The sequence below is a fragment of the Vipera ursinii genome (genome assembly GCF_947247035.1).
Source record: "Vipera ursinii genome assembly, chromosome: 2".
Classification (NCBI taxonomy): Eukaryota; Metazoa; Chordata; class Lepidosauria; order Squamata; family Viperidae; genus Vipera; species Vipera ursinii.
In genome coordinates, this window is record NC_139513.1 from 17,703,089 (window position 1) to 17,836,684 (window position 133,596).

Consider the following 133,596-nt stretch of genomic DNA (forward strand, 5'->3'; position numbering starts at 1 on the left):
AACCAAATAAATAAATAAATAAATAAATAAATAAATACATACATACATACATACATACATACTGGAATACTGCTATCGTGTCCCCCCACCCCCCAGTCCTTCTTTTCTCTAGACGGGCCGTATCCAACTCCTGCAACCATTCTTCATTTTGTCTCCATCTTAATTAGCTCTTCTTTCCACTTTTTTCCCCCCCAAAGGCTCAACATCTTTTTTTGTAATGCCGTGACCAAAACTGGATGCAGTATTCCAGGTGTGACCTTACTAATTCCACAGTCATGCTCAGGAAATGGATTACAGGGGTAGCGTAGCAAAGCTGACATGTAAATTGTACGTGGGAAAGAACTATGCTGCGGAAGTGGGAGAAATGGATCTCTGCAACAGCTCTAATCAAATTAGGAGGGGAAGTCAACCAGCCCTTGCTGGCAGTAAACCTCCTAGACACCGTTTGTCAGCATCCTGAGGGGCAAAAAATGGGGTGGCAGAGAGGAGCTTCAGGCACTTGCCTTCATATTACATATTACATTATATGACATGATAGCAATGTTCCAATATCTCAGGGGCCGCCCCAAAGAAGAGGGAGTCAAGCTATTCTCCAAAGCGCCCAAAAGCAGGACAAGAAGCAACGGATGGAAACTACTCAAGGAGAGAAGCAACCTAGAACTAAAGAGAAACTTCCTGACACTTAGAACAATTAACCAGTGGAACAACCTGCCTCCAGAGGTGGTGAATGCTCCAACACTGGAGGTTTTTAAGAAGAGACTGGACAGCCATTTGTCTGAAATGTTATAGGGTAGGGGTAGGCAACCTTGGCTCTTTTATGACTCGTGGACTTCAACTCCCAGAACTCCTGAGCCAGTTTGAAGAACGACTGCTGGAATTGGGTATGTCTAGTTTAACGAAGAGAAAGACTAGGGGTGACACGATAGCAGTGTTCCAATATCTCAGGGGATGCCCCAAAGAAGAGGGAGTCAAGCTATTCTCCAAAGCACCTGAAAGCTGGACAAGAAGCAACGGATGGAAACTACTCAAGGAGAGAAGCAACCTAGAACTAAGGAGAAACTTCCTGACAGTGCACACAGTGCTGGCATGGTTTATAAATCATATATTTGCCAAAGAATATATGATAAAAGCACTACTTTTAATTGTGGCTTATATATGACAACGTGAAAAGGCAAATTACTGTATCTGTGTTTATTAGAAAGGGAGGTTCCAGTTGGTACTGCCCGTTCTCCTCCGTAGTACAAACATTTCTGGTGATCCAAATTATTTATATGAAGAGCACAATTATGAAAATGCAACCAACGCCTTTTTAAAAAAGGCCTGGGCTAATTACAATTTAATGAATGGCAGTGGAGAGTCGGCCCCTTCCTGTGAGCTAGAAGTATTTTTTTTTCATAGAGATCTCTCTAACCACCGAGTTCGTAACACAAAATGCCCTTGTTCAATTTGCGTCCTGCTTTTCAAACTTACAGAAAAGTTCAGTTCTTCATCCTTCTTAAAATTGTATTTTAATTGGGGTTTTTATTTCAAGGTTAATGTAATCATTTTAATTGTTTTTTTAATTTTTTTAATTTGCTGTATTGCTTTTAAAAAACCTTGTGAACCGCCCTGAGTCCTACGGGAGAAGGGCAGTATATAACTCTAATAAAATAAAATAAAGAAAGAAAGAAAATAAAAGTACAATCTTAGCTAATCCTGACGGTGAAAATAATTAACTTGCCTTCAGAAGTTGTGGGTGCTCCATCACTGGAGGTTTTTAAGAAGAGATTGGTCTGAAATAGTATAGGGCAGGGGTCCCCAACCCCTGGTCCATGGAATGCCAGAAACCGGTCCATGCATGCAAACAAGCGAAGCCCTATCCGCAGGATGCAGGGAGCATGCAGAACCACATCCCCTCCAGTCCACAAAAAACCCCTCTCTCCACGGAACCGGTCCCTGGTGCCCCAAATGTTGGGGACCTCTGGTATAAGGTCTCCTGCTTGACCAGAGGATTGTGCTAAAAGGCCTGCAAGGTCCTTCCAACTTTATTCTGTTGTTGTTCTCTTCTACTCCACTCCAGTGTTAACCATGACCAGGGCTTTTTTTCTCATAGAACGCTCAGAACGGAGTTCCGGCACCTTTTTGGATGGAAACATGTAGGGTAGGCAAGGTGGTTTGTATGACATGTGTGAGTACCGGCACCTTTTTCTTTTACAAAAAAAGCACTGACCATGACCATGTTATGCTGCGTGGACTTCAACTCCCAGCATTGCTGGCTGGGGAATTCTGGGAGTTGAAGTCCACACAGCTTAAAGGGTCCAAGATTGAGAAATAGTACTCTACTCTACCCTACCCCACCCTACTCTACTCTAATCTCCCACCATAGCCATATTGGGGGGAAGGAATAACCTCACCACGTCGTGACCGTGAAATTCAGAACATGTCCAGTGAACCAGTAATGTTTATCCCTGATCCATTGTGAACTTGGAACAAGTGCCAATTAGTCCCAGGACAGGTATGGAAGTTATTCAATGAAGTCATCAATTCATTCCACAGGGATAGAGACATCAAAGAAGAGATTTCATCTCAGTGATTAACAGAAAAGGGAGTGAGAAAGGACAGCTAATCATTTAATGTATATGTCATCTCCATTAAGGAACCATTACTATTACTCCCTACGTATGGGATAAATTATATCCTTCGGTCACATTAACAATTAAAATAAGGCAATAACTCCTGGAGAAATTCTGGGGGTTACACCTATAATTTTTAGGGCTTGTGTGAAACCATAGTCACCTAGTACGCCCTTCTAACTCAAGATTTTAGATTACTCAGTAGAAAACAAGTGATGTTCAAGTAGACCTCCTTCTACAAGCATTCGTTTAGCAACTGAACAGAGTAGAGTAGAGTAGAGTAGAGTAGAGTAGAGTACAGTAGAGTAGGAATAGGAATAGAGCAGAGCTTGAAGGGACCTTCGAGGTCTTCTAGTCCAGCCCCCTGCTCAAGCAGGAGAACCTATACAATTTCAGACAAGTGACTGCCCAGTCTCTTCTTAAAAATCTCCAGTGATGGAGCACCCACAACTTCTGGAGGCAAGCTTTTCCACTGGTTAATTGTTCTCACTGTCAGGAAGTTTCTCCTTAACTCCAGATCGCTTCTCTCCTTGATTAGTCTCCATTGTTTCTTGCCCTGCCCTCTGGTGCTTTGGAGAATAATTTGACCCCCTCTTCTTTGTGGCAGTCCCTCAAATACTGGAATACTGCTATCATGTCACCCGTGTTTCTTCTTTTCTTTAGACTAGCCAAACCCAAGTCCTGCAGCCGTCTCCGGGCCTTTGATCATTTTAGCTGCTCTTCTCTGAACTTTTTCCACGATCTCAACATCTTTTTTGTAGTATGGTGACCAAAATTGGCTGCGGTATTCCAGGTGTAGTCTCACTAGGATTTTATAAAGTGGTACTAATAGAATAGAATAGAGTTGGAAGGGACCTTGGAGGTCTTCTAGATCAGCCCCCTTGCTCAAACAGGAGAACCGACACCGTCTCCGACAAGTGACTATCCAGCCTCTTGTTAAAAATCTCCAGTGAGGGAGCCCTCACAACTTCTGGGGGTAAGCCGCTCCACTGGTTGATTGTCCTCACTGTCAGGAAGTTTCTCCTTAATTCCAGGACAATGTTACAAGTTACAATCCCCCTGAAAAAAGTGACTTACAGCCAATCCTCACACTTATAACCATTGCAGTCATGGTGACATGTTCAAAATTCAGACGCTGGGCAACCAGCGTATGTTTGTGACAACTGCAGCGTCCCAGAGTCATGTCATCGCCATTTGTGACTTTCCCAGCTGGCTTCCCAGAAGCAAAGTCAATGGGGGAATCTGGATCCGCTTAACGACCACATGACTCACTTAAGAACGGTGGGGATTTGCATAACCACCATGGCAAAAAAGGGTCATAAAATCAGGCATGACTCAGTTAACCCAGGAAGTAACTAAGGTTTGTATGATGATGATGATGATGATGATAAAGTTGGAAGGGACCTTAGATGTCATCTAGTCCAAACCCCTGCCCAGGCAGGAAACCCTATACCATTTCAGACAAATGGCTGTCCAATCTCTTCTTAAAAACTTCCAATGTTGGACCATTCACCACTTCTGGAGGCAGGTTGTTCCACTGGTTAATTGTTCTCACTGTCAGGAAGTTTCTCCTTAGTTCTAGGTTGCTTCTCTCCTTGATTAGTTTCCATCCGTTGCTTCTTGTCCAGCCTTCAGGTGCTTTGGAGAATAGCTTGACACCCTCTTCTTTGTGGCAGCCCCTGAGATATTGGAACACTGCTACCATGTCACCCCTCACCCTTCTCTTCATTAAACTAGACATACCCAATTCCAGCAACCCTTCCTCAAACTGGCTGAGGAATTCTGGGAGTTGAAGTCCACAAGTCTTAAAAGTTGCCAAGGCTGGAGACCCCTCATCTACTTGAAGGCCTTAACCAGCCCGAAGAGGCATGGATCTATCTGAAATGGAGGCCCCCAGCCTTTTAGCCACCAGGGACCAATTCGGAGGAGAGAGGTGCATGGTTTTCCGTGCTGCCGCTTGTTTGTGCGGCCCAGAATCTGGCATGCCACAGGCCGGTGCCAGTCCACGGGGACCCCTGATCTAAAACACAGCTTGCTACACTGACAGCCCCCAAGAACCCTGTCTACCTCCTCAGGACCAACAGGCTCAAATTTATCCCAGGTAACTGAGCGAGACCACATCTTCATTAACTGCACAGAACCTGAACCGACAGTTCATCTCGGAGGGGGTCTGAAGGATTGCGTCCACCAAATGCAGGGTATAATCCTCCCAGTGGCCTTGCAAATGTTCCTCCAACCCACCCAGAAGGTTTAGGGCTGCCCTTTACAAGCAGTTGACCAACAGCAATTAAAAAAAACAACTATTTTTCACTGCTCTTTATCTCCTGGATATAATCCTAAGGAAGGCTCTCACCCATTCTCCGTTGGAGTCACTGGTCTTCCTCTAGTCTAGGAATCTTCTGTGCCGCTTTATCATCAGGAAGTCCTCTGAAAACCAGGGGACTCATCAGCACCCACAAACAAGCAGACTCCACTCAGGTGTGAGCGTTCTCATTCCAAGCACCACCTTAAGATCTCAGTCAGACTATGCCTCAGGGACCCCTCTGTAGCCCAGCCAGGTCTACCAGAAGCCTGGGATGGATGAATTAAGTTGGTCCTTCTTCCCAGACAGAAGAATCAACCATAACGAGCCACCCAGCATCAAGAATGTAATCAAGAATAGGATCTTACGTCCATCGTAGGTGCAATCGTAATTTGCCCTGTGCAGCGGCTGAGAGCAGCACTTCCCACCTGAAGCCTCCCATCACCCAAGAGCTGATTGGTGCTGAGTCATCCAGAGACAATCCATTGCTCAAAAGGTCCCATAAACAAGGAAGCATAAATCTTATTATCTTCTGATCTGCCTAGGAAGTTGCTCTGGAGCAGACATGTCAAACACAAGGCCCGGGGGCCGGATCCGGCCTGCGAAGTGGTTTCATGTGGCCCGTGAAGCCATCCTGGAAACAGTGAGGGACCGGCCCCCACTGCCTTGGCCCTGGCCCAGAGACCTTCCTTCTGCCAGAGACCCTCAGATCTGTCCCACTCCTGCCCAGGTCCCCATAGGCACCCTTGATGAGAACGATGTAGAGCTGGCCATGGCCACCCAGTAGGCCATACGCACTCTGGCCACGCCCACCCAGTAGGCCACGCCCACCCAGTAGGCCACGCCCACCCGCCCCCCTGAGGGCAACCGCAATGCTGATGCGGCCCTCAATGAAATTGAGTTTGACACCCCTGCTCTGGAGGCTCCATTTGGAAAAACTAATCACCAGTCGAAGACTCAAAATGCTGCCTAAAAAAAGCTTTCCAAACCCTCTACAAATACCAGCATATCCAAAAACCCATTCTAACATACCCCAGTGGTCCATCTTCAATGACCCAGCAGTCCTGAAGAACATAGAGGTTTTGACCCATTAGATGGGAATTTTACTCTTAATCAGATGTTTGAACATGGCTGAGAATAGATAACGGTTAGAAATAGAAGTATTATTATTATTATTATAACTAGAAAGATAGGAATTATAATTAGAATATTATATTTTGGTATGAAAAGGGAAATATGAAAATGCTAAGAAGGTTTGAATAAGGGAAGCTTTTGGTTGCCCAAATATAACTTATTATGAGAAATTATAAGCGATAGAGATATTGTGAACACCGATGGGAAATTAATTTTTTTAAAAAAAAAAAAGTGGGGAAAAACAGGATATTAATTGAAGAAATAGATATCAAGTGCAAATGCAATGAAGATCTATTTTGGTTAGAAAAGATATTTTAAACCGACATTATTGATATTATTAGGAAAATGTAACAAAGATGTTGATATTCAATTGTATGTGTATTAACAACAATAAGAATTATATTTGCCTAACGTGGGAAAAGGTATACTACAGGAAGGAGAGAGGAAGCATTGGATGGTGGTAATATCACGCCTAGATTGAAGAAGTTAATATGTACCACTGAATTACTAATGGACCTAGGACAACACGTTTATTAAGTACTTATGATTGTAAAACTAGAAAATAAAATATTTATTAAAAAAAAGAAATAACCCAGAAATAACTGCAATTTTAAAAAAATCCATCATAAAAGCTTCAGTACAGATAGTCCTCGATTTACAACCATTCGCTTAGTGACTGAAGTTACAACAGCAATGGAAAATTATGACTGTTTTTCACACTTACGACCGTTGCAGCATCCCCCATGGTCACGTGATCAAAATTCGGACACTTGGCGACTGATTCGTATTTATGACGGTTGAGGAATCCGGGGGTGTGTGTGTGTGTGTGTCACGTGATCACCTTTTGTGACCTTTTGACAAGCAAACTCAATGGGGAAGCCAAATTCACTTAACAATTGTGTTCTTAACTTAATCACTGCACTGATTCACTTAACAATTGTGGTAAGAAAGGTTATAAAATGGAACAAAACTCACTGAACAACTATCTTGCTTACTAATGGAAGTCTGCAGTTCAATTGTGGTCATGGCTTTTTTTCCTCATAGAACGCTCAGAACGGAGTTCCGGCACCTTTTTTGGATGGAACCTTGTAGGGTAGGCAAGGCGGGTTGTATGACATGTGTGAGTTCCGGCACCTTTTTTCTTTTACAAAAAAAAGCACGGATTGTGGTCATACATCAAGGATCACCTGTACAGTAGTGGCCAAAATTGTGGAAACCTTTTGGAAAAAGTGTACAGTAGAAATGCCACCTTTGGTTAAGTTTCCACCCATTTTTCTTCTAATTTCTTTAGAACTGTAGCCTTGTTCACTTAATAATACTATTTTACATCACTTCCTATTAGGGACGCGGTGGCTCAGTGGGTTAGGACGCTGAGCTTGTCGATCAGAAGGTCGGCAGTTTGGCGGGTCGAATCCCAAGTGCCGTGTAACAGAGTGAGCGCCTGTTACTCGTCCCAGCTTCTGCCAACCTAGCAGTTCGAAAGCACGTAAAAATGCAAGTAGAAAAATAGGGACCGCCACAGTGGGAAGGTAACAGCATTCCGTGCGCCTTTGGCGTCTAGTCATGCCGGCCACATGACCACGGAGACATCCTCGGACAAGCGCCGGCTCTTCGGCTTTGAAACGGAGATGAGCACCGGCCCCTAGAGTCGGAAACGACTAGCACGCATGTGCAGGAGAACCTTTACCTTTACCTTTACATCACTTTCTGGACAACCAGTCAACTCTTTGCACCATTACTTTAATTTTATTACTTTTTACAAGCTCACTAAAGGAAAGGAAAAAAAACCCCAACCAACTTGATAAATGATCACCTAACACACTGACAAATGTCCTCCTCTCAGCTTCAATACATGACATCAGTAACTGAATCCTACTGTGATCTGATTGGCTCATTGCCAAAACAAGATGACACCTTATTGGCTCTCTAAGCACTCATGCTCATTGGCTACAATCAGATGAAGGAAAGCTACCTGATACCAATCTAAGCAACTTGTGCTTCCTTTTTCCGGTTATTTGGCTATAACGTTTCATACAATACAGTACAGATAATTGAACAAACTTATGTTGCGTTACATTCTTGATTAAATTATCTTTCCATTGATATATAACTTTATGGTACTACTCCCCAAAAAAAGTGGTGTTATTAGCCATCGAACCTCAAAAATACACTTTTCCCAAAAGGTTTCCACAATTTTGGCCACTACTGTAGACTTTTAAGTCTTTATTGGCTGAAAACATTCTAAATCAAGTGTTTCACAAACCTGGCAACTTTAGGATGTGTGGATTTAATCGTAACTGAATGTTATATACTGGATTCTTCCCACATCACATCTATGATTCCATATAGTTCCATAAAATAATAGCTGTCCACCCATTTCAGGATATACACAGGAATGATATCAGACTGTATCACCATATCCTAGGTTTTGCACCCTGGTTGTATTAAAATCTAACAGACTGTTGGAAGAATTTGACCACAGTACAGGCACACCTCGACTTGCAACTCAATTGAGCCTGCAATTTCAGTCCTAACTCATGACAGTCGTTAAGTGGATCATCACATGACCACACCCGATTTTACAACCTTTTGCACAGCGGTCATAAAGTGAAATGCAGCAGTCATTAAGCAAATCCATTGTTTGCTATGGGGTGGGGGTTTTTTGCTGGAAACTGGAAATAAACATTGTTTTCCAGCCAAAATGTCATAAATTGCAGTTGTGAATGTGGGCCAGTTGCCAAACACCAAAACGCGATCACGCGACCTGGGGGGGGGGAATGTTTGCAGAAACTTCAAATCTGGGTGGTAAATAGATTTTTCGGAGTCCTCGGTAACTTGGTCAATAAGCAATTGGTTTTAAGTCAAGGACTATTTGTATAGAGATGCAGTACTGATGGACTGTGTAACTTCTTTGTAACATAATACAAACAAGAGAATGCCTCCAAGATCTACACTTAATCCATCTAAGTGCCAGATCAGAGATATTTAGTCTTGATGACACCGAATGCAAACATCTAGGTCTATGTTGAAAGAACCAAAAGAGAAAGTTTCTTTGGTGTCTCTTTTGGGGTGACTCAGCAGTCTTCATGGTTTCTTTTGATGTGGAGACTTCGCAATCTGTTTTAAATACGCCCCAAGGCGATGACAGATTTCAAGCTAGGAAGGGAAATCCATTTGAACTTTTGTTACCCTGTTTCTCAGTACGAAAATTACATCTGTGGCTGCATTTATTTATTTTTTTGGAGTCATGAAATACAGGGCACACTTCTAGATAAATTTTTGCCCTGCGACTGCTGTCTCATTGTCAGGGAAGATGAATCCTCATTAATAACATGGTAAAATATGGTCTAAGACTCTAAGTCAGGGGAAGGCGACCTTGGCTCTTTTATGACTGGTGGACTTCAACTCCCAGAATTCCTGAGCCAGCCATGCTGAGGGGACATGGAGAGGTTTCCATGCTGAGCCATGCTGGCTCAGGAATTCTGGGAGTTGAAGTCCACGAGTCATAAAAGAGCCAAGGTTGCCTACCCCCGGCCTAAGTGATACAACTGTTGGATGCCATCACAGATGACTGAATGACCACACCCAAAGAGGGTGCATCAATGTCTCCACATCAGCTTGGGAATGGGAACCGACTGCCATGGGGCTTTCTGATCAGCATTTTTATTAACGATGGGATGAGTGTGCTGAGGGGATGATTATTAAATGTGAAGGTAAAACAAAACTAGGAGTGGTGACTAATAGTATAGAAGAGAAGGATATAGATAGATAGATAGATAGATAGATAGATAGATAGATAGATAGATAGATGTATATCTATATCTATATCTATCTATCTATCTATCTATCTATCTATCTATCTATCTATCTATCTATCTATATATATATATAGAGAGAGAGAGAGAGAGAGAGAGAGAGAGAGAGCAGTCTGATGTGGTGGTGAAGGCGCCAGTCTAGAAACCAGGAGACTGAGAGTTCTAGTCCCACTTAGTCATGAGAACTGGCTGGGTGACTTTGGACTAATCACTCACTCTCTTAGCCTAGCCCAGCCCACCTCACAGGGTTGTTATTGTGGGGAAAATAGGAGGAGGAAGGATATTAGGTATTTTCGCCACCATGAGTTACTTATAAAGCAATAAAGGTAGGATAAAAATCTAATAAATAAATAACACAGGAAGTGTGGGCCATAAGGAAATGTAAAGTTCTGCATCTAGGAAGAAAAAGGAAATGAAAACGTGTGTTTTTATTTACTAATTAAATTTATTTGCCGCTCATTTCAAACCCAAGGTGACTCTTGCGTGATATATGAGGGAGGTGACTTGGTTTCCATAGCAGAACATGTGGAAATGAAGTGGATGTTCTTACTGAAAACTTAAAACGTGAGCCAGTACTGTGATGCAACTGTTAAAAAGGAAAAAGCCATCTTGGAAGTTTATTAATGGGAACACAGAATCCAGATGATAGATGATAGCTCAGCGCTCTTCTACCCCGATCACGGTTCAATTCTCATCTGACCTCAACATAGGTCAACTCTAGCCTGTCCTGATTGTACTCTGACTTGATCATACACTGGGTTCAGTTCTGCCAGGACAATTCAGAAAGAATAATGACAAATTAAAAAGGTAAAGGTTCCCCCGCACATGCGTGCTAGTCGTTTCCAACTCTAGGGGCTGGTGCTCATCTCCGTTTCAAAGCCGAAGAGCCAGCGTTTATCTGAGGATTTCTTCGTGGTCATGTGGCGTGACTAGACGCCAAAGGCGCACAGAACGCTGTTTCCTTCCCACCGTAGTGGTCCATATTTTTGTACTTGCATTTTTACGTGCTTTCGAACTGCTAGGTTGGCAGAAGCTGGGACGAATAACAGGTGCTCACTCTGTTACACGGCACTAGGGATTCGACCCGCCAAACTGCCGATCTTCTGATCGAAAAGATCAGCGTCCTAACCCACTGAGCCACTGTGTCCCTTTTAATGACAAATTAAGTAACCACAAAGCAGAGCTTCCAAGATACTAGTCTCTGTAAACGAGTTTTCTGTAATACAGTTAAAGAACCTGTGTTTGGCCTGTAAGGTTAATATCTAAAGCAATGTTTCTCCACCTCAGTAACTTTAAAATGTGTGGACCTCAACTCCCAGAATTCTCCAGCCCTGGGAGTTGAAGTCCACACATCTTAAAATTACTGAGGTAGAGAAACAAAAATCGAAAGGATTATCACACGGAAGAAAGACTGGACTTTCTTTCTATTGCCTCCGAGGATAGGACCAGAACTAATACAGAAATTATTACGAGGACATCTGTTGAGGCTAGACCTCAGGATGAACTTCTTGACTATACTACTTTATCAGCTAGCAGAACAGCCTGCTACATAAGGAAATAAGTTCTCCTTCACTGTTCATCTCCACACCAAGGTTATTTGTCGGAGTGCTTGACATGTTCTATTGTCTATCAGGAAGCATGTCTCCCATATTTTAGTCATAACTTTCTTGTTTTGGAACTAATCCTCTGGGCTTCTGCATTGTCACCAATTGTTTCCTGATAATGATCTTTATAACAACTATAACACTTTCCTCCTTCCTTCTAAGGAGTTCACAACAGCACATAAAGTTCTCTTCCTTTATACGGTAGCACTGCATCAGGGTTTGAACCCATGGCCTCGCTAGACCTGGTCCAAAACCCTAAGGCGTAGATAAGTAATAAAAAAGTAAAGGTAAAGGTTCCCCCGCACATGCGTGCTAGTCGTTTCCGACTCTAGGGGCCGGTGCTCATCTCCGTTTCAAAGCCGAAGAGCCAGCGCTTGTCTAAGGACGTCTCCGTGGTCATGTGGCCGGCATGACTAGACGGCAAAGGCGCACGGAACGCTGTTACCTTCCCACCGTAGTGGTCCCTATTTTTCTACTTGCATTTTTACGTGCTTTCGCACTGCTAGGTTGGCAGAAGCTGGGACGAGTAACAGGCGCTCACTCTGTTATGCGGCACTCGGGATTCGACCCGCCAAACTGCCGACCTTCTGATCGACAAGCTCAGCGTCCTAACCCACTGAGCCACCGCGTCCCTTAGATAAGTAATAGGCCGCCCTATACATGTGATTAAACTCCAATTAAACTCCAATTCCAGCCAGTTCAGGGAACATTCCCAAAATTGAGGTATAACAAGAGTTTTTTTGATGTGCTGTTTGACCCTTTTATTTTATTTTTATCCCACCTTTATTACTTTATAAGTAATTTAAAATGTTTACTGTATCTACTACTACTTCTTTCTCTGTTTGAAGTGGGTTGGGGATGTATGTATGTATGTATGTATGTATGTATGTAAATTTTTTGGCTTGCTAACAAAGAATAAAGGGAGACAGATATGATCATTTCAAACTTATTTGTTCTCATCAGTCAGCCATACCCTTCTGAGATTCGAATCTGGGCCGACTGCGTCTTAACCCCTAGGCCACAGGCTCTCGCTCTCTCTTTGTTAGCTGAGAAGCAAGGGAGATATGTGTTAAATGTTTGTTAAGTATTTAGAATACACTTGCTTAGGCCCCAAACATGGGACAAATCTTATTTCCTTATATATACATATATATATGGCCCAAAGGCAGAACTAGAACTCAGTCACCTGGCTTCTAGCCTGGAGCCTTACTCACTAGACCAGGGGTAGGCAACCTTGGCTCTTTTATGACTTGTGGACTTCAGCTACCAGAATTCCTGAGCCAACCATGCTGGCTCAGGAATTTTGGGAGTTGGTCCACGAGTCATAAAAGAGCCAAGGTTGCCTACCCCTGCACTAGATCAAACCAGCTTTCTATTCTAACCACTATGCCTGACTTTCATTTCAAGCAGAAATGAAACTCTGTACTGCTCTACTAGAAACTACTAGAAGGAAACCCAGTTACCACAATTACAGTGATGAGAGTTTGCAAACTCTGTACAACTATCCATGATCCACAGTGCTGTGATCTATAATGTGATCGGAGCTTCACGTAAGCTATAATTGAGATTCCAAAATACAAAATTTCTTCTATTTTGGTCATTCCACTGATCTATTTGTGTGTTTAGGATCCTTGTGTGACCTGGTTACATATCCTTTTCCAAACAGACACAGTGAATGTTTGCTTAACATGCTCACTAAGGGCAGGACCTAGTAAACAGTGTATCTCCATCTATTGATTTTGAACCAGTCGCTTAGATAAATTCTGATCACATTCCAGATTATAGATAGTTCTACAGGGCACATTGTGCCCTGTAGAACTATCTATAATCTGGAATGTGATCAGAATTTCCTCTCCACCTGTAGGTTACTAAGAGGAATGGAAATAGCAACGATAGCTTAATAGGCCACCCTGGTTTTAATTAATAACTAAGTTTTGATAAAGGCTGTGTGTATTACACAATATACTGGGCTATAGTTTGCTCAATCATAATTTTAAAACCCACGATTGGCTCAGCTAACAGACTACATTAAACCAGGGTACTAAAATGGTTTATAAATCACACCGGTGTGTGCTACCTGCTCTAACATATGCCAGTGAAACATGAACACTAGCCTCACAATTGATACAAAAGCTACGAGTGGCGCAAAGAGCCATGGAAAAATGCATGCTCGGCATCACAAGACCGGATAGAAAGACCCGCACATGGATTAGAGAACAAAGGATAGTATACGATATCGTGAAGAGAGTGAAAGAATTGAAATGGAAATGGGCTGGTCACGCAGCAAGAACTGATGGCAGGTGGACCAAGGCAGTCATAGAATGTATCCCACTTGATAAAAGAAGACGTAAAACAAAATGGAGCGACGACATCAGCAAGTATTGCCAGCCCAATTGGCAAAAGAGAGCTCAGGTCCCTATTGGTTGGAAACATGCGGAAAAGGCCTTCATCCTGTAGTGGATAGACGAGGGGACTTCAAACTCGGCCCTTTTATGACTTGTGGACTTCAACTCCCAGAATTCCTCAGCCACGAGTTGAAGTCCACAAGTCATAAAAGGGCCCCCTGGGATAGACAAATGGACAAAGATGATGATGATGATGATAAATCACATACTGAATCATGTGCAAGCAAGCCACATTATGGTTTAAAATGGTAAACCTGGTTATTTTAAGTATTACATGCTGTGAGAATCTTGTCTATTATGGTTTATTCATCAGAACTGAATTAAAAATGACTCATAATGCATGAATAGCATTGGGAATAGCATTTAGAGCAAGTTATAATATTCAACCGTGCAAATTTAAATTATCATCTTGCAAACTTGCCGAAGGGGTCTTGCCCCACTGCTGTGCAACAGATGCCATATTATGTTGGCCTTCCACTGCAACACCAAAAGGAAAAGTAAATTTAAGCATTATCTACCTAAGAGTAGTAGCAAGGCCATTATAGGACAGGCGATCCTCGAATTACGACGACAACGGGAACAGAATTTCCATTGCTAAACAAGGTGATTGTTAAATGAGTCTTGCCCGATTTTATGAGCTTTTTTTTTAACCATAATGGTTAAGCAAATCACTGCAGCTGTTAAATGAATCACGTGGTTGCTAAGCAAATCCAGCTTTCCCCAGTGATTTTGCTTGTCAGAAACCAACTGGGAAGGTCTCAAATGGTGATCACGTGACCCCAAGGATGCTTCAACTATTTGTAAATACGTGCTGGTTGCCATGCTCTTGAATTCAGATCACATGGACCATGGGATGCTGTGATGATTGTAAGTGCAAGGCACTGTCGCTAAACAACTGGTTGTAAGTAGAGGAATTGGTCCTGTCTAGTTTAATGAGTAAAAGGACTAGGAGGTGACGTGATAACAGTGTTCCAATATCTCAGGGGCTGCCACAAAGAAGAGAGAGGGAGGCAAGCGATTCTCCAAAGCGCCTGAAGGCAGGACAAGAAGTACCGGATGGAAACTAATCAAGGAGAGAAGCAAAGAAAAATAAGGAGGAATTAATTTCCTAACAGTTAGAACAATTAACCAGTGGAACAACCTGTCTCCAGAAGCTGAAGGCAGGACAAGAAGCAACAGATGGAAACTAACCAAGGAGAAAAGCAGTCTAGAACTAAGGAGGAACTTCCTGACAGTTAGAACAATTAACCAGTGGAACAACCTGTCTCCAGAAGCTGAAGGCAGGACAAGAAGCAACAGATGGAAACTAACCAAGGAGAAAAGCAGTCTAGAACTAAGGAGGAACTTCCTGACAGTTAGAACAATTAACCAGTGGAACAACCTGCCTCCAGAAGTGGTGAATGCTCCAACACTGGAAGTGTTTAAGAAGAGACTGGACAGCCATTCGTCTGAAATGGTATATAGGGATTCCTGCCTGAACAGGGGTTGGACTAGATGACCTCCAAGGTCCCTCCCAACCCCTCTATTATATTATTATTATTATTATTATTATTATTATTATTATTATTATTATTATTATTATTATTATTATTATTTATTATTATAGCATTCTCTGTGGGCGCGCCTGCCCTCTGGAATCAGCTCCCTGTTGAGCTCCGGATGGCTCCCGACCTTCGCTCTTTCCGCTGCGACCTGAAGACTTGGCTATTTGAACTTGCCGGCCTGGACTGAAGGACTGGGATTTTAGATTTTAAATTTTACATTTTAGAACGTGTTTTATTGTTTAGGGCTACTTGGTTTAATTTATTTTAATTTTTGTATATTATGTGTTGTATATAGTGTTTTAATTGCCCTGTACAACGCCCCGAGTCCTTCGGGAGAGGGGCGGTATATAAATCCAAATAATAAATAAATAAATAATAAATATGTACTCATTTAAAACTTTATATTCCAAACACTGGCATGTATAAAGGTAGTCCTCGACTTACAGTTCGTTTAGCGACCATTCAAAGTTACAATGGCACTGAAAAAAGTGGCTTATGACCATTTTTCATACTTACGACCACTGCAGCATCTCCATACTCATGTGATCGAAATTCAGATGCTTGGCAACCGACTCATGTTTATGACAGCTGCAGTGTCCCGGGGTCATGTGATCACCTTTTGGCAGCCTTCTGACAAGCGAAATCAATAGGGCGGCCAGATTCACTTAACAACCACGTTGCTAACCTAACACCTACCTGCAATGATTTGCTTAACCCCTGTGATAAGGAAGGTCGTAAAACGGGGCAAAACATCTCACTTAGGAAACATCTCACTTAGCAACAGAAATTTTGGGCTCAATTGTAATCATACCTGGTGGCGACGACAACTCCCAGAATTTCCCAGCCAGCCACGATTGGGAAACACGGGTCCAGACAGGCTTTCTGTTCTGTATCACCCACCTAGATTTTTTTTTTCAGTGCCTTTGAGTCAGTGTTGACACCTATCAACTTCCTCGACAAGTCCCTGCAGTTTTCTTGGCAACGCTTTCGGAAGTAGTTTGCTATTGCCGCCTTCTTCCTGGGGGCTAAGAATGATTTAGCGCAGGGGTCTTCAAACTCGGCCCTTTTATGACTCGTGGACTTCAACTCCCAGAATTCCTCAGCCAGGCATGCTGGCTGAGGAATTCTGGGAGTTGAAGTCCACGAGTCATAAAAGGGCCGAGTTTGAAGACCTCTGATTTAGCGCAAGGTCATCCAACTGACTCTGTGCCTCAGAGGAGGCTAGAACTCACGGACTCCCAATTTCTAGCCTGCTGTCCTAACCCTTGTACCAAATTGGCTGTCCAGCTATCTTTCTCATCTCTGAAAGACATCTAGCTCATTAGGTCACCGGCGAAACCCAGGGGGGCCTTAATTCAAGTCTTGCAACACTCTTATTCATGTGTAAAAATCTTACATTCCTATTCAGAAGCAGTCTTGAGCAATCCTTGAGCCTAGTAGCCTTGAGCTAGCAAATTCCCCCATCTAAAGACTTTTGTAGTAATCCTGATCTATCTAGCAAGGATCTTGTAAAAGTGGCTGAAACACAAAAACAAAATATTTCAAATTCCCCCAAAAAGTGGCATGTAACTAATAAGAGGGCTCTTATTTCTTTCTTGTTATAAGAGTATTCTTACTACATCACCATGATTGCTATGGATATTTTTACTAGGTGGTTTTTTTTTGTTTGCTTGTTTGTTTTTAAGGGACGCAGTGGCTCAGTGGGTTAGGATGCTGAGCTTGTTGATCTTCTGATCGGCAGTTTGGCGGGTCAAATCCCGTGTGCCACGTAGCAGAGTGAGTGCCTGTTACTCGTCCCAGCTTCTGCCAACCTAGCAGTTTGAAAGCACGTAAAAATGCAAGTAGAAAAATAGGGACCACTACGGTGGGAAGGTAACAGCATTCCGTGCGCCTTTGGCATCTAGTCATGCCGGCCACATGACCACGGAGACGTCCTCGGACAAGCGCTGGCTCCAGCTTTGAAACAGAGATGAGCACCGGCCCCTAGAGTCGGAAACGACTAGCACGCGTGTGTGGGGGAACCTTTACCTTTTACCTTTTTTAAAAAAAAACAATTATCCCTTCTAACGCTGGATATTGCATGAGACTCCAAAGTAGTACAGCGAAGCCCATGCACACTGCTTTAATTTCAGAACCACACAACATTCCATCTTTCCAGGCCTATCTAATCACTACCCAATAGGGTTCCAAAGTCTTCCTTATTAGATAGACATGTCTGTCGAAATTCAAGAGCCTTAGGTTTTCATCCCAGTTAAACCAAGACAAATTGGTCTTCCAAATAGGATTTTCATGGTTGGTAAAATGGGGTTGATCAATGCCATGCCAATAAGGCTGTTGCAAGAATGATAGAGATAAGAATTCATGGCACTTGGTTGCTCAGGACCACTATTAAAGGGAAAGAGAAACCACTTAAGAAAACCAAAGGCCATTAGTAAGCCTTGAACAAAGCTAGAAGCACAGTACTTGCCTATCTCAAATACATTCAAGGGATGCTCATCTTTTCATAATTAATCCACTAAACTCCTTCTAGCACAACTGCAAGAACTCACTTGAACATTATGTAAATGTTATTTCCCAGGTTTTCCTGTCTATGGCATTATATCATCCTCATTTGCCAGAATCCCACTTTGACACTTTTCTTGCCTCCCAATTCATATGACTGTATTTCACAGACCACACCCCAATTCTCCCACCCCTTTTTTTAATTTCCACTCCTTATGACTTCAAGACCCATCTCTCCTAAGGCAGATCTTCTTAGGACTGCCACACCTTAAGCAGCTCACACTGGACTTGGCTCTGTTCCTTCCACCACCATCCCAAGTCACACCAGGTTCCTCTTTCGAGATCTCCTCCCTTTAAAGAGGACCATTTCCTTGCCCCAATGAAAGCTTAACCACCAAACATCCACCGCAACCTGCCTTCCCACACCCACTTCTGCTTCTATAATACAGGTAGTCCTCAATTTACCCACAGTTCATTTAGTGATTGTTCAAAGTTACACCACCACTGGGGGGAAAAGCGGCTTATGACCATTTTTTCACACTTACGGCCACTGCAGCATCCCCATGGTCACGTGATCAAGATTCAGACACTTGGCAGCTGACTCCTATTTGTAACCGCTGCTGTGTCTTAAGGGTCCTGTCAACACCCTTTGCGACCTTTCCGGCAAGTAAAGTCAAAGGGGAAGTCCAGATTCACTTAACAACGGTATTACTAACTCAACAGCTGCTGCGATTCATTTAACAACCGTGGCCAGGAAAGGTGTGAAACGAGGCGAAACTCACTTAACCACCAATGTTTCATTTAGCAACACAAATTGTGGTTGCTCAACTGTGGCCGTAAGTCGAGGACTACCTGTATCCTCCCAGCGACTGACCCAGATCTCTTCCCTGAAAAAGGGGATGGGGGGGGGGAGAGGAGAGCAGCAGGCCTTGGAACAGGGGTCTTCAAACTTGGCCCTTTTATGACTCGTGGACTTCAACTCCCAGAATTCCTCAGCCAGCATGTTTGGCTGAGGGATTCTGGGAGTTGAAGTCCACAAGTCATAAAAGGGCCCAAGTTTGAACGAAGACCCCTGCCTTGGAACCCCAGAAATACACAACTGAGTGGACTGGGGGTAGCACAAACGCAGCGCTGCTGACTTACTATCCCTTGATCCAGGCAGAGAGCGTGCAAAAAACGTACGGCTTAAGATCCCAGGCGGCGGGGCGGGGTGGGATGGTTGAAGAGGACATAGGGCGATCCAATTCCGGAGTCTAGAAACATCCAATGGCTGGACTGGCAATCCAGCCTAACTCCCCACACATGTATGTATGTATGTATGTATGTATGTATGTATTTATTTATTTTTGGGGCTTATATGCCGCCCTAACTCCCAAAGGACTCAGGGCGGCTTACAACAATAAAAAAACAACAATACAAAAATTAAAAAAAAACCGTTTAAAAAATTAAACCTCCCTTCTGACTTCCCATCCACCCACCATCACCCCATGCTTAGGGAATGATGGGAAATGAAGTCCAAACCCGCCGCTCCAACCCACCCACCCCCACCCCGCTTTTACTTACCTGGCTCTGCGTGCCCCGCTTTTTTTTTTTTGCCGGGGGAGGGGGAGAGAGAGGGGGAAAGCCGGCGTCGGGGCTCCTTATCGGCCCCCTGGTCCGCTCACCCCCCGCGCTTCCAGAGCCAGGCCATGGCGGAGCCGGCTTCGGAGAGATGCGCCGAGGAAGAAGCCGGGAGCGCAGAGCGGCGGGGCGGGCTTAGTAGATGCTCCAGCTTGGGCGGCGGTGGCCTCAGCCGGCGTGGGCCACTTCCTCGGGGGGGGGGGGCTCCGCCGAGCGGCAGGAAGTGGAGGGGGGGCTCTGACGGGCAGCCCCGGCCGCCAATAGCGGCGGCGGCTCCTTCCTCCTCCTCGTTTTGTCCCCACCCCCTACCCCCCCCTGAACAGCGGCTCGCGCTCTCTCGCGCTTCTCCCCCCTCCCCTCCGGCCCGCGGCTGTTCCTGCGGGTGCTGCGCTCCTCCCTCCGCCTCCTCCGGGCTCTTCGTTCATTCATTCATTCCTTCGCTCGCTCGCTTTTCATTCATCCCGCGACGCTTCCTCCCACCCGCCATCACCCCCTCCCCCCCGTTCCAAGGGGTCCATTTTCGTCCGGGTCCGAAAAGACGGAGGAGGGGGAGGGAGGGAGGGAGACGTTTACAGGCGGACACGCCCGAAAGCCCCGTCAAGACCTTTCCGTCGCCGGGTTCAGCGGGGCTTTCTTCCGGGCGAGGATGCCCGGCTTGGGTACAGGAGGATCGCGCAAGCCGGGCTGGATCAGATGCTTCGCTAGATCGACCCCTCAGTCTAGGACAGGGATCTTCAAACCTGGCCCTTTTACGATTTGTGGACTTCAACTCCCAGAATTCCTCAGCCAGGCATGCCTGGCTGAGGAATTCTGGGAGTTGAAGTCCACGAGTCATGAAAGGGCCGAGTTTGAAGACCCCCTGCTCTAGGAAGCGCCATCCTTGCTGCAAGATCGGAAGGCAGCTTTGATTTAGCCAAGGGCCCAAGCTGTGGTTTTGCCAGGGTGAATTGCGAAATAGCCTTGCCGGGGCAGGGATTGTCACCTCTGAAACGTCCCCTAACCGGTTCAACAGAAGCTGCCAATGCCCTAAACCAGGGGTAGGGAACCTTGGCTCTTTTATGGACTCCTGGACTTCAACTCCCAGAATTCCTGAGTCAGCATGGCTGGTTCAGGAATTCTGGGTATTGAAGTCCACGAGTCATCAAAGAAGCCAAGGTTCCCTACCCCTGCCCTAAGCTGTATTAAGGAAAGAAGAGACAGACAATTGCGGACATAGACTCAAACACTGGGCACTATCTAACAAAATGAAATTCAACGGTGAAAAAAGTAAGGTTCTACATTTAGGCAGGAAAAATCAAATGCACAGGTATAGTATAGGTGGTAGAGATCTCGGAGTCCTAGTGGACAATCACTTAAATATGAGCCAGCCGTGTGCTGCAGCTGCCAAAAAAGCCAACACAGTGCTAGGCTGCATTAACAGAGTGATAGAATCAAGATCACGTGAAGTACTAATACCACTTTACAATGCCTTGGTAAGGCCACACTTGGAACACTTCATCCAGTTTTGGTCACCAGGATGTAAAAAAGATGTTGAGACTCTAGAACGAGTACAGAGAAGAGCAACAAAGATGATTAGAGGACTGGAGACTAAAGCTATAAGGAACGGTTGCTGGAATTGGGAATGTCTAGTCCAGGGGTCAGCAACCTGAAACAGTGAAAGAGCCACTCGGAACCGGTTCCCTCACAAAAGGAAAAACTGGGAGCCACAAAAAATGTGTGCACATGTGTGTACATGCGCACATGCGCAGAACAGGGTTTGATTGAAGAGTGGAGCCAAGGCGAGATATGCACCTACCCTGCATATTTGAATTGATTGGTTGAATTTTTTTAGTCCCACTTTTTTTTGGGGGGGGGACTACACGTAGCAGAAGACTGGGAGCCGCAGGAGACAGCTGAAAGAGCCGCATGCGGCTCCGGAGCCGCGGGTTCCAGACCTGTGGTCTAGTCTAATGAAGAGAAGGACGAGGATTTGCCTGAAATGGTATAAGGTTTCCTGCCTGAGCAGGGGGTTGGACTAGATGACCTCTAAGGTCCCTTCCAACTACTTCTTCTTCTTCTTCTTCTTCTTCTTCTTCTTCTTCTTCTTCTTATTATTATTATTATTATTATTATTATTATTATTATTATTATTACAGATTGCTTTTCTCTACATGACAGTGATGTTTTATTTGTTCTAGTGCGTTTCAGGAAACCATTTATGTTTATTTCTCATTCGCAGATGCAGTGGGCTTAGTTTCACAAATTCTACTGATATTTCGACATAGACATTTTGGTAAGGAGCTTTTTACAGTTTCTTAAACTATCTCCTGCTCTCTCTGCATACCTGCTTTGCAAATAATGAGAGGATAAGGTTTATACCAGGGGTAGGCAACCTTGGCTCTTTTATAACTCTGGACTTCAACTTCCAGAATTCCTGAGCCACCGTAGCTGGTTCAGGAATTCTGGGCGTTGAAATCAATGAGTCATAAAAGAGCCAAGGTTGCGTACCCCTGGTTTATACCTTGAAAAATTCAGATTCGTTAGCCACTTTTTCTTGTCAAAGAATAAATAAATCAGAGTATGGACAAGAATGATTTTTCAAGAAGAGAAAGGTATGGGGAGATTCAGTAAATGGTGTTGGTATAAAGTAGATTTAGCCGACATTTGCTTTGATAGCGTTTTTCACAGCTCAGTACTTTATTTGGCTTCCTATTTCGTATTCTTCTGTCCAACTTTACTTATCCCTATTTATGAACCCCTTCATGGATTACTGCCTTGTCGTGGCGAAGGAGCTTCTTTAATTCAATGAAGCTATGTGCTATGCTGTGCAGGGCCACCCAAGATGGACAGGTCATAGCAGAGAGTTCTGACAAAATGTGATCCACTGGAGAAGGAAATGGCAACCCACTCCAGTATCTTTGCCATGAAAACCCCATGGACAGTACCAAATGACAAAAAGATGACGCTGGAAGATGAGCCCCTCAGGTCAGAAGGCGTCCAATATGCTATTGGGGAAGAGCAGAAGGCTAGTACTAGTAGCGCCAGAAAGAATGAAGCGACTGGGCCAAAGCCAAAAGGACGCTTAGCTGTGGATGTATCTGGTGGTGAAAGGAAATTCCAATGCTGTAAAGATTTTTTTATTCATAGGAATCTGGAATGTAAGATCCATGAATCAAGGAAAGCTGGACGTGGTCAAACAAGAGATGACAAGACTGAACATCGACATCTGAGTCCTTCGGGAGAAGGGCGGTATACAAATTAAATTATTATTAATTATTATTATTATCTTAGGAATCAGATGACCATCAGGTATACTACTGCGGGCAAGAATCCCTCAGAAGAAATGGAGTAGCCTTCATAGTCAATAAAAGAGTAGGAAAAGCAATACTGGGATACAATCCCCCAAAATGACAATGATCTCAGTTCGAATCCAAGGCAAACCATTCAATATCACAGTAGTCCAAGTCTATGCCCCAACCACTGGTGCTGAAGAGGATGAAATTGACCAGTTCTATGAAGCCCTACAGCACCTTATAGAACTAATACCAAAAAATGATGTCCTTATCACCATGGAGGAAAACCATGGCAAATCTAGACAGCACACTAAAAAGCAGAGACATCACCCTGCCAACAAAAGTGCGTATAGTGAAAGCTATGGTCTTCCCAGTTGCAATGTATCTCTGTGAAAGTTGGACCATAAGAAAGGCTGAGTGCCAAAGAATTGAGGCCTTTGAACTATGGTGCTGTAGAAGACTCCTGCAAGTCCCTTGGACTGCAAGGCGTTCAAACCGGTCAGTCCTAGAGGAGGTCAACCCTGCCTGCTGTTTAGAAGGCCAGATCCTGAAGTTGAAACTCAAATACTTTGGCCACCTAATGAGAAGGAAGGACTCACTGGAGAAGAGCCTAATGCTGGGAAAAGTTGAGGACAAGAGAAGGGGACAACAGAGAATGAGGTGGCTGAATGGAGTCACTGAAGCAGTAGGCGTGAGCTTAAATGGACTCCAGAAGATGGTGGAGGACAGGAAGGCCTGGAGGAACGTTGTCCATGGGGTCGCGATGAGTCGGACACAACTTCGCAACTAACAACAACAACAGGCAACCTTGGCTCTTTTATGACTCTGGACTTCAACTCAGGAATTCTGGCTGGCTCAGGAATTCTGGGATTTGAAGTCCATGAATCATAAAAGAGCCAAGGTTGCCTACCCCTGGTTTATACCTTGAAAAATTCGGATTCGTTAGCCACTTTTCCTTGTCAAAGAATAAATAAATTAGAGTGTGGACAAGGATGATATTTCAAGAAGAGAAAGGTATGGGGAGATTCAGTAAATGGTGTTGGTATAAAGTAGATTTAGCCGACATCTGTTCTGATAGCGTTTTTCACAGCTCAGTGAATGTGAAGTGAAGTGGGCCTTAGAAAAGCTGAGCAACAACAAAGCTAGTGGAGGTGACAGTATTCCAGCTGAGCTATTCAAAATTTTAAAAGACGATGCAGTAAAAGTGCTACACTCAATTTGCCAGCAAATTTAGAAAACTCAACAGTGGCCACAGGATTGGAAAAGATCAGTTTACATTTCAATTCCAAAGAAAGGCAGTGCCAAAGAATGTTCAAGCTAGTAATGTTATGCTTAAAATCCTACAAGCTAGACTTCAGCAGTATGTGGATCAAGAACTACCAGAAGTACAGGCAGGATTTCGAAGAGGCAGAGGAACTAGAGATCAAATTGCCAACATACGCTGGATCATGGAGAAAGCTAGAGAGTTCCAGAAAAACATCTACTTTTGCTTCATTGACTATGCTAAAGCCTTTGATTGTGTGGATCATAACAAACTGTGGCAAGTCCTTAAAGAGATGGGTGTACCAGATCATCTTATTTGTCTCTTGAGAAACCTATATGCGGGCCAAGAAGCAACAGTGAGAACTGGACACGGAACCACTGATTGGTTCAAAATTGGGAAAGGAGTCCGGCAAGGCTGTATACTGTCGCCTTGCCTATTTAACTTATATGCAGAGCACATCATGAGAAAGGCAGGGCTAGATGAATCAAAAGTTGGAATTAAGATTGCCGGAAGAAATATCAACAACCTAAGATATGCAGATGACACCACTCTAATGGCAGAAAGTGAAGAGGAACTGAAGAGTCTCTTGTTGCGGGTGAAGAAGGAGAGTGCAAAAGTTGGGTTGAAACTAAACATTAAGAAAACCAAGATCATGGCATCCGGCCCTCTCAATTCCTGGCAAATAGATGGGGAAGAAATGGAGGTAGTGACAGATTTTATTTTCCTGGGCTCCAAGATCACTGCAGATGGGGACTGTAGCCAAGAAATTAAAAGACACTTGCTCCTGGGGAGGAAAGCCATGGCAAATCTAGACAGCACACTAAAAAGCAGAGACATCACCCTGTCAACAAAAGTGCGTATAGTCAAGGCTATGGTCTTCCCAGTTGCAATGTATGGCAGTGAAAGCTGGACCATAAAAAAGGCTGAGCGCCAAAGAATTGAGGCCTTTGAACTCTGGTGCTGGAGAAGACTCCTGCGAGTCCCTTGGACTGCAAGGCGATCAAACCGGTCAGTCCTAGAGGAGATCAACCCTGACTGCTCTTTAGAAGGCCAGATCCTGAAGCTAAAACTCCAATACTTTGGCCACCTAATGAGAAGGAAGGACTCACTGGAGAAGAGCCTAATGCTGGGAAAGATTGAGGGCAATAGAAGAAGGGGACGACAGAGAATGAGGTGGCTGGATGGAGTTACTGAAGCAGTAGGCGTGAGCTTAAATGGACTCCAGAAGATGGTAGAGGACAGGAAGGCCTGGAGGAACCTTGTCCATAGGGTCGCGATGGGTCGGACACGACTTCGCAATTAACAACAACAACAATTTCGTATGTCTTCTGTCCTCTGTCTAACTTTATTTATCCCTATTTATGAATAGGTAAGCATGTAAACAACCTCAAAACAAGGTAGAGGATAGTAAAACCACAAGTCTAAAAAGATGGAAGAAAAAGATGGAAAGTGAAGGAAAAGAAGATAAAGCAGAATATTTTGTTCCATGAGTAGCGCAATGTTTTTCCTTCCACTCCTTATGACTTCAAGACCCACCTCTCCTAAGGCAGATCTTCTCAGGACTGCCACACCTTAAGCAGCTCACACTGGACTTGGCTCTGTTCCTTCCACCACCATCCCAAGTTACGCCAGGTCCCTCCTTCCAGATCTCCTCCCTTTAAAGAGGACCATTTCCTTGCCCCAATAAAAGCTTAACCTCCAAACATCCACTGCAACCTGTCTTCCCACACCTGCTTCTATAATACAGGTAGTCCTCGATTTACCCACAGTTCATTTAGTGATTGTTCAAAGTTACACCGCCACTGGGGAAAGAAGTGGCTTATGACCATTTTTTCACACTTACGACCATTGCAGCATCCCCATCGTCACGTGATCAAGATTCAGACACTTGGCAGCTGACTCCTATTTGTAACGGCTGCTGTGTCTTAAGGGTCCTGTCAACACCCGTTGCAACCTTCCGGCAAGTAAAGTCACGGGGGAAGTCCGTAACTTAACAATTGCTGCAATTCATTTAACAACCGTGGCAAGAAAAGTTCTGAAATGAGGCAAAACTCACTTAACCAATGTTTCATTTAGCAACACAAATGGTGTTGCTCAATTGTGGCCATAAGTCGAGGACTATCTGTATCCTGAACATCTTTTTTTTGTATTGGTCTTTATAAAGTGGTACCTTTGCTTCACATGATCTTGATTCTATCCCTCTGTTATTTTTATTATTTATTATTTATTATTTTAATTCCATTTATATCCCGCCCTTCTCCGAAGACTCAGGGCGGCTTACAAGCTTAGCAGTAGCCTTCATTCTATGTATATGCCTGCTTATTAGGGCTTTCACACACCCCAAGCGGCATTATTACAAAGTCATCTTAATTGCCCCCAACAATCTGGGTCCTCATTTTACCTACCTCGGAAGGATGGAAGGCTGAGTCAACCTTGAGCCTGGTGGGATGCGAACCTGCACTAATCGCAGGCAGCTGGTGTTACTTAAGGAGGCATTAGCCCACTGCTCCACCAAGGCTGTTAAAGCAACCTAGGATTGCATTGGATTTTTTGGGCTGCTGCCACATATAATTACTCCTTGATGCGGTTTGTTGCGGCATTCTGGTTACATCACAGTTTTATAGCATGATAAATGCTGTGACTGCTGGAATTTCTTTCTGCCAATAGGAAAAGCTATGACTTGGAAAATCTGTGCCTTGGGCTGCTTTGTTTTAGAGCAGGGAGATGGGATTGGAATTTTTAGAGAAATTCTAGAGAACAAGAGAGGGCATAATTAACCAGTAGCAATGGATGGCATGCCAGCCACGAGTAACATTTTTTTGAATGAACCAGTCTAAAACATTTTTCAAATGAACCAGTCTAAAACATTTGCCTACTTCTTTTCTATGTCCTGAGACAGATGTGTAATGTTACAGTTGTAAGATGAAACTCATTTGGAGAACAGTAATAACATTCAATTCTTTATTTAGAACTTAACAAGAATCATTGTTGTTGTTGTTAGTTGCGAAGTCGTGTCCGACCCATCGCGACCCTATGGACAATGTTCCTCCAGGCCTTCCTGTCCTCTACCATCTTCTGGAGTCCATCTAAGCTCACGCCTACTGCTTCAGTGACTCCATCCAGCCACCTCATTCTCTGTCGTCCCCTTCTTCTATTGCCCTCAATCTTTCCCAGCATTAGGCTCTTCTCCAGTGAGTCCTTCCTTCTCATTAGGTGGCCAAAGTATTTGAGTTTTAGCTTCAGGATCTGGCCTTCTAAAGAGCAGTCAGGGTTGATCTCCTCTAGGACTGACCGGTTTGATCGCCTTGCAGTCCAAGGAACTCGCAGGAGTCTTCTCCAGCACCATAGTTCAAAGGCTTCAATTCTTTGGCGCTCAGCCTTTCTTATGGTCCAGCTTTCACTGCCATACATTGCAACTGGGAAGACCATAGCCTTGACTATACGGATTTTTGTTGACAGGGTGATCATAAGTATCCCAATAAAACAAAAAATACCTAAAATAGTAATAAGCTAACTTTTATCCAGGGTTTCTCAATCGTAGCAACTTGAAGATGTGTGGACTTCAACTCCTAGAATTCCTCAGGCACCCACCAAATTGTTCCCTTGCAGTACTATACTATAAGAAGCATCACCTGGTGTCCTAATTTCCATCTCTATTTTATTTATTTATTTTTTATTTTTTTATTTTAATCCCATTTATATCCTGCCCTTCTCTGAAGACTCAGGGCGGCTTACAATCTAAGCACAAATCAATGTACTTAGCAATATTTTACTATTGGCATGTATATAAATGGTTAAAACTGGAATAATCAAAGGCTCCCTTTGGCATTCTCCATGCTAATGATCCAGTGCTCATTGAAAAACTTGGGAGACAGATGGGTACAGATGGACCTTTCTGGAAAAAAACTCTGATTGCTAAGAGATGACACCAATTTCATGGGACGTAATTCTTCAATCAATGATGGTTACCCACAGCGGCTTTGGAAAATTATGTCCATATTGATATAATGTTTCTCAACTTTGACAAATTTAAGAGCAACAGAATAAGAGAATAGGAAGGGACCTTGGAGATCTTTTAGATCTTTTCCTGCCCAGGCAGGAAACCTTATACCATTTCTGACAAATAGTTGTCCAATCTCCTTTTGAAAATTCCCAGTGGATGGAGCATCCACAACTTCTGGAGGCAAGTTGTTCCACTGATTAACTGTTCTAACAGGAAATTTCTCCTTAGTTCTAGGTAGCTTCTCTCTTTGATCAGTTTCCATCCATTGTTTCTTGTCCCGCCTTCGGGCGCCTTGGAGAATAGCCCAACTCCCTCTCTTTGTGGCAACTCCTGAGATATTGGCAGGGCTTTTTTTCTCATAGAACGCTCAGAACGGAGTTCCGGCACCTTTTTTGGATGGAACTTTGTAGAGTAGGCAAGGCGGGTTGTATGATATGTGTGAGTTCCGGCACCTTTTTCTTTTACAAAAAAGCACTGGATATTGGAACCCTGCTAACATGTCTCCTCTAATCCTTCTTTTAATTAAACTAAACATATCCAATTCCAGCAACCGTTCTTCATATGTTTTAGCTTCCAGTCTCCTAATCATCTTTGTTGTTCTTCTCTGAACTCTTTCTAGAGTTTCAACATCTTTTTTACATCGCGGCAACCAAAACTGGATGCAGCATTCCAAGTGTGGTCTTACAGAGGCATTAAAGTGGTATTAACACTTCACGTGATCTTGATTCTGCCCATCTGTTAATGCAGCCTAGAACGGCGTTGGCTTTTTTGACAGCTACAGCACACTGCTGGCTCAGATTTAAGTGACTGTCTACCAGAAGACCTCCAAGGTCCCTCTCACAATTACTACTATGGTATTGAGCCAGCTTCCACCTGTACTGTATCTGTGGATTTGGTTTTTCTTGCTTAAATACAGAATTTCATTTTGTTAGATAAGGCTTTTGTTGGCTTGAGAATTCTGGGAGTTGGAAGTCCAGATCTCTTCAAGTTGCCAAGGTTGTGAAACAGCAAACAATATAAATTCTTGCTTTTTCATGTTTTTTGTCTCCCTGCTTTTATCTGCCTATTGTCCTGTTTCTTCCAGATAGCTATTTTTTAAAATGAATACATCAAGTTATATTATTCATAGCTGAACTGAACGGATTTATTTATTTATTTATTTATTTATTTATTTTATTGCATTTATATACCGCCCTTTCCCTGAGGACTCAGGGCGGTTTACAGGGAGTTAAAAATCAGATCCATACAAAAGTTAAAACCCAATTTAAAAAATATTAAATCAACCCTGTACTATTAAAAATCCCAATTAAAATGAATGTCTCCTCAGCCTGATTAAGTGTGTGCTGGATGCAAACTAAACTGGAAATTACCCATAGTAATTTTTAACAGATGTTAGCCAGCCCCCCCTGCTAGTTTAAAGAAATAGGGGTGACATGATAGCAATATTCCAGTATCTGAGGGGCTGCCACTGAGGGGCTGCCACTGTTGTGTAGTGGGTCCGACGCAAGGAAGAGACGCCAGCTGGTGTGTGAGTTCAGCTCTTTATTGGAAGGGGGTAGCGAACTGGCGGATGAGGGTTACCTGGCCTCCTTAAATACCTAGCCAGGTAAGCTGACAGCCAATGGGGTTGGCCCTAGGTTTCCGGCCGAAACTGGGTTTCCCGCCAAAACTGTTCAGGCCAACGCCCCCTGGTGGCTGTTGCTGTGCAGGTGCCTGCATACATAACAGCCACGAAGAAGAGGGGGTCAAATTATTCTCCAAAGCACCAACGGGCAGGACAAGAAACAATGGTTGGAAACTGACCAGACAGAAGCAACCTGGAATTAAGGAGGAACTTCCTGACAATGAGGATAATTAACCAGTGGAACAGCTTGCCACCAGAAATCATGGGCGCTCCATCACTGGAGGTTTTTAAGAAGAGACTGGACAGTCACTTCTCTGAAATGGTATACAGTAGTAGCCAAAATTGTGGAAACCTTTTGGGAAAAGTGTACATCTGGGGTTTGATGGCTAATAACACTTTTGTTTGGAGTAGTACCATAAAATTATATGTCATTGGAAAGATAATTTAATCAAGAATGTAATGCAACAAAGATGTTCCATTATCTGTATTCTATGAAAAGTGATAGCCAAATAACCAGAAAAGGAAGCACAACTTGCTTAGGTTGATATCAGGTAGCTTTCCTTCATCTGATTGTAGCCAATGAGCATGAGCGCTTAGAGAGCCAATCAGGTGTCATCTTGTTTAGTCAATGAGCCAATCAGATCACAGTAGGATTCAGTTACTGATGTCATGTATTGAAGCTGAGAGGAGGATATTTGTCATTGTGTTATGTGATCATTTATCAAGTTGGTTGGTTTTTTTGTGTTCTTTCCTTTAGTGAGCTTGTAAAATGTAATAAAATTAAAGTAATGGTGCAAAGGGTTAACTAGTAGGCCAGAAAGCGATGTAAAATAGTATTATTGTGAACAAGCTACAGTTCTAAAGAAATTAGAAGAAAAATTGGTGGAAACTTAACCAAAGGTGGCATTTCTAAGGTTTTGAAGAGGTATAAGGAGACTCAGTCACTACAAAACCACAGTGGTAAAGGCAGGAAAAGGTACACAACAGCAAGTGATGATAAAAGAATTAAGAGACTGTGCCTATGAGATGGAAGAAAATTATCTGGGTGTATACAAGAGTGAGCGCCTGTTACTCGTCCCAGCTTCTGCCAACCTAGCAGTTCGAAAGCACGTAAAAATGCAAGTAGAAAAATAGGGACCACTACAGTGGGAAGGTAACAGCGTTCCGTGTGCCTTTGGCGTCTAGTCATGCCGGCCACGTGACCACGGAGACATCCTCGGACAAGCGCTGGCTCTTTGGCTTTGAAACGGAGATGAGCACCGGCCCCTAGAGTCGGAAACGACTAGCACGCATGTGCGGGGGAACCTTTACCTTTACCTTTATACAAGATGAAATGATGCAATGCAACGTGACGTTGAGTGCAAGGACTGTTCGGTGCAGACTGCAGGAATTTGGCCTAAAATCTAGAATTCCACAAAAAAGCCACTTTTATCTCTCAAACAAAGGTTGAAAAGACTAAACTGGGCTAAAACCCGTGTTACCTGGACAGAGGAACAATGTATTATTTGTAGTGATGAGACCAAGATCTCCCTGTTTGGTAGTAATGGCATAAAATAGATAAGGAGAAGAATTGGAGAAGATGTACCATGTACCATGAAACACCCAGTCAGTGTTATGATCTGGGGTTGTATGACATCAAAAGGTGTGGGCAGAATTTGTGTGATTAATGGGAATATAAATGGCCAAAAATAAATTAATGAAATACTTGAGCCCAAACTGAAGCCTTCCGCACATGATCTTTTCCAAGACAATGAAGCATTTATATTTCAACAGGATTCAGCTCTATGTCATGTTGCTGCTGTAAGTGGTTTCAAGATAATCATATTCTACTGCTGGAATGGCCTGGCCAACTAAAGAAACTTGTTAGTCAGAAGCGACCCAGCAATAAAACCCAGTTAATAGAAGCAATAATTCAATCTTGGTTCCACATTAATTACTTCTCCACCCTCATCGCGTCCGCAGATAATCGCCCGGCCGCCCTGTTTAGGGTGACTCGCTCACTTCTTAATCAGGAGGTGAGGGAGGATCCCTTGCAGGGTCGTGCCGAGGAATTTAGCCAACATCTGTCGGATAAAATCGCTCGGATTCGGACCGGTTTGGACTCCAGCTGGGCAGAGTCTGGCGATCAGGACACGGGCAGTCTTGTCAATGTTATCTGGGAAGAGTTTGATTCTGTGACCCCTGATGAAGTGGACAGGATTATGGGAAGGCTGAGCTCCACCACATGTTTATTGGACCCGTGCCCTTCCTGGCTGGTTTATGCAGCTAGGGAGAGGACACGAGGCTGGCTCCAGGCGGTTATATCCGCTTCTCTGAGTGAGGGTTATTTCCCCACCGTCTTGAAGGAGGCGGTGGTGAGACCTCTCCTCAAGAAGCCTGCCTTGGACCCAGCTGTATTGAACAACTTTCGTCCAGTCTCCAACCTTCGCTTTCTTGCGAAGGTTGTTGAGAGTGTGGTGGCGCATCAGCTCCCTCTGGTCCTGGATGAAGCGGATTATTTGGACCCCTACCAATCGGGTTTCAGGCCCGGGCACAGCATGGAGACGGCATTGGTCGCTCTGGTGAATGATCTCTGGAGGGCTCGGGACAGGGGATATTCCTCTGTCCTAGTCCTACTAGACCTCTCGGCGGCTTTCGATACCATCGACCATGGTATCTTGCTGCGGCGCCTCAGGGGATTGGGAGTGGGAGGCACAGTTCTTCAGTGGTTCTCCTCCTATCTCCTGGGACGCTCGCATTCGGTGTTGGCAGGGGGGCAGAGATCGGCCCCTAGGTCTCTCGTTTGTGGAGTTCCTCAGGGGTCGGTTCTCTCGCCTCTCCTGTTCAACATCTACATGAAACCGCTGGGTGAGATCATTCGTGGTTTTGGAGTTGGGTATCATCAATATGCCGATGATACCCAACTTTTCTTTTCGACCCCAAACCACCCCAGTGATGCCCTCGCTGTGATGTCCCGTTGCCTGGAGGCGGTTCGGGTCTGGGTGGGGAGGAACAGACTTCAACTCAACCCTGACAAGACTGAATGGCTGTACATTCCGGCATCCCGGGACATTCAAAATGTTCCATCTCTTTCTATGGGGGATGAGCTCTTACCCCCCGTGGATAGGGCTCGCAACTTGGGAGTCCTCCTAGATTCACGGCTTACTCTGGAAGATCATATAGTGGCCGTGACTAGGGGGGCTTTCGCCCAGGTTCGCCTGGTGCGCCAGTTGCGGCCCTATCTGGACCAGGATGCCCTGTGTACGGTCACTCATGCGCTCGTGACCTCTCGCCTTGACTACTGTAATGCTCTCTACATGGGGCTTCCCTTGAAGACCACTCGGAGGCTCCAACTGGTACAGAATGCGGCCGCGAGAGTTGTCTTGGGAGTTTCCCGGTACTCCCATGTTACACCTTTGCTCCGCGAGCTGCATTGGCTACCAGTTGTCTTCCGGGTGAGGTTCAAGGTCTTGGTCATGATCTTTAAGTCCTTACATGGCATGGGTCTGGGTTACCTCGGGGACCACCTGCTGCCGGCGTCAACTTCCCTCCGCCCAGTACGTGCCCACAGAGAGGGCCTCCTCAGGGTGCCTCCGGTCAGGGAATGTCGACTGGTGGCCCCCAGGGGGAGGGCCTTCTCTGTGGGTGCTCCGGCATTATGGAACCAACTGCCAGTTGAGCTCCGGATGGCATCAGACCTCCGATCCTTCCGCCGCGGGCTGAAGACCCACTTATTTGAATTAGCTGGTCTGGCCTGATGGGGGATTATGGGTTTTAAATTGGTGTTTTTTAGTACTTTATTATTGTTGTTTTTTTAACTGGGCACTGGTTTAATTTCCTTTTAACTTTTGTATCATTATTTATATATGCCCTGTGAACCACCCTGAGTCCCTAGGGAGAAGGGCGGTATAGAAATCAAATAAAACTAAACTAAACTAAACATTATAACAGCTGCAGAACTAAAGGACTTGGTTCACTCCATGGGAAGACGTTGTAAGGCCGTAATTCATGCTAAAGGTTACCCAACTAAGTATTAACTGACATGGTGATAATTTTTGTATATCTCATTTTTTCTACGGTGATAATTTTTGTATATCTCATTTTTTCTATGTTTCAATTTTCTTCTTTATAACTGCTATTCTAATAGCAAATCCTTCATAAAAGTTATTGCATTACATTCCTGATTAAATTATCTTTCCATTGATATATAATTTCATGGTACTATTCCAAAAAAAGTGGTGTTATTAGCCATCAAACCTCAAAAATACACTTTTCCCAAAAGATTTCCACAATTTTGGCTACTACTTTAGGTACTCCAGCTTGAGCAAAGGGCTGAGCTAGAAGACATCCAAGGTCCCTTCCAGCTCTGCTCTACTCTACTCTACTCTACTCTACTCTACTCTACTCTACTCTAATTCTATTCTAGTTTTACTTCTGTTTCTGTATTTTCACTGGGTGTTACTTACACCTTACAAGATCTGCAAATAAAGATAACCATAAAACACTGCTGAAAGGTTTAACCACAACCAGCCTCAGAGGACTTTGCCCAATGAACTCCTAACTCAAATAGTTAAACAGGAAAACTCCCCACTTATCTTCTAAAAAGCTGCACCTGTAAATGAGGACTTTACCGATAGTTGTTGACAATAGATACATATAGAGTTGTTCCAGCTAATGGCATTCCTATCCCTTTTCCTACTATGCTAGGATTTAGCAGCGTATACATAGTCCTCAACTTACAACCAGTGATGGATTCAAATATGTGAACAACCGGTTCTCTTTGTGGATGCCGCTTCCAGAAGTCCATTCAGGGCCTGGGCAACAGAAAATTAGCTACCGGTTCTGCCGAAGTGGTGCAAACTAGATGAATCCCATCATTGCTTACAACCATTTTTTTAGTGACCATTTGAATTACAATGGCACTAAAAAAATGACCTCTGTTTTTCACACTTAACAACCATTGCAGAATCCTTGTGGTCACGTGATCAAAATTCAGACACTTGGCAACAGGCATGTATTTATGACAGCTGCCATGTCCTGGGGTCACGTCATCACCTTTTGTGACCATCTGATGAGAGAAGTCAATGGGGAAGTCAGATTCGCTTAACAACCATGCCAAGGTCATAAAATGGGGCAAAATTCACTTAACAATGGACCTTTTGGGTTCAATTGTGGTCGTACGTTGAGGACTTCTTGTGTATTATTATTTAATATTATTTAATATAATTGTTTTTAAAACCATCTCCTGATATTTAGATTAACATATGGGAGGGAGGGAGAAAGAGAGAGAGACGAATCAACTGCCCTGTTGTAATTCAGATGCCACCTGCTCTTCACTTCTTCAACTTTTCCTCATAATCAAAAGATGATTTCTCCCACCATCTCTGCTTTACAGATAGTCCTTGACTTATGTCTGGTTACTTATTGACTGTTCAAAATTTTGACGCCCCTCCCCAGGGCTACTTATGAGGAGGGATTATAAAGTGATATTGCCAGATGCTGGTTTGTCGGCTGGGGGCAGGGCCATGTCCCTAGGCGGTTATGTGAAGGGCTGGGAGCAGTTCACTCCCAGCGCTGACTTTTTCTTTTGCAGAATAAAGCCTCTGTTACTTGTTCCTGTTTGCTGGTTACTGACTTCATCCCACGGAGGACGTTTGTGACACTGGATTTGAAATTCTGATGGCAGCACACACACACACACAAACCCAATCACATGATCAGAGTTTGGGTGCAGGGCAACCAGCCTGCATTACCGCTATTTGCAGTGTCCCACTATGACATCTCTGCTTTATCACTTTTTTGTGTTTAGCAATAGCAATAGCGTGTAGATTTATAGACTGCCCCATAGTGCTGTGCAGCACTTTCTGGATGGTTTATGTTAGTATATTGCCACCCCTCACAACAATTGGGGTCCTTAGTTTATCGACCTCTGAAGGATGGAAGGCTGAGTCAGCCTTGAGACTCATCAAGATCGAACTCATAGCAGTGGGAAGAGTTAGCCTGCAATATTGCATTTTAGCCAGGGCTCTTTGTTTACCTAGGATTTCCAGCAAAAGACGCACAGCAGACAACAGATTCCCTTCACCACCATGGTGTTTGCTTAATAGCCCCTGCAAAGATCGTAAAATTGAGGGCAGTCATGTGGTGACCACAATCTTGCGGTGACCCGCTTAACAACTGTCATGACTTACAAATGTAATTCTGGCCTCATTTGTGGTCGTAAGTCAAGGACTACATGTACTTGACGACTTCCCATCACCCGGTGCGGTCACACAGGGAGGGCCTCCTCAGGGTGTCGTCGGCTAGACAATGTCGGCTGGCGACCCCCAGGGGGAGGGCCTTCTCTGTGGGAGCGCCTGCCCTGTGGAATCAACTTCCCCTTGAGCTCCAGATGGCCCCGGACCTCCGGTCCTTTCGTCGCGGCCTTAAAACACTCCTGTTCCACCAGGCTGACCTAGACTGACAGGCATTTTAATTAATTTATATTTAGTATTTTTAATTTATTTTTTAAATTCTCTAATTTTAATTTATTGCACAGATGTTCTCAATTTTATTTTTATCTTGATTTCTGTACTTATTATATGTTTTGTTGTTAGCCGCCCTGAGTCCTTCGGGAGATAGGGCGGGATATAAATCCCATCAATAAATAAATAAATAAATAAAACATTTCTTTTCCATCAGGCTGACCTGAACTGACAGTAGGGATTTTTTAAAATGTTTTTAATATTTTATCATTGGGGCTTTAGTTTATTTTTTTTTAATTTGTATTATTGTCTTTTATTGTTGTTAGCCGCCCTGAGTCCTTCAGGAGATAGGGCAGCATATAAGTCCCAAAAATAAATAAATAAATAAACTTTCTCCCTTTCTACACGGAGCTGTCAGAAATACACGTAAGCTGAATTTGCCACGTGAGACTTGTCAGTTCTGTTTCTGGACAAGATAGTCTTATCAGTTTGAGCATCAACTTACTAACCAGGGTTAAGTTAGCCATGGATAAGTAGGTAGATGGTGCAAGCACTGCCATTATCTCTGAATCACTTCTTAGATTAGTCGTTTACTTTTTTAAACAACTTTGAAAAAAATTAAACAACTCATGACCCATTTCAGCGATATTTCCTTACCAAAACAGACAAACTGAATCATCACCAGCAAGCAAAAGGACAATGGATATGGGAGTAATCTCCAACTTCCTGACAATTTCCCCACTGGTTTAGCTTCACAAAAGAGGTTGGGGTTGTAACTTAATTACCTGAGAAATGGATCCATTCAAATATCACCAAACTAGTTTACTCAACGGGTGTCCAGTGTTTTATTTACTGTTGCAAAATAGAGATTTTACGCACATCTATTTCTGCATAGGATAGTTGCAGAGAATCAATTTCTACTGTCTAATTTGCAAAAATCAAATTGTATGCATGTTCACATAATGTTTGCATTTAGTGGACACCTGAGTAATAATGCAAACATTTTGTCTACAGTGTTAATATTTCTGCATTTTTTTATGTTATGTTTCTTTTTTTTATTAAAAAGTTTTAGAATACATTTTAACTTTAACAAACAACAAAAACAAAAGAAAAAAAAGAAAAAAAAAGAAACCCCCCCAGCCCCCTTCCCTCCCACCCTCCCCAACCCTCCCCAACCCCACCCTCCCTTTCCCCTCCCCCCCCTTCCCAGAGCAGAATACAGGGTATAAAAATACAAGCAATCATAATCTAGCTTATGCAAACAATCCTGAACTATATAGACTATCGAACTTTAACTCATATAGATAAACTCCAAACATATATATATATATATATATCATATCAATAATTATTCAAAAACAATATAATACTTTTCAATCTACCCAATAAAAACAATCACAAATAAACCAATTAATATCAATTGTCTAACGCTGTTCTTCCCAACTAAGCTTTAAATTCATATTATCCTGATATATTATACAAGTTAAAATACCATAGATTACTTCCAAACTTAAATATATATATATATATATAGTCACATCATTCTTATGTTCTTATATTCTATTACCTACTCCAATATTGCCCATAAAAGTATTACAAATTAATTTCAATCACACATAAAACAATTTATATCAGTTTTATAAAACTGTTCTTCTATCCAACTAAACTTTAACATACTAAAACCAAATTAATACAACCTTTCCTTCTCCTAATATATTATACAACTTAAAATACCATACACTACCTTCCAGGCTTAAAACTTTCCAACCAAATAAAAAAGCATAACCTACAGAATATCAATAAACACTGCTACAAATCTTCCCAATTAAAATTTCATAATCATCTTAAAACTAAAGCAACACAAAATATTATATAATTATTTTATAAGGGTGAAAAATGAATCCCCACATACTTAATCCTCCTAGCATGCTTATTACATTATCTCTTGCAATTATGCAACTAAATCCTCAAGTTTGCTTCATGCTTCCAGAAGCAGCACACCTCTTCCAATTTCTGGCCTTCTCCCGTGGTGATGAAATTTGCCCCACTCCTGTAGCTTTCACATCTGTCTGCGTTAACCCTTCAACATCTTGTGGATTCTCTCTGAAACGTTGAGGCTCTCTGTCACCTTTATTCTTTGTAGACTCCAAAGACGATATGGGGGCTGCTTTTAAAACATTACTGTAAAAGTCACGTGCCTGAATCACCGTAGTAAGACAATGCCTCGTACCTTCATGAGTCACCTTGCCATCTAAACTTAATATCACGTCGTCTCAATTCTTGTGTCAAAAAAGCAAATTCCTTCCTTTTTCTTAGAATTCTTGCAGGAATCTCTTTTAAAATCAAAACTTTTTGCTCATCCATTACAAAGTCAATATTATAGGAGGCCTGGATAACTTCATTTCTAATCTTTCTCTTTGTGAAATAAACCACCTCATCTCTGGGTAATTTCCTTTGTCTTGCAATCCACGAATTAACACGGAAGGTTTTATCTATATCTTCCATTATTTCATCTGCTGGTCGCTCCAACACCCCTTCCAAAACCTCAGAAACCATTTTCATCAAATTTTCCTTAGGATTTTCTTTTAGGCCTCTGATTCTCAAAGCAAGCTCCATCTGAGAATACTGTGTCGAAATCAAATCATAATCCATTTTCGCTATCATATTTTCAGTTTCTGTCATTTTGGCTTCCATTCTATTGTCATTTTGAACAAGATCTTCCACTTTTTCATCCAAAATCACAATGCTTTTAGCCAGATTTAACGTTGCGGATGTGATGTCTGCTCTCATTTCTGCTAATTTCTCTGTAAACTTCTCCTCCAGCTTTTTCTCCATTATCTCAACAAATTGTTGCATTTGCTTTTCCATAGTTTCTTGGAGCAAACACTGCAAATCTTTTACTGTAAAACCTGATACAGATTCAGATGCAGAAGACAATAAAGTTTTCGCCGAAGACTGCTGCCTCAGGGCAGGAACTTTAGAAGCTTGTGGAGTCCCTCAGGGGTCGGTCCTCTCGCCCCTTCTGTTCAACATCTACATGAAACCGCTGGGTGAGATCATTCGTGGTTTTGGAGTTGGGTATCATCAGTATGCTGATGATACCCAACTTTTCATTTCGACCCCAAACCACCCCAGTGATGCCCTCGACGTGATGTCCCGGTGCCTGGAGGCGGTCCGGGTCTGGATGGGGAGGAACAGGCTTCGTCTCAACCCCGACAAGACGGAGTGGCTGTGCGTACCGGCATCCCGGGATATTCAGGATATCCCACCCCTCATTATGGGGGGTGAGTCATTACCTCCTGTAGATAGGACTCGCAACTTGGGAGTCCTCCTAGATTCACAGCTCTCTTTAGAAGACCATATTGTAGCTGTAACTAGGGGGGCGTTCGCCCAGGTTCGCCTGGTGCGCCAGTTGCGGCCCTATCTAGACCGGGATGCCTTGCGCACGGTCACTCATGCGCTCGTGACCTCTCGTCTTGATTACTGCAACGCTCTCTACATGGGGCTACCCTTGAAGACCACTCGGAGGCTCCAGCTGGCACAGAGTGCAGCCGCGAGAGTTGTGTCGGGGGTTTCCCGATACTCCCGTGTTACACCTTTGCTCCGCGAGCTGCATTGGTTGCCAGTTGTCTTCCGGGTGAGGTTCAAGGTGTTGGTAATGACCTACAAAGCCCTCCATGGCATGGGTCCAGAATACCTTGGGGAGCACCTGCAGCCGGCGTCAACTTCCCTCCGCCCAGTACGCTCCCACAGAGAGGGCCTCCTCAGGGTGCCGCCGGTCAAAGAATGCCGACTGGTGGCCCCCAGGGGGAGAGCGTTCTCTGTGGGTGCACCGGACTTATGGAACCATCTTCCGGTAGAGCTCCGGATGGCGCCCGACCTCCGCTCCTTCCGGCGCGACCTTAAAACCCATCTCTTTAAGGAAGCGGGCCTGGCCTGAGGGGATGGGGTGGGTTTGTTATTATGACTTTAATTTTAAATTTGTACTATGGGCATTGTTTAATCATGTTTTAATAATTTTAACTTTTGTATCTGTCTTTTACGTATTGCCCTGTTAACCGCCCTGAGTCTCTTGAGAGAAGGGCGGTATATAAATTAAATAAATAAATAAATAAATAAATAAATATAGCCGCCATTTTCACCCTCTATTGTTAACTATGCACTTTCACATGCAGATTCAGCAAAGTCCATTGAGTTAAAGATCAAAACATTATCTTCACCAAAATCTCCTGCATCTCTCTGCCTGCGTCCTCGTTCTCATAAGCTCTTCCTTGTTAGCAGGGATGGTTGCGAACGCCCTGTTCTGCTCCAAAAAACCCGGAGCAGAGACGCCTCGCAGTCCGGAGCATGCCCAGGCTTCGGGGGGGGGCTCAATCCTTCCGCCACCAAAACTCTAAGTTCTGGCAGCCCCGGAGAGCTCTACCCCTACCTGGACGCTACCTGGACGCTCACCCCCTCCTCTTCTCCCGAGGTGGGGGCTTCCAAGCCGCCGAACAGCTGATCGGCGCTCTACGGAGCCGCGAGGCTGACAGCCAAGAAATGGCTGCCTCCGGCGTCACCTTACCATCCGGAAGTATTCTGCATTTTTTATCTGTTTAAAACATCTGTATATTCTTTTCCATTAAAAAAAATCACGAAGGTGAGTGCAATTGAAATAATAATTTAAAACAGTATAAAATATACATTGAAACACAGGTAGGCAAAATTGGTACTGGGGTTTGTGGCACCTCCGGGGCAATGGAGTCCTAGTAGATGATCACTTAAACATGAGCCATCAGTGTGCAGTAGCAGCCAAAAAAAGCCAATACAATCCTTGGTTATGTAAGGTCCCTAGCCCTTACTTAAATCTGAGATATCAGGCAACTCAAACAGAAGCTTCTTGAGGAAAGTGCTTTAATTGCTCAAAACAGCTGGGTGGCAAACAATCTGGAATGCTGGCAATTACGTCCAGAAATGCCACACCTTAGAAAGTTAGTAGTATTGCTTTATAACCTTTGTTAACCAATTAAAATCACACAACAGAGCCATTACATCATAAGGAATAAAGCAATCGTTCGTGTAAACTCCCTTATTCTCTCCTTCAGTACACCCTATCCATGTACACGATTCCCATGCTTGCATGAAATTTGTCACTGACGCAAATATGTATTACAAAAGCGAGACAGCAATAGTTAGGCTAAACAATTTTTTTATTGTTCCAGTTACAGAACTCTTCGGTTATATAACCAGAGGCACAGAATCAAAATCACGTTTAGTATTATTACTGCCTAATAAAATCCTTAGTAAGACCACACCTGGAATACTGCATCCAGTTTTGGATGTTGTTGTTGTTAGCTGCAAAGTCGTATCCGACCCATCGCGACCCCATGGACAACATTCCTCCAGGCCTTCCTGTCCTCTACCATCTTCTGGAGTCCATTTAAGCTCATGCCTACTGCTTCAGTGACTCCATCCAGCCACCTCATTCTCTGTCGTCCCCTTCTCTTGTCCTCAACTTTTCCCAGCATTAGGCTCTTCTCCAGTGAGTCCTTCCTTCTCATTAGGTGGCCAAAGTATTGGAGTTTCAACTTCAGGATCTGGCCTTCTAACGAGCAGTCAGGGTTGATCTCCTTTAGGACTGATTGGTTTGATCGCCTTGCAGTCCAAGGGACTCGCAGGAGTCTTCTCCAGCACCATAGTTCAAAGGCTTCAATTCTTTGGCGCTCAGCCTTTTTTATGGTCCAACTTTCACTGCCATACATTGCAACCCAGTTTTGGATACCACATTACAAAAAAGAGGTCGAGACTTTGGAAAAAGTGCACAGAAGAGCAACTAAGATGATTTAAAAGCCTGGAGACTAAAACGTATGAAAAATGGTTGCAGGAATTGGGTATGGCTAGTCTAGAGAAGGGACGCGGTGGCTCAGTGGGTTAGGACACTGAGCTTGTCGATCAGAAGGTCGGCAGGTCGAATCCCGAGTGCCGCATAACAGAGTGAGCGCCTGTTACTCGTCCCAGCTTCTGCTAACCTAGCAGTTCGAAAGCACGTAAAAATGCAAGTAGAAAAATAGGGACCACTACGGTGGGAAGATAACAGCATTCCGTGCACCTTTGGCATCTAGTCATGCCGGCCACATGACCACGGAGATGTCCTTGGACAAGCGTTGGCTCTTTGGCTTTGAAACGGAGATGAGCACCGGCCCCTAGAGTCAAAAACGACTAGCACACATGTGCGGGGGAACCTTTATCTTTACCTTTAGTCTAGAAAAAAGAACGACTAGGGGTCTCATGATAGTGGTATTCCAGTATTTGAGGGGCTGCCAAAAAGAGAGGGGTCAAGCACCAGAAGGCAAGACAAGAAACAATGGATGGAAACTAATCAAGAGAAGCAACCTGGAATTAAGGAGAAACTTCCAAACAGTGAGGACAATTAACCAGTGGAACGGCTTTGCCTTCAGACGTTATGGGTGCTTCATCACTGGAGGTTTTTAAGAAGAGACCGGACAGTCACCTTGTCTGAAATAGTATAGGGTCTCCTGCCTGAGTAAGGGGTTGGACTAGAAGACCTCCAAGGTCCCTTCCGGCTCTGTTCTGATTAATTGAAAGTTGGGATAACTGGGCGGATATGGAGAGAGGTTGTCTGAAAGAGTGATGTCTTTTTTGCAAAAAATAAAATAAAATAAAATAAAGCGATGGCTGCCAAACAAAAACAATTGTGGAATGTGCCAAAACAAGGGATGTTTCACAGCTGTTTGGCAACTGTGGTAGCCACTTGCTTTGTGATTGAAACCTGGATGAAGAGGAACTAAATCCAGAGGCCTATGGCGAGAAATCTAGATTGACCGCAAGAGGATAGTTGCCATAGTAATAGAATAGCTGCATTAGATCTTGTTGCACATTCCGCTTTTCGTCCCGCGCTTACAAAGAGCAAGCCTGGTACAGCTCAGCACTTCATCAGGCTCCACCCACTTGTTTCTCTTTTAAAGCCATGGTTTCTTGAATTCTTATTGGCTAATTTATGCGTCAATCAGGACTGGTCCTGCCTTAAGTCCCAGGCGAGGTCCCGTCGCCGCGCGCTAGGCTCTTTTTAGTGGGTGGATTTCGAAGGAAAGCGAAGCTTTTTTTCTCCCGTTTCGTCACAACCTTTCGGTCATTTTGTTCTTTGACAGGCTGGCGTATCTGTCAATCATGGTACGCCTCTTGATTTCCCCTCCCCCCTCAGTCATATGACATGTTATTTTGGTCAGGGAACGAAGGTGGAGGAAAGTGCAGTATTTCAACCAATAACATAGCCGCGTATTCGACGCCCAAATAACACAGCCAATCAAAAAAGTTTTAAGAGCCTGCACAGAATCGAAGGCGGGACTAACTGGAACGTATATAATCAGCTTTGCCAGGTGCCACAAATAATTATCTCTCCCGCCAATGAAATGTCTCCAAAGTGTGAAAGACGGCGAGAAAGACCAATGATTAAACAGCGGACGTTTACATTCCCTCCCGTTAGTTTAAGCCAGGGCGGAAGATGGCGGCGGCGGCAGCAGCTGGGACAGGTCCAGGGGTCCCAGATGGGGAACCGGAGGGGTCAAACCGCGATCACAGTGCTTTTGAATGCAACATCTGCCTGGAGCCTGCCAGAGAAGCTGTCATCGGCCTGTGCGGCCACCTGTTCTGGTGAGCGTGGGAAAAGCTACAGAGAGGTGTGGCATACGGAAGGGGAGAACCAAGAGGGTGGTTAAGAAAATAAAAACCTGCAATAAAAGGTAGAAAGTTGGACAGGCCGAAATCCAACAGGTGAACCTGCGCTTCTTTTTTGCTTTATTTCCATACTTGTGAAAGAACGGGGGGGGGGTGTCTTCAAATTTGGCCCTTTTATGACTTGTGAACCTTAATTCCCAGAATTCCTCAGCCAGCTTGCCTGGCTGAGGAATTCTGGGAATTGAGGTTCACAAGTCATAAAAGGGCCAAATTTGAAGACACCCCCCCTGTTCTTTGTGGACTTGTGGACTTCAACTCCAAGTCCAACTTGTGGACTTCAACTCCCAGAATTCCTCAGCCAGCTTGGCTGGCTGAGGAATTCTGGGAGTTGAAGTCCACAAGTCATAAAAGGGCCAAGTTTGAAGACCCCTGTGAAAGAAGCTGCACCAGCTGCCTTTGGTTGCTTGGTGGGCTACGTTTGTGGGGTAGCAGAAATCTAAGGGGCAGGTGTAGTAGAAGACAGGTAGTGTGGCTTAGTAGTTAGAGAGCAGTTTTCAGAACAGAAATTTTGTGCTCAGTTGTGGTTGTAAGTTAGGACTACCTGCATTTACATCATTTATTATTAAATTTGAATAGCCGGCCATCTTGCAAGTGTCACTTGTTGATTTCTGTGTGTCCATCAAAATTCTAAGGGACGCGGTGGCTCAGTGGGTTAGGACGCTGAGCTTGTCGATCAGAAGGTCGGCAATTTGGCAGGTCGAATCCCGAGTGCCGCGTAGCAGAGTGAGCGCCTGTTACTTGTCCCAGCTTCTGCCAACCTAGCAGTTCGAAAGCACGTAAAAAATGCAAGTAGAAAAATAGGGACCACTACGGTGGGAAGGTAACAGCGTTCTGTGTGCCTTTGGCGTCTAGTCATGCCGGCCACATGACCATGGAGACGTCCTCGGACAAGCGCTGTCTCTTCGGCTTTGAAACGGAGATGAGCACTGGCCCCTAGAGTCGGAAACGACTAGCACGCATGTGTGGGGGAACCTTTACCTATCAAAATTCTGATTCAGTATGTAATTTCTCTTTATGTTGATTTGATCCAGATTTCTTTTAAAAGGTCTTGAGCTTTTTTTTTTTTGTCTTTTTCCAGCTGGCCTTGTCTTCACCAGGTGAGTTGCTCTGTTTATTTAGACACTGACTGTAAAGTTGCCTAGAGTTGAAATGCTTAATTGACTTTCCCTGTTATGTCTCTTCCAGATATACTAACATCTACAGCTTTCCAGAATTCTTAGGCAGCATAGCTGCTGGTTGGGGAATAGCATAGTTACTAGCTGAGGATTATGGATGATAAAGTCTGCAGTTATTTTGATAACACCATGTCAGACAAGGCTGGCTTAATGTAGGAGTAATCTTGACAAAATTAATCTGTGGAGGGCATACAGATAGTCTTCAATTTACAACCAGTCACTTACTGAACATTAAAAGTTACAATGGATCTGAAAAAGGTACTTACAACCCAGATTCAAAGTACCAACAGCTGGGGCCCCTGCAGTGTCACAATTGCATTTTGGGTGCTAGGCAACCAGCCCACATTTATGGTTGTTTGCCACGTCCCACAGTTGTATGACTTCAAATTTACCACGGTTTTTTTTTTGCTGGAAACTGGCATTTACATCCAGTTTCTGGCAAAAAAAACGCCCACTGCAGCCAATGGCTTTTGTGTCCAGTGCATTTGCTGAATGATTGCTGTTAAAAAAGGTTGTAAAATTTATCTGTGACCTGCTTAACAACCAGCACAACTTCCAACTGTATATTCTGGGTTCCATTATGGTCATCAGTCCAGGAAAACTACTGATAGTCCTCACCCAAAATTTCTTTTGCTAAGCCAAGACGGTTAAGTGACTTGTGCCTCATTTTATGACCTTTTGTGCCACAGTTATTAAGTGAATCACCGCAGTTAGGTTAGTAACATGGTTGTTAAGTGAATCTGGCTTCCTCATTGATCTTGCTGGTCAGAAGGTCGCAAAAGGTGATCACATGACCCCGGGGCACTGCAACTGTCATAAATGTGAGTCGGTTGCCACGCGTCTGAATTTTGATGGTGTGACTAAGGAGATGCTGCACGGTCATAAGTCGGTGAAAAACGGTCATAAGTCGGTGAAAAACGGTCATATGTCGGGTTTTTCCCCACTGCCACTGTAACTTTGAATTGTCACAAAATGAGCTGTTGTAAGTAGAGGACTTACCTATATTAACCGATGGAAAGCCTAATCGGGAGCACTTACAGATGAATAGAGATCATGTTTCTTACGAGAATCTGGAGGACTTTTTCTGTACTTGGTCAGCATGACGGTTTCTTGCCTGGTGAACAGAATGTACTAGGGGTAGGCAATGTTGGCTCTTTTATGTCTCGTGGACTTCAACTCCCAGAATTCCTGAGCCAGCCAAGCTGGCTCAGGAATTCTGGGAGTTGAAGTCCACGAGTCATAAAAGAGCCAACGTTGCCAACCCCTGGAATATACCTATAACCAGCACTGAAGGAGATGACTATAAGCCGTTGAGGAAGATTATCTCTGCTTGCTTTTAATCCTTGCATAGGCGTTTGACTGACTGCTGTGGACCTTTGGACTCTCTTAGCAAAGCATTTTTAATCAGAGCAATTGCCCTTGAAGGGAATCTCTCCTCAGCTCAAGTAAGGATTGGCTGAATTTCTTAAATAACTTCAGAAGTGACCTTATGTTGAGAATAATAACGATAAGCAATTAAAATAGAGCCGTGAGGGTGCAGTGGTTAGAATGTAGGATTGACGACCCAGATTGTTGGGGGCAATAAGCTGACTTTGTAATAATGCCGCTTGGGGGTGTGTGTGTGAAAGCCCTAATAAGCAGGCATATACATAGAATGAAGGCTATTGCTAAGCACATTGGTTTGTGCTTAAATTGTAAGCCGCCCTGAGTCTTCGGAAAAGGGCAGGATATAAATGGGATTAAAATAAATAAAACTCTCTCCCACCTGCTCAAGGTTGACTCAGCCTCCTTCCGAGGTCGGTAAAATGAGGACCCAGATTGTTGGGGGCACCGTGAAGCGGTGTATAAGTCTTTTAAGTGCTTGTTGTTGTTGTTAGTTGCAAAGTCGTGTCCGACCCATCGCAACCCCTATGGACAACGTTCCGCCAGGCCTTCCTGTCCTCTGCCATCTTCTGGAGTCAATTTAGGCTCACGCCTACTGCTTCAGTGACTCCATCCAGCCACCTCATACTTTTAAGTGCTATTGCAATTAAATTAGGCAGTTAAAATTCCCCCCTTGAAATAAATGTTTCGTTGAAATGAGTAAACCCAAAAAATGACGGTAAAATCTCACTGTTCCAACTCTGCAAACTTTCAAAGCCAACTTTTCCCTGAATTGTCCTAGTGATGCTTTGTACCTTCTGCAGCCTAACGGTAATTGATAAGTTAACCTAAAACTTTCATTGCACTCCTCAGAATTTATTTGTTACTCTCCCACTGTGTGTTTTCCTCCACGCTAACGCTCTCTATTGGCAAATGCTTTCAAGCCTTTCTTAGGTCCCTGGCGTGGAAACCAATGAAAATTACTTAGGGAAAGTAAACCGTGGACCTGTTTCAGAACACTGGAATTGCTGGCTTAGTTGTTAGATTATATGTTGCCTTCCATTTGGGAGCTCCAACTGTTTTTCTCCCACAAGAGCCTTGTGAAGTAAGTCGGGCTGGAGGTGGCTGGCTAGTAGACCTCTGGGGAGCTTCTCTGTCCGAGTAGAGACCAGAATCTGGGTCTTTTCACTTCCTGTCTTACACATTCATCTTTGTCTCACCCTGGCTCTTAAAGCTGAGAAGGAGAAACTACCAGCAGCCCTCAATTTACAGCTATTTGTTTAGCAACCATGTATAACAACAACAACAACAACAATAATAAAGTTGGAAGGGACCTTAGAGGTCATCTAGTCCAACCCCCTGCTCAGGCAGGAAACCCTATACCATTTCAGACAATTGGTTGTCCGGTCTCTTCTTAAAAACTTCCAGTGTTGGAGCATTCACCGCTTCTGGAGGCAGGTTGTTCCACTGGTTAATTGTTCTAACTGTCAGGAAGTTTCTCCTTAGTTCTAGGTTGCTTCTCTCCTTGACTAGTTTCCATCCGTTGCTTCTTGTCCTGCTTTCAGGTGCTTTGGAGAATAGCTTGACTCCCTCTTCTTTGTGGCAGCCCCTGAGATATTGGAACACTGCTATCATGTCACTCCTGGTCCTTCTCTTCATTAAACTAGACATGCCCAATTCCAGCAACCATTTCTTATATGTTTTAGCCTCCAGTCCCCTAATCAGCTTTGTTGCTCTTCTCTGTACTCTTTCTAGAGTCTCAACATCTTTTTTACATCGTGGTGACCAAAACTGGATGCAGTATTCCAAGTGTGGCCTTACCAAAGCATTGTAAAGTATTGATACTTCATGTGATCTTGATTCTGTCGCTCTGTTAATGCAGCCTAGTACTGTGTTGGCTTTTTTGGCAGCTGCAGCACACTGCTGGCTCATATTTAAGTGATTGTCCACTAGGGCTCCAAGATCCTTCTCACAGTTGCTACTATTGAGCAAGGTACCACATATATTATACCTGTACGTTTGGTTTTTCTTGCCTAAATGTAGAACCTTAGTTTTTTCACCATTAAAATTCATTTTATTACATTTATCAATAGATTTTTAGCTTATATATATCTTAATTACTTTTACATTCAACCTTTATAAAGAAATTAATATTCAAATTTAACTTTAAATATTTATACTTCCAAGTTTTAAATGATCAAAGTTTTATCTCAGTTCATTACAAAAACTAGTATTCAAAGTACACATCTTGTCTGTTTAAGTATATTCTATTTTAATCCTCACTAAGTCAAAACCCCAATTTTCTTCAGCCTTACTCTAGCTTTCTTTCTTTGCCAACTCGCCTTCCATATCTGTGCTTTTAATTCATCAAATAGATCTTCTTCTGTTATTATATATATATATATATATATATATATATATATATATATATATATATATATATATATATATATATATATATATATATATATTGTTTGAGATAAAAGAGGCCATCCAGTTGCCATTTTTTTGGGAAGGGCTAACAAATCATATCTCTATTTTTCCATCTCAACGTATTTGTCCTGAAATGTTTATCTTCCCTTCGGTCTGTTCTTCTTGATCCTCAGGTTTCTTCTGGTTTATATAGAAAGTCTCTTCCATCAATCAAATGCACAGGTATAGTATAGGTGGTACCTTGCTCTATAGTAGTAACTGAGAGGGATCTCAGAGTCCTAGTAGACAATCACTTAAATATGAGCCAGCAGTGTGCTGCAGCTGCCAAAAAAGCCAACACAGTGTTAGGCTGCATTAACAGAGGGATAGAATCAAGATCAAGTGAAGTACTAATACCACTTTACAATGCTTTGGTAAGGCCACACCTGGAATACTGCATCCAGTTTTGGTCACCACGATGTAAAAAAGATGTCAAGACTCTAGAAAGGGTACAGAGAAGAGCAACAAAGATAATTAGGGGGCCAGAGGCTAAAACATAGGGAACGGTTGCTGGAATTGGGTATGTGTAGTTTAACGAAGAGAAGAGTGAGGGGTGACATGATAGCAGTGTTCCAATATCTAAGGGGTTGCCACAAAGAAGAGGGAGTCAAGCTATTCTCCAAAGCACCTGAAAGCAGGACAAGAAGCAACAGATGGAAACTAGTCAAAGAGAGAAGCAACCTAGAACTAAGGAGAAACTTCCTGACAGTTAGAACAACTAACCAGTGGAACAACCTGCCTCCAGAGGTGGTGAATGCTCCAACACTGGAGGTTTTTAATTAGAGACGGGACAGCCATTTACCTGAAATGGTATAAGGTTTCCTGCCTGAGCAGGGGGTTGGACTAGATGACCTCCAAGGTCCCTTCCATATTCTTCTTCTTCTTCTTCTTCTTCTTCTTCTTCTTCTTCTTCTTCTTCTTCTTCTTCTTCTTCTTCTTCTTCTTCTTCTTCTCCTCCTCCTCCTCCTCCTCCTCCTCCTCCTCCTCATTATTATTATTATTATTATTATTATTATTATTATTATTATTATTATTATTATTATTATTTTCAGTGTTTTCAGTCCCTTTTCTAGGTTTTCCGTTAACTGTGTTTGTTAATCTTCTATCATAGTGTTTAATTGTTCCACTTCTTCTATTATATTCTGTGTAGTTGATTCTTTAGTTGTTATCAAAGTTTGGGTTTGTATGTCTAGGCTGACATCTTGTTCTTTTCTGTATAGTTTCTGTATAGTTTCTGTATAGTTTCATAAATTGCTTTCAGCATAAAGAGAATCTGTTCCTGATCTTCGTCCATGTTCTCTTAGTGGTGTGTTAAATTAAAAGCTTTACAATCAGAGAGTGAAAATAATTTTGTCACTGAGTATGAAACATAGCTGGGCTTCTCATAGCTGATATCTGCCAAGGTTGCCAAAGTCTTATCTATAGTCTGTGCTTCAAGCAAAGTCTCTTTTAAACAATAACAAGTTGTAATATCAGGTTTAGCCACAAGATGTTGCCCATACCGTTTAAGGTGTTTTTTTAAGTCCAAAATTTTTATAATCCTTTTTCCAATTTTACTTCTTTTTTATAAGTAAAAACCCAAATCTTTAATAAAAATAAGAAACCTTTTAGTCCTCAAATTTTAGAAAGATAGAAATCTAGTTAGAATCAGGTTATTCTTTCAGCGTTTTAAGATCCCCTGGATAGTTGCCAGGTGGGATAGAATTTCCCTTCCCTCTCTCCACAGGGGGGAAAATACTTTGAGCAGCTTATAAAGGTAGAAAAAATAGTTAGGATTCAAGAGAGTTTCAGATCTCACCCAGTCTCATTCACACTGCTTTATAGGTGCCTGGTAGAAATTTGACTTCGGCTGTCTGCAGCCTAGTGATGGGCCATATTTCTATGGACGGTCTTTCGTCTGCCAGTTTGGAGGGCTGCCCCAGATTGAGCGGAAGGGCTACCGCCCTCCTGCGATCAAGCGGGGGTCCCCTCCTTGCTTGTTGCCTCTACAGGGTGACTTTCCACCCTTTCCAGAGTCCCCCAGCGGTGTGAAATCGCACGTGGAAGACAGAGCTCGCTTTCCAGCGGCCGCATCAGCCGCGTCAGCAAACCAGAAGTCCCTGAGTTCCCCTATTTTCTTACCACCTATTTGGTAGTGTACTTTGTGTGGCACTCGCTATTAAAAGCTTGATTTTGCTTGACAGCAAGGTTGATATTCTTTTCCACACACATATCTCTGCCACATGCATTGATAACCCTATAATTTTTAGATTGCCGGGGACAGGGATGTTCTGTATCAATTAACTCACTGTCCCCTTTGTTTAGTTTAAATATTCCTCCAGAAAATCTGTGAATTTATTGCCAAGTAACTCAGTCCCTTTTTTTGGATGGATGCAAACCATCTCTTTTGTACATTTTTTTCATTGGACCAGCTATAGAAATCGTGATTAATATAACCAAAGCCTTCTCCTTTACACCACTCCTTTAGCCACATATTGAATTCTGCTATACGCTGGCCTTTTCCATTTTGCTCCTTATACACTGGTAAAACCTTTGAAAAAGTAAGCCTACCGCCTATCCTGCTAAGTTCCTGCCTCAAGCTCTGGAAATCATTCTGCACAGAGACTATATCCTTTGGGGACAAGTCGTTAGTGCCAAGATGTACAATAGCCTCTACATCAGGGGTGTCAAACTCAATTTCATTGAGGGCCGCATCAGCATTGCGGTTGCCCTCAGGGGGCCAGGTGGGTATGGCCAGGGTGGGCGTGGCCTACTGGGTGGGTGTGACTAGAGTGCATATGGCTTACTGGGTGGGCGTGGCCAGCTCTACATGGTTCGCATCAAGGGTGCCTATGGGGGCCTGGGCAGGAGTGGGACAGATCTGAGGGTCTCTGGCAGAAGGAGAGTCTCTGGGCCAGGGCCAAGGCAGTGGGGGCCGTTCCCTCACTGTTTCCAGGATGGCTTCGCGGGCCACATGAAACCACTTCACGGGCCGGATCCGGCCCCCGGGCCTTGTGTTTGACATGTCTGCTCTACATCACAGTCCTTGCTGGCATTCTTGATTATTTTAGAAATACGCTTGTCTCTACTGGCAGTAGCACCTGGAAGACACCTGACCTCTTTCGAAACCTCTGTGTCCTTTGCTAAATTTACATCCCTTATAATTGAATCACCAACCAGAAGGTGGCTTTGCTTTTCGGATGCCTTTCTCTTCTTGCACGACTGATGTGTAATACCAGATTCGCATTTCTGCCTGTCAACAACAAGTTCCTCATCTCGGACCACAATCCCCTGCTTATTTGACATTACCATCACATTAAATAATTATTTACAACTGTTGCAACATCCCCAGGGTTATACGATCAAAATGAAGGGGCTGGACAAACTGGCATGTATTTACAACAGTTGCAGCAATCTCAGGGTCATGTGGCCACTGTTTGTAAATATCCCAGCCAGCTTCTGAAAAGTAAAGTGGTGGTGGTGGGGGCAGGGGGGCAGGATTTCCTTAACGACTGCATGATTCACTTAAAGAACTGCGGTGATTTGCTTAATTGTGGCAAAATGGTTGTAAAATCGACTTGTCACTCACTTGACCATCTTAGCGACGGAAATTCTGGTCTCAATTGTAGTTATAAGTTGAGGACTATCTGTGCTACAGTCCAGACTGAGCCGAGGCTATAACCTAGGTCTCCCTGCTCTTAGTCCTAGTCCAGTTTTTTTAAAATATTTCTCACATTTAATAGTTTGCTTCATTTATCTCAGACGTGACATCAAACAAAATATGTCCAAGGAGTGAGCTGAGAAGGGAGTTATTTTGTGTGCGCTCCTAGTTGTGTATAAGTAATTCTTTTGGTCCATATGGAGTTTTAGAGCCCATATAGTTTTAAGGATACTGTAGGTCCCATGGCAGGTATAGCCACTCACCAAACCCCTGGTGATCAAAACAAAGTACTTTTCCCAGATTACTCTCTCCAATCTATGGAGACATTTGTGAAGCCCTCCCCCAAAGTTGCTGCAAATAAATATGAAGCTCTAGCCCAGGGTTAGGCAACCTTGGCTCTTTTATGACTTGTGGACTTCAACTCCCAGAATTCCTGAGCCAGCCATGCTGAAGGGAAAGGGAGAGGTTTCCAAGCTGGGCCATGCTGGCTCAGGAATTCTGGGAGTTGAAGTCCACGAGTCATAAAAGAGCCAAGGTTGCCTACCCCTGCTCTAGCCTAATGCTTTAGATCTCAATTTGCCGGCTTCTTATTTAATCGACAGCCATTTTTAAAACAGAAAGCCAATTGGCACAGCAAACATGGTAGATCCCAAAGATACCCAATTGCCTTCTTCTAAGGTAAATATGTACACACTTGGAAGTGGCCACAAAGCTTCTGACTGCAGGGGGGCGGTTTGGATTAGAACAGGGGTCCTCAAGCCTCCGTCCACGGCCCACTACCGGGGCGTGGCCTGTTTGAAATCAGGCCACAGGAGCGATGGGCAAGCGTGTGCAGCTCCACTGATAGGAGCGGAGGGCACCTGTGTGATGGGTGCTTGTGCCTTGCGTGTGAAGCTCCATTCGTGCCTGGAAGGCATCCGTGCCCACTGCTCGCAACTATGGAGCTGTACACGCGTGCCTGCACATCTCCCATCCACCCCCCTGTCCCGGGCTGGGCTGGACCACCAAGGTGGAAAGGTTGGGACCACTAGACTAGAAGACCTCTGATATACCTTCCATCTCTGTGTAACTTACAAGTGTCGTTCTTCCGTTCAGTGGCTAGAAACACGGCCGGAGCGTCAGGAATGTCCAGTGTGCAAGGCGGGCATTAGCCGGGACAAAGTCATCCCTCTGTATGGACGTGGAAGCTCTGCTCAGCAGGATCCAAGGTAAAGCATCCCCCCCTTTTTTTGTGTCGCAGTTTGAGTAGGTGACGGCAAAGGAACCCCTGCAGATTTTACACCGCTAGTTGACAAGCATCCAAATTTTGATCGTCTGACCGGAGGGAGGCTGCAATGGTCATTAAGTGTGGAATACGATCATTTTTCAGTGCCGTTGTAAACGCATGGTGTTAAGTCGCGGTCTGCCTGTCATTGTTTTAATTCTTTTTTACGGATCTTGTAACCCATCTGGGGCGGGGCAGCCTTATTAAAGGGAGTGAATTAAAAGTATACGGCCAAAGAAGATGTGACCACAGGTTTGTTTCTCAGTGCAAGTCAAGGTGTTGGTGACCTCTTTAAATTCCTACGTGGTTTGGGTCCTGGCTTTCTGGAAGACGGTTTAGGGCAGTGATGGTGAACATTTTAGAGACCGAGTGCCCAAACTGCAACCCAAAACCCACTTATGTATCTTCGGGTGCCGGGTGGGTGTGGCCCATTGGGTGGGCGTGGCCCATTGGGTGGGCGTGGCTGCGGTGGTAACGGCAGACTGGGTGGGACTAAAAAGTTCAATTCCAACTTTCCAAGATGTTTTTTTTTTTCTCGTGAAAAGTTGAAATTGATTGAACCTTTTTTTTTTGCACACCGCAGTGGAGGCCTAAAGCGAAAAGGTTTTATAAAACCCAGCTGAGGGCCTAGGACTGGGACTCCGGCGCGCGTGCCCACAGAGAGGGCTCTGCGTGCCACCTGTGGCAGGCGTGCCATAGGTTCACCACCACAGGTTTAGGGGAAATAAAATTGGACAGTAGAATGCCGAGCAAGAGTCCCATGTCTTGATGAAATACTTGGAGGCAAGTATTCTCTTCAGGAACTTCCCTCACGGGGGATGTCCCCCTGCCAGCATAATATCTGTCCTCTCATTTTTAGTGTTGAGGCTTTTCCAACGTGCATCTGAAGTAGGAGTAGGCCAAATACCCGAGTAGGAGATGAAAATTCTTGTTGATCAAGGATAAGGTAAAGGTAAAGGTTCCCCCGCACATGCATGCTAGTCGTTTCCAACTCTAGGGGCCAGTGCTCATCTCCGTTTCAAAGCCGAAGAGCCAGCGCTTGTCCGAGGACGTCTCCGTGGTCATGTGGCCGGCATGACTAGACGCCAAAGGCGCACGGAATGCTGTTACCTTCCCACCGGAGTGCTCCCTATTTTTCTACTTGCCTTTTTACGTGCTTTCGAACTGCTAGGTTGGCAGAAGCTGGGACGCGTAACAGGCGCTCACTCTGATCAAGGATAACACTATGGTTCTATAATAATGATGGTTGATGGACGTTTGGTGAAGTTAATACTTTTATCACTGTATTCTATTTTGCTGCTGAGGCGGAATGATTGAAATGGTGTAAAAGCAGCCAATGATAAGCAAAATCAGAAGCAACAGGACCGAGGCCAAGAGCATAACCCTGCCTTTTTCTCCCATCACACAGATTGAAAACTCCCCCCCGGCCTCGAGGGCAGCGCCCGGAGCCTGAGTCGCGAGGGGTGAGTGTAGCCTGCTTCTAAACCCCACCCCACCCCCACTTCCCAAATTCAACCTGGACTAACTCAGCTCTTCTGCAACTCACCGTTACCCCACCCTCCTCCTTTTTTCTCTTCTTCTCCCCCTCCCCTCCCCACCCCAGCAGGGCATAGGCAGTTTTCCTGAAGCAGCCACAGGCTTCCACATGGCGTTTGGCATCGGCGCATTCCCTTTTGGCTTTTTTGCTACAGGCTACAGCCCGCCAGGAGAAAGAGGAGGTAAGGCCCTGCTGTAAAGGGGTCGATGTTTATAAAAGGCATCTGCAAACAGGCTTTTGGTTCCCTACGACCGTATTTCCTTTGCCTTTATACTGAAGCTAAATGGTGTCTACCTCTATTCTTCCAAGCTTTTAGACTCGTGCTGGAGCCCATCCTCAAGGAACTTCTCCAGATTGTGTGCCCTGGGATACCTGTTGCATTTATACGGTGCCTGGTTGTGTATGGCTTTTGTCACAGCTGTCCCAGGAAAGAATATTCAGGAAAGAAAGACCCTCCACTCCATTTGTAGTGAAAAATATTCTTTTATTGAAGCCAAGTAATTACAGCATAAGGGACGCGGTGGCTCAGTGGGTTAGGACGCTGAGCTTGTCAGTAAGATGGTTGGCAGTTTGGCGGGTCGAATCCCGAGTGCAGCGTAACAGAGTGAGCGTCTGTTACTCGTCCCAGCTTCTGCCAACCTAGCAGTTTGAAAGCACGTAAAAATGCAAGTAGAAAAATAAGGACCACTACGGTGGGAAGGTCACAGCGTTCCGTGCGCCTTTGGCATCTAGTCATGCCGGCCACATGACCACAGAGACGTCCTCAGACAAGCGCTGGCTCTTCGGCTTTGAAACGGAGATGAGCACCGGCCCCTAGAGTTGGAAACAACTAGCACACATGTGCGGGGGAACCTTTACCTTTTTAATTACAGTGTAGCAAAGTCAGATCTGAGGCTTTCCCGCGTATCCCCAGTAATTTTACCTTCTCCCAAGCCCTCCCTCCTTTTGGTTATCTTGGTGATGTCCAGTAAGGTTCAGATTTTGGTGACATTCCACATTTTGGCGCCTCTTTGGATGGGCGTTTCGCATTCCATTCCCAGGCCGTGTCCTTCTGTCTTTCAACCGTTGTCTCTGGATGGCACCTCTGGTTCCTGTCATTTCTCTCTCCCTCTCCCCCCATATCTTCCCATTTCTCCTCCCCACATTTTATGGCAGGCTGCCATCAAAGTGAAGTAAAGCAGGGCTGAAGCAGTTTGATGGCAGAGCTGGCCAGCTTTTAGTTAATTAGAATATCGATGGCTGTTATCCCTAATTAATAACCAAAAGCTACATACAACCAGGCACCATATAAATACAACACATAGCCCAGGTACATATTCTGGAGAGAGAGAGAAGTTCGCTGAGGGTGAACTCCAGCATGTGCTGAAAGCTTTGAAGAATAAACCTTTGGTCTCAGTGATTGACTCAGATTGGATCCTGCAACATTATCCTTGGACACGTATATTTGCTTTCATTTGTGAGTGTCTCCCTCTTGTTATCATGTGGGCAGATTCTCATGATGTTGGTTAGGGTTAGGGTTACCAGATCTCTGAGCAGGCAAAGGAGGACAGACACAAGCTAACTTTCTTAGCATCCATGACAAAAACTATAGCAAAAAATGTACAGGTTGTCTTCACGTACCAGCCACTTGTTCAGCGATCGTCTGAATTTACGATGGCACTGAAAAGAGACTCGCCTCAAAGTTGCATCCGTTGTAGCATCTCTACAGTCAGATGATCATGATTCAAATTCTTGTCAACCGACATTTACAGTAGGACAGTTGCAGTGTTCCGCAGTCACATTATTGCCACGTGCAACTTTCCCAGCCAACTTCCAACAAGCAAAGACAATGGGGAGGCCAGCAGGAAATCACAAGCTGCAGTCTTCTGACATCACATTTAACAACCTGTGGTAATTTGCTTACCGCTGCAGCCAGAACTGACATTGTAAGTTGGCGTGGTCACATGACATCACATTCAGTGAGGGCTTGGTTATCTCAGGGATTTAGGAGCCGTGGGGGCACAGTGGTTAGAATGCAGTATTGCAGGCGAACTCACTGCCCACATCCTGGAGTTCGATCCTAACTGGCACAAGGCAGATTCAGCTTTCCATCCTTCTGAGGTCGGTAAAATGAGGACGCCAATTGCTATGGGGGGCAATATGCCGAACCTGAAAACCGCTGAGAGAGGACTGTAAAGCACTAAGTGCTGCTATTATTATTATTATTATTATTATTATTATTATTATTATTATTATTATTATTATTATTACTTATATACCGCCCTTCTCCTGTAGGACCCAAGGCAGTTCACAAGGCAATTAAGACAATATAACAATACAAAAGTTAATAACAAATTAAAATAAATTAAATTATCCTTGATTAAATTTAAAACCCTTAACTAATTAAAAACCCCAATTACAATAGGTTAAAAATTAAAAGTTCTCAGTCCTGGCTGGAAAGCTCAAAGAGCCAGGTCTTCAGGTCCCGGCGGAACGAACGAAAATCTGGGGCAGTCCTGAGCTCTACGGGTAACTGGTTCCAAAGGGCAGGCGCGCCCACAGAGAAGGCCCTCCCCCTGGGTGTCGCCCTCCGGCAATCCTTTGCCGATGGCACCCTGAGAAGGCCCTCTGTGGGAGCGCACAGGACGAAGGGAACTTGATGCCGGCAGCAGGTGTTCCCTCAGATATCCCAGACCCAAGCCATTTAGGGCTTTATAGGTCATCACCAGCACCTTGAATCTCACCCGGAGGGCAACCAGAAGCCAATGCAGCTCGCGGAGCAGAGGTGTTACGGGGGAGTATCGGGGAGCCCCCATCACAACTCGCGCGGCTGCATTCTGCACCAGTTGAAGCCTCTGAGTGGTCCTCAAGGGCAGCACTATTGCTAGTGCTGTTAGTATTTCTTCCAATCCCACATGGCCTGGCAGAGTTGGCATACGCCAGGTGCCACTGACTAATCCTGTCACTTGGTGGGACCCAGGAAACGGACCTTCCTTCTCAGTCTTGGCACCAGCTTTTGGGTACCACTTAACCCCCCAAAATTGGTACAGCTCCCATCCTGGCTATTTAAGCAAGCCCTTAAGACTTCGTCCTGGGATAGCGTGGGCGATGGATCCCTGCAGTGTTCTGTTTTTTTAAAACAATTGGGTGTTTTTTTCCCCTGGACTTTTGGTGTTTCCCGAATTGTATAGTATTTTATTTATTTATAAAATTTATAAGCAGCCCAACAGTAGCAGGCCTTATTCATGATGGCAATGAGGGTGCTTACCGCAAGGAGGTTGAGGGTTTGGTGAACTGGTGTAAGGAAAACAGCCTAGTTTTAAATACTGGAAAAACGAAAGAGATCATTGTCGATTTCAGAAAAGGCAGGCACAGCCACACTCCTCTGTGAATTAATGATTCACTAGTGGAGATGGTTACCAGCATTCAAATTCCTGGCTGTGTAGTAGGCTCTCTTGGTTGCTCAACAGAGAGACACTGGTGAAACAGGCGCAGCAGCGCCTGCATTTTCTGCGTTGCATGAGAAAAGTAGAGGGACGAACGAGAGCATCCTGTCACACTGCATCACAGTCTGGTTTGGAAGCATCACTGCTTCAGACAGGAAGGCCGGTGCAGAGAGTGGTGAGGATGGCCGAAAAGATCATTGGCGGTTCCCTCCCCTCCATCCAGGACATAGCCCAGACGCGTTGCTTGAACAGGATCCGTAAGATTATCTGGGACACTACACATCCTCTTCACGACCTGCTTTCTTTGTTACCTTCCGGGAGGAGGCTTCGTGGTATCCGTAGCAGAACCTCCAGATTCAGTCACAGTTTTGTTCCATACAGTATTAACCTTGTGAACTCTCAAGCTTCCTCCTTCTGTTATGTATTCAAGATGGACAATTAATAACATTTATGTTAATTAAATGTAAGGGTGTAGGTCTATACATATGTTGTATGTAATATGTTTAAATCTGTGTTATGGGAGAGCAAGCAGCTAAATTTCATTTTTAATCTGTTCCCCATTATGCCCACAGTAAAAAAATGACAATAAAGGTTGTCTGTCTGTCTGTCTGTCTGTCTGTCTGTCTGTCTATCTATCTATCTATCTATCTATCTCTATTTATCTATATTCTATCTATATCTATCTCTATATTCTATCTATATCTTATCTATCTCTATCTATCTATATCTATCTATCTATCTAGTATTTTACTGTTGTACTTCGGGGTCATAACAGATTGGGGTAATCTATAGATATCATAAACAAACCAATAAATCTGCTAATTGTATTTATTTATTATCTAATTTATATGGCCACCCATCTCACACAAAAAATGACTCTGTGTGGTGTACAGTAACATATAAAAAACAATCATTTTTCAGAAAAAAAAATGCAGTCAAAGGCTAAGAGCAGGCAGCAGATGTCAACAATGGAGCCACCTCAGGATCTTACTGGTCCTCTGGGCTCCCCAGACCTGATGGCATAAATTGTTCTGACTGGAACCATTTCAACTCAGAAGCTATAATGGGGACATTATGTTGGATCAGCCTCGCATGAGATGTCATGATATGCCAAGTTGGATAGCAATAAATTGTGAGAAAGGAATGTCCCACTCTGGAGGTGGTTAATAGATTGGGAAATAAGATAACCTTTATTGTCATTTTTTACTGTGGGCACATTGGCACACATTAAAAATGAAATTTAGTCGCTCCTCCTCCACCCCGTTTATGTATTGGTCCCTTTTTCTCTAGTTCTTTGTGAATTTTTAATGTTTAAATTCTTAACGTTGAACGTTTTTAATGTTCTCATTTTTTTGTATTGCATTTTTATGTTGTAAGCTGCTTAAGAGTCGGTGACAGTGACATGGGCAGCGTATAAATTTAATAAATAATAAATGTTCCAGACCCTCCCTGTTAGTCCTCCAAGGAAGAGAGATGGGAATGTAGAGCAGCTGCCTTGACAGAACTACTGTTGAGGCTTGAGAGCCACATGCATTTTTCCTAAACACTGATTGGCTGCTGTGCCCACTGCTACCCACCTGGCAAATGGGAAACAGCCATTGGTGTGAGGGGTCCTTGGTGCTCTCTGAGCTTGGTTGTTTTCTTGCAGAGATGTTTCATTACCCAAGTTAGGTAGCACCGTCAGTGCAATGACATCCGCTGCCTACTCTCAGCCGTTGCAGATTTTGTTTTATTTTTCTGAAGAATAATTGTTTTTTATATGTTATTGTACAACCACCCAGAGTCACTTTTTTGTGAGATGGGTGGCCCTGTAAATTATATAATAAATAAATAAAATCAGCAGATTTCTTGGTTGCGTTTATGAAATGTATAGGCTACCCCAATCTGTTACAACAATAAAATACACTGAGGCAGGATATGCTGCCTGTGGATGTGATAAATAAATAAATAAATGCTAGAGATAGTCCTTGACTTACCTCGGTGGCATCCCCATGGTCAGGTGATTTACATTCAGATGCTTGACAACCGACTCACATTTACGACGGTTGCAGCGACAAGCAAAGTCAGTGGTGGGGAAACCCAATTCACTTAACATCTGTGCGACTAATTTAACCATTGTGAGGTGGTTCGCTTAACAACTCTGGCAAGAAAGGTTGTAAAAGACAGCAAAATTCACGTAACAAATTTCTCACTTAGCAACGGTGAAATTTTGGGCTCAGCTGTGGTCGCAGGTTGAGGGCCACCTGTACAAAATACAGGAAACATCAAAAGTCCAGGAAAAAAAAACCAACAACAACAACTCTGAGCTACAAATTTCATCAGTGGCATTTGAAGTACCGGCTCAGGGAACAGCCCCCCCCAACATGGAAAGCTCTTGATTATCAACCAATAGCAAAGAGCTATGATGGCATTAGTGAGCAGGTCGGTGTTTTAACTTGTTTGAATGCGTCCAACTTGCTTTTAGATTTCACCTTGGCTAACTCTTTTTTCCTTCCCCCTTTTCCGCAGATACAGACGCAGCCAGACCATCCAGCTGGCTGGATTCGTTATTTCTTTTCATTGCCATCTTCTTTTTCTTCTGGTTGCTCAGCGTATAACCGGCTGGACCCCACTGAGCTTAACCTGTACTAAAGTCTAAAGAACAGAACTAAAGGACTTTGATATTGGGTGGGTGGGTGATGGGGGGGGCAGACGGGCAGACCAGTGGGTTGGTGGACTTTGCTTGAATGCAGAGGAGAGACCGAAAGGGGTTAATACTATCTGGTGGGGTGTAATCCAAATGGAGTAAAATTCTTTTTTTTAATTCCTCCTCCCCCCACCCACCCAAGAATTAAAACCATAATAGGGCTGCTTCTTCAAGTGGTATGCAAATGGTTGTCAATATACAACCCCAACCTAATTATGGACTGAATGGGGAGTAACTATGCGAAGAACGATCCATTTCTATTCTTCGAAGAAAGATCTCAAATGTGAGGGCAATCTCAAATTATGGCGGAAGATTGGAGAGAGCTGAAGCAAGCACACGCGGACTACTCAATTCTTTCCAGATGGCATAAAAGCAGGAGGATGAATGGGATTCATTCCTCCCCTCCCCTCCCCCCTTTCAATAGCATTTGCTCGTCAACTGGCAATTAGTCTGTTGGGCAAAAGTGGCTAGGCCTGCCTCTGTGTAAAAGTGTGGGTCGAATCGTGGAAGAGGAATTTTGGAGAGCAAGCAAGGGTAGGGTGTGGTGTGGGGAATCTACATTGTTCCGCCTCAGAGGAAGCGATTGTGGGAAGGGTAGCAAAGGTTATTTGAAAGTGAGAGGCAGGGAAGAAGACCTGTTGCAGGATCCCACAGGAAGTGGCTGCATATTCTTTTAACTTGAGGCCAGGTGATCCCCAAAGAGCTTATCTTGGCTCCTTTTTTGATAGGCCAAACTGCCTGAGTTTTGAGAACGCATGTGTTCCGGTGGGTATTTTTCTGTCCCTCTCCTCTCCTCTCATTGAGGAAGGTCTTCAATCCTTTACTATTCTGTTGGATTAACGGGGGGGGGGGTCGTGGGCGTGCCGTGGGTTGTTAATACTTCATCCACCCATCTGCGGCTGTTCCAACAGTGTCGGGAACCATTTAGGGTTGCTGAGGGGAAGGTTGACCACTGGACATTATACTCTTGAATAACAGTATTTTGTGGTCCAGAAGTTGCTTGGATAATGATTTATGCCTTCATTTGGGGGTGACAGAGAAGGGACGTGATGTCAATTAACCAATGCTTCAATTAAATTCACCCATGATTCCTATCCAGTTGAAGGAACAGTCATTGAGAGAAAAATACGCCTGTTTAGAAAGGAAAAGCACAGGCTGCTGTAATAATGCAGATGGTCCTCGGCTTACAACAATCACTTAGTGACCATTCCAAATTATGAGGATCTGAAAACAGGGACTTAGGGTCCGAATTTGACTCCTCTGCAGTCATGTGATTGAATTTCAGGCACTTGACAACACCGCCACATTTATGGCTATTTGCAGCATACAATGCTTTTGCAAAAAAAAACACCAACCCCCGCACTTTCGATTTTTGTCAAAACCACAACCCTAGCAAACCATTTGCTTTAACAACCTTGATGTTCCCTTAACAACCCTGGTTTCTTAATCTTTTCACTAAAGCTGGGCTAAGACTTTATGCTACACCTTAGTTTTGGGACTTTGTGTGTGGTGTGTACTGGCTGTGTACTAGCCCCACCATCTAGCTATGGAGTTGGGAAAACGCAGCTTATAGTTACACTGTCTTGTATGAATCCAGTCAGTTGTGGCTTTTTAAGACTGCATTGCCATCGTAAGTCAGCAGAAGGGTGTGCAGTTTTTGTTGGCATGAAAGTCCATCAAGCTTTGAAAAATGGTGAGAGTGGTATGGGAGAGAGGTCCCCAACCTTTGTGGCTTGGCAGCGGAGAGGGAAGCCAGGCCACGAGTGCCAGGCTGGTGCACATGTGTCCAGCTGAACTTGCCCTCTGCTTGCGTTGCCCAGTTATGAATAGGCCGTGGACCGAAGCCTGAGGGTTGGGGACCCCTGGTATAGGAGAAATCAGCGTTTTGGAGCACTGAATTTATTGAGCGGCAAATTGATCACCATAGGCCTCAACAAGCTTTAAAACAGGGGTCCCCAACCCCTGGTTAAGTACTGGGCCACGGTATGGCAGCAACCGGGCTTCACAAACAAAGCCCAATCTGCAGGATGCAGGCAGCACAGAAAATCACGTACCCTCCAGTCAATGGAAAAACCTCCGTGGAACCGCGCGCTCAAAAGATTGGGGACTTCTGCTTGAAAACACTCATTGCTTCGATTGTAACCCAAAATGGGGCACATTTGGGGCTCCAGTTGACCAGCCTGTGGCCCATGAACCAGTTTTTACATCCTGAATGTAGCATTATCTGTGTATTCTAACTACATCTCCATCAATGCCCATGATGGCTAAATTTATCTGGAAACCTTTGGGGAGAATTTTACATTCTCCAAAGGAGCACTAGAAATAATGGAAAATCGTCAGTGGGAAAAATATATTTTATTGTTTTGGCAAAACTGTACAAGAATAAGAAAGGGATGGAAAAAAATCCCCCCAAAAAAGGTTTTATTGACCCCTTTAGAATGGATTCTGCGTCTCCCCCCCCCCCAAGAAACCTGTTGCCTCTGCCCCATGGCTCCCACGTTTTTTGCTTGCTCTGGCTCACCTAGACAATTGTGCCTCTCTTTATTTAAACCCACATAAAATCCAAATGAAACTCACAGTAAATGAAAGTTTTAAAAAAACAACTGTTTTCAGGCTGGAGAAAGATGCCGAAGGAGCACTATTTCGGGGAGGGATCCAAATCATTCCCCCGAAATAAGTCACTGCATCCTGGCCAAAATAGCTGGATGCAATGTTTCTTAACCACAGTCATTTTAAGCTGTATGGACTTCAACATCCAGAATTCCTCAGTCAGTAAGAGTGGGTCGGGAATTTCAGGAGCTGAAGCTCAATACAGCTTAAAATTACTATGGTTAAGAAAAACTAGACTTGTCAAATCTGGCATCTGCACACAATTGTCCTCCCTTTGCAATCTTATTTCCCCACGGCTGCTTTGGGTTTTTGGAGGTCCTTTGGGGTTTATTTTAATGGCTTCATGTAGCACAGGAAATTTATCATTAAAAGAGTTGCGCAAGGCCTGTCGATCAACAGCTTTAGGTTACCAAATTATAGTCAAGATTTAAGGAAAGAGGATCAGTCAAACGTGGAAAGGAGCTTAAAAGATGAAAGCATAAATCAGAAATGAGTTTAAAGCCTGTTTTTTGTAGGAAAAAAGGTCCTAGCGATCCACTGTTTCAAATAAGCTATTTTGCTTTTTTTTTGTTTTTAAATTCCTGTAAAATGAAGTTGCAGGTTTCTTCTTGCCCGAGGTTGCCTTCCATACACATTTACCTGAAAAAAAAAAGCCCCGCTGAATTCATTAGGGCTTAGAAACATAGGATTCTGCAGCGATTCCTCTCTTTCGAACTCTTTAACATAACTCTCCTCAAAGGGAGACAAGTTTTAGATCCATCTTAAATTAAGAAGAGGTTGGCCTTGTGGTCTGACAGAATCTGGCAATTCTGTCGTGCAGTGTTTCTCAACCTCAAGTGTGTAGACTTCAAAAACTGGCTCTGGAACTCTGGGAATTGAAATCTACACATCTTAAAAGCAGCCAAGGTGGAGAAACAACCCACTAGCGTGCACAATTGAAAATTATTCAACCATTTGTCAGGATGAGTACCCAGTTCTATCCTTACCAATTGCCTGGAAGAGAATTCCTCCCCCACCCCACCCCATCCCCGCTGTGACTTATTTTATGTGTGGCATCAGAGTAGAGTGGAGACAAAATGAAATTCTGAATGTGGGCCCTGGCAATGTTTATAACATGTACGATATAAAACACTAGAACGTGCTCTCCTTTTAAAGCACCCAAACAACACCAGTGTTTGGAAATTGGACAAGAATGGAGACCTGCTTCTGAGGAAGCCATAAGTAAGGTAGAAGAAGAAACTGGACAGCCACTTGTCTGAAATGGCATAAGGTCTCCTGCTTGAGCAGGGGGGGTGGACTAGAAGACCTCCAAGGTCCCTTCCAACTCTATTCTGATTCTGATTTTAATACTTGTTAACTATTTAGATTACCTTGCTAGGCCCCAAACATGGGGCAAATCTTTATTTCCTGTTTTCAGCCTATCTTGAAGGCCATCGAACAGGCTGTAGTCACACCGGACAGCTCATATATTTGTGTAAATTACTAACAAAGAATTAATTAATTTCAGTCTCCCTTAATTCTTTGTTAGTAATTTACACACACACACACACACACACATATTCCTAGCATTCCTGGGTGCATATCTTAAAAATATGTTCTGAGATCCATGGATAACTTTGCTTCCTAAGTAAGGAAAGCAGACCTATAGGGACATCCATGAAATGCTCTTGTCTGATGGCACTGAACCTTAAATACAGATAGTCCTTAACTTACGAGCATTCATTTAATGATTTAAAATGGTACTAAAAAAAAGGGATCAGTGTTCAAACTCTTTAACATAACTCTCCTCAAAGGGAGACAAGTTTTAGATCCATCTTAAATTAAGAAGAGGTTGGCCTTGTGGCCTGACAGAATCTGGCAATTCTGCAGTGCAGTGTTGCCCAGTCACGTGATCAAAATTTTGCATACTTACAAAAGCAGCTGCACCTCCAGTCACAAGCAGTCAATGGGGAGGAAACCAGATTCGCTTAATAACTGCCTGATTCACTTAACCACTCCAGTGATTCGCTTAATGACCATGGCAAAAAAGGTCATAAAATTGGGCGCAACTCACTGAAGAGGCGCATTGCTTAGCAAAGGACGTTCCAATCCCAATTGTGGTTATAAATCGAGGGCTACCCATAATGCCAGATTATAATTTTCTCATCGCTATCCAGGCTGGGATTTGTGTGAATGGAAGTCCAGCATCTCCTACTTAGGGCTAAGTACTGAGGTACTGAACCAAGAGCAAAAAGCATTGTAGTTAATCCCCCTTATGGGCTGCGGAAGCAAAATGGGTTCTGGTTAATCCCATATGTGCTGCGCAAATCCTGACAACCAGTTGTATACAAAACTGGGGGTGGGGGGAATTAAGATCTTAGCAAATAAATTGAATCCCACTTTGCTATATCCTTTTTGTTCCACTAGGACAGGGGTAGGCAACCTCGGCTCTTTTATGACTCATGGATTTCAACTCCCAGAATTCCTGAGCCAGTTCTAATGTGTGCTCCATGTAGTTTTGCCTATGAGAAGTCGTCAGCTTCTAAAACTAATCGTGGGTATCCATTTTATTTCCCCAATCATGTGACCTCCACAAATGTTGGGGCCAGTTGACACAGTACTGCCTTGGTGCCTGGGAAATCTGGGAATTGTGGTCCCACACATCTAGAACATACACATCTTGCTGCTTGGCAGGATCCACAGAAGCTTAGCAGCGAAATAATCAGAATGCGGCTAAACTTTGTTAGGTTTTTTTTTGTTGTTTTGTGTGTTCACATCTTGTGTAAATACTGTACTATGCAAATCTGGAATTTTAGTACTGTGACAGTTGCTATCCTGAATTTATCTTCTGTGGTGGCTAATTTTACAAATCAGCAATTTTATACACATACACACACTTATAAAATTATATATACCAATCAGCAACACAGTCACTTGTAAAATCTCTCTCCCTATATATACCAGTGTACACACACACACACACACACACACACACACACACATATATGGAGAGAAAAAATTTACAAGTGACTGTTGCTAATTTTACTGCAGAGAAGGTAAACTCAGGATAGCAACTTTAATGTAATGTTTTCTCAGTTAAAATGCACCCTCTTTTGCCTCACAGAGCAAAATACACAAAGCGCAAGATAGTTTTTTTTGTTGTTGTTGAAAAGCTGTTAAAAATAAAGGCACGGCTGAGGAAAATATAACCTAATGTACTCCCCCTGCCCAGTGCAGAAAACCAAACAGCTGTCATTAGGTCACAAAGAGAAGCATTTAGGACAGGGGTAGGGAACCATGGTCCTTTTATGACTTGTGGACTTCAACTCCCAGAATTCCACAAGTCGTAAAAGCACTATGGTTCTCCATCCTTGATTTAGGGGAACTGTGTCCAAAGGAAAAGGACACCAACAAAACTTTCACCACATCAAATACCTTTCCCCTTTGGGTTGGCAGTGGAAATCTCAGAATTGTACACTCCGTCACAAATAACTGGTAAATGGAGTCCTCTCTTACCTGGCTTCATTCATTTCCTATCCCGCCCCTATTAATGGGCCATAGGTAAAGGTAAAGGTTCCCCCGCACATGTGTGCTAGTCGTTTCCGACTCTAGGGGCCGGTGCTCATCTCCGTTTCAAAGCCGAAGAGCCAGCGCTTGTCTGAGGACATCTCCGTGGTCATGTGGCCGGCATGACTAGACGCCAAAGGCGCACGGAACGCTGTTACCTTCCCACCATAGTGGTCCCTATTTTTCTACTTGCATTTTTACGTGCTTTCGAACTGCTAGGTTGGCAGAAGCTGGGACAAGTAACAGGCGCTCACTCTGTTACGCGGCACTCGGGATTCGACCCGCCAAACTGCCGACCTTCTGATCGACAAGCTCAGCGTCCTAACCCACTGAGCCACCGCGTCCCTTAAAGGTAAAGGTTCCCCCGCACATGCGTGCTAGTCGTTTCCGACTCTAGGGGCCGGTGCTCATCTCCGTTTCAAAGCCGAAGAGCCAGCGCTTGTCCGAGGACGTCTCCGTGGTCATGTGGCCGGCATGACTAGACGCCAAAGGCGCACGGAACGCTGTTACCTTCCCACCGGAGTGGTCCCTATTTTTCTACTTGCATTTTTACGTGCTTTCGAACTAATGGGCCATGTTAGATCCCAAATCACATGAGAAGGGCTTTGTGTAGACCAGTGTTTCTCAACCTAGGCAACTTTAAGATGTGTGGACTTCAATTCCCAGAGTGCCCCAGCCAGCTACTTTAATCCTTGTTGAAACCAAAATTCCCACAATCCTTTGCCCCTGCTCCTACTCCTTAGGGCCCTTGGGATTTGAAGTCCAGAATTCCTGCCTGGCAACCTTAGAATCTTCAGTACAGCTAAGTCTTCCCAACTTATAGCCATTTGTTTAGTGAGCGTTACAATGACACCGGAAGAAAAATGACTTATGACCTTTTTCCACACTTAATGGCCATGGCAGCATCCCTATGGTCACGTGATCAAAATTCGGATGCTCGGCAACTGGCCTGTAATTATGTCAGTTGCAGTGTCCTGGGGGGGGGGGGTGTCAGGTGATCACCATTTTGTAACCTTTTCAGCTGTCTTCTGACAAGCAAAATCAAAGGGGGGGGGAGAGGCCAGATTTTGCTTAACCACCACGTGACTCGCTTAACAACTGCGGTGTTTCGCTTAACAACGGTGGCAACAAAAGGTCGTAAAATGAGCACAACTCACTTAACTGCCCTTGCAACGGAAACGGGTTCAATTGTGACCGTTGAGGACTATCTGTATACAAAGAGCAATACGAGAGACTCTTTCCTCCTCCCCCCCCACCCCGTTTCTCTCCCCCTCCCCCCACCATTCCCCCTCCAAAAGAATCCCAGGGCAAAATGTGTCTTCGTTTTTATAGAAGAAAAATAATAATGATCATAAAAGCAAAGGAAATCTAGAGCAGAACTCAGAACAAGTCACACGGCCAGTCAGGTAACGAGTCCCCACCCCCACCCTCTTACAGTCAAGGGGAAAGAGTTCAGATGGGGAGGGGCGTCTCACAGCAGCCCCCCCCAATAGGGTTCGTAGAGGTAGCAGGTTCAGACGTTCTCTGTCCCAAGTCTCTATTGGTTTCTCTTGCCATGAGGTAATAAAGCTATTGGACTGACTAGCACGGAACCCTCCCCAGCCTGAGTGGGGCAGGTTGGATGTCTCTGTGGATCGGAGGCGTCCCTTGTCTTCCACCGCTGAAAAGTTGTGTGTGCGGGGGGGTCTTCTTTGTGAAATAAGTCAAAATCACCCTTCCTCGGTGTCTCTTTGCTGGGCAGGGGCAGAGCTTTCCTCCGCTGGTCCATGCCTTTCTTTTCCAACCAACTGCCAATCAACCGTCTTCTTGCTGAATCTTGTTTTGGCTTCTTCTCCTGCCCAACAGGTTCTTCTGATCAGTTGTGAGAAGCTGCCCTAGTAAGTTTTTTTTTCCCCTCCTCCCTCTCCATCCAGCTTTTTCTATACTCTCAATCTTTCTCAACCGTAGCCACTTTGAGAGATGCGGACTTCAACTCCCAGAATTCCCCAGCCAGCAATGTTGAAGTCCGCATCTCTTAAAGTGGCTACGGTTGAGATACATTCTCTTAAACACATTTGGACTATTGGGTAACTTGCTTCTCCCTTTCCAAGGTAACATGTCAAACTTTACTTATCTAACGTGAATCTTCCTGCCCTCAAGTGTTTTTTTTAAATTTCGTTTCCTTTCTGATATTTTTCAAGGGTTTACCCTCTCATCCTTTCTACTTACTTCCTTTCCCACCATTTTAACAACTAACCTCCTACAAAGTCTTCCACTGTACACCTCCCCACACCTGCTCTTGTGCGTTTCAATCTAGTTTGTAGTGGTTGCTGGGCTTTTTCCACCTAGCTCACCGATCATTCACTTTGTGTACCAAACTATTTACACAATCACTCGTTTCTTCTCCACCCTGGTAAAAAGGAAATGCCCCTCCGAACGAAGCCTTGTGCTGAGATGGAAATATATTTTAGTATTTTCCAAACTTGGCCCTCTCTTTAAATATGTAGGACTACAGCTCCCATTGCTCACTCTCAGAATGAGCCATGGGGCATGATGGGAGCTGTAGGCCGACAGAGTGGGAAGCAGCAGACTTTCAAATATTTGTTCCTCTGGAAGAATTTACACCCTTCCTTCGTGGCGACACTCAGAAAAAGGGAAGAAGACAAGAAAAAGGTCTGAAGTCCTCAGCTTACCACCATTCATTTTGGTGACCATTCAGAGTTACAATGGCCCTGAAAAAAGCGACGTATGACCGGTTTTCACGCCTACAACTGTCGCCGCAGCCCCATCGCGGGTTGCGCAATCAAAATTCGGCCGTTTGGCAACTGGCGTATATTTGTCACAGTTGCATTGTCCCGGGGGATCATGCAATCACCGTTTGTAACTTTCCCAGCCGGCTTCCAACAAGCAAAGTCAACGGGGGAAGCCAGACTTGCTAAATAACTACATCAGGAGTCCCCAACCTTTTGGGCACGAGGGACCGGTTCCGGGGAGAGAAGTTTTTCCGCAGACCGGAGGGGGCGTGGTCTTGTGTCCTGCCTGCATCCCGCGGATGGGGCTTGGCTTGTTTATGCGGACAGGTTGCTGGCATACCATGGCCTGGTACTGGTCCACAGATCAGGGGGTTGGGGACCCCTGGACTACATGATTCACTTAACAACTGTGGAGACTAGCTTAACAATTGTGGCAAAAAGATCGTAAAATGGGGCAGAACTCCCAACTCCCTTGATTAGCAACGGAAATGTTTGAGCTCTACAGGGGTCGTAAGTCGAGAACTAACCATTCTTCTGGGTTGTTGAGATCCTTTTTTTTTTCCTCCTGTCCAAAATGCTTCTTTGGGAGGCCAAGAGCAAACAGAATTTTTTTGAGTGCTCAAAGCTTCCTGCCCTGTCTGCATTCTTATCCATCCTCGGAACTAATTGGGTATCTGATTCAGGGGCTTTGCTTTGTGACCATAATTTTCTGCAAAGGTCAGATCCAGCTACCTGATGAGTCCAACACAACACAATCCTGCTTGGAAGCCCTTCCGCTGCTTTTATTCCAATGTTATTGGGAAAAGTGTGATTCTTTTTTTTAACCATCAGAATGTGGAACCGACAGAACTCCCATTTGGTAATGGTAATTTTCCAATACAGGTAATCCTCGACTTAAAGAACACTCATTTAGTGACCGAAGTTACAGTGGCACTGGAAAAAGTGACTTATGACTGTTTTCGCACTTATGACCGCAGCAGCATCCCCAGTCATGTGATGGGATGCTTGATAACCGATTCATATTTATGACCGGTGTAGTGTCTCAAGGTCATGAGATCCCCTTTTGCGACCTTCTGTTACAAGCAAAGTCAATGGGAAAGGTTCACTCAACAACCATGTTACTAACCGAACAACTGCGGTGATTCACTTAACAACTGTGGCAAGAAAAGTTGTAAAATGGGGCAAAACTCACTTAACAAATGTCTCACTTAGCAACCAAAACTGTGGCCTCAATTGTAGTCATAAGCTGAGGACTACCTGAAAAGATTAAATCCATCTTCACTGGTTTTCGCACCCGGGTAATAATTATAAGGAACACCAAGATTCCCAAAGTGAATTTGAAGCTTTAACTTACATAAATGTCCCATTCTTTTGGTGTAAAGTTGGTGAAAAACTAGTAGGGAGGGATGAGATCTTTCCTCCACTTCCGCACACCATCCCAAAAATTCTCCTCTTCAAAATAAATTAATGGATTTTTCCCCCCGCAATGCAAGATGATTTCTGTGATACTTTAAAGCAGGGGTGTCAAACTCAATTTCATTGAGGGCTGCATCAGCATTGCGGTTGCCCTCGGGGCCGGGTGGGTGTGGCCTGGGTGGGCGTGGCCTACTGGGTGGGCGTGGCTACAGTGCGTATGGCCTACTGGGTGGGCATGGCCAGCTCTACATCGTTCGCATCAAGGGCGCCTATGGGGGCCTGGGCAGGAGTGGGACAGATCTGAGGGTCTCTGGCAGAAGGAGGGTCTCTGGGCCAGGGCCAAGGCAGTGGGGGCCGTTCCCTCACTGTTTCCAGGATGGCTTCGCGGGCCGCATGAAACCACTTCAGGGGCCGGATCTGGCCCCCGGGCCTTGTGTTTGACATGCCTGCTTTAAAGGGAGGACAAAAAGACATCTTCTCTTAGTCAGTACAATCCTGCTTGGAAGAACCCATCCGTCGTTTTTATTTCAATATTACTGGAAAATAATATTGTGGGGGAAAAAATCTTGGCAATAAGCACCACCACTGATCGAACGAACAGCAATTGACATCACCGTGCCCAATCATCAGCTGCTTTCTTTTGTACGTTCTCTCATGTTCTTTCCTTTTGAAAAAGAAATGTAAAAAAGTCCTGCTAGCTATCTGGCACAAGCTTTGATTTGCACGACTGCTCTAGTGAAAATGTATATAGTTGAGGAAATCTAGCTGATCAAGTTTTGTTTGGTCAAGCAGAAAAACTCTACTCTGGTCACGGAGCAGGCACGTGGAACACAACTGAAGTTCAAACGTCAGAAAATATTTAAAAAAGGGAAAACAAAAATAAATCGCAAGAAGAATATGGATGTGTAAGAATCAATGGGACATAAGATTCCCTGAAGAAAGAGAAAAGTAGCAAAGAAAAGATAATAAAAAGGATTATGAGTGACAGGATAGCAGTGTTCCAATACCTGAAGGGCTGCCACCAAGAGAAGTGGGGTCAAGCTATTCTCCAAAGTGCCCGAAGGCAGGACAAGAAGCCACCGATGGAAACTAACCAAGGAGAGAAGCAACCTAGAACTAAGGAGAAACTTCCTGACCAGTCAGGACAATTAACCAGTGGAACAGCTTCCCTTCAGAACTGGTGAATGCTCCAACACTGGAAGTTTTTAAGAAGAGAATGGGCAACCATTTGTCTGAAATGGTCTCCTGCTTGAACAGGGGGGCGGGGTGGTACTAGAAGACCGCCAAGGTCCCTTCCAACTTTTAATTCTTTCCCCCACCTCACCCCGCCCCCGCTTTATGGAACCCTATTGATTTCTCATAGCATCTTAGGGTTCCACTCAACAATTTGAAAAAACCCTGTTCTAGAACATCCAGTCCTGCCTAACGTTTTGCTCAATACTAGTTCTCCTTCCTAAACTGGTCTAGCCTAAAGCTCCCCGACCCGCCGTGGGCATGGCCTGTTCAGAAACGGACTGTGCGAGCAGCTGGCTGGAACTCACCTTGCCCAACAAGTGGTGGGCCAGTTCCCTTCTCCCCACCCCCGGACTGCCAAGCTGTAAAGGTTGGAGTCCCGCTACTCTAATAATGGAATTCTACCGCTACCTTTGGACAAAGGTTAAGTCTTATCTCTAACCTCATCGGCACCGTGGCTTCCCACACCTTGTCTTTCAGGAGGCCTTCCTGAGAAACGTCTGCTTTCCGATACAGATGAACTCCCAACTTAGATCTTCAGACTCGTACAGAAAGGCAGGTTGGGCCGTTCGGTCCAAGGAGGTTAGCCTTACGAAGCCACACGCAATCCGCTTGCAAGACAGGAGCACAAGAGCACTTCTCGTCGTTTTTTTTTCGCCACCCCCACCTCCCCCCGAAATATCCCAAAGGAGAAGCTACTGTCCTTGATCACAGCATAGGAAGGAAGTGCCTTCTTGGGTCTAGGACAGGATCCGGATCGCCAATGGTTTTCGTCTGGTTACACGCGACAGGAAGCCATCCGCCTGTCCCTCTGGAATCATCCCGTCATGGAGAGATGCCAACCTAAGCTGTCTCTGCTCGTTCTCTTACAAGAAATTCCATCCACGCTGCCAGCGGAGTGATCCTTCGGTGGGAGTATAACCTATGAGACCGATCCATCAGATGAGGACACTTGGTTGCAGGTACCTCAGTAGCTTGTCCTTTGACCCCTGCAAATCGACAAGCCACTTGGGACAGCCCCTCCCAACCCATTCCCACCCACCTCCCAATAATGTCACCAGGCTGGGTCCCCTCCAGGATGCTTAAGAGTCACGTCTTGGTTACCAAAGGTGTCATTCAGGATCACAGAAGGACGGCCATCTTCTTACCCAGTGGGTGCATCTCAAGCCGTCTGCCCCAAGGATCGCTGCGTCACCGGATCCCCCTCCCCACCCTTCCCCGGCACGGTGATGCGGTGACTCTTAAGGCCGTGAAAGGAGTCTCGTCTCTGCCCGGCCTATTCACCGCTGGCGTTTTTCTCTTCTCTGGCATCAGGACGAACGTGAAAAGGGAGGGGGGACGGCCAGCGCAGCACGATCAGTTGGAGGTGTCAGAGTGGACGCTGCCGGGACCTTCTGTTGGGGAGGTGACAGAAGAAGGAGTGGCTGCTTCCTGCCAGCCGCCGTTGGCCTAATGAAAATAAAAACAAACGAGGACGGTAAATTTCCCTTCTCTAATCCAGGGCTTTTTAACCTTTCAACCCATTGTGCCACTTTTAGGATATGGCAACATCCGAGTCCCACCAGTCGCCTAGCAAGGTGTCAAAAACTTGATGAGAAAAAAAGGAAAAAAGTGATGAAGTACAGGTAGTCCTCAACTTACAACAGTTCGCTTAGTGACAGTTCAAAGTTACAATGGCACTGAAAAAAGTGCCCCCCAAGCCAGAGCCGAGCAAGACACCTGCCTGCCCGCCCGGCGGCGCTCTTCCTCCTGTCCGAGGTTTTCATTGTTGTGAGCATTTCTGTTGAGGATTGGCAGTGGGGCTGGGGTGGGGAGGTGTTTGGTTTTTATTCCCATCTGCTGGGTGTTTGCAGCAGGTTTTGATAACTACACATGACCCTGGGACACTGTGACTATCATAAATATGAATAAGTTGCCAAGCATCTGAATGTAAACCACAAGACCTTGGAGACGCTGCAACATTCCAGCTGATCGGCGCTTCTTCTGGGCTCAGCAGAAGTGCCAGGATCAGCGCCGAACTCCAGCTAGAGTCTGGCGCTGATCCTGGCGCTTCCACTGAGCCCTGACAGCCCTGCAGCTCCAACCGTCTGTCGCTCAGGCTTGTGCAGTGCTGCCACCGGTTCAGCTCATTCCCCTCCCCTGCTACAACTTTTCTAGGATGGTCACGTACCACCTGCCAGGTGCCCATGTACCACAGGTGGTACGCGTACCACTGGTTGAAAAGCCTTGCTCTAAAGTAGTAGTAGTAGTAGTAGTAGTAGTAGTAGTAGTAGTAGTAGTAAAGTTGGAAGGGACCTTGGAGGTCATCTAGTCCAACCCGCTGCCCAGGCAGGAAACCCTATACCATTTCAGACAAATGGCTGTCCAGTCTCTCCTTAAAAACAGTGTTGGAGCATTCACTGCTTCTGGAGGCAGGTTGTTCCACTGGTTAATTGTTCTAACTGTGAGGAAGTTTCTCCTTAGTTCTAGATTGCGTGTACAGGTAGTACACGCAACTTTTGTTTAGTGACCCGAGTTATACAACAGGACTGGGGGGAAAAATGACTTATGACCATTTATTACACTTATGACAGTTGCAGCATCCTTATGGTCACGTATTCAAAATTTGGACGCTTGGCGACTGACTCCTACTTATGACGGCCGCAGTGTCCCGGGGTCACAGTGATACCCTTTTGCGACTTTCTGACAAGCAAAGTCAGTGTGGAGGACAGATGTGCTTAACAACCGTATCACTAACTTAACAGAAGTGGTTCACTTAACATCAAGAATGTCAAGAATGGTCGCAAAATGAGGCAAAACTCACTTAATGGCTGCCTGACGACCAATTGTGGTCATAAGCCGGGGACTAGCTAGATCAGTTTTCAGTTCCTGCCCTTTTGAAAATTCCCGATAATGAACCATCCCTCTGCTTTCTTAAAATCCTGAGTCCACTTCAGATCCATTTTGTCTCCTACAAAAATAATCAGTCATCCTTCTAACGTGCCCAAAATTGTTATGTAGCTTAAGAGCAACTGTCTGAGAACACTGGAATATCATTTCACACATCTGTTCCTCTTCTGAACTGTATACAGTTCCTATGTTTGTCATCCAAGACAATAGTTAACAAAGGACAGAAAACACTCAAATGTGTATATCTAGGTAGTCCTCAACTTACAACAGTTCACTTAACGACCGTTGGGAGTTACAACAGCACTGGAAAAAGTGACCTGTTGACCATTTTTCACACTTATGACCGTGGCAGCATCCCTGTGGTCATGTGACCTACATTCGGCTGCTTGACAACTGACTCACAGTTATGGCGGTTGCAGGGTGCCAGGATCGTGGGATTCCCCCTTTGCCACCTTCTGACAAGCAAAGTCAATGGGGAAGCCAGATTCACTTAACAACCGTGTAGCAAGAAAAGTCGTAAAATGGGGCAAAGCTCCCTTAACAAATTTCTCACTTAGCAGCATAAATTTTGGGGCTATATTGTGGATATACAAGACAACCTGTATGTCACTCTTCATGTACACAGCGCACCACAGTGTGTTACTTTGATTGTGCTGTGTGTTTAACAGACACTTACATGGAAAACCAGGTATCGTAAAGCTGTTCCCAGATTGTTACAGAACTAGCGGCATCCATAACAAATTGTGGACAGCAAAATAACGACGCACAGCAAATGCTGCCGATACATTTTTGAGCAACTCTCGACACAGGTAGTTCTTACAACCATTCGTTTAGCGTCCATTTTTCACACTTTAATGACCACTGCAGCATCCCCACGGCTGTGCGATCAGGATTCAGGTGCTTGGCATGTCTTTACAATGAAGCAGACTAGTCACAGGGGCGAGGGATGGGCTGGGGGGGGGAAGCCTACCCCTTATTTTTGTATCCAGCGAGCGTGGATTTCAGAGCTGGCTTAATGCCGGACTTGCCCCAATCCGATCCCTTAGGAAAGATTAGCCCTCGACTCCCATTTGGTTAAAGAAAAGGAAGAGATGGTGTTAGACTTCCGGAGAAAAAAGGAGGAACCTGCCCCACTTTACATCGGGGAGGACTGTGTGGAGAGAGTTTCCTCCTTTAAATTTCTGGGAGTCTACCTCTGTGAAGATCTGACCTGGAAAGTTAACACAACCCAGGTGGCTAGAAAGGCCCAACAGAGGCTTCACTTTCTTAGGGTCTTGCAGAAGAACAGGGTAGAACAACGGCTAATGACCCTCTTTTACCGGTCTACTATAGAGAGCGTCCTCTCGTACGGTATTGTGGTTTGGTATGCTGGTCTGACAGCCGCGGACAGGAAAGTATTACAGAGGGTAGTGAGCACAGCACAAGACATTGTGGGCTGTCCCCTGACACCACTGGATGACATCGCCATTGCCTTGGAAGAGTGAGGAAGATTCTCAGGGATGACTCACACCCTGGATGGTATCTCTTTACTCTCCTACCATTGGGTAGGAGATATAGGAGTATAGCCAGCCGTACCAACAGGCTGAAAAACAGCTTTTATCTGTGGGCTGTTAGGCTTTTGAATGGGACATAATCTCTGTGAATTTATGCAGAACTGACTTGGGAGGCCGGTGTGTGGTGTAGTTGGTTCACATGGTGTGGTAGGATGGAGGGTTTGTTGTCACTGTGTGTTGGGGGGAGGGAGCACGGGGAGAGGCTCAGCTAATCTCAATGTACACATGTTGTACTTTGATAATAAAGGTTTATTATTATTATTATTATTATTATTAATAATAATAATAATAATAATAATAATAATAATAATAATAATAATAATAGTAGTAATAATAAAGTTGGAAGGGACCTTGGAGGTTATCTAGTCCAACCCCCTGCTCAGGCAGGAAACCCTATAGTACCATGTCAGACAAATGGCTGGCCAGTCTCTTCTTAAAAACTTCCAGTGTTGGAGCATTCACAGCTTCTGGAGGCAGGTTGTTCCACTGGTTAATTGTTCTAACTGTCAGGAAGTTTCTCCTTAGTTCTAGGTTGCTTCTCTCCTTCATTAGTTTCCATCTGTTGCTTCTTATCCTGCCTTCGTGCACTTTGGAGAATAGCTTGGCTCCCTCTTTGTGGCAGCCCCTGAGATTGGAACACTGCTATCATGTCCCCCCTCGTCCTTCTCTTCATTAAACTAGACATACCCAATTCCAGCAACCGTTCCTTATACATTTTAGCCTCCAGTCCCCTAATTATTTTTGTTGCTCTTCTCTGTACTCTTTCTAGAGTCTCAACATCTTTTTTTACATCGTGGTGACCAAAACTGGATGCAGCATTCCAAGTGTGGTCTTACTAAGGCTTTGTAAAGTGGTATTAGTACTTCACGTGATCTTGATTCTATCCCTGTTAATGCAGCCTAGCAGTGTGTTGGCTTTTTTGGCAGCTGCAGCACACGGCTGGCTCATGTCTAAGTGTTTGTCCACTAGGACTGTGAGATCCCTCTCACAGTTGCTACTATTGAGCCAGGAACCCAGTCACCCAGGCCAGTCCCCTGCTTGGTACACAGAATCAGCTGAAAACGTGTCAGACAACTGCTATCTTGAGTCCCTAAATGAACTGTCATAAGTCAAGGGCTACCTGTATTTAACCAAGATCTTTTCCTGTTTTCATCTGATTACACAAGCACATCCAAGGCTGCTTGATCTAAACTCACCCTCATTTCTCGTGGGCTGTACATCTGGCTGGCAGCCATACTGTCCCCATAGCCACCAGGCCCCATGGAGTGACGCATCGACTCCACCTAGGAGTGAAAGAAAAACACACAAAAGGTAGAAAGAATACACGCTTGGAAGGTTGAAGGTTGACAGAGAAATATTGACTGAGAAATATTCACTATCAATTCTACGCACAATACACATTTCCCCATAGATTTCCCATTCTCCTTTTTGATGCAACCGTACTTCAGAAAGGGGGGGAAAAAAGTGATGTGACGGAAACAGTAATTTAAACTTCCTCTCCAGTTCCCACAGCCAAGATACTTAACATTGCACTCTTTTTATCTTTTCACAGAGCTGTAAAAACTTGGCTTTTCTCCCACATATTGGTGAGCCCATTCTCTTGGGAGGATATGTGTTTTTTATACTCAGTCTTGGCTGTGTGCATTGTTATACTGTTTTATTTTTATATTGGCTTTGATTTGTGGCTCAGTTGCTATTTATTTATGTACAATATTCATTTGCTATCTAATTTATATCCTCTGGAATGAGAGTCCCCAGAGATCCAAATGTCCCCCATCCTGCTGTTGTTCAAAAATATAGTGAACATTTGACATATAAGGAACGGTTGCGGGAATTGGGTGTGTCTAGTCTAGTGAAGAGAAGGACGAGGAGTGACATGATAGCAGTGTTCCAATATCTCAGGGGTTGGTCACAAAGAAGAGGGAGTCAAGCTATTCTCCAAAGCACCTGAAAGCAGGACAAGAACAGATGGAAACTAGTCAAGGAGAGAAGCAACCTAGAACTAAGGAGAAATTTCCTGACAGTTAGAACAATTAATCAGTGGGACAACCTGCCTCCAGAAGCGGTGAATGCTCCAACACTGGGAGTTTTTAAGAAGAGACTGGACAGCCATTTGTCTGTAATAGTATAGGGTTTCCTACCTGAGCAGGGGGTTGGACTAGATGACCTCCAAGATCCCTTCCATCATCATCATCAATAACATATTATTATTATTATTATTATTATTATTATTATTATTATTATTATTATTATTAATTATTATTATTATTATTATTTCACCCAGGCCTTTGGCAAGGAACAATGGGACCCCTGGCTTCATTCCACCTGGTCTGTTGGGCTTGCCAAATTTTTACCAATTTTAATTTATTTAATTGGTAACCACCCAGAATGGTTGGGAATCAGGCAGCCTACAAGTTTAATAAATTATTATGATTATCCTGCCACCATCATAAAAAAAAACTCAGTGGCTCACAGTAACAAACCACATAAATAACATAGACTAAAAAAGTGTGTTGTAAATACTCAAAAATACACAAGCTATGAGTGGGGTGGTCTTACCCATTCTTTATGTTTGTTTCAGGTTAAATATAATCCAACTTAAAAAGACAGGGCAGGTAAAGATTTTAAATTAACCTGGAAAAGGACTTTTTGCTAAACAGGATATACTTGTGAAGAAGCTAACTTTTTCACAGTTACTTTTTTAAGATTACATCAGTCAATTACACAGGTTTGCTGTGGGATAAGGGCACTGTACGATGTAATGTGAAATTTCCACTGGAACGTTTATTAGCAATCACCCAAAGTAGTGTTTCTCAACCTTTCTGGGAGTTAAAAGTCCACACATCTTAGCTGCTGAAATATTCTCTCTCTCTGTCTGTCTGTCTGTCTGTCTGTCTGTCTCTCTCTCTCTCTCACACACACACACACACACACACACGAACCTGGAACGGCTTATGTTCTCAAATGGGTTTGACTAAAAGTCCCATTACACTGAATCAATGCAGTTATTTGCTCGGATAATGAGGAACAAAAGGATTTTGGTCCAACTTTTCTGAACTGCATCTGAGAAGGCAGTAATGAAATAAACAATAAACAAAGGCAATAAACAAAGCTATTTTTTAAAAATTTCTATTTCACATTTCTCAACTGCCCATCTCCCTCAGCGATTATCGTCTGTCAGAAGAAAAAGTGCCACGTCGGGTACCTTCTTTTTTCATCCCTTATTGTGCAATCACATCAAGATTTTTAGAAAGAGTTTTAAAAAAGAACTAGAAATATAAAAGATCCTGTAAATCAAGCTCCTCAAAATCTTGTGGGTGACTGTTTTCTTAAGGGATCAGCAACTGGTTCCTCAAGGATGTTTTTTTCTCCTTCCTATTCTCACCTGTAGCCCTGATAATCATTATCAGGATCACAAGCTTCTCAAATGGCCAAACGCCATTGTGCCAAAGTAGTAGTAGTGGTAGTGGTAGTAGTAGTAGTAGTAGTAGTAGTAATAATAATAATAATAATAATAATAATAATAATAATAATAATAATAATAATAACAATAACAACAACAACAATAATAATAATAATAATAATAATAATAATAATAATAATAATAATATGATGATGATGATGATGATGATGGAAGGGATCTTGGAGGTCATCTAGTCCAACCCCCTGCTCAGGCAGGAAACCCTATACCATTTCAGACAAATGGCTGTCCAGTCTCTTCTTAAAAACCTCCAGTGTTGGAGCACTCACCACTTCTAGAGGCAGGTTGTTCCACTGGTTAGTTGTTCTAACTGTCAGGAAGTTTCTCCTTAGTTCTAGGTTGCTTCTCTCCTTGACTAGTTTCCATCCGTTGCTTCTTGTCCTGCCTTCGGGCACTTTGGAGAATAGCTTGACTCCTTCTTCTTTGTGGCAGCCTCTGAGATATTGGAACACTGCTATCATGTCCACCCCCCCCACCCCCCCCGTCCTTCTCTTCATTAAACTAGACCAGGGGTGTCAAACTGCCATCCCGCAGGCCGGACGCATCATCCCAAAACCGCGCCCACCCCATTGCCGGCAATGGAGAAAAAGCTCCGTGACGTCGCGGGTTTGACGTGTCGGAACTAGACATTCCCAATTCCAGCAACCGTTCCTCATATGTTTTAGCCTCCAGTCCCCTGATCCTCTTTGTTGCTCTTCTCTGCACTCAGTAACAGCAAAGAGGAGAGACTTTCTATCCCTTCAAGAGTGCCTGGGAGATGCTCTGTGGCTGCTCCAAGTGCCAAGGAGGGAACTAACCTGTGATGTAGAATAGGAGTCTCCATTTAGCCCCTGAAGGCCCATGAACATATCCCCCGAACTTGACAGATTGAAGGAGCCCCCGGAGCCTGTGAGAAAATTTGAGGAAAGATGGGAGAAAAAAAGAGCAACGGAGTGAAACGGGTGGAGAACGCAGCTCTTTCGAGGAAAGAAAAGATTAAGGCTACTAACAGGTTAAGTAAACTGGAGGTGTAGGCCACGAGCCCCAAGCGCAGACGGGAGTACTAGCTCTATCTTTTTATGTAAGGCTATAGTAAAAGAATCCCTGTCACCGTAACGGAACTCCAAACTTACCCTGTAGTTAGATGGGCAGCCAACAAATGTTATAAATAAATAAGCAAGCACACGAATGGATGAATAAATCTTGCACATCTGAAGGCACATCTCTTCCCCTTCCCCTTTCCCACCCAAGGAACCAGGCAGGGACCTTTCTCAGACGTTTTCCACACCCGCGTTCCTGCTGTGGACTCAGCTGCTTCTAAACTGACTGGTGTCTAGTCTGTGGCTCTTCCTCCTGTCTCCCCCAAGGTCATTCCCGCAGACCCATTACACTGGCCTGGGGGGCTGGGGAGGAGGAAGAAAGGAAGGAAGCATCTGTGTCTGCATTCAGCAGGGATGACGGCTTGTTTGGAGCGGGACGGAAGAGCTGGGAAATGGAGATTCTCCCGAGGAGCTCCATGGTTTATTGGAGGGGGGGGCAGTTCCATGCTTCTCCAATCCCGGCAAGGACTCCTGCACCAACATGGGGTGTAGCGGAGTTTTGGGGAGGAGGGGAGTTACCCGCGGAGGAGGGGGTGTTGGGAGAGTCGCCCCCGCTCTGTGCGGCGCTGACCGCCGTTTTCACGGCGTAAATATTGGCTTCCTCTTGGAACTTGCCGATGTTCTTCTTATAGCGGATGCGCTTGTTCCCGAACCAGTTTGAGACCTGGAAGGGAGGGAGGGAGGGAGGGAGAGGGCAGAGGTCAACACGGGAGGGACAGGAAGCGGGAAGGGAAGAAGGGGGAAAGAGGGGTGAGGAAGGAAGGGAATTATGGATCGATAGGTCAGCCAAACCTGGACCCTTTCCCCCGGCCGACCTTCTTTCCTGAAGTGATCCTACCGTCTCTTGCAGACAGTCTTGCAGTCTGCTCGGATCAGCTTCAGACCTGCCCCCCGCATACATCCTGGTACCTGCGAGACGGTGATGCCGCATTTCTTGGCAAGCTCCTCCTTGGCCTCCTCGCTGGGATACGGGTTGCTCAGGTGCGAGTAGAAATATTCATTCAGGACCTCGGTGGCTTGTTTGCTGAAATTGCGTCGCTTCCGCCTGTCCGTTGCGTGGGATGAAGGTGGGGGTGGGGAGAGAGGTTGACAATTAGAACAAAATGAACTGCCATTCAGGTATCAATGTCTGTCGAAGAGAGAAACCCGCATGGGATTAAGAAGGGGAAAATTAAAACAAAAAAACAAAAAAACGAGCGGGAAGGGTAGGGATTTATAGGTATAAATAAAAAGTACATAGAGCAACCCTCCTGGTAACGTAATAGTTGGTTGCAGAGGGTAAAAATAATCTGTTCAAATACAGGCTGTCCTTGGAATACGATGGCAACTGGAACCACAACTGCTGTCATTAAGCAACACAACGTGTCACGTATCAACCTTGTTAACTCTCAAGACACTTTTTTCCGCTAAACGGTCTGTGATTATATTTACGTGGGAAAAAACCCGAATGACCAAAGATCTACATACAAACACCCGTGAAAACCTCAGAAAACACACACACACACACACACATGTATGTATGTATGTATGTTTTCATAAATTTTCACGGATATATATATATATACATATATATATACATATATATATACATATATATATACATATATATATATATATATATATATATATATATATATATATATATATATATATATTTATTTATTTATTTATTTATTTATTAGTTTTTATAAACCGCCCTTCTCCCGAGGGACTCGGGGCGGTGTACAGAGGAAGGAAGGTATACAGATTGAACAATAAAGATAATAAGAAACACTAATGAACACAAACTGGGACCCCAATTAACGCTATCATGCCAGGCCAGCCTGCTGAAACAGGAAAGTTTTTAAGTCGCGACTGTGTGTGTGTGTGTGTCCATGTGTGTCTCTTAAGTGTTTTTTTGAACACCCTATGTTCACCCAAATATGGGTCTTTTTTCTTCTTTTGCCTGTATCAGTCCCCAAACTAGGGCCGTCCATAGGCAGCAGTCGCAACTGCAACTATCTTTTTGTGCCAAATTTGGATTTTGCCAACAATATCTATATCTATATCTATAGATATCCATATCTATCTATCTATCTCTATCTCTATCTCTAAGTAAAGGTAAAGGTTTCCCCGCACATGCGTGCTAGTCGTTTCCAACTCTAGTGGCCGGTGCTCATCTCCGTTTCAAAGCCGAAGAGCCAGCGTTTGTCCGAGGACGTCTCCGTGGTCATGTGGCCGGCATGACTAGACGCCAAAGGCGCACGGAACACTATTACCTTCCCACCGCAGTGGTCCCTATTTTTCTAGTTGCATTTTTACGTGCTTTCGAACTGCTAGGTTGGCAGAAGCTGGGATGAGTAACAGGCGCTCACTCTTTTATGCGGCACTTGGGATTCGACCCGCCAAACTGCCGACCATCTGATCAACAAGCTCAGCATCCTAACCCACTGAGCCACCGCGTCCCTATATCTATATCTATATCTATATCTATACACACACATACATACATGGTTGCCAAAATGACTCACTGGAACATCTCTAGACATTATCATGTACCATTAATCAACAACTGGTGGAAACATGTACTCGAAAATGAGCAGGGCAAAATATTGTGGAATTTCCACATGTAGAGTGATAAAATCTTGGCTCATAACACACCAGAGGTAACTGTGGTTGAAAAGAAGTGTGGATAATTAACGTGGCAATACTAGGCATAGTAAAAAGGGAAGACGAAAGAATTGGGGATTGCAAAAAATTAAGATATGAAAATCGAAACTAGAAAAATTATGGCATTAAACTGGGCACTGTGGCACACTGGGTGCCAGACCAAAAAACCTTAGACAGCACTTAGGAAATCTGGGCATCAAACAAAATCTCCATCTGTCAACTGCAAAAGGGGGCAGCTTGATGGCTTAGCACAGGGGTCCCCAACCAGGCCACAGCCTATTGGTCACCGAGCGTTCATGCCCCACTCGCACAACCAACGGGTGTTCGTGCCCGCACATGCGTGTAACCCTCCCACAAAACCCTCCCCTTCTTCCCTCCTCCAGGCCACCAACCCTGAAAGGTTGGGGAACTCTGGCTTAGCAGTTAAGATGCTGGGCTTGTTGGCTGGAAAGCCGACAGTCCGGGTTCAAGACCCAAGCATCAAGCAATGGGATGAGTTCCCGTCCTCGCCCTAGCTCAGTGGTGGCAAACCTATGGCACGGGTGCCAGAGGCGGCACTCAGAGCCCTCCCTGTGGGCACCCGCGCCATGCCTCGGAGGTGGCAACTGTCCCTCTTCAACCAGCTGCCCCCCCAGGTGTCCCTCCCCACGAGCGACATTGAGGTGACCACACCCACCTTGGCCACACCCACCCAGTAGGTTACGCCCACCTGGCACCCAGCGATAAATAAGTGGGTTTTGGGTTGCAGTTTGGGCACTCGGTCTCTAAAAGGTTCGCCATCACTGCCCTAGCTCCTACCAAGCTTGCAGTTCGAAAGCATGCAAATGTGAGTAGATAAACAGGTACCACTTCCATGGGAAGCTAACAGCGCTCTGCGCCGTCATGCTGGCCACGACCATGGAAACGTCTTTAGACAGCGCTGGCTCATGGCTTTGAAACAGAGATGAGCACAGCCCCTTATAGTTGGCAATGATTAGCGGAATAAAATCCACAGGGACTAATTACCTTTCCCTTCCAATTGCAAAAGGCCACACATCTTGGATCCACTCTTATACTACACCAATACATTACAACATCCTAGGCTGAAGAACTCAAATGTGTATGAAGGTCAACACCAGCTAAACAACTAGCAGCTGTGATTTCACATTATTGTGTATGTAATAGTAATAAATTATGCTATTTGGGGTGGAGTAGCTTTTTCTAAAGCCAGATTAAATGTGTTGCCATCAAAGATGCTATATGGTAAGATTTCAAAAGATCTCCTATCTCCCCACAATGGTGCTCTTGTAATGATACTGACCTGTGATCAGTTCTTAATGCATTATGGTTTCTATAGATTTTTTTAAGATGGAGGCAAGGAAGAGTTATTTCTGAATACATTTAAACTTTTACTCCCATATAAAAATCCCAAAAAATTAGAGGCACATTTTAAACTATGGCTATAAGCCAAATTCTTTACTAATTTATTTATTTTATTTTTTATATTTAAATTTATATACCGCCCTATTCCCGTAGGACTCAGGGCGGTTTACAGGGAAAATTAAAAGTTAAAATACATCATATACAATTAAAAACGATTAAAACTAAGATTAAATTAATCCCTGAACTTAACTAAAACCCCATTAATTAAAAATTAAAACCCCTCAGTCTGGGCCAGACAACTCAAAAAAACAAGTTTTCAAGTCCCTACGAAATGAGCGAAGGTCGGGGGCGGTCCTAAGCTCCGTGGGAAGCTGGTTCCAAAGGGCCAGCGCACCCACAGAGAACGCCCTTCCCCTGGGGATAACCCGCCGGCATTCCTTAACCGGCGGTACCTTAAGAAGGCCCTCCCTGTGGGAGCGCACAGGACGATGGGAAGTTGATGCCGGCAGCAGGTGTTCCCTTAGATAATCCGGACCCAAGCCATTTAGAGCTTTATAGGTCATTACCAGCACCTTGAATCTCACCCAGAGGGCAACCGGAAGCCAATGCAGCTCACGGAGAAGAGGTGTTACATGGGAGTATCGGGAAACTCCCATAACAACTCGCGCAGCTGCATTCTGCACCAGCTGAAGCCTCCAAGTAGTCCTCAAGGGCAGCCCCATGTAGAGAGCGTTGCAGTAGTCTAGCCGGGAGGTCACAAGCGCATGGGTGACTGTGCGTAGGGCATCTTGGTCCAGATAGGGCCGCAACTGGCGCACCAGACGAAGCTGGGCAAAAGCCCCCCTGGTCACGGCTCCTATATGATCTTCAAAATTGAGCCGTGAATGCAAGAGGACGGCCAAGTTGCGAGCCCTATCGATGGGGGGTAACACCTCACCCCCCATCATTAGTGGTGGAACAACCTGGTTTATCCAAGATGCCGATATGCACAGCCACTCAGTCTTGGCAGGATTGAGTCGAAGCCTGTTTCTCCCCATCCAAACCCGGACCGCTTCCAGGCAACAGGACATCACGTCGAGTGCATCACTGGGTTGGTTCGGGGTAGAAAGAAAAAGTTGGGTATCATCAGCGTACTGATGATACCCCACCCCGAAACCACGAATGAGCTCGCCCAGCGGTTTCATGTAGATGTTGAACAGGAGGGGAGAGAGGACCGACCCCTGAGGGACTCCACAAACGAGAGACCTCGGGGCGGACCTCTGCCCTCCCGTCAACACCGACTGCGAGTGGCCCAGGAGGTAGGAGGAGAACCACCGTAAAACGGTGCCTCCCACTCCCAACCCACTGAGACGCCGCAGTAGGATACCATGGTCATGGTATCAAAAGCCGCTGAGAGATCTAAAAGGACTAGGACAGAGGAACATCCCCTGTCCCGAGCCCGCCAGAGATCATTCACCAGTGCGACCAATGCCGTCTCTGTGCTGTACCCGGGCCTGAAACCCGATTGGTACGGGTCCAGATAATCAGTTTCCTCCAGGAACAGAGGAAGCTGATGCGCCACCACGCTCTCAACAACCTTCGCCAGAAAGCGGAGGTTGGAGACCGGACGATAGTTATTTAAAACAGCTGGGTCCAGGGCAGGCTTCTTGAGGAGGGGTCTCACCACTGCCTCCTTCAGGGAGGCGGGGAAGACACCCTCCTTCAAGGAAGCAGTTATTACTGCCTGGAACCAGCCTCGTGTCTCCTCCCGAGCCGCATAAACCAGCCAGGAGGGGCACGGGTCCAACAAACAGGTGGTGGAGCTCAGCCTCCTCATTATCCTGTCCACATCATCAGGGGAAACAGGATCGAACTCAGTCCAGATAACATGCTCAAGACCGTCCGATTCCTCCACGTCAGACTCTGCCCAGTCAGAGTCCAAACCGGTCCGGATCTGAGCGATTTTGTCCACCAGATGATGACTAAACTCCTCAGCCCGACCCTGTAAGGGTTCCTCCCTCACCTCCCGATTAAGGAGTGAGTCACCCTAAACAGGGCGGCTGGGCGATTATCTGCGGACGCGATGAGGGCAGCGAATTAATTAGACTTCGCCGTCCTCATTGCAGCGAGGTAAGACCTTGTGAAGGCTCTTAGTCGCAATCGGTCAGATTCAGACCGGGTGGACCTCCAACTGCTCTCTAGACCCCGTCTCCGACGCTTCATCTCCCGGAGCTCCACAGTAAACCATGGAGCCCAACGGGATCTGTGCCGAGTCTGGGGTCGCAAGGGTACAACACGGTCAAGTGCCTTGGCAGCCGCCCTTTCCCAGGCATCAACCAAGGCATCGACCGGGCTGTGAGTGAGGGAGATAGGTAAGGATCCAAGCGCCGTCTGGATAATAAACTTTTAAATGAATTGTGTAATATCTATCCATTTATTTTATCTGTCAAACTGTTTGATCTTATATTAAAGCTTTTGATCACACCTGTTACTTAGCTATTTGAGTATTTTGGCCGTGATATACATTACACAGATACAAAAGATGTGGGTTCGACCTCAGCTTGGTGGCTCTGAGGCTCAGAGACTCACTGCCTATCAACAGCTGTAGCCCAGATGTTCACTGCTGCTGGATAACACAGGATCCAAGCCCTTTGATTGCTGGCTGAGGAATTCTGGGAGTCCTTGACTTACAGCCAGTTGCTTAGTGACCGTTCAATGTTCCAATCATTGAGCATCCCATATGGTCATGTGACCAAACTGGGCATTTGCCAACCAGGTGCAGCTTTTTTTTTTCCAGCATCCTGTGGCTGCATTGTACAATAGTTTTGCCAAAAAGAAAACCCCAACCCTGCAGCATTTATTTCTGGTTTTTGGCAAAGCCAATCATTATTTGCTTAACAACCTTGGTGTTTGCTTAACAACCAGAGTGTCCACTTTATAACTGTAGTGTTTGCTTAATGACTGTCACAAAAAACAAGGTTTTATGACCATCACAACTGATGACCATGGTGGACAGGCTGTGGTGAGCCAGAAAGACGGGTGAGAAAGTATCTACGTCCTAGAAATACTGTTTCAACTTCTCCCCTCAAGACGACATTACAGGGCATCACATGCCAAAACAACTAGACATAAGGACAATTTTCCCCCCATGCCATCACTCTGCTAAACAACTAATTCCCACAACAATATCAAACTACCTAGTAGGGCTGTATTACTATTATCCTTCTCATCTTTCCTATTACCTATTTCGTTATCTTCTTATGACTATAACTTTGTTGCTTGTGTCTTATGATTTATATTGTTTTTATTTAATACCCTAGTATGATTTATGTTGAACGGCGTATTTAGTATCCTAGGACTCTCACTGAGTGTTGTATCTTATGATTTATGAGGATGTATTTTATCATTATGATCATGATTTATCACTTGTTGCTTGTGTGCACACTGACAGCTTATGTACCGGAGACAAATTTCTTGTGTGTCCGGTCACACTTGGCCAATAAAGAATTCTATCCTTATTAAGTTGACGACTGCCTATACCTCTTAGAAGTTACTGAAGTTGAAGAATGCTGCATTAAACTATTGGGGAGAGGAAAGACTTTGTGACCCCACCATTTGTTTTGGCTGGCATGGCCAGCTCCAAATTTGCAGCAGTAAAACAACGGTGGTCAATTACGATCCTTTTATGACTTGTGGACTTCAACTTCCAGAATTCCTGAGCCTTATGACTTGTGGACTGGCTCAGGAATTCTGGGAGATGAAGTCCACAAGTCATAAGGCTCAGGAATTCTGGGAGTTGAAGCCCACAAGTCATAGGTCAAGGCTGCTAATATGAATTGTTATTGCTTGACAAGAGATAAAGAAGTATCTATTTCATACGTTAGACTTGTGTATTGTTTTAGTTTAAGGTTAGGAGGGGGGATGAGTAGGATTGCACTTTTCAAGGCCATCTCTAACTTTGGCGGTCTTCTAACGGAAGGGAAACTGATTCTTTAAATTAATTGGAGAATATGATTAATGACAAAATTAGAAAGGTGGAGAATTGTGTTTTAATATATTGTGCAAGGGGGTGGAGATTTCGAATTCCAGCTCCCTTCGAGCAAGCATTTGCCGGTGTATTAGGCTGAGAAAGGACTTTTAAGGTAAACAATGCCTCAGAGTCACTTGAAAAGCCCATACCTCGGAAACCTGACATCATAAGGCTCAAGAATTCTGGGAGTTGAAGTCCAGAAGTCATAAAAGGACCATAGTTCCTCTGAAGTAAAATAACCACCTGGCATCCAGGAAGCGGGAACGCAGGATCATGACCGCTTCACACGTGCTCTGCTTCAGCTGCATCTGGATAGAGCTGAACTTCCGATGGATGATGCTGACCATGCGCTCAATCTCCTTAGGTGACACCGGGCGTGTGCGGCTTTGCTCTCGAAGCAAATTCATCACATGGGTTGTGAACTCATTGCAGGCCTTTGCGGGTCGAGGAGTGGAAAGGAAGAAGGAAGAGGTGGGGCTGGTGAGTCAAAAGCTACAACGGCAAGAACGTGGCATTTTCTCCAGACATAGCAATCTATCCTCCATTCCAAAGATTCACCACCTCTGGCCACTAAGCCTTAGCTTGCATCTCCAGCCAATCAATTATGTACAGGTAAGTCCTCGACGTACAGTCATTCGTTTAGTGACCGTTCAAAGTTACAACGGCACTGAAAAAGTGACTTATGATCCATTTTTCACCGTTATGACCCATTTGCAGCATCCCCATGGTCACATCCTCAAAATTCAGACGCTTGACAACTGCCTCGTATTTATGACGGTTGCGGCGTCCCGGGGTCATATGATCACCTTTTGCAACCTTAAGACAAGCAAACTCAATGGGCAAGCCAGATTCACTCAACAACCGTGTTACTAACTTGAACAACTGCAGTGATTCACTTAAAAAACTGTGGCAAGGAAAGTCGTAAAGTAGGGCAAAATTCACCTAAGAACTGTCTCACTTAGCAACAGAATTCTGGGGCTCAACTGTGGTCATAAGGCAAGGACTACCTGTAGGGCCATTAACTTTTTCTTCCCTAGAAAAGTCTGATTTTTCTACCCATTCAATCTGTTGGCCACTATGGTCCTAAGTGTGGCTACTGAAAACGCAGGCCTGGATACTTCTCATTGTGACATGGGAAGTATCTGCCGATTTAGAAGAAGCCTCCAAACAGAATAAACCATTAAAAACATTTTTTTTTAAAAAAAAAAGCCCTAAAAAGAGTACATACACATATAAAAGCAGTTCCCCAAACTCAGCCCTCACCCAGATGTTCAACAGTTGATGGGAATGAAAAGTTAAAATCAATGTAAATTAATAGTAATTATCACAATAGCAGCAACTCTCTTTGTTTCAGCTACCAGCATCTAAATCTTAAATTCAATCTTCGGCCTGAATTTACATCTGTAGCCAAGTTTTTATCCCACAACTGCAAATCAAATCAACTCAACTCTGATGCAATGATTATTTCTCTTCACCCATTCTGATGTAACTCTGTATGCCTGGACGCTATTATTTTATTTTATTTTTTAAAAAATCAAGTATCCTATAATTGACATAATTAGTTCAGCCAGTAACAACACAATTTAACTATTAGGTACCACAAAATTGGGCTTCATCCCTAATGACTGTTGATTTAAAAATGCAACTTTAGTAGAGTAATATAATAGTGTGGAAGGGGTCTTTTTCAGCTGGGCATTTTTGCTGTCCTTGGCAGTGAGTGCCAGGGACTCAAATTTATATATATAAATTTATATATATCCAGTTCCTTGGAAATTTAAAGAGGGTCATCAGGGCAACGTTTCGACGAAATCTCATCCGTCATCCTCAGGCTGGTGACTTCAGCTTCGTTCTTCTGGGAGAAGTGTGTGATAGTGGCTCAACAACCCACAGAACACACCCCCTCTGGAAGTTTAAAAAAGAAGAAAAAACAGCCACTATCACACACTTCTCCCAGAATAACGAAGCTGAAGTCACCAGCCTGAGGATGACGGATGAGATTTTGTCTAAACGTTGCCCTGATACCTCCAATTCTACATGGGGAAAAAGCCCGGATGACCAAAGATCTACATACACACACAAACACACACACACACACACACACACACACACACACACACACACACGAAGTCCCTCTTTAAATTTCCCCAAGGAAGTGGATATTAAGTTAATTCTTTAAAAGTTGAAAAGACATAAATATGTCTAGTTTAATGAAGAGAAGGAGTAGGGGGGACATGATAGCAGTGTCCCAATATCTCAAGGGGTGCCACAAAGAAGAGGGAATCAAGCTATTCTCCAAAGTGCCCGAAGGCAGGACAAGAAGCAATGGATGGAAACTAGTCAAGGAGAGAAGCAACCTAGAACTAAGGAGAAACTTCCTGACAGTTAGAACAATTAACCAGTGGGACAACCTGCCTCCAGAAGGGGTGAATGCTCCAACACTGGAAGTTTTTAAGAAGAGACTGGACAGCCGTTTATATGACATGGTATAGGGCACAGGTCGGCAACCTGCGGCTCCGGAGCCGCATGCGGCTCTTTGAGCCGTCTCTTGCGGCTCCCAGCCGCCCGGTGCGCGCGCACCTCTTCCAACGGGCAGTGGTGCGCGCGCACCTCTCCAAATGGAGAGTGGCACCGCCCGTTTGGAGAGGTGCACGCGCACCTCCCCGAATGGGCGGAGGTGCGCGCGCACCTCCCCAAACCTTTGGAGAGGTGCGCGCGTACCTCCGCGTGAATGGGCAGCGGTGCCGCTCTTTCAGGAAGCCCGCCGCGGCCCGTCTGTGAAGCTGCCGAAAGCGGCAGCTTAGCAGACGGGCCGCGGCAGCTTCCGCAAAGAGCGGCGCCCCTGCCCATTCCAAGAGGTGCGCGCGCACCTCTCCGAACGACCGGAGTTGCGCGCGCACCTCCCCAAACCTTTGGGGAGGTGCGCGCGTACCTCCGCGCGAACGGGCAGCGGTGCCGCTCTTTCAGGAAGCTGCCGCTTTCGGCAGCTTCCTGAAAGAGCGGCGCCGCTGCCCCTTCGCTTTCGCAGCTTCCTGAAAGAGCGGCGCTGCTGCCCCTTCGCACGGAGGTACGCGCGCACCTCCCCAAAGGTTTGGGGAGGTGCGCGCGCAACTCCGGTCGTTCGGAGAACGGGCAGCGGTGCCGCTCTTTCAGGAAGCTGCCGCTTTCGGCAGCTTCCTGAAAGAGCGGCGCCGCTGACCCTTCGCTTTCGGCAGCTTCCTGAAAGAGCGGCGCCGCTGCCCCTTCGCTTTCGCAGCTTCCTGAAAGAGCGGCGCTGCTGCCCCTTCGCACGGAGGTACCCGCGCACCTCCCCAAAGGTTTGGGGAGGTGCGCGCGCAACTCCGGTCGTTCGGAGAACGGGCAGCGGTGCCGCTCTTTCAGGAAGCTGCCGCTTTCGGCAGCTTCCTGAAAGAGCGGCGCCGCTGACCCTTCGCTTTCGGCAGCTTCCTGAAAGAGCGGCGCTGCTGCCCCTTCGCACGGAGGTACGCGCGCACCTCCCCAAAGGTTTGGGGAGGTGCGCGCGCAACTCCGGTCGTTCGGAGAGGTGCGCGCGCACCTCTCGGAATGGGCAGGGGCGCCGCTCTTTGCGGAAGCTGCCGCGGCCCGTTTGCTAAGCTGCCGCTTTCGGCAGCTTCACAGACGGGCCGCGGCGGGCTTCCTGAAAGAGCGGCACCGCTGCCCATTCGCGCGGAGGTACGCGCGCACCTCCGTTCGTTCGGAGAGGTGCGCGCGCACCTCTCGGAATGGGCAGGGGCGCCGCTCTTTGCGGAAGCTGCCACGGCCCGTCTGCAAAGCTGCCGAAAGCGGCAGCTTTGCAGACGGGCCGTCGCCATCGGGCAACCGGGAACCGGTTCCATCTCATTTTTTTAAAAATGGCAGCCGCGTGCGTCCGCGCATGCGCAAAAAACCTTTTTGCGCATGCGCGTGCATGGACACACGCACGCGGCTCCCTCTTTTTTTAATTTGTGATGGAACCGGTTCCCAGTGGCTCTTTTTCTTTTTTAGGTTGCCGACCCCTGGTATAGGGCAAGGGTAGGCAACCTCGGCTCTTTTATGACTCATAGACTTCAACTCCCATGCTTTGAAGTCCATGAGTCATAAAAGAGCCGAGGTTGCCTACTGAGCAGGGGGTTAGACTAGATGACCTCCAAGGTCCCTTCCAACTTTATTATTATTTTTATTATTTTTATTATTATTATTATTATTATTATTATTATTATTATTATTATTATTATTATTATTATTTAGTACAAAATAAGTCACCAGGTGGGATTGTTTGCAGCAAATTATGGTGACATCAAATGTCGGTCTCAGAGGCTAAATTAGACAGAAATTACAGAGGGGCTAATTCTTCTTTATTGTAAGGCGACATGATAGATAGAATCTTGCAAGTCTGAAAGTATATCTCTGTCCCTGCTTTATAGTCTGGAAAACTAGGGAGGGTCTCTTCTGAGTCTCTTGCCCCACCCATTATCCAACGGCAGGCTATGCTGTCTGTTATCTGACCGTTCCCTTGGCAACATCCCTTGGCCCAGCCTCCCTAGGTCTTTCCCACATTCTCTTTACACAAAGTGACGTGCAGGCAGCGACACTGTCACGCAAAGGCTTCCATATTATGTACAGGTCGTCCTCGAGTTATGAACCATAGGTCATAAAGTGGGGCAAAAACTCACTTAAGAACTGTCTCACTTAGCAGCAACAGAAATTTTGGGCTCAATTGTGGCCGTAAGCTGAGGACTCCCAGTATTCATTTCAAGCTGGGGGTGTCAAAACTGGCGGCCAGTGGCCCGGATGCGTCACGCGCAGGCCACGCCCACCCCGGCTCCCCAAAGGCAAAAAAACCCCACGTCATGATACGTCACGTGACGCGCTGGAGTTAGACATCGGGTTTTAAGCAATACTGCTCCACAAAGAACATCTAATCCGTGACCACAGTACATGTCTACCTGTGCAGTTGTCTCTCTGTGTGTGTGTGTGTGTGTTGGGGGGGGGGGGGGCTATCAGCCTTCCTTAGATTTTACCAGAAGCCTTCATCTATATAAATATCTCTTCCATCCATCCTGTTAGATATTTTTTTTTAAAAAGAATTCATCTGAATTTTTGGGGTGGGAGGTGGGGGTGGGGAACTTTGCACAGATTCGTCTGTTATGCTGATTCTGCCCTTTCCTTGACCGGGAATCCTTGCTCATGGTCAGTTCCCGTCTGGGGTACTACTATGAACTCTAGCTAGGGCTGTCCTTGAAGATCCCACCCTCCTGATCTTCTGTAAAGAGCTTAAAGACCTGACTTTGCCTGGAGTTGGCCTTGAGCTCCAATGGGAGGGGAGGATCACTCTGGAGGTGGTTGATAAGATTTGATAACAGATTCCACCTCCTTCCCTGCCCATCCTACATGCTCCCTTCCCCATCTTTTAGTTAGGGTTGATCCATTTGTATTTTTATGGCATTTTATTCCTGTTTCGGGCATGTTTTGCGTAGTTTTTTTTCCTTTTTAACATTGCAAGCCACCCAGAATTACCCTGCGGTAAGATGGGTGGCCAACAAATTTAATAAACAAAATAAATAAAAGATCAGATGGAATGGGATGATGGCATGCAATGACGGCTTTCCCTAAGTTTCCCCATGTAACATCTCTACAGGTAGTCCTCGACTTACAACCACAACTGAGCCCAAAATTTCTGTTGTTAAGTGAGTTTTGCCCCGTTTACGACCTTCCTTGCCACAGCTGTTAACTGAATCACTGCAGTTGATAAGTTAGTAACCCAGCTATTAAATGTACCTGGCTGCCCCATCAACTTTGCTTGTCAGAACGTCGCAAAAGGGGATCACATGACCTTGGGACACAGCAATGGTCAGAAGTATGAATCAGTTGCCAAGCATCTGGATTTTGATCACACCATGATGGGGATCCTACCAAGGTTGTAACTATGATAAATGGTCATGTCACTTTTTTCCACTGTGGTTGTCACTGTTGTGATTCAGGGTCAGCCTGTGGGTTCGGCAGTTGGGTCGGACGATGACTCAGAGGAGGGGGGTGTTGAAGATCTTGCTGATGATAGCCCTCAGGCAGGCCCCTCCCACTTGGTCACCATGGAGACCCAGCTGTGTGAGCCTGACAGTGTGGATGAAGATGACCCACAGCTGGCCCTGTTCAAGGACGCCCGATGCAGGAGGCAGTCATGTAGGAGCAAACAGAGGAAGGCTGTGGGGCTTCTCGGAAGGAGGCAAAGAGAGGCCACGCCCTGAACTCTTTATAAAGGGAATGTTTGGGGAGGGCTGGTTTGCTGAAAGCAACCACTCAGATAGTGTTTCAAAGCTCTGGTATCTTGGTTCGTGTCTTGTTTGTTTTTGTAATAAATTTGGCAGACGTATTCCAGCCTCTTGCCGTCTGTAAAGGGGTTGCCTTTTCTGCAAGGCCGGTAGCAGGCTGGTACAGAACAGTCACTTTGAATAGTCACTAAATGAACTGTTGTAAATCGAGGACTATCTGCACTGCATGAGTTGGGCTGGCTCTCAGTTTCCACCCAGGTGCCCTTCAAGGTGCTGGCTATTACTATTAATTTATAACTTTTTATTGAATCTGAAAATGGAAAATGAACAAGTTAAAGAAACAATGATAAGATGGGGAAGAAATTTTGGATATAACACAGATTTAGAAAAATGGCAAAACCTGTGGGAAAGACATTATAAACTGACAATGTCAACTTGTTATAAAGAAAAACTATATAAATGGTTTACAGATGTCACTTGCCACCAGCAAGATTAGCAAAAATGTTTAAAATTATGTCAGATAGATGTTGGAAATGTAAAAAAAAGTCAGGCACTCATGTGTGGTGGACATGTTTTAAAGCAGAGGTACTGGACAAAAAATACATACCGTATTTATCGGCGTATAACACGCACTTTTTCTTCCTGAAAATAGGGGGCAAATGATGTGTGCGTGTTATACGCCGATATAATGTTAATGACCCATAGTTATTTATTTGAAATTTAAGTTTTTTCCCCCTGAAATTTCCTTTTTAAAATGAGGTACATGTTATACGCCGGTGCGTGTTATACGCCGATAAATACGGTACTTGGCTAGAAAAGATGTTGGGTAAGCATGTAGATTTTAAATCTGAACTTTTTTTTTAACTAGGTATAACGCCAGAAATGATTGGTAAACAAAGCATTTACTTGATTTTACATGTCATAACAGTGGCAAGAATCATATTCGCACAACATTTGAAAAATGAAGAAATACCACCAGAGGAAGAAATAACTTAAAAAACACTGGAACGTGCAGAAATGTACAGACTTACTACGAGGTTGAAAGAAAAAGAAGAAACAGAATACTTTCAAACTTGGGACTTATAGGGTATAGGGTTTCCTGCCTTAGCAGGGGGTTGGACTAGATGACCTCCAAGGTCCCTTCCAACTTATTATTATTATTATTATTATTTTATCAGTGGCTGGAGAAAAGAATAAAGGATTAGGAATTAAATTTGTATTGTTGAATAAATACTATTGAATTGTATGGGAAAAAATCAATAAAAACTTTACAACAACAAAAAGGGTACTGGCTATTACCTTTAAAGGCCTGCAAGGGCACAGGGTCAGGTTATCTGCAGGACTGCCTTTTCTCCTTTTTTTAAAAAAGGGTTTTATTGTTTTTTATAAGGATAGGAAGGAAAAAACGAGGGGTGGGGATTGGGGTTTCCCCCGATAACATTCAATGCTGGCAAACAGCATATTGTCTGCGTACATAGATATAAATGAGAGTATTAGAGTTAATGATTGATAGCAATAATAAATACAGTAAATCATAATTTTCAATCCATAATATTTTTCTTACTAGAATGCATTCAGAAACACATATCACCTTCCTTTCTCTCTAATTCGGTTATCTAGCCATCGATAAAATTTAGTCCAAGTTCTATAGTAAACTGAGTCCTCTTTCCCATTAATCTTTAAAGTTAATCTATCCATTTCTGCACAATCTAGTATTTTCTTTATTAATACATCTTCAGTCGGAAAAAGTTTCATTTTTCCAGTATTGGGCATAGAATAGATAATTCTCGCTGCTGTTAATGCAGGTAATATTAAACAACCGCTCTCCTTATCATAGTTAGGACCTACCATTCCTAGCAAGAACAATTCCGGTTTAAATTCTATTTGTTTTTTAATCATCATCTCCAACCATAAATGTATCTTAAACCAAAATCTTTTAGCTTTAGGACTGCCTTTTCCTAAGGCAGGGGTAGGCAACCTCGGCTCTTTTATGACTCATGGACTTCAACTTCCAGAATTCCTGAGCCATTCTGGGAGTTGAAGTCCATGAGTCATAAAAGAGCCGAGGTTGCCTACCCCTGCCTTAGGAAAAGGCAGTCCTAAAGCTAAAAGATTTTGGTTTAAGATACATTTATGGTTGGAGATGATGATTAAAAAACAAATAGAATAGAGGTTGCCTACCCCTGTGCCAGTCTTACCAGCTCAGATAGGGTGGGAATGCTCCTAGTCCCTTCCTTTAAACACTGCATAGTATGGGAGGTGGAAAGGTGCCTTTTCCAGGGCAGGCCCTGCCCTGTGGAATTCCCTTCTCCCTTCTGAAGTTCAGCAGGCCTCCTTCCAGCTTCCTCCTGAAAATATCTTAAGGCCTGGCTTTTCCCTCAATCCCTGGGATACAATGAGGTGGAGGAGAGGACTGAACGAGGAACTGCATGTGGACAATTAACTTTGGTGCCAGCTTTTAATACTTATTGAATGTTGCTGGTAATATTTCACTATAGGTTTATACACTGAACACTTAATATATTTAATGTTTTAATAGGTATATGCATTATGTCGTTTTATTATTGATTTTGTTTTAATTCTTGGCTAGAAGCTGCCCAGAGTTTCATACGGGTAGCTATACCATTGGTTTAAATAAACAAATAAAATAAAATATCTAGCGTATGTGCCATCAAGCCAGGGTTGACTCCTAACAACCATGGATGTAGATTTTCTCCAGAATAATGGGATCAGACCCCAATACTGTTCTTTGTACGGATTCTTAATTCCAACACTGCCTCCATCATCACTGCTTTGGTGTCTCTTTCTTTCTTTCTTTCTTTCTTTCTTTCTTTCTTTCTTTCTTTCTTTCTTTCTTTCTCTTTCTTTTCTTTCTCTTTTTCTTTCTCTCTCTCTCTCTCCCTCCTTCCTTTCCATCTTCCTCAGCACTATACATTTCCTCCACTTGTCCCCAAAATGGCATCATATATGACTATCTCCATATAATTTAAAAATAAATAAATATACAAGGGGAACGGCAAGATCAAAACGGTTTACTGCCCTAAACGTGTGCAAGCCAAAGAATTTGGCAGAGAGCAAAAATCAAGAGCAAATCCCTTCAAATATGCACGTGCACGCACACAAACATACACATATACACACACACACACACGTGCCTGTCCTCAGGTCTTCTTACCTGCTCGTACTTTTCCAGCTCCGAGTGGTAGATCTGGCGGATCTGAGAAAGCTTATTGCGGTAATCCGAGTGCTCGATGGAGTTGTCGGGGGACACCCCTCCTGCTGCCGCCGCCGCTGCTGCCGCCGCTGCAGAACCACCCCCTTTTTCCGGTCCTGCCACCCCCTCGGCCAAGAGCATGTTATCCAGGCGCATCAGCTGTGGGTCCACCGGCTCTTCCTCTTGCGAACTCCGGATGCTCAGCCCTGCCGGCATCAGGAGAGGAAGGGTTAAACGGGACCGCTTGTGCAAACCTAGGCTTGTGTGCGAGCTTTCATGGGGGGGGGGAAGGGAGATGGGGAGGGTGCAAGCATGCACACCCACTCCCCCTCCCTTCCCTCTGGGTGCCTCTCTGTCGCTTGGCAAGAGGCCGGGTTGCAAGGAGGTCGTTGCTATGGTAGTGGCAGGCCCGGAAAAGGGGTAGCAGTTTTTGGCAGGAAGTCAGCCTGCCAAGGGATGTGTGTGCGAGCAGTTTTGTGTGGGTGTTGGCCATGTTCTGGCCATGTTGGCCAGAAGGAGAGGGGGACAGAGAGTGGAAAGGGAGAAGGGCAGAAGCAGAGACACACACACACACACCCACGGAAGTAAGAGTGAGGATCATCCAGTTTGGCTCTCTAACCTTCACCCCACCCGGGAGAGAAATTTTGCCCTCCCTCCTCCATGTTTTCAATCCAGGGTCCGTCTTTGCTTTGAATAACAGCCCGGGGCCTCCATGCACCCCACTCCAAGGGGGAACCTCCCCCAAAGCTGGCATGCAGCCAAAAGAGAGGAAATAACTCACAAACATTCCCCCCCACCTCTCCCCTTAGCAAAAACTCCCCACTCTCTCCCGCTGCATAAGAATCGTCTGGCCACGGGGGCGCAACTTGATCTGTCGCGCTCAGGCATCCCGTTAGTAAATGTAGTGGGTGCGGAAGCCGCCCAACCGGAGCTGGGGCAGCCCCACATCTGGCAAGGTAACTTGCTGGAAGTGAAGTGAAGTGGGGGTTGGGGAAGAGATGTAGAGAAATGGGACAAACGCATTCGATTTGTAACCAAGCCAGTTTGCACCAGCAGGGAGGGGCCGTAGGAGCAAATCTGCGCAACTCACTTGACTAGTTCTTGGTGCAAATACAAGCAGGCTGGAAGCCCAAACAATGATGGAGCTTCCTCCACCTTTTGCTCACCTTGTGTGAGGAGAAGGGCTGGTCTGTGGTGTAAAAAAAAAAAAATCAAAACCACAGGAGCCCAGGAGTCTCTTTTCTGATACACACAACTCACAAAAGCAGCTGCCTTTTTAATAAAACCAAGAGCTCCCAGGCTCTTTATTTCCTGCTCTGCCTAAAGTCTCTTGCAATGAACCAGAAGCTGTGGGAAAAAGTCCTTTCCCATTAAGATACCTTGGTGCCTCAAGCCAGAAATTTAACTGGTACAGCCTTTCTCTTTCCATCAGGACTTCCCAAAGCACTCCGTATTGGACTTCCCAGGGGACAGTGTGACTGGTTTTTTTTTTAATTTTTATTTACAGATAGTCCTCGACCTACGACCACAATTGAGCCCAACATTTCTGTTACTAAGCGAGATGGCTGTTAAGTGAGTTTTGTCCCATTTTACAATCTTTCTTGCCATGGTTATGGTTGTTAAGCGGATTGTTGCAGTTGTTAACTTAGTAACGTGGTTGTTAAGTGAATCTGGCTTCCCCATTGACTTTGCTTGTCAGAAGGCTGCAAAAGGTGGTCACATGACCCAGAACACTGCAAGTGCCATATTTATATTTAGATAGATAGATAGATAGATAGATAGATAGATAGATAGATAGATAGATAGATAGATAGATATAAACGATAAAGGCAGCATTCCCGTGGTCATGTGGTCAAAATTTGTATGTTTGGCAACTGGCATATACATGGGAATGCCGCCTTTATCACTTATCAATAAGGCAACAAACATACTGAATACTCTATTTTCCCCAATAACAACAACCCTGTGAGGTGGATTGGGCTGAGAGAGAGAGTGATGGGCTTAAACTCATCCAATGTTCTTGCCTAAGGCTGAACTATAACTCACTCTCCTGGTTTCTAAGTCAGCCCTTTACACCAAACTGGCTCTCCACCAGATTGTTCTTATATTATTATTGCTATTTGTAGTACTATTTGTTAAAATAATACGTCTTAATTTACTTTCATATAATAAATGTTTGGGGGCCGTCAATGAACAATCTGAAACTTTATGGGGGAGGGGTTAATGAGCGGAAGAGCTTGGGGACCCCTGCTTTACACACTAATTAACAGGGCTCTCACAATTTGTGTTGAAATTTTTTAAGAGAGTAGGAATGACTGAAACTTTTCCCAGTACTGGTAAAGGCCACTGCCATAGATCCCTTCTTTTGAACGTTTTCCTGGGCACGGTGGGGATAAAGGGAGCCAATGGTGGGTGGGCGGGAGGGGGATTTTCTACGCCACTAATTCACAGAGGGCAGGATACAGCTGGAAGGAATTTAAAAGTCCCGCTGTTGAAATCTGACATCGTAATCTTGAGTGTGATCTCACTACTATTAATCTCAGCCGGTAGGAGAAAGAAGTTTCTCACGATGTAATAACTACAAATTTCACTTTGATCTCTTATCGCACTGCACTATCTTCAAATCTCAGGGGGAAAACAGGGTGAGATTACAGGTAGTCCTTGGCCCATAGCCAGAACTGAACCCCAATTTTTTGCGGGAAAGTGAGGCAGTTGTTAAGTCAATGTTGACCCATCTTACAACTTTTCTTGCCACCGTTAAATGAATCACTGCAGGAATCGGGCTTCCCCCTTGACTTTGCTTCTCAGAAGATTTAAGATCATCCGCCAGACAGACACATTTAGTACTGTATTTCTCTAAATATAAGACCTAACCGGAAAATAAGCTCTAATGCGTCTTTTGCAGCAAAAATTAATATAAGATCCTGTCTTATTTTTGGAGAAACACGGGTAGCCATTCAATGCTATCTTACCAAAGATGGTTTTTCTGCTTCAGGACTAACTTCTAATTATTGTTTAAATTAAGCTCTCTAGAAATAACAAGTACAACACTGAGAAAACGATAGCAATTTTGATGTACTGTAGGTTTTTCTTCCTTGAGAATTTCTTATTCTATATTTTATGAATTAAGACATTTATGAATTAAGACATTTTGCATTTATCTTATGCCTTGCAGTAAAAGGTATTGCTGTTAACTCAGTTATTAAAAACATATTTTTCAGTTGCTGCTGCATGTACAAAATACAAATTTAAATTAGTTCTAGTAGTGCTTTACTGCAGTGGCTTTTATTTGAGGTCAAGGAAACTAATCAAGGAGAGAAGCAACCTAGAACTAAGGAGAAACTTCCTGACAGTTAGAACAACTAACCAGTGGAACAACCTGCCTCCAGAGGTGGTGAATGCTCCAACACTGGAAGTTTTTAAGAAGAGACTGGACAGCCATTTGTCTGAAATGGTATAGGGTTTCCTGCCTGAGTAGGGGGTTGGACTAGATGACCTCCAAGATCCCTTCCAACTTTATTATTATTGTTGTTGTTGTTATTATTATTATTATTATTCCTGTAACTCTCAGAATAAATCCACTTTTGGTACTGTCTGTAAGAGAATCCAAATCAGCAGCACACAAAGCAGAATCTCCCTAACTCTTTATGTGGGGGATGGAAAGGTATTAGTTATCTCAAAGTGATTTAAATTTGCATTAGATCTGCAGACTAAGCCTGCAGTCTAGCATTCTGGACCATAACGTACAATTATTTGCCAGGAATCAGTAAAGGAAGTGATTAAAAACTATACAAATATTATCCAGAAGAGTCATGTGGTTTAAAAGTGGTAACTTTTCATAAAAATGGGAAAAATATCAAGACCCGAGCCAAACGTTTCAGCTATTTGAACAAGCCAGTTTTTGGTGCTACTGAGCATTCTGAATTCTACTTACGGTAATTGGATGAGACTTTAATTAAGGTAAAGGTAAAGGTTCCCCCGCACATGCGTGCTAGTTGTTTCCAACTCTAGGGGCCGGTGCTCATCTCCGTTTCAAAGCCGAAGAGCCAGCGCTTGTCCGAGGACGTCTCCGTGGTCATGTGGCCGGCATGACTGGACGCCAAAGGCGCACGGAACGCTGTTACCTTCCCACCGGAGTGGTCCCTATTTTTCTACTTGCACTTTTACGTGCTTTCGAATTGCCAGGTTGGCAGAAGCTGGGACGAGTAACAGGTGCTCACTCTGTTACGTGGCACTTGGGATTCGACCCGCCAAACTGCCGACTATCTGACCGACAAGCTCAGCGTCCTAACCCACTGAGCCACCGCGTCCCTTCAGACTTTAATTAGTAACTCCCTAACTTCTACCTGCATTCTGGCTGGGGAATTCTGGGATTTGAAGTCCATACACCTTCCAAGTTGCTTAGGTTGAGAAACACTGCACTCAGTGATGGAAAAGGTCTAGAAACAAGTCTCAAAACAGCATCCTCTACTCATCCTGGTTTGACAATAATTATAATCAATAATAATGAATGATATCCTTCAAATTCATAACATCAATATAATTTCAGCCGTTTTTGTCCTTTATTTTAGCTTGAGGGAGGCAAGAACTCCCCCAATTAGCAACCATTAAAATTTGCAACAGCACTGGAAAAGTAATGTTATAACCAGTCCTCTATGTTATGACTGTTGCAGTGTCCCTCCAGTCGTGAGATTGCCACTTGTGTGCTTCACAGCCAGCTTCCAACAAGCAAAGTCATTGGAGAAGCCAGCATCAATAGCGCAGGACACGATCACTTAACGACCCTGGGCAATTCGTTTAACAAGCACAGTGTAAGTGACATCATCGCAGTCACGTGATATCTCACTTAATGACCGCACTTCAGGCATTCAACAGCTGAGCTACATTTACGGTGGTTTGTAGCATCCCACAGTCGTGTGACTGCATTTTACAATGGTTTTGCCGAAAAAACCAGCATTTACTTACAATATTCAGCAAAACTGGCCCATAATGAACCATGGGTTCATTAATGGCCCGGGTGGTTGCTCAACAACTGCTGCAGAAAAAGTTGTAACATTGGCTCAGTCACGTGGGTGACCCGATTTACAACCATCATGATTTACAACCTTCATGAGCAGACTCCATTACACCCATAAGTTGAAGACTACCTACCTACATTCTGGTTAGTGCAAGATCTGAAGTGCAAACTTCTTTCTTGTGTTACATTGCAAGCTTTATTGTGTTACCTTGCAAGTGTGTTGCAGAGCTCTTGCATGGCCAACCAAGCAAATAAAAAGTTGTTTAAAGGTTGTAATAGAGCAACTCCACATTTGCACTGTTCCTATTACATGCGTACAAATTTATACATAAAGGGGCAAAGGAGCTAATTTTCAGAGTTAACCACACAGATGTTTCCACTTAAGATCCGTGCAGCCAAATGCAATCCATTGCATGGTACTCTGACTTTGTCAAGTTCAATACAGCTAGAATTTCTGATTTTCATTGCATTGCACACCTGGGATTTATTAAAACCCAGACACTGAATGCCTCTCGTGTCGTTTGATAAAAGCTAACTAAAATGAACGTCAAACTAGAAGAAAATTCCCTGCAAGTCCCTTTAGGAATTCTCAAAATTAAAGCACATACATTGTTGTGCCTTTTTATATACAGGAAAGGCACTCAGCACAGAACTGGGAATTGCTTCAAGTACTTAAAGTCGTTTGGGGAGATGCAGATTTGCGATCTGCCAATAAACATGGCTTAATCCCAACAAATTTAAGAGGCTGACTCTACTGCTTTCTCATGAACTATGCTTTTAGTTGTTTAATCAAATGTCATCCAAAGTTGGTTCCTGAGAAACGTCAAGAGCCAAAAAATGTTTATAATAACGTTCTTCTACAAACAGCTGCACAAAAGCTAGTGGAAAACATTCCTGGTTTTTGCAGGAACGCTAAACCAGAATTCCTTGGTAGATGGCTTATTGTTCAGAAGTAACTACGCCGGTTCACAATGCCAGGTCCATCACACTTCTTCTAAGCGGATAAGTCAAAAGCCTTGCTAGTGAAATAATTTTGTCCTCAACTTACAACTAGTGACCATTTGAAGTTACGACACTGGAAAAAGTGGCTTGCAACTTGGCAATTATATTCACTGCTGTTTTGCTTGTATAGGAGTGGGGTTTTTTTGAAAACTCCAACTTGTTTAAGACACTTCAAATAAGAGAATATTAAGAATACCCTTAAGGGCCTAGAAATCTGCTGCTCAAATGTCCACAATCAAAAGATTGGGGAATTTCTTGACACAATTCAGGTAGTCCTCGACTTACAGCAGCTCATTTAGTGACCATTGAAAGTGACAACGGCACAGAAGAAAGTGAGCCATGACTGTTTCTGACATGACTGTCGCGCATCTCCATGGTCACATAATCAGAATTCAGATGCCTAGTAACCGACTCATATTTATGACGCTTGCAGTGTCCTGGGTGTGTGTGTGTGTGTGTGTGTGTGTGTGTGTGTGTCACATGATCTCCTTTTGCGGCCTTCCGAAAAGCAAAGTCAATTGGGGAAGCCAGATTCATTTCACAACTTAGAACCGTCGCAGACTTACTAACTTAGAACTGTCACAACATCTCAACAGTCACATGATCAAAATCCGAGCCTTTAGCAACCAGCAAGCATTTACGAGGATTACCGTGTGTGTGTGTGTGCCACATGATCACCATTTACAACCCTTCCAGAAGTCTTCTGGCAAGCAAAGTCAGTGAGGGAAGCCAGATTCAGTTAGCCACTGCAGTGATTAGCTTAACAACCGTGGCAAAAAAAGATTGTAAAATTGCGTGGATTCCCTTCACAGCCACCTTGCTTAACAATAGAAATTCTGCTTCCATTTGTGGCCATAAGTTGAGGGCTACTTGTAAGCTTTTCCACCTTGGGAAATGTCTGCTGAATTAATCTGTTCCTGTTTCCAACAATATTTGAGGCCTTGTGAAAAAGAGTGTGCCTCACCATACTGTCCTGTACCAGCCTGCTACCGGCCCTGCAGAAAAAGCAGGGACAACCCCTTTTACAAGAAGGCAAGAGGCTGGAACTAAGCCTGCCAAATTTATGGACACAAAAGCAAACAGAGCAAAAACAAGACACCAACCATGAAACAGGAGCTATTCAAACGGGGTTGCCTTCAGCAAACCAGCCCTCCCACGCATTCCCCTTTTAAACAGTTCAGGGCGTGGCTTCTCTCTGCCTCCTTCCAAGGTGCCCCATTGCCTTCCTCTGTTTACTCCTGATTGACTGCCTCCTGCGTTGGGCGTCCTTGAACAGGGCCAGCTGTGGGTCATCTTCATCCACGCTGCCAGGCTCTCATCAGCAAGCTCTCCAACACCCTCCCTCCTCCTCCTCTGAATCGTCCGACCCAACTGCCGAACCCACAGGCTGACCCTGAATCACAACACATACCCATTTGCTGATCTTGTGCAAGAGATGTTGCAAATTGTTTTATGCAAATCAAAGCACACCTCTGTATCACCTCTGTATTTTGGGCAAGAATGCAGAGTACAAAAGAATCTATATTTCTGTTCACAGGGTGTCACGTTTCTTACTTTGAGTGGTTTTAAAGTTATACTTGTTAAGTCTCTAGAATTCATTTTGCAAAAAAGTATTTATTAGTCTAGCAACGGAAGGGCATCTGAAATAAAACAAGATGTGAAGGGTTTTAGCAGACAAGTGAATTTTGATCTCAGGCAGCAAAACAGCTACGACAGGCCTATTTCACAACTTAAAATTATGGACATAGTACTCCTGCCAGTGAAATGAGTGATTTAAGAATGTTATTGTAATAAATATGCATGACACAGGCATGCCATGACTTTCCAGTTTCCATCTCCAATTGAAGGGATCAGATAATAAGCGATAATGATACATTTCTCCCCACGTGCCTGCATTCTGGACTAGATCAAAATGAATATTCTTGAGGATGGGGGTACTCCCAATCTTGTGTAGTGTTCTAGGAGCTTTAGTCAAGAAAAGAAAAGAAAAAAGAAAAGAAAAGAAAAGAAAAGAAAAGAAAAGAAAAGAAAAGAAAAGAAAAGAAAAGAAAAGAAAGAAAAGAAAAGAAAAGAAAAGAAAAGAGAAAGAAAAGAAAAAAGAAAAGAAAAGAGAAAAGAGGAAGGAGATAGGCGAGGGGGAGGGAGGGAGAGAGAGAGAGAGAGAGAAAGAAAGAAAGAAAGAAAGAAAGAAAGAAAGAAAGAAAGAAAGAAAGAAAGGGTATGTAAATTGTTTAATAGAATGTTTGAATAAATAAAACAAATTTTGTGCACTACAAAGTGGCCAGCTGGGTACTCCCATAAAAGTCCCAAAGACACATGAACAAATTGACAGGTGCAATTTAAAGACCGATGTCAAAATAGCATCAGAGTTTTGACTTCACCTAAAGTTCACCCATGCATTTTAAAAGCATGGCATCTTCCATTGTTTTTCATTTGTCATAGTTTGCAGAATTCCAGCCTTCATGTGTTCAAGAATGTATACTATGGATTGCCACCAAAATTTAGCAGCAACTTCACCCTGAGCTTCATGCCAATGAGAAAGGAGTGAAATGTTAAGACAAATTTTAATAATAATGGCAAAATCTTGGCCGGCATTTAGAAAATCTGCACATTGACAAAATTTCCATCTATCAATTGAAAAGGCATGAGTGCTTGGATTCACACATGCATTACACCATCCTCGGTTCTTGGGAAGAACTCGATGCGTACGAAGGCCAGCACCAGCTAAAAAAAACTGGCAGCTGTGACTCCACATTATTGTGAATAGATAATAACAGCGTATCTACCCAAATGCACAGATGCAGTTTGTTTGATTTTGGACTTGTGCTGTGGTTTGTAAACCATGACTTATAGCTGCAGAGAATATCTTGAATAAAGCCAACTCTGGTCGATTCAAAAACCTGTTCCATAACAGCAAAAGAGTTTTTGTTTAACAGGCTTAGTTGGTTGAGTCACTCAGCCACTTGGGCTGAATTCTAAAGACAGATTAATTATGAAGTAAGTCAAAAGCAGTTTGAGCAACAACAATCCCCTTACTCCACCCTCCTGCTGAAGTTGTTTTTCAACTTTTTGTAAAGCACGAGTTGCTTGTCTCTGGTGTATCTTTTAAACAAGTGTTTTAAGGGAGGGACATTCAAGCCTGCAACAAAAATGCAGACCATCCGCCTTGTGCAAGAGAAAGGTGGAAAAAATGGATGACCGAGGACTGAAACACAATGCTTGAACTCCAGAGAAGAACATCAAGTCCATTGCCAAGTTGGGACGAAGCCAAGCACATCCCACAGGAGAAAGGGGGGGGGGGAAACAGGAGTAAATTTTGTTTGCAATGCTGCTATTATTAAATACTGTGACGTGCTGGGTCATTGTTTTAGAAATATTTCCTTACTAGATCCCCCAGTGCTTTCAACAATAGTAGAGCTTCTTAAAAATTCAGGGAGACGTTCATACATGTGTCTGCCTTGAAAACAGCCCATGGTGAATTGTACAGCACTGTGGTGGCGAACCTATGGCATGCGTGCCACAGGTGGCACGCAGAGCCCTCTCTGTGGGCACGCGCACCATTGCCCCAGTCCTAGGCCTTCGACTGGGTTTTATAAAACCTTTTCACTTTGGGCCTCCTCTGCCATGTGCAAAAAAAAAAAAGGTTCAATCAATCAATTTCAACTTCTTGCGGGGGGGGGGGGGAAAGATCTCACAAAGTTGGAATTGATTGATTGAACTTTTTAGTCCCACCCAGTCTGCCATTACCACTGCAGCCACGCCCACTCAGTGGGTCACACCCGCCCGGCACCCGACGATACATAAGTGGGTTTGGGGTTGCAGTTTGGGTACTGGGTCTCTAAAAGGTTCGCCATCACTGGTATAGCACAACAAGTATTAGGAACCGACCACAGGAAATGTTTTGCGACATTTTGCATTATGTCACAAAATGCTTTATACCGTTGGCCAAATTTCAATTCCACGGGAGTCACTGGTCCCAGATTTTGGACACATTCTGTAAGTCGGCCCACTTGAAGCATCCTGGTTTAAAAACTTTTGTCCTGTTTTGCCCAATTAAGAATGAGCGTTTTAGTGCTACGTAGCAGTGTTTGTCAACTGTGGCAGTTTTAAGACTTGTGGACTTCAACTTCCAGGAATTCTGGAAACTGAAGTCCACAAGTTGGAGACCCCTAGTATATAGATATTGCGGTGTCACAAAATACTAGAAATATAACTTGGCAATATATCCACAGCTATTTTCTTTACTTCTATAGAGTTTTTTTTTAAAAAAAACTCCAACTTGTTTAACATACTTCAAATAAGAGAATACTAAAAATACCCTTAAGATTCTAGAAATCTGCTGCTCAAATGTCCACAATCTAAAGAATGTGGTATTTCTTGATGCAATACAGGTAGTCCTCGACTTGTAACAGTTCATTAAGTGACCATTCAAAGTGACAATGGCACTGCAAAAGGTGACTTACGACTGTTTTTGACACTTTCAACTGTTGCACATTCCCACGGTCACATAATCAAAATTCAGATGCTTAGTAACCGACTCATATTTATGACGGTTGCAGTGTCCCAGGGATCATGTGATCTCTAGTGACTTTCTGAAAAGCAAAGTCAATGGGGAAAGCCAGATTCACTTCACAACTTACCAACTTAACCACTGCAGTGATTCACTTAACAGCTGTGGCAAGAAAGGTCGTAAAATGGGGCAAAAAGCACTTAACAACTTAGCAACAGAAATGTTGGTCGTAAGACGAGGACTACCTGTATAAAACCAGTTTTACCGGAAATAAAAGTGGGAGGAGTGCTTCAACTAGGGAAAAGGATCCCATGAGGTTTCTAAAAGACCTTTCTTTGTTTCTACCACCAGGGTAAAACCCATCCTCATTTGTCATTGAAATTTCAGACAAATGAGTTTTCATTTAGCGCTATAGCAGGTAAAGCGAGAAATTAAGCAAAGCAACTCAAGGCTTTGCCGCATTGCGAGTCACATCATTGGTCTACTGAGTCTGTTTCCTTCACCTCGAATAATCAGAGCTTGGGAACAGACAAGGGTACAAATAATCCTCAATTTATAACCATTTGTTTGGTGAATGTCTATATGGAGATTCTCAATCATCCAGGCCAGGGGTCTTCAAACTCGGCCCTTTTATGACTCATGGACTTCAACTCCCAGAATGCCTGAGCCAGCATGCCTGGCTGAGAAATTCTGGGAGTTGAAGTCCATGAGTCATAAAAGGGCCGAGTTTGAAGACCTCTGATCCAGGCCATAGTTGTCCCAAAGGTGCTTTTCTCATGAGGCAACTGGACTTCCTTGTTTTTCTTTGAAGACTTTTCGCTTCTCATCCAAGAAGCTTCTTCAGCTCTGACTGGATCCTTCCATTCCCCCGCCATCCAGTCAGGGCTGAAGAAGCTTCTTGAATGAGAAGCGAAACGTCTTCAAAGAAAAACAAGCAAGTTCAGTTGCCTCATGAAAAAAAAGCACCTTTGGGACATTTGTTTGGTGACTGTTCATAGTTAGAGCAGCCCTGAAAAAAGTGACTTATGACTGCTCCTCATACTGACTGCTTTCTTTAGAAGTACATTCATCTGCTCAGAAAATATTTAAAAACAGACATGGGATTTAGGGTGGGGAGAATATTCTAGAGCAGCATTTTTCAATCGTGGCAGCTTGAAGATGTTGGACTTCAACTCCCAGAGTTCCTCAGCCAGCATGGCGGCACCTGGGGAATTCTGAGACTTGAAGTCCACACAATCTTCAAGTTGCCACGGTTGAGACATTGTTCCAGAGGACATTAAAGTACATCCTCACTTTTTGAGCCACATCAGTCATGGTAGCCAGTTGATGAAGGGCAAAGACAGCTGTTTTGTTAGAACGTCCCCCTCACACTTTCCAAATTTAACACCCCCAAAGTTCCTCAAGACTGGTTACTCTTTGATCAAAAGTCGTTTTACAGCAACATCTGAATGACCTACCCAGCCAAGGGTTTTCCACTTGGGGAACTCTGAGTTTGGGAATCAACACTTTCCGGAGCCCCAAGAGTAACCTCAGAGTGTTCTGAATGTGTCGGGTTTATCGTAGTCCTCAACTTACAACCATAATTCAGCCTGTAAATTACGGTAGAAAGTCACGATGGTTGTAAAGCAGACCATCACATGACTGACCCAATTTTATCACATATTCTTGTGCTAGCTGTTAAGCAAATGCTGTGGTCATTAAATAAACTCACTCTGCACTACGGGCCGGTTTTTGCAAAAAAAAAAACCACCCCAGAAATAAATGCTGGTTTCAAACAAAAATGTCATAAACCACAGTCACATGACTACAGGACAATGGAAACCACTCTAAACATGGGCCAGTTGCCAAGCACCCAAAATGTAGTCATGAGACTTTGGGGGACGGGGGCATTGTAAGTTTGAAACTGGATCTTAGGTAGCTTCTGGGGGATCCATTGTAATTTTGAACCATCGCTAAGTGATCGGTCATAAGTCGAGGATTATCTGTACCTTCTCTTGGCAATCTCCCTTGTTTCTCTGCTGAAAATGGAACAAAGACATACTCCCTTCGCTAGCTCACTTGCAATGATAAGATTGCCTAAGGTTACCAGGTTACTGCTTCAAAGCAAGACAACTGCAGATAATGTGGAGTAATAATTCAGAAAATACAGATATGGGGAAGAAGATTCCTGTGTTGCCTTGAGGAATCAAAACCAGTGTAGCTATCCAAAATTACAAGTAATTTTTCCTACGTCTTGGCCCAAAATGATACTTTCTGCTAAGGAGTCTTCAGGCAGAGTACACCCTGTCCCCTGGATTTGGCAAGGGTGGGGCCAGGCTCTAGACTGCCCAAAAGGCACCAAAGAGGGCAGGGCGAAGATTCAAACCAATAAATAAAAGTATGTGTAATTAAAGTCATAAACCGAGAGGGGAGGAAATAATATACATCCTGACTTGGCACGTACACCCAACAAGCCCAGATATATTATAGCTGATTTGCACACCTGATAATATTTTAATTTGCATGCCACTACTCGACTTCGTGGTAGCCTACAGCAAAATAGAACTGGGCCCACATCTGCAATAACGCAGCAATCATAACACATATAAAAAAACAAGCAACAGAAGAGGACAATACGATAACACAGCAGCAACCCCCAGAGCAAAAAGACATCATTTACTGCTGAGGTTTTTTTAGTGTCCTTTCAGGGGCCAAACCAGACGTGACACAATTTCTGAAGGTAACCATCATTTCTAATCCAGGTGCAGAAGTTGATCTGCATCAGGATTTAACAAAGAATCAGGGTGATATTAACTCCTTTGCTTCCTGCATGCTTTTATTTATTTATTTATTTTATTTATTTTATTTTTATTTATTTATTTACTTACTTACTTACTTACTTACTTACTTACTTACTTACTTACTTACTTATTTATTTATTTTGTATACCGCCCTTCTCCCAAAGGACTCAGGGCGGTGAACAGGGCAATACATAATAAAAACAAGATACAAAAATTAAAAATTATTAAAAAGTAATTAAACAGCGATGCCTGTAATAAATTAGTACAGATTAAAAGTTAAGACCAATTTATAAAACCCAACCCCATCCCATCAGGTCAGGCCGGCTTGTTCAAAAAGGTGAGTTTTAAGATCGCGCTGGAAGAAGCGGAGATCAGGCGCCATCCGGAGCTCGACCGGAAGATGGTTCCATAAATCCGGTGCGCCCACAGAGAACGCCCTCCCTCTGGGGGCCACCAGTCGGCATTCTTTGACCGGTGGCACCCTGAGGAGGCCCTCTCTGTGGGAGCGTACTGGGCGGAGGGAAGTTGACGCCGGCCGCAGGTGCTCCCCAAGGAGCACTTTTGATCTAGAACAGGCTCTCCAAACTTGGGGACTTCAATTCCCAGAATTCCTCAGCTAGCCATGCTAGCTGGGGAATTCTGGGAGTTGAAATCCACAAAGTTACCAAGTTTGGAGACCCCTGATCTAGAACTTCTTTTGCCCCTTGCCTTAGAAAAAAAAAATGCTCTTCCATGCCAGGTTTCCCACAAAGCATGGCTGAGGTCCATGGATCTGGATCAGAATCATAAGTCCCCATTTGAAGACACCAATACAGATTGAAAGGCAGAAGTGAAGAAGGCCTGCTAGTCATGTTTAAAATCCCTCAGTGGAACTGTTAATGGATACCTGAAATCTAAATTTATCTTAAAAGTAAAAGGTGAACAAAAGGTCCAGATGAGGAATCACCAAGTAAAAAAACCAAGATAACGAGGTGAGATTCTCAATTACCTTCAATACTCAAAATTTTTAAGACAGAACATTCCTACATGAGCCCTCAAATGTCTCTAGACATTTAAAAGTTAAGACGTGTACCTTGACTATTCCCACACCTAGGAACTACAAGTAGTCCTTGACTTACAACAGTTCGTTTACTAACCGATTAAAGCTACAACGGCACTGGAAAAAGTTTTTCACACTTGTGACCGTTGCAGCATCCCCCTGGTCACGTCATCAAAATTTGGACACTTGGCAACTCGCACACAGTTATGATGGTTGCAGTGTCCCAGGGTCATGTAATCCCCTTTTGCGACCTTTGCAATGTCAATGGGGAAGTCAGATTCACTTAACAACCAGATTAACAACTGTGACAAGAAAAGCTGTAAAATGGGACCAAACTCAATGAACAAATGTTAGCAACATAAATTTTGGGCTCAATTAGGGTCATAAATCAAGGACTACCTGTAGTAGAACTCTTAAAAATAAATAAATAATGTGTTGTTTCCACCGTTGATGATCTTTGAAAATGATCAAAAATAAACACATTCCAGTCAACACAACATTAAGAGATGTTATACCACAAAGGTACCGAATTATGCCATATGGAAACAAGTAAATAATCTGTGATGAAACACAACTGTTGCCTGGCTGAGGAATTCTGGGAGTTGAAGCCCACAAGTCACTCACACTTCAATTTCCACACGTCCTTGAGAAGTTCTCCTGTGAAATTCTCTTAAGACAAAGCAGAATTCACTTTCTTCAACAATGGCATCTTCCACATCCAGAAGACATGGCAATAGCACTTCCTTGCTTGCCAACTGGCAGTTTTTATTGTAGTTTTTATTTTTTGCCAAACAGAACTCATCTATCTATACAACATTCCTCTAGAAGTCTAGACCAAGGGTCTTCAAACTTGGCCTGGCTGAGGAATTCTGGGAGTTGGAAGTCCACAAGTCATAAAAGGGCTAAGTTTGAAGACCCCTGGTCTAGAAGAACACCTAGGTGGCGAACTTGACAAGGATCAATGTTCTTCTCAGTGAGCATGGCCTTCATTTGACTGCTGTCTCATTCCTTCATTTTTATCCAGTTTATTATTATTATTTTAATGGTAAGTCATGAGGCCTGACTTATCCAAGATAGGAGGAACCAGCAGATCTCTGGATGTTGTTGTCTGGGTTTCTGTATGATTGTATATTGTGCTTGGGGAGTGATTTTTAATAAACGTTTCTTGGGAAGATTCACATTGTTCTAAATCTTCCTCATTTCAAGACTTTGACATCATCCGAGGAGCTCCAGAATTCAGAGTTTTATAGCATTTTCCAAACTGATAGACATCAATTGCTTTTTTTCTTTTTGGAGTCCTCAAAAATTTATTTTAACCAGAACATTACATCCCTCTAAACATTGTTTCTCAAGCTTGGCAATTTTGAAGCTTGCTGGCTGGGGAATTCTGGGAGTTGAAGTCCACATATTTGAAAATTGCCAAGCTTGACAAACACTGTTCTAGAATCTGTGTAGTAAGAACTTCCCTTCTGATGAGCTGAACCAAAGTTTATGAAACTCACAAGGCTGGTCTTAGTTATCCCTTTAAAATGAATTAGCTGAATTGGTTGAACTGGGGATAAGATAATGACTTTTCCATGCTGGAACAATTCCCCTAGGAAGATTTGGTTTATGAAATTTATCAAAGACAAGGACTACAATTCAATGCTATTAGTTCAGGTTCTCTTTATATACTGGAACTTATTTTTGCAAAAGTTAGAAAATCCAAAAGAGGTGAATACATATTCCCCCAAATTTTAAAATCCTTAGCTTTTTTTACCTTCTTGCAAACTTTGATTTAAATTAAACAGCTTAAAACCAGAGAGCTTATGTGGCTTTCAAAAGTCCTGATTAGTGCCAAATTTAAATGAGCAATAAAACCAAAAGTACAAACAATAAAATATATCGAAACTATATTAAATTGAGCACATATTGCTAAGCACATTGATTTGTGCTTAGATTGTAAGCCACCCTGAGTCTTCGGAGAAGGGCGGGATATAAATGGGATTAAAAATAAAAAATAAATAAACATTCACATAACCATCAGGAGTTCAGCTTGATTTGAGAAAGACGCAACTTTTAAAATTAAGTTACTTTTGACTTAAAATTCTATTCATTTAAATCTGTCTTAATTCCACTGATTTTTTTTGGGGGGGAAGCACGCTGAAATAAACTATTGCACCTACATGAAAGCACCCTCATTCTAAATTTTATAGTTTATTTCTATAAAGTAGTCATCTCTAACTCAGCACGGTCCAGGATGAGTGTTTCTCAAATTCTGTAACTTTGATGTGCTGGCTGGGAATTCTGGGAGTTGAAGTCCACCCATCTTAAAGTTGCGGGATTTGAGAAACTGAGTGATATCCCCAGAATTCTCAGGCAGATTTTTGCAGGTGTGGGATTTTTTAAAAAAAAAAAAAAATAAATCACGTCTTAACTCCTAGTGCCTACAAAGTCCCTGCAGTTTTCTTGGCAACATTTTCAAAAATAGTGTTTCTTTGCCTTTTTCTTTCTAAGGCTCAGAGAGGACTTGGCCCAAAGTCACCCAGCTGGTTTTGTTTCTAAGGCAAGACTCGCATTAAGAGTCACCCTAGCTTCTACTTCACTGCCTTTAACCATTAAGTCAAACTGGCTTCTCATCTAGAGGTTAGCATGTTGTTAAGTGGTATGAGCTGTACTACCAATTCAAGGTCACCTCGGTATTTTTATACTGGATAAAAATACAACTGGAATACCATATGTACAATTGTGATATATAAGCAGTTACAGACCCAGATAGAAGGATATACAGGCATAAAAACGTAAAGCTGTAATTTCTGCAGTTTAGACTGCATAGTCCTTTATAATCAGAATCTTAATTTTACGTTAATCTTCCATATTCCCGCTTTTGTTATTTTTACAAATAGCTAAAGGGGGCAAACATATCTACAAACTTAAAGCACCAATGTGGCATATGTGTTTATTGGAAAGAAAATAAGCCTCCTTCATTTCAGTGGCACCTTTGAGATAGCTGATCGACTATTGTTAAGTTATCAGCAATTTTATCACATGCATTAAAAGGCTATTCTAAGAACTCTAGAAAGACGATAAAACTGTGCAGTATAAACTAAGAGTCAATAATAGCATAAAAGAAACACCAGCAAAGAAATCAGATTTCAATAGAAATATTGGCAAAACAGAAATATATTTATTGGTAAAATTTATAGGCTGGCCTTCTTACCTCAAAGTAACTATGGGTGGTTTACAGTTATTAATAACAATACATGGTTTTTTTCATTGGCTTCATATTTGGGCTGCAATAAGCTGGATGAGTTCCCAGGGATTATCTGGAATTCTACAGCCTAGATATGGTGCCCTTTACTCTTTCTAACTAGGTTTTGTTTGCAAGAAACTAGCAACCTTCAGAGAAGGATTGATCACTTACATAGAACAATAACCCTAAACTCTTTCAAACATTCTGACCCAGATCCCAGTTAAAATCAAGCTGGTGACTGAGATTCACAATGACCTCTCTCTCTCTCTCCCTCTCTCTCCACCACTTACAAAACAACTTCCAGAAATAGCAATGTTTCTTCCCCCCAACTCCCAAAAAAAGTCAGAACACTCTGCAATGAAGCCCTGGTAATACCAGTCTACTAAGAATGAGGCAAGAACCGCTTACAGATCTTGGATCCATCCTCTGAAGTAAAATCATGTAGCAACATATATGTAATACCATTCACAGACCGTACAGGATACATCTCGGAGACCTCTTTTCCTATTTTGGCTGCCTGATTTCTCCCAGAGGTCCAGATCTCATTATCTTAGGTGACCATTTCCTGACAACGTGGAAAGACGATCCCTTATCTTTCCTTAATCCCCTTCCCTAATCCCCTTTCACTTTTTAATCTAGGGAAAGCGCAAATTCAAACAGCTGGAGAAGCACCATTTCCTCCTCTCTCTCACTTGCAGTTACTTGCGCCACCCCAACCGATATCCTTAAGCAACTCAAACCCGACTGACTCTCCAACTATCCAGTCATAGGAACATTCCCCAAATCAGGATCAATGCAAATCGAGCAGGGGAGATGAACATTTCCAGCCCACCGAGGGGAGAAGGAGGTTGGTGGTTCTTGCAGACAAAAGATCCAGGTGTTTTCCAAGCAAGATTGACAAACACAAAAAAAGAGAGGTGCACCCCTTCCCCTCCAGCCCATTCCCCCCCACACACACCAAACCGGCTTTAAGGAAGAAAGCAAAGGAGGAAGGCGGGATGAGAGGCAGACGGCAAAAAAAAATTCCAGACACGCCATCGTCAAGATGGCGTTAGAAACAGCAGGCCTCTGGAGAGAAAACACCTACTCTTCTTTCTCTCTTGCGTACCCAATTCTCTGAACCCCAAACCCAAAATTGTTGAATTCCCAAAGGAAAAGAAAAGAAGCATTTTCCTAACAGGTCAAAATAACGCTCTGCGGGTTCCTTAGAAAAGCAGCAATCAACCCCCACCTCCGATCGGATTCAAACAATACCTGTTTTTTCCTTGATTTCGCAGAGGACAGTGAAGAGAGCCGGCTTCATGCGGTGACAATTCAGCGTGTGCTTCCTGCAATTGAAACAGTGGAAGAGAAAGAGCAGATAAAGCCATTTGGTTCATTTTCTGTCGTTGGAAAGAGCTGAAAGGTTTCAAGAAAAGGGAGAATCTACGCTTGTGTCCACTATCGCTCACAGGCCTCGCTCGGCTGAATTAATCCGTTTCCACGTCTAGCAGAGTTCCAACCCCCCAGCAATTCCCAATGTAATTCCAACATCCGGATTTCCCCAGCAATAAAAAAAAACAAAAAACCCCCGTGCATTTCCTTCCATTATGGAATGGTTTATTCAAATGATGGGGTACGTTCCACGGGCAGTGAAATGGGAAAACTTTTTCTTTCATCAAGAACTTTTTGATAGCCACAAAATAATGAACTATATATGCATTTCCTGCCAGGACCATAGAGGAGCAGTAAAATCCTAAGATTGGGTGTTGTTGAGCTTTGATGTTTTTCATCCATTTTTTTCTGCCTGATTTAATTCAGTATATATTTTTTTAAAATGCAAATACTCTGCTTTCTGATACAAAAGGGCCCTTGGTGAAATAGGATTCTCCATTTTGGATGGACAATTCACCTCAGTTCTAAAGAGTAACCCAATACACGAAGTATTGTAATGGAGTAGGGTTTTTTGCAAATTAAAACCACCTAGAAAGAGAACAAAGACCTGAATCTTAGATAACATTGATGCATATATCGTTAAGCAAAACCGCAAATGGCTAATCACTTATTATCTTCAAAATGGAGTGTAATCCACTTGAAATTACTAATCTTCCACACTAAAACACAACTTTTGCAATCCAAACTAAAATCTACACCAAGAACCTCTTTTCTCTTTAGAGTCTTGCAAGCTTCAGCTACCAGCAATTCAACATAAAAAATCCTCATGTACAGAGCCTGCTACTCAGTCCACTAGAATTCATATTAGCTTTAATAGAAACAAAGCCACAAGTCTTAGTAAAATACACCCTCGAGGCACTATCCAAATATACCATATTCCTTCTTTTTTGGCCGGCGCCTCACAAGGGTTAAGTAGCATAGCCAGAGTACTGTCCACTCATAGCAACAATCCTAACTGAAAAACAAACACCTTTCAGTAACTGAAATCCATCTTCTTAAGCAAACTAATGTACTACAAAGCTCTTCACACACAACAGAGCTTCAAAACACATCTCAGAAGCCAGGACTGGCACAAAACAATGGCCCTTTAAAGACTGCCAGGAAATAAAACTAGTTTTAAAGAAAACCTGCAGGCCAAGTCCACCAGAAGTTAAAAATTCAGAAGTTGCCACCTCAATGCCAGGCCAGTGTTGCACTCCAGATCAGAAGGTACACATGTAAAAAAAAATATTACTCGGTAATACGAAAGTGTAACAGAAACTATAATTCTCCATCAGAAGGAGAGAACGGGACATAGGCACAAGATGTGCAGTAAGAAAATTGAGTGGAAACTCAAGAAGTAAAAAATAAATAAATGTGAATCTGGTTGTTAATTTGGGGAGAACCCCACAATTTTTCTCTAATCAGTTCTTAGGTCTTAAGCACTAAGGGTTCAATCCCTATTTATTTCTCTCGCTGCTTCAGACAGATCCAGTGAATTTTTACATCGGTACCTAAATCCTATTTTACAGTTTCCTCAAGCCAACAGCTGCTTCGGGGTTCACATTTTCTACTGCAAATCACTTCACCCATGTAGATTTGCACATAAAGCCCAAAGCATCTCCGGATCCAGTTCCCTATTTCCTCTTTTTATCCCTAAACACCAGATCCAGCAGGCCTCAATAACCCAGCCTGCTTGCTTGTTAATCGAGTTGGGTTTTTTTTTATGCCTCCCTACCACAACTCTCACCTCTTCCCAACGACAAATAAAAACCAAACTTGCTCTGTGATTTCCAAGCGTGGGATGAAATTCTTCCCACCGAGTTCCCCCCAAGTGACCCCTTTCTTTGCAAAGCCCACTTTTCTCCCACCCCACCACTTTTTTAAAAAAATACCCCCTTTCTCCAGAGCTTCCATTTCTACTTTCTGCCCCAAAGGCAAATTTGGCTTCCAAAGCCAGGTTGTTCAGAGGAAACCCCCCCCCCCTAAAAAAATCCCTGGGTCGTGAATCCCAATCCCATTCCTGGCTTTCCAAGTCTCCCCACCCGGCGCTCGTTTCCAACCAGCTTACTCAAACCCCAAAAACCTCGCGGGGGGGGGGGGGAAGGCGAGCGCTGGGGGGAAGCAAGCCAGCAAATCCACCCCAGGGCCTTCCAGATCCCAGTTTCGACAACTCCGTCGAGTCTTTGCCGAGAGTTTGCACCCCTCTACCGCCCACACACACACACACACACACACACAAAGGCAGCCCTCCCGGCCCAACTTTCCAGCCTCTCCCCCCCCACTCCTCCTCCTCCTCCTCCTCCCCTTCGGTCCGGCCGTCCAGGACTCGAGAAGGCGAAACCAACTTTGCTTGCGCTTCGTCCAAGCTCTGGTCGGTGATGGTCATGATCTGCTGGAGGATGTCGCCGATGTCTTGCTTCCGGGGCTCCCCGTTATCCGAAGGGGGCTCGTGGAGAGCGTGGGGGGTCATGGCTTGGACCCCCTGGACGGGGGGGTGCCCTGGCATCCCCACCACCGCCCCCCGCGCTTGGATCAGCCTGCTTGGATCATCCATGCTCGGCCAAGGGAAACCCCCCCCACTCCCACTCCCGCGCGCGTCCACGCCGAGCCGCGAGCCGAGGAAGCGAGCCGGCGGGCCGGCGGGCGGACGGGCGGGAGAGCCCCAGCGGGAGGACGGAGCTTTGGCCGCCCGCGACACAAGGGCGACGCTGGGGTGGAGGGGGTGGGAAGAAAGGCTGGCGCGCTAGTAGTCCATCTTGGCGGTGCGCTCCCACGGCCCCTTCCTTGGAGACTTTGGGACTGGAAAATGGACTCCCGCACAAGGCGCTGGAGGAGGAGGGGGAGGGAGGAGGAGGAGGAGGAGGAGCTGGGAAGGGGGAGGGAAGAGAAGAGAAGAGAAGGGGAAAAAAAAGGAGGAGAGGAGCTCGGCTTCTCCTTTTCGTTTCCACCCCCCCCACTTTCTCCTCCTCCTCCTCCTCCTCCTCTTCCTCCTCCTTCGGCGCCTCCTTCCCCCGCTCTTGGTGCGCCCAGACGGAGAAGCGCGACTGTGCTTTTTAATCTATTTGCTGCCCTCCGCTGGCTTGGGAGAAGCAAAACGCCCGGAGCCGCTTCTCTACCTCCTCTCCGGAGCCGACCGGCTTCCTCCTGGAGGCGGGGGAAGCGCGCAAATGAAAGGAAGGAAGGATGTTGTTGTTAGTTGCGAAGTCGTGTCCGACCCATCGCGACCCTATGGCCTTCCTGCCCTCTACCATCTGCTGGAGTCCATTTAAAGCAGCTGAAAGCAGCTCTTCTGATCTCTTTCTCCCCTACTTTGTCCTTGACTAAACCTGATGAAAATTTTGTGCAGTGTCTTCTCCAAGTGTGGTGCCTGCAAGAGGACTTGTTATTATTCCACTGGCTCATTAATGACATTATTGTTAGTTGGAAAGTCGTGTCCAACCCATTGCGACCCCATGGACAACATTCCTCCAGGCCTTCCTGTCCTCTACCATCTTCTGGAGTCCCTTTAGGCTCACGCCTACTGCTTCAGTGACTCCATCCAGCCACCTCATTCTCTGTCGTCCCCTTCTTCTATTGCCCTCGATCTTTCCCAGCGTTAGGCTCTTCTCCAGTGAGTCCTTCCTTCTCATTAGGTGGCCAAAGTATTTGAGTTTTAGCTTCAGGATCTGGCCTTCTAAAGAGCAGTCAGGGTTGACCTCCTCTAGGACTGACCGGTTTGATCGCCTTGCAGTCCAAGGGACTCGCAGGAGTCTTCTCCAGCACCATAGTTCAAAGGCCTCAATTCTTTGGCGCTCAGCCTTTCTTATGGTCCAACTTTCACTGCCATACATTGCAACTGGGAAGACCATAGGAAGGATAGAAGGAAGGAAGAAAGCCGAGGAGCCGCAGGGCCCTTTGCGCCTCATGGAGCGGAGGGCTGGATCACCTCTACGCGCTCGCCCCTTCCATCTAAAGGACCGGGAAGGGCATCTTTCCGGGATGGCCAGCTAATCGGATCCTTCCCGCTGAAGATCCCAAAGATCGACGCATTGCAAACAGACAAACAAACAAACATGCCACCAGCACCATCCTCCCCAAACTGGGATCTGCTGTTTGCAAAAGAGTCCCTCTGGCTTTGGCTTGGAGGGCACTTGGTGCGCTTGCCGCGCTAGGCTACGGCTTGTTTTTAAATCGAAGCCACACTTGTCCGTGTGGACGTAAAAATGGGAGCCCGCGCGATGCTTGTACGGTACGTGGCGTTTAGAGGGGGATGCTCTTCTGCCGCCGTCTCGTTTTTATTTATTTCTTTATTTTTTAAGCGTTTGAACATTGTTTTCATTGCTGCTTGTATGCGCCCAAAGTCGCATTCAGTGAGATGGGGGCCCATATACTATTTTTTAAAAAAATAATAAATAAAAATAACCATGTAAACCATGGTTCGCATCTGTTTACATCTGAAATACAGGTAGTCCTCGAGTTACAACAGTTCACTTAATGACCACTGAAAAAAAGGTGACTTAGGACCGTTTTTCAGAGTTATAACCTTTGAAGCTTCCCTATGATAATATGATCAAAATCCAGACGCTTGGCAACTGGTTCATACTTATGACCTTTGCTGTGTCCTGGGCTCATGTGATCCCCTTTTGCGACCTTCTGACAAGCAAAGTCAATGGGGAAGCTGAATTCACTTAACAACCGGGTTACTAACTCATTAACTGCAGTGACTCACTTAACTGTGGTAAGAAAGGTCGTAAAATGAGGCAAAACTCACTTAAACATCTTACTTAACAACAGAAATTATGGGCTCAATTGTATATATAGGACTATCTATATGTACCTTATGGCTTTATGGGAGGTGCCAACCCAGGGACTATGAGGTTGTACATTGCACTGAACTGGACTTGGCTTAATCATGGTAAATTACAGTTGAGTGGGTGCACATAGCACTAAGGGTATCAATCATGGTTTACAAACCAGGCGAACCTAAGCAACATCTGTAGTTTTGAAGCTTGTTTCCCAAGGTCCAAAGAAATCCAGTTGGTTAGCATCCTGACAATGTTACCTAGCTGGGTAATGCAAGGTTTGTAAACAAGCAACTAAATTCAGATAGCACCAAAGACTCTGTAGTTCAAGCCTAAACTGCAGATATTCTTTTTTATTCCAAGCAAACCATATGCATAGCTTTTGCCCTAAACCCAGTTTGCAAGAGTAGCATAGCAGCTATAAAGATATACATTTGCCCAAGCAAAATTAAAATAAAAAAATCTGCATGAATGAAATTCACGAAACTCGAAGTTTATAGTTTAAAATAGGATATCCCAATCCCGTACAAGTGTAATAGAACCGCAACATTGAATACTGGATATTAAATTTAACAATTTTCTGTACGATGGCTTTCATTGCAAAATAATTGTCAGGCGCAGGAAACAGAACAACACAGAGCTGATCAGAGCAGTATGTCTATTGCTACTCGCCTGTGTACAAGAATCTTGCCAGACTAACTGTACTCACTACAGAACAACTAGATAAGGACTCCAAGGGTTTGGGTTTTTTTTTTTTTTTTGTGGTGGTGGTGGGTCTGTTTCATGTCATTTCCTCTCTTTCAGAGATTCCAGGCTAGCCAGTCTCTTAATTGCTCCTTCCACTTCAGCTGCAGATTCCACATCATAAAAAATGCAACTCAACCCAAGTAACTTAGTACAACAAAATTAGACAGTAATGTAAGAAGAGTGTTGATACAATATATGAACTAATGGATGCCAAATATTTAATTTCTATAAAGACTCCTGAAGACTTTGGCTTACTTTTGGACAGCCGTACCAAGGTAGCCAAGTGCTCCTGCAAAGAATGGAATGGAATGGAATAAAAGAGAATGGAATGGAATGGAATGGAATAAAAGAGAATGGAATGGAATGGAATGGAATGGAATGGAATGGAATGGAATGGAATGGAATAGAATAGAATAGAATAGAATAGAATAGAATAGAATAGAATAGAATAGAATAGAATAGAATAGAATAGAATAGAATAGAATAGAATAGAATAGAGCCTTGGTGGAGCAGTGGGCTAATGCCTCTTTAAGTAACACCAGCTGCCTGCAATTAGTGCAGGTTCGAGTCCCACCAGGCTCAAGGTTGACTCAGCCTTCCATCCTTCCCAGGTAGGTAAAATGAGGACCCAGATTGTTGGGGGCAATTAAGCTGACTTTGTAATAATGCCACTTGGGGTGTGTGTGAAAGCCCTAATAAGCAGGCATATACATAGAATGAAGGCTACTGCTAAGCTTGTAAGCTTGTAAGTCTTCGGAGAAGGGCGGGATATAAATGGAATTTTTTAAAAAATAGAACAGAATAGAATAGAATAGAAATTGGAAGGATCCTTGGATCTTCTAGTCCAGGGGTGGGCAACCTTGGCTCTTTTATGACTCGTGGACTTCAACTCCCAGAATTCTGGGAGTTGGTCCACGAGTCATAAAACAGCCAAGGTTGCCTACTCCTGTTCTAGTCCAAACTCATGCTCGAACAGGAGACTCTACACCATTTCTGGCAGATGGCTGAAATATCTTAGTCCCAAGCCATGTTGGGCATTATAAGCCAAAAGCTGTGATGCAATGTGCAACTGAGAGAGAGATGGGGTGGTGGTGGTGAGGTATTGACAACAGCACTGCAATTTCCCAGAGAGGAGGCAACACATTCCAGAGAGGGGCCCAGCGTAAGAGACTGCACTGTCCTCAACTGGCTGAGGGAGAGAGGAAAAGCTTCAGGGTAGACACAGCCTAGAATCTCCCAGGGTATATCTATTAGATTATACTTTTAGTCTGGCCAGATTTTGTCTAAAGGTAAAGGTAAAGGTTCCCCCGCACATGCGTGCTAGTCGTTTCCAACTCTAGGGGCCGGTGCTCATCTCCGTTTCAAAGCCGAAGAGCCAGCGCTTTTCCAAGGATGTCTCTGTGGTCATGTGGCCGGCATGACTAGATGCCAAAGGCGCACAGAACGCTGTTACCTTCCCACCGTAGTGGTCCCTATTTTTCTACTTGCATTTTTACGTGCTTTCGAACTTCTAGGTTGGCAGTAACAGGCGCTCACTGTTACACGGCACTCGGGATTCAACCCACCAAACTGCTGACCTTCTGATCAACAAGCTCAGCGTCCTAACCCACTGAGCCACCGCGTCCCTTTTTTTGTATAAAGAACTGGACTCAATTGGGACTCATGGTGCCATCTTTGGGCTTAGGCCTGAAGCAGCCATTTCAATTTCTCTCAGAAATCTACTAGCAGCCAATGCAGAGCCTGTGCAATAGGCAAACTGCACTTCTGGGTAGTCTTCAAAGGCAGTCCCATGTAGAGCAGGGGTCCCTGATCCCTGGTCCATGGACCGGCAACAGTCCGTGGCATGCCAGAAACTGGTCCACGCAAACAAGCAAAGCCCCATCCGCAGGATGCAGGCAGCAGGCTAAACCACACCCCCTCCGGTCCACGGAAAAACCTCTGTCCATGGAACCGGTCCCTGGTGCCCAAAAGGTTTGGGGCTGCTGATATAGAGCACCTTGCAGAAGTCTAACCAAACAGCAATAAGGGAGTGAGTCTTTGTAGCCAAGTCCTCCTGCTTTTAAGGAGGACCACCACACACCAGTGGCACCTGTGAATCCAAGAGTATCCCCAATTCACAAACTTGCTACTTGATGGGAAGTGCTGCGTGTTTGAGAGATGACAGTGGAACCAGCAGAGGACAGCAAAGCACAGAGAGCTTTCAGCATCTTTCATCCCATCGGGTCCTCAACATCTGTTGAACAAGAATGTGGTGAACTCTGCAGCTGGTACTTGGAAGGCAATATAATGATGCCCCTCTAACTATTGGATGGCCTCTACCAGAAGCTTCGTATTAAACAGGAAGAGCAAAGCCTGTGGTACCCCGCGACAAGAGCATCCACAAGCTGGAACCATCTACTGAAGTAGGAAATGTCTCTGATCCCCAACCCTTAAAAGCCTCTCCAAAGGCTATTGCAGTCGATGATAGCAAAACTCACCAAGAGAACTAGTAGTGGAGTGCCCTATTCTATCCGGTTCCCAATACTGTAAAGGTCATCCACTAGGCAGGGTTTCTGAACCTTGGCAACTTTAAGATGGGTGGACTTCAACACCCAGAATTCTCCTCTCCCACCCCACTGGTTGGGGAATTCTGGGAGTTGAAGTCCACACAGTAGAGATCTTCAAGTTTCTAGTTTCTATTATCTCCATCTTTTCATCTTTCCTACTATCTTCTCCTATTATTGGTTTCTTATGACTTATCAATTATTGTTTGTAACTTATGATTAATTATTGTAACTATGATTTATGATCCATAACCTGTTACTTGCTGTTTATATGTACACTGTAAGCTTATGCACCAGAGACAGATTCCTTGTGTGTCCAATCACACTTGGCCAATAAAGAATTTTCTATTCTATTCTATTCTGTTCTGTTCTGTTCTGTTCTGTTCTGTTCTGTTCTGTTCCGTTCCGTTCCATTCCGTTCCGTTCCATATTCTATTCTATTCTATTCTATTCTATTCTATTCTATTCTATTCTATTCTATTCTATTCTATTCTATTCTATTCTATTCTATTCCATTCCATTCCATTCCATTCCATTCCATTCCATTCCATTCCATTCCATTCCATTCTAATTAAAAGTTGTCCAGGTTGAAAAATACTGCATTACAGTATTCGTGAGCCTATAATGGCTTCACTTGGCCAGGAAAAATTGGTTTGTCCAACCCAGTTTCATGATGCAGTGATTATATTCACACAAGAGGTTTCACCTACTTACAAAATTAATTCATTCTCTGGAGTTGCACGGTCCTGTACATTGAGTAACCAAAAGGGTAGTCAACAGATTTGTCCTGCCTATGGATTTTTCAGACTGTTAATATTGGAGAACTTTTTTAAGAATAACAACAGAAAGCTAACTAGACTCCTTGGTGCTCTGCCCAGGCTTGGATCAGGTGAGTATCCTCCCCACTTCTTTTAGAGGAAGTATAGTACTGTAAGTGTATTCCGAGAAGTAACAGGCAAACAGGAAGCTACCTTATACTAAGAAAAACCACTGTTTGTTAGAGTTCAGTATTGGCTCTTCTGAATGTCAGTTGGGTCACAAGGCAGTTTGTTCAAATCTGGTTAAACAGGTAATGTGAATTCATCTGTTGTGGTTTAAGTGATTCATAGTTTCATGCATTGTTCAGAGATAGCTATTTATCATTTGTACAATGTACTACAGTTGGACAAACCACAATTTGGCATGTTCATTTTCTCTATTTACCAACACGTCTCCCAATTATTCTTCTGATAATACCAGGACAATGATGGTCTATTCCAATTTTTTTTAAAACCGGGCACTCTCCAAATCTGTTGAATTTTAAAATTCCCAGCCAGTATCATGAGAGAATGACCTTAATTCCTCGAGAAAAGAAGTGTTTGTTTACAAGGCTCTTCAAAACATGTCCCAAAGGTACTTTCTTTCCAAAGGCAACTGAACGCTCTTTGTTTTTCCTTGAAGGCATTTTGTTCCCCATCCAAGAAGCTTCTCCAATTACTGAAGCAGCTTCTTGGATGAGAAGAGAAACATCTTCAAGGAAAAAGAAAGTTCAGTTGCGTTTTGAAAAAGCATCTTTGGGACAATCATGGCATGCATGACTGAGAATCTCCAAAGAGATGCTCTTCAAAACATGTTTGAAAAAAGATCGGATGTTAGATATCTCATGCGGATGTGTTAAGGGATCATTTAGAAGAGATGGGTGATGTCCAAATGTGATTTTAAAAAAAACAAATAAACGAAAGCAAGTAAGACATTTGAGTGTTTTTTTTGATTCATATGATTCTGGCATGTCCAAGTTGCTTTCAAGCTGCAACTGATGTGAATCTAGTTTTTTTTTTCTTTTTAATGTGTATGCCTTTAAATCAATGTTAACGTCAGGCAATTGCCTGGACAAGTTTTCTTGGCAAGATTCCAGAGGTGGCTTGCGTTGCCTGCTTCCCACGGCTGAGAGAAAGGGACTGGCCCAAGGTCATCCAGCTGGCTTCATGCTCAGGTAGGATTAGAACTCAGAGCCTCACAGTTTCTAGCCTGGTGCCTTAAGCACTACTCCAAACAGATGCTTTAATTATGTTTACAATTTTTAATTTATTTTTAATTTTTAATTTTAATTTATTGCACAGATGACTTTAATTTTAATCTTATCTTAATTTCTGTTATATGTTATTGTTGTTAGCCGCCCTGAGTCCTTCGGGAGATAGGGCGGGATATAAGTCCCATTAATAAATAATAAATAAATAAATAATGACTTGGGGGGAAAATGTAATAGGTGAAGGTGTAACCCTGATCATGAATTTTATTCCCCATATATGGAATTTGACATGTTATGAAACTTTGATCTTATCTAATCCAAAGCTTGACAAAGAGAACTATTTTACATTGATGAAAAGAAAGTTATAGGCTGATCTTAAGCAATGGATGCAAAATACGTGTTGTGTCAGGTTTTGAAAGGTCTTTATATTCTAAAAATGAGCAGAAGCGTGTTTTTTTCTCATTTTTAGCATATGTTTCCATGTTTCTCTTTGCTCTGGATTTAAGAATAAGTTTAAAGATTCAATTAATTTTACATTAATATTGTGTGGATTTTTTTTTCTTAGTGTCTCTTCTCCCCCCCCCCCACTTTAATTTATTTTAATTTCTAAAATGTATGGAGTTTTACTGTATTATCACTAAAACCATTTCGTTCTACCTTTGTTATACTTCACTAATAATATTTTTAGTTCAAAATTTTACCTTCTGAGTTATTTTCAGTTTACTTTAGTCCCTGGCCCTTTTTGTTGTGGTTTTTATTGTGTTACTACTTTGCATAATTTTATTTCCCCTCCCTCCCCCCCAAATACCATAAGCCATGTTTTAGTTTATATACATATATCTTCTGCCAATCCCTTTCCATTCAGGCAGCTGTCTTTGTTAGCAACAAAAGCAAGATTTTAGTTTTTAAAAGCATCAACAAAGAACAACCAGGATGAAACCATAAAAGCAGGAGGAACTATGCTAGAAAAAATAATAATGTGATGGTGGTGGTGGTGGGAAAGTCTCATTGTTTCCTGGCAAATAGAAGGGGAAGAAATTTTTAGAACAAATAGGGCAGGGGTGTCAAACTCAATTTCATTGAGGGCCACATCAGCATTGCAGTTGCCCTCAGGGGGCTGGGTGGGTGTGGCCTGGGTGGGCGTGGCCTACTGGGTGGGCATGGCTAGAGTGCGTATGGCCTACTACTGGGTGGGCGTGGCCAGCTCTACATCATTGGCATCAAGGGTGCCTATGGGGGCCTGGGCAGGAGTGGGACAGATCTGAGGGTCTCTGGCAGAAGGAAGGTCTCTGGGCCAGGGCCAAGGCAGTGGGGGCCGTTCCCTCACTGTTTCCAGGATGGCTTCGCGGGCCGCATGAAACCACTTTGCGGGCCGGATCTGGGCCTTGTGTTTGACATGTCTGAAATAGGGGAAGAAATGCCGCTTTGTAAAGCTTTAGTAAACCATATTTGGAACACTGCATCCAGTTTTGCTCACCAAATTATAAAAAAAGACGTTGACAGTGCAGAAAAGAGCAGCAACAAAGATGATTAGGGGAACAGGAAGACTCAAACACATGAAGAACGGTTGCAGGAAGGGGTAACATGGTAGCCGTGTTTCAATCTTTGAGGGGCTGCCACAAAGAAGAGGAGGTCAACTTATTTTTCAAAGCACCAGAAGGCAGGACAAGAAATAATGGAAACTAAACAAGGAGAGAACCAAGCTAGTACTAAGGAGAAATTTCCTAGCAATGAGAACAACCAACCAGCGGAACAGCTTTCCTCCAAAAGTTGTGGTTGCTTCAGCACTGGAGGCTTTTGAGAAGAGACTGGACAGCTATTTGTGTGAAATGGCATAGGTTCCCTGCTTGAGCAAGGGGGGGGGGGGGTTGGACTAGAACACAGGTCTGCAACCCGCGGCTCCGGAGCCGCATGCGGCTCTTTCAGCCGTCTCCTGCGGCTCCCAGTCCTCTGCCATGTGCAGTCCAAAAAAAAAAAGTGGGACTAAAAAAGTTCAACCAATCAATTCAAATATGCAGGGTAGGTCCATATCTCGCCTTGGTTCCACTCTTCAGTCAAATCCTGTTCTGCGCATGTGCACATGTACGCGCATGTGCACACATTTTTTGTGGCTCCCAGTTTTTCCTTTTGTGAGGGAACCGGTTCCGAGTGGCTCTTTCACTGTTTCAGGTTGCTGACCCCTGGACTAGAAGACCTCCAAGGTCCCTTCCAACTCTTTTATTCTGTACCAGTGGAGGAGAGTATTTGTAGCTCAGGGTTGAAATGAGGGGTCCTTAGTGCTCTCTGAGCTGGCTTGCTTTCTTGCAGACATTTCATTATCCTAACTAGGTAACGTCATCAGTGCCATTAAGGAGCGCTGTTTGCTGTCGGTTTTATATTCTGCTCACTTGCCTGTCTCTGTGTGGGGGGGCGGTGCTTAGGGATTCTTTGGCTGCACTGTTTACTGATGGCTCTGTGTGTCAAGTTTCCAACCTATGGGCTTTTCAAGTGACTCTGAGGCATTGTTTACCTTAAAAGTCCTTTATTTAGCCTAATACACCAGCAAATGCTTGCTCGAAGAAAGCTGGAATCTGAAATCTCCGCCCCCTTGCACAATATATTAAACACAATTCTCCACCTTTCTAATTTTGTCATTAATCATATTCTCCAATTAATTTAAAGAATCAGTTTCCCTTCTGTTAGAAAACCCGCCAAGTTCTTACCTTCTTTAATTTCATGGCCTTGAAAGTACAATCCTCCTCTTCCCCACTCCCAACCTTAATCCAATCCCTTAAAGCAGGGGTCTTCAAACTTGGCCCTTTTATGACTTGTGGACTTCAACTCCCAGAATTCTTCAGCCAGCATGCTGAAGTCCACAAGTCATTAAAGGGCCAAGTTTGAAGACCCCTGCCTTAAAGCAATACACAAGTTTAACATATGAAATGGCAACTACTTCATCTCTTGTCAAGCAATAACATTCGATGTTAGCAGCACTGTGGCAGTTTCTAGATTGGGGTATTGCTTACTTGATTGTTGGCCTGAAGGTGACCTTGGAGCTAATCTATGCTGATCTGGGTGCTGATTGCTGGTGGAGAGGAGCTGGAGTCTTTTTCTCTTTGGGGCTGGTTGATTGTCTCTTTTACATAATTTATAGATGTTGTTTATGTCTATGTGTCTATTGATGGCTGATTTTTCAGTGTGCCAGGCTTCTAGAAATTCCCTGGCATTTTTGGATTTGGCCTGGGACAATCCTACACAGGGCCAAATCCAAAAATGCCAGGGAATTTCTAGACACCAGGCAAGATACCAGAATATAAACAGACACCAAACAGCACTCAGGGGTCCCCACAGGTTCTACAATACCTTCTGGACCAGGGGAGTCTTCAAACGTGGTCCTTTTATGACTTGTGGACTTCAACTCCCAGAATTCCTCAGCCAGCATGCCTGGCTCAGGAATTCTGGAAGTTGAAGTCCACAAGTCATAAGAGGGCCATGTCTGAAGACCCCTGTTCTGGACCAACGTTTGTCAAACTTGGTAACTTTTCACATGTGTGGACTTCAAATCCCAGAATTCCCAGGCTGCATGAATTGAGCCTACTCTGGCTTGGGGAATTCTGGAACTTGAAGTCCACAGATCTTAAAGTTGCTGAAGTTGAGTAACACTGGCTTAGGGGAATCATCTCCCTTTAGCAGGGCTAGACCCAAATGAGTGGCCATGTTGTCTGTGTATGTAATGCTGACTGGGGAATTCTGGGAGTTGAAGGGTAGTGGAGTTAAAATGGCCAAGTGTGAGAAACACTGTTCTAGATTAAGAAAGTTCAGAAACTTGGACTTACTGTTGAGACATCAAGTTCAACCCTCACTGCAGTGTTAGTGCTTTCCCTTCTGAGAGGTCTTAAACCAGGGGTCTTCAACCTTGGCCAATTTAAGACTTGTGGACTTCAACTCCCAGAATTCCTCAGCCAGGCATGCTGGCTGAGGAATTCTGGGAGTTGAAGTCCACAAGTCTTAAAGTCGCCAAGATTGGGGACCCCTGCCTTATAGCACTGATGATGTTATTCTAGTTAGGGTAATGAAACGTCTGGAAGAAAACAAGCAAGCTCCAGAGAGCACCAAGGACCCCACATTCCAACCCTGAGCTACAAATATTCACCTTCGCTGGTACAGAATAACAGAGTTGGAAGGGACCTTGGAGGTCTTCTAGTCCAAACCCCTTGCTCAAGCAGAAGACCCTGGCCTATACCAGGTGTAGGCAACCTCGGCTCTTTTATGACTCATGGACTTCAACTCCCAGAATTCCTGAGTCAGCATGGTTGACTCAGGAATTCTGTGAGTTGAAGTCCACGAGTCATAAAAGAGCCGAGGTTGCCTACCCCTGGCCTATACCATTTCAGACAAATGGCTGTTCAGTTCTCTTCTTAAAAGCCTCCAGTGATGAAGCACCCACAACCTTTGGAGGCAAGCTTTACCACTGGTTGATTGTTCTCATTGCTAGGAAATTTCTCCACAGTCCTAGGTTGGTTTTCTTCTTGGTTAGTTTCCATCCGTTGTTTCTTGTCTTGCCTTCTGGTACTTTGAAAAATAGGTTGACCTCCTCTTCTTTGTGGCAGCCCCTCAAATATTGAAACACTGCTGCCATGTTACCCCCTTCCTGCAACCGTTCTTCATGTGTTTGAGTCTCCTGTCCCCTAATCATCTTTGTTGCTGCTCTTTTCTGCACTGTCAACGTCTTTTTTTATAATTTGGTGAGCAAAACTGAATGCAGTGTTCCAAATATGGTTTACTAAAGCTTTACAAAGCAGCATTTCTTCCCCTATTTGTTCTAAAAAATTTCTTCCCCTTCTATTTGCCAGGAAACAATGAGACTTTCCCACCACCACCACATTATTATTTTTTCTAGCATAGTTCCTCCTGCTTTTATGGTTTCATCCTGGTTGTTCTTTGTTGATGCTTTTAAAAACTAAAATCTGTTTTATAATTTGGTAGTCTGGCCACAATTGCACCCAGATTTTTTGTTGCTAAGCAAGATATCTGTTAAGTGAGTTTTGCCCCATTTTACGACCT

The 133,596-nt window shown here is 44.2% G+C and overlaps 3 protein-coding genes and 1 long non-coding RNA gene across 7 annotated transcripts in view; 2 read left to right on the forward strand and 2 right to left on the reverse strand.

Annotated features, from left to right (window-relative positions):
* The window catches only part of AGPAT1 (1-acylglycerol-3-phosphate O-acyltransferase 1), a 47,924-nt gene extending 28,404 nt beyond the window's left edge, over positions 1-19,520 (reverse strand). Inside the window, exon 1 of the mRNA XM_083355683.1 lies at positions 19,482-19,520. The gene's annotated coding sequence lies outside the window, so the exon portion shown is untranslated. The remainder of the gene's footprint in view (positions 1-19,481) is intronic.
* Positions 19,521-43,632: 24,112 nt separating this feature from the next.
* Positions 43,633-63,871, forward strand: RNF5 (ring finger protein 5). Of its 3 annotated transcripts, XR_014491613.1 has the most exons (7): positions 43,633-43,794; positions 44,957-44,975; positions 53,623-53,735; positions 55,200-55,254; positions 55,395-55,509; positions 61,262-61,980; positions 62,059-62,416. XR_014491613.1 is itself a non-coding variant. In XM_083355685.1 (6 exons), exons 1-6 carry the CDS (start codon positions 43,646-43,648, stop codon positions 61,348-61,350), a joined length of 540 nt encoding a protein of 179 aa, XP_083211811.1. In that variant the 5' UTR covers positions 43,633-43,645; the 3' UTR covers positions 61,351-63,871. The 3 variants fall into 3 exon arrangements, 2 of the variants coding, with proteins under 2 accessions (XP_083211811.1, XP_083211812.1); XM_083355685.1 differs by having other exon boundaries at positions 61,262-63,871; XM_083355686.1 differs by having other exon boundaries at positions 55,398-55,509; positions 61,262-63,871.
* A 5,036-nt stretch (positions 63,872-68,907) lies between these two features.
* Positions 68,908-121,314, reverse strand: PBX2 (PBX homeobox 2). Of its 2 annotated transcripts, none has more exons than XM_083355670.1 (9): positions 120,820-121,314; positions 118,313-118,386; positions 99,440-99,684; positions 90,242-90,432; positions 82,888-83,023; positions 82,594-82,642; positions 81,697-81,785; positions 78,615-78,701; positions 68,908-74,425 (listed from the first exon to the last, which is right to left on the reverse strand). In XM_083355670.1, the coding sequence occupies exons 1-9, from the start codon at positions 121,026-121,028 to the stop codon at positions 74,333-74,335; spliced, it is 1,173 nt and encodes a 390-aa protein (XP_083211796.1). In that variant the 5' UTR covers positions 121,029-121,314; the 3' UTR covers positions 68,908-74,332. The 2 variants fall into 2 exon arrangements, with proteins under 2 accessions (XP_083211796.1, XP_083211795.1); XM_083355669.1 differs by having other exon boundaries at positions 82,498-82,642.
* On the forward strand, positions 73,857-97,382 carry LOC310636146. Its single transcript, XR_014491619.1, has 6 exons — positions 73,857-73,938; positions 74,291-74,453; positions 78,971-79,004; positions 82,829-82,959; positions 90,363-90,478; positions 97,133-97,382. It is a non-coding gene; the product is annotated as an uncharacterized lncRNA (long non-coding RNA).
* Positions 121,315-133,596: the final 12,282 nt, after the last annotated feature.

What these genes read in the sequence shown, in the direction of transcription:
- RNF5 (XM_083355685.1), top strand. Translation starts at nt 43,646, where the DNA reads ATGGCGGCGGCGGCAGCAGCTGGGACAGGTCCAGGGGTCCCAGATGGG. An exon ending in TCTGCTCAGCAGGATCCAAG is followed by an intron (nt 53,736 to 55,199) that starts GTAAAGCATCCC and finishes CCCATCACACAG; the next exon opens with ATTGAAAACTCCCCCCCGGC. An exon ending in CCCGCCAGGAGAAAGAGGAG is followed by an intron (nt 55,510 to 61,261) that starts GTAAGGCCCTGC and finishes CCTTTTCCGCAG; the next exon opens with ATACAGACGCAGCCAGACCA.
- PBX2 (XM_083355669.1), bottom strand. Translation starts at nt 121,028, where the DNA reads ATGGATGATCCAAGCAGGCTGATCCAAGCGCGGGGGGCGGTGGTGGGG. An exon ending in TCCCGCTTCCTGGATGCCAG is followed by an intron (nt 83,024 to 90,241) that starts GTGGTTATTTTA and finishes CGCAACGGACAG; the next exon opens with GCGGAAGCGACGCAATTTCA. An exon ending in ACTCCTATTCTACATCACAG is followed by an intron (nt 78,702 to 81,696) that starts GTTAGTTCCCTC and finishes TTTCACTCCTAG; the next exon opens with GTGGAGTCGATGCGTCACTC.